The sequence below is a fragment of the Cydia pomonella genome, chromosome 27 (assembly GCF_033807575.1).
Source record: "Cydia pomonella isolate Wapato2018A chromosome 27, ilCydPomo1, whole genome shotgun sequence".
NCBI lineage: Eukaryota > Metazoa > Arthropoda > Insecta > Lepidoptera > Tortricidae > Cydia > Cydia pomonella.
Window position 1 is genome coordinate 9,651,192 of NC_084729.1, and position 140,323 is coordinate 9,791,514.

Here is a 140,323-nt window from a genome sequence, read left to right on the forward strand (position 1 = left end):
CGCTTGTCTGCGGCTCCAAAGTCTGATAAGCCCGATGTTCAGTGCTCACAGCCAAACGGGAGCATCTATCAATAATTTAAATACATCAAAGTCCCTTTTTCACCACGAAAAATGGTGGTTAAAATAGATTTATGATGAAGCCCTGTGAACGTTAGTTATCTATTATCCGTTGGTTAGCTTGGCAACAACAGAGGGCCTACCGCGAACCACGTTCGACGTGTTGCCTCTCTGTCGCCCTCGTAAATTCGTACGTAAGTGTGACAAGGAGGCAACACGTCGAACGTGGTTCGCGGTAGCCCCTCAGCAGTGGCTACAAACAAAACACCTTACCAAACCTTAGATACATTTTGTCATTTTGAAACTTTGCAAAGTATTTTTTTTTATGTTACGTCGGTGGCAAACAAGCATACGGCGCTGCCTGATGGTAAGCAGTTTCCGTAGCCTATGTACGCCTGCAACTCCAGAGGAGTTACATGCGCGTTGCCGACCCTAAACCCCTCCTCCCCCTCGTTGAGCTCTGGCAACCTTACTTACCGGCAGGAACACAACACTATGAGTAGGGTCTAGTGTTATTTGGCTGCGGTTTTCTGTTAGGTGGAGGTACTTCCCCAGTTGGGCTCTGCTCTAGATCTGGAATAACATCCGCTGTGCTGTGCCCTACCACACTAAGCGAGATGACGTAGATCTCTTTTGGACGTAGTTTAAGGACGTACCCGGGTCCAAATTGAAATAGGTGTTATTATTTTTGTTATTTGATTTATTTATTGAATATAAATCAAATTGTTATGACTTGTGGGTAGTGCGGGGCTTCAGGAGCGGCGCTAGGAACGTGTACATCGGCGCCTCGACCAGCACGATGAGCGCCGCCGACAGCGCCACCGCGACCACCGCGTTGGCGAAGAACCTCCATAGCTAAATAAATAAATTGATATTAGAAAATGTTAGAGCGTTTTTAGGGTTCCGTAGTCAAGTACCCTTATATTTTAGATCCGCAATGTCCGTCCGTCCGCGGCTTTGCTCCGTGATCGTTAGTGCTAAAAAGCTGCAATTTGGCATGACATAAATCATGCATGGCGACAGAAAGTTAAAGAAAAACAAAAAAAAAAATATTTTAGTACCTGCCATACATGATATTTTATTTTATTTTTTTGCTTCAACCCAATGGTGTGGGGTATCGTTGGATAGGTCTTTTACAACGATTAAGGATCTTCTTATAAAGTGTTTTTTTTGATAAAGTGAATATTTTCGGAAATAATCGCCCCGAATGAAAAAAAATGTGGGGGACACAAATTAAAATCATGCGTCATTATGATTAAATACTAGGTTACAAATATTAAGTAGGTACAAAATAGATACAAATACCTTATTCTGACAACTCGAAAATGAATTTACCAAAAAGTGTCATCAAAAAACTTTAAATAGGTGGCGCTACAATACCTAGAATACTTGAAGAAAAAAACCAAATCATAGACAGCGCACTTCACTCCGTCAATAACGCCTAGGTTCTTAGCTACTCTAGCGCTACTCTGGAAAGATTTAGAACTATTATTATATAACTGAGAGCTGGACACTTTTGCAACAGTTCTACCATAATAGATTTCACTCCTTTTAATTCCACACTCCATAGTATTGATTTATTTGCAAATATGAAGTGTGGAATTAAGAGGAGTGACATCTCTTATGGTAGAACTGTTGCAAAAGTGCCCAGCTGTCGGCTATAAATAATAGTTCCAAATCTCTCCAGAGTAGCGCTAGAGTAGCTAAGAACCTAGGCGTTATTGACGAAGTGAAGTGCGCTGTCTATGATTTGATTTTTTTGTTCAAGTATTCTAGGTATTGTAGCGCCACCTATTTAAGGTTTTTTGATGGCACTTTTTGGTACATGGAGATTTATTTCCTTACCTCCACCTTCCGTATTTGCAAAAGTTACTAACTGACGTGCCCGTAAAATACCTCCTCGGATGCGGTGTATAACTTATACGGGTTATTGAATTATTTATGGATTGTGGAATAAATACTTCATTGATGTGGCGGCGAAAAAGTTAAAGAAGGTTTCGTCCACCTTTTTTAACTAGAAAACTAACCAGTGTGCGCATGTCAAAGTAGTTGACGCCGCCGGTGGCGTCCGGCTCCTCCTGTATGATGATGTTGCCGTACAAGTACATCGCGTACGAGGCGCGCGCCACGTACCGCCACAGCCCCAGCGACAGGAACCAGTTCACGGGACCTAGAAAAAACAAATCAGTTATATTATTTTCCAAACTCGATGGACACGCTGACAGATGTCATTTCAATACAATTATGGAAGGTAGAGGCAAGGAACAGAAACTCCTTAGGCAGAATTGTTGCAAAACAGTCCAGCTGTCAGCTATAAATAATAATTCCAAATCTCTCCAGAGTAGCGCTAAAGTAGCTAAGAACATAGGCGTTGTTGATGGAGTGAAGTGCGCTGTCTATGAGATTTTTTTCTCAAGTATTCTAGGTATTGTAGCGCCACCTATTTATGCTTTTTTGTCGGACACTTATTGGTATATGGAAATTTTGTTCCTTGCCTCTACCTTCCATAAATACAATTTTTCGACATTTCACGCTTTTATAATATGGAGATGACACCTGTCACCCTACCTTGTTTGAAAAACCTATCGAGTTAGAAATACTATAATTCGCAGTTTCGTAGTATTCGTATGAAATCAATATAGAGGACCACAGAGGCCCAACAATATTAACCTGTAGTTCAAAACGTAAAAAAAATGCCGCCAGGTTTTATTTGTTTTTGATCCGAGCGTGTTGAAAATCGACATGAGGACCCGAGAGGCTTCTGAATCTTATGTCAAAATTAGCAGCGATACCTCCATAGCCCAGAGTGCATGCGAAGATGAGCCAGCTGAGCGCCAGCGCCCAGCAGGACCGGTACAGGGCCAGCTTGGCGTTCAGAGCCGCCTGGTGCTCGTGGAAGAACGCGCGCGTGCCCGGGTGCTCAGCCAACATCACCAGCAAGGACAACATTAATGCCCCAGTGTAGCATAGCCAGATGCTCCACTGAAAAATTACGTGTGATATTTTTTGATTGACCAGTAATAACACTTACAAATGCTTAAAAATACGAGAACGTTTATGCAAAGTATGAAATCTATATATTTCATACTTTTTTTTTTAATACTACGTCGGTGGCAAACAAGCATACGGCCCGCCTGATGGTAAGCAGCCTCCGTAGCCTATGTACGCCTGCAACTCCAGAGGAGTTACATGCGCGTTGCCGACCCTAAACCCGCCCCCCCTCATTGAGCTCTGGCAACCTTACTCACCGGCAGGAACACAACACTATGAGTAGGGTCTAGAGTGTTATTTGGCTGTTTTCTGTAAGGTGGAGGTACTTCTCCAGTTGGGCTCTGCTCTAGATCTGGAATGACATCCACTGGCTGTGCCACCACACAAAGCGAGATGACATTCACAATGCCCATACCTCTCTTTTGGACGTAGTTTAAGGACAATAAACGCATAAACGTTCTCGTATTTTTTTCGGAAAGAGAAGAGTCATGGAATGTATTGGGCCGCATACATTCCACGACTCTTCTCTTTCCGAACAGACTCTAATAATTAAAACTTAATAACTAGTAAAACATGTAAGTCCGCTAGCCCTATTTAATAGTGCATTGTGTATTAAATGCGGTAAACAAGAGTTTATTACGAACGACTGTGAATTGAAGATCGAAGTCGAAGGCGAGGAGCTTAATTAATACAAGTTTTTAATTCCGCCCGTGGCACATACAATGTCTTTTATCACGCTTGTGAGGGAAAAAAAGCTTCTGCTAATTTCAGACGTACATTACAGTCCTAGGTCGAAATTTAGGATTTACAGACCGCATCGCCTATGTGTAAAAACACCTTTACTAGCAAGTATGATGAAAATATTTTTACAATGATTACCTTCGGTAAATGAAGTTTTTCCTTCTTGAGGATGTAAAGGCTGTACCCGAGCAGCATCCCGATGAAGAAGGGAGGGGAGCGCACTATAGGGTTATAGTAATACCACGTCCAGTAGACAGTTGTTGACTCCAAGCTGTAAATAACAGGGACAAAAACAAGATCCTTAAGAGGAACGGGGACGACAGCTTCTCCGTACAAACGTAGTCCTCATTTTCCTCTCGGGCGGTGTGTTTCATTGACTTCCGTTAACTTTGGGTTATGGCTAAGGCTATAAGTACTTCAAACTTCGAGCAACACCGGCTTCCGACACGTCAGAACAGAACAAATCATTCTGCCATTTTTTGCGGGCGGAAACGTGCACACAATCGCACTTCTCACTCACTACATACAAAATCCAATCTGTAATGACGACACAAATACATAGAAAATGACACACGTCTAAGACAAATCTTGCACACCTCGATCTCTTTTTGTGTACCTACGAGTCACAACATGCACCGCCTTAGGTACAGTTGTACCTATGCTTCGGCAGAGAGGAAAAAGTATGAATGCCGTCTCCCTTCCTAGTGTTGCTTGAAGACTTCAAAGGAAGCTTTTTTCATAAATAAAATAATTAAATGCTGCATATAGCGCTGTTGTAACACGGACATTGTAATATTTAACCAAACATTTAACAATTAGTGATATATCAATACCATTCCAATCAGCACTCGGGTACGTGTAATCCCTTCTCCACAACCCAACGGCTCGCCACAAGGTGCCATGCCCTAAATGTTATGTAATAATAATAATAAAATGCTTTATTGCACACTACAAAAAAAAAAAAAAAGTACAAAGTATGTAAAGGTATAAATATGTAGGTAACAACAGGCGGACTTATCGCTAAACAGCGATCTCTTCCAGACAACCTTCAGATAGAGAAATGTAATTTTTGTTTTGTATTTATATATGAGTTAGCTTTTAAAAAAATGTATGGATTTTTTTTCACTCTCGTACTCTCATAATAATATATGGCTAAAATACAATAAAGAATGAAAAAGTATTTTAAATAGAGTCAATATCCAGGGAGGAAAATGGGGACTACGTTTGTATGGAGAAATGGTCGTTCACTATTCATAATCGGGTAAAAAAGAAATAGTTCTCTCTATTTCACAATGGGGTTGGCAACTTTCAAAAATTTGCATAGATGGCACCAGCATAGGTTTTCCCAGTGTCTAGTTTTATGAGATTTGGCTCTTGCATCTAGGTCATAAAATTCCAAAGAAAAAACAAGAATTTGACACAATTCTAGATAATTCTAGGGAATTTATTCATTGGTTGTCCTTCCGTCTGTCTGTCAAGATCCTTTATCTCGGGAACGCGAGGGGAGGTATCGAGTTAAAATCAAAATCGTGTACTCAGGTCTACATTCCCTTAAACCTACGAAACTACGGCCTACGAATACGAACTACTTAAATATACGGCCGTTTATGCCGCAAAAAACGTATATTTCGACACTCGCAAGGGAATCCAAATTTATAGGGTACTTCTCGTTGACGTAGAAATATGAAATTTGGCAAGTAATATCGTCTTAGACTACAGAAAAATCTAATTACTATTAATCAGTAAAAGAGTAATAATAAATAAGTTAATGTACGGAACCCTCGGTGGCCAATCCGACTCACACTTATCCGGTGTTGTCCTTTCATTTGAAAGATTGTATTATTGTTTCCAGACGTATATATATATTTTATTGATAAAAAATAACAGGGGTATAGTAACAATAGTAGATTGTTAACTAAGAGATGAAAGGCCTATTCTTGATTTAGGCGCTCGAACTGAGTGAAATCGCCAATAGTTCGCCAATATTTAGACCATGATATATGATCGCTTTTTACCCGAGTTTTTTTTTTTGTTTTTACTCTCATCTGCCATCGGCTTTCTTAGCCATAATCAGATTGTATCTATGTATCTAAAAAATGTCTTTTTCCAGGTGGTGGTCCATTAACCACCATTCCTTTATTATGTGAAAACAGGGGGTGGATTATTTTCTCTGGTCTAGTTCCAAGATCTGCCACCTTTTGAGTCTTGTGATGTTACTGTTGTCGTTTAATAGGTCTCTGGCAAGTTCGTTCTCATGGTTTGTGAGCCTTTCCTTATATTTCTTTGAGAAGCTATTTATTTCCTCTTTGATGGTTGGTATATGTAGGTAGTCATGTATTTTACCCGAGTTAAAACACTTTACATTTCATTTGCCGAAGATACTCGACGAAAAGCTCAGGAACAAATATCTATATTTGTGTGATGCTGATGAACACACAAATAAATGCCCTTAGGTTGCGTTTCCAGCAGAGATGTACGAGGATGAGAGTGAAGCGAGGTATGGGTGATTATGAACCAATATCACTTCATTTTATTTACCTCGCTCAGCGCAGCTCTAATGGACAATATTCTATTGGTTCCTAATAAACACATTGCATTTAATTTAACACACGCTACGCATCTACGCACATCTCTGGTGGTTTCGAATTGCCGGGATTTGAACCCGGGACCTTCTGCTTCATAGGTAGGGTCATTATCGACTAGGCTAAGAACCACCCCACACTAGCGTCTCACGAGCGTCGGTGTCTAGTCAACTCTATAGCTGCTGCTCGACGCAACGTTAGCGCTAACTGCCCAGTGAAGCCAATTCCATAACATTCCATTTAATTCCATAGCGCTGATTAGACGCCGTCGTTCAAAAGACTCGTCGTGAAATTAAAGATTTGATTACCTCCAGTTGCGCGGTGAATCCGTTATCGAGCTAGAAAAGTTGTAATAGAAACAGAAGGCTAGCGTGGCGGCCAGGGCGGCCAGCACGGTGGCGCCGAGCGCGGTCCAGACGCGTCGGCGCACCCGCATGTCGGCGCGCGCCGCGCCCGCCGCGCACAGCAGCAGCGCCGACACCACGTACAGTTGCATGTCCACCGACAGGTACCAGCTGTGACCCATGCACTGCCCACAACACTCATTACATTATTATCAGTCATAGGCATTTTATAATAACAATTTACATAATGGATATAAGTATACTGAGGATTATTATAACTAGCTTAAATATAAAATAGGCCCTTGAAGCATTGTATCAAGGATGCTGGCGGCATTTCCTCCTTGTATCGCAATCTGATACGTTGTGCGAGAATACCGCTAGCTCTTCGGTCACGAGTTACGTTAACTAGATCCCCGACCCGAATTCTGCAAAAAACTTGCGCGCGCTGGGACCCCATGGACCTAGAGTTCCAACGCCAAATGGTACAGTCAGCGTCAAATATTTTGTAGCAGTCAAAGTGGCCAAATAGTTCGGTACACCATACTAAATATATGGTGTACCGAACTATTTGGCTACTTTGGTTGCTATAAAGTATTTGACGCTGACTGTACAAAATGGTACTCTTACCGGTACCGAGGCTCTTATATTTATAACGTTTCAAAATTTCGGCGCTTTCCGCTGCTCCGCCCGCTTTTACATTAGTCCGTTGGAGGTGGGGTCCACCCGGGTAGCATCCCACACTAACATCCGTCCTAAGTTCCCAGGAACTAAGGACAACCTCTTGCCATCGTCCCTGAAAATGACCTGGCCGCGTTGCCAACATGCAAATCGCTTACGCTCCGTAGCGATCGAAACGCAACTGTCACTGTCGCACTAATATGGAAGAGTGATAGAGAGACACTGATAAATAAAAGAAGGCGTGTGGTGAGTATTACATATATCAAGTCAATTTTAGTGATAACCCGTGACATTTTAATGAATCTGTTATCATGATCCGCCCGTACTTTACGTGCTACGGAACTAATGATTCAGTCGTGTCACAGCGTTTGAACCATAAACTTGCAATGTACCAACGAGGCACAATCATGAGCGGGTCCAGAAACGAAGAAGGAAGAAATCTGGCGCATAAATTTGTGTCGTACTGGAGGCGCAGACCGTATTATGTTTCTTCACAACGGAATAAATGATGAAAACAGACACTGCTTCAGTAAAAAAAAAGCAACAATGTGTCCATATTGTTGCTTTGGAACCACGAGACGCTGTGGAGAAGATGAAGCTTCTGGTGCTTTGGGGCGCGGACCTCAATGGAATGGAATCTGCCGTTCATTCCTCGTCCAATGGTCACAGGAGAAACAATTGGCCTTCCCGTTCTTGGACCCTCTGATAGTAGTCCTCTGGAATTTCGACACCGACGACATCCAGTGGATGCTGAACGTCCTGCCCTAGAGGGAGGTATATACCGCCCCGTCAGAACCGGTCGGAGTATTCTTGGTGTAAGTACCTGGATGACTAATCATCTAATCAACTTCTAGTTAGATCTAGATGCTGATTCCCACCTTCTGTTTCAGTGGATCGTCAAGATTGGCAACATCCACCAATTCCTGGAGAACAACAGAACTCCGCTGAGTGTGTCAGTGAAAATCCTCCGATTTCCGGACAATTATTTCGAATAGTTAGTCTGCTTGTATACAAAGTGACGTATAGCTTCTTATCACATTTTGTTATGCAGATAAGAGACAGACAGAGACATCTATTTTGAATGGAAATTATTTATTAAAAAAATGGACAGATTTTTAAAGTTTCTACATCAAATACTTCCCTTGTTAGGTTCCGAGTTTAGGTTAAGTTAGGTTTTAAATATGATTCACTTGGCGGAGGTGGTCGCTTATTTTCAAAGGGTTGCCTTTCAATACGCCAGATTGTTAAACGTTGAGAGATTCTACATAGTTCCATTAACTATCGCCTAGGCATCGAATAGGATGCCCACGATTCGACGATGAACAACCATGTGTTTAGGGATCACTTTCTATTATATTAAGCCAATAAGCTGGGTTATTTAACCAAACAGCTGCGGCATTCTAACATTATAATGAATAGTACTTTACCAATTCGCTCGGGTTGACAATGTTCTGCACATGCAGCAGAGCGCTCCACCAGTACTTGCGGCAACGAACAGACTGCAAATAACATTCCTTCATAAAATAAATATTATAGAACAATAGGGAGCGTGCATGAACTGTAGGAGGCAGCACAGGAGCCGTCAGATTTTTGGCGCGAGGCGTAAATGTGATGTTTATTGTTCCGATGTAGCCCACAAGATGGCAGAACCTACTATGCACAAGAAAACACGTGACGTCTAAATGTACATGTTTATGGTTCCGATTCAGGCCACAATTTGGCAGACCCTCCAATGCGCACGGTCCCTATATATTATTGAGGTCGCTTGGTCAGGATAAATGCACCACATCAACTTTATATCAATGTCTAAGGTAAAGGTGTTTCGGCTCTTGGCTGTTAAGGCTCTTGAGATTTCGTATTTTTTTTTAAATATAACTAAGCATGATAATACCTTGAAAGCTTTTGAGTAAGTTATAATAATTATTTGGTAGTAAATTAACGTATAAACTGATAGAGTTTTAGTAAAAACTTATTTTTATATGAATATATTCATGAACCTCGTATTTGGCTCCCATTTCGTGATAAAAATCAGCTCCTAAGTTCGTGAACTCGTGTCCCCTGCTTCGGAATAAAGTTTTCTAGAGTAATTGATGACAATTTGATGATAACAATATAAGTAAGGTCAAGTTATTAATGATTTTATGTAAATAAAAAAAAAATTGTGATCCACCTTAAAACTTTTTCTATACACGTGGACTTTAATGGTGTTATTTGAACTTCATTAACTAAACTAGATAAATAAATAAATATTATACGACATTATTACACAAATTGACTAAGTCCCACAGTAAGCTCAATAAGGCTTGTGTTGAGGGTACTTAGACAACGATATATATAATATATAAATATTTATAAATACTTAAATACATAGAAAACACCCATGACTCAGGAACAAATATCCATGCTCATCACACGAATAAATGCCCTTACCAGGATTTGAACCCGGACCATCAGCTTCGTAGGCAGGGTCACTACCCACTAGGCCAAACCGGTCGTCAATAGAATCGCATATCTTTCACTGTGGCTTTACGAATGACTTTGTTACAATTACTGTACTTAATAAAATATCATTAATAAATTACTGAGTTTAACCTGTAAATTGTTAAATACTCGTAATTCCGATTTTAATTCTCATAGTAATATATAATTACCTTTTAATATTTATATTTTAAACAGGTCACTCACGTATTATTAACGACTCGCCTTCACACGGCGCGCCCGGACCAGTGAAGGCGAGTCGTTGCTCCGTGAAGAGGATCCTCGAAAATGGATCGAAACTAGTCGAGCGTCTTACGTTTAAAATAATTGTAATATGTTCGAGTCTCACGGGAGTTTTATAGTTAATATAGGACGAAAACAAAATTTACAATATCTTTCACTAAACACGTCAAAAACATAAAAGGTAAATAGGATATTCAAGCGTTGACACGCAAATCGGTATAAATTTCAGCTACCTTATATCGGGGAATATCACATATACTTAATTTTTTTTCCTTAATGGCCATCCCACACTAGCGTCTACGTCTTTTGAGCGTCGGCTTCTAGTGTCATCGTCTGAAAATGACGTCGCTGCGCAGTTGCGCCAACGTTACGTCGAGCAGCAGCCACAGAGTTGACTAGACGCCGACGCTCAAGAGATGCTAGTGGAGGGTCTCTCTAAATGTCACATGATTGATGTCGTTACAGACCTCTTGAGCGTAGTCCACCGCCGTGGGCCCGTCGTAAACGCGTGGCTCGGCGGCCCGCAGCAGCACGGCCGCCGCCAGCAACGGGAACAAACGCACGTAGCGGATCAGGTAGAACCGGGGCAGGTTGCTCAGCGACACTGAAATGGGTCACGGCATTAGCATTAAAGAGAAACCCCCTTAACGTCTTTTGAGCGTCAGGGTCTAGTAAGTAAATGGTGTCGCTGCGCTGTTGCGCCGACATTGCCCTCGAGCAGCAGCCACAAAGTTTACTAGACGCCGACGCTCGGGAGACGCTAGTGTGGAATTTTCCCAAGAGCGTTTTTACATCCTCTGATACGAGTTGAGGTCCGAATGTCACTTTTGAACGCCATGCCTATTGTGCGCGGTGCCGGTGCGTCATCGCTAAACCTGTTGGAATGCACGTTTGATTATGAGCTGTAGCCGCGTGCGTCAGTTGACGTCTTTGGTGGTCAAAGGATGTGTTAGTACTCACATGTCTCTGTTTTGCCGGCAGTGGTGTAGACCAGTAGCAGTCCACTCAGCACAAAGAAGGAGTCTACAGCGAGGTGCCCCGCCGTCGCAACAAAATACCTCTGCCCACTACTTACCTGTCAAACAAGAGGAAGGTTAATTAATAGTTTTGAACGATTCACGGCTAGGTAGTTACACTAGACTATATTGACCGGGATATGGACCGTGGTTAACCTAGTGTATTGTTTTCAAGTTCCCGATATGTCGACGCAGTTACATGCATCTTGTTCACGGGTAGCTGAAGATAGCGGGCATGATTATATGTTCTTTGATAGCGGGTGGGTGTCAAAGTTGTGTAAACCGCGCTCAGTCGACCCTCATTCGTGTGCGTCGACTGCGTTCGCTTTCAACGTTGCCACTGGTGGCGTCACACTTGTTGGTCTATCCAAGGACACTACATTCACAGCGTCACTACGCGTGTTTGATTCGGATATCAATGGTTTTTTACACAAACAAATCACAGGATTCCAGATATTTGATAGTTTAAACCCATCTTCACGATTGAAAAATTTGTATTAGTGAATGTTAACGGCAGGAACACAAAAGGCAACAACACAAAAGGTAATCACGGTCCATATCCCGGGCAATATAATTCGAAGATGAAGATGGTGATGGTAAAGATTATTATTTAATAAAACGGGCATTAGTCGGCTATAATGAAATTTTAAAATTTCCTTCGACGTTTCTGTGACGGTGATGGTTGTCTCCGTAGTCTCGGAGAACTACTTACTTACCTAAGCAGTTCGAAAAAAACTCAGGCAGCTAGAAGATGCTGATGTCAACTTTAACCGAAGAGAGAGTGAGAGTCCTCAGGAGGGTCCTCAAAATCATTGTTGAAAATTCTTTTGTCGAATGTCAAACGGGCTTCTTGTTCCTTAAAAATAGCAAAATAACCCCATAAAAAGTTACCCTATGTTTAGTTTTACGATAAGGAAACCCTTCGCCCAAAATCGGTAAACAAACAAAGGTACAATTCTAAAACCAAGCTTTGTGTCGATATTGTCACCGCAAAGCTGAACACATAAACACGATGTAGAAAACTTCACAGTGAAATACTTAAACACATACTGGAAGAAAAGAATCTCCATTATAGTTTATTGTTACGACGATATTGTCCCCGTATAGTTAAACATAGACTAAATTTTCAAGCTTAAATCGACTAGGATATGCTCCCAGCAACATATAGAATGAATAGTAGAGAAACTTTACTTACCAGTAATTCACCCCGAGCCAGAGACACCGCCAATCCGATGATTGAAGATTGAAAGCCATGTTTGTTAAGAACCAATACAATCACTCACAGAAATATGAATATAAGCAATCACTAGATCACTACACGCTCAACAAGGAAAACAAATGAAGTGATTCAATTGGTCCTTAACAAACACATCCCTCGCTACGCATCCTCGCACATCTTTGGTGGAAACGCAGCCTTTACAAGTGACATAGTAACCTACTGACGACTTGCGACAAACCAGCGACAGGCGACCTAATAGCGTCACACTGACGACCTGCGACATACTAGTGAGATAATTGAGACGTACCGGTGACCAGCGACCTAAAAGAGACATAGTGGCGACTGACGACATACTAGTAACTGACGACATCGATATACTGGCGAAATACTAACGATATCTCAGCCTAAAATTACCAGGGCATGAGAGTTGGGGAAGAGGTCGTTTGTCTGGTGGCAAGTAGTGACGCAGATTCAAAAGATAGGTCATAAATTCCATTTTGTTTACAAAAGTATTACCTAATATATTATTGACACAACAAAAAACAAGTATGTAAAACATAATAAAAACACTTAAATTAACAACTTATAAATAAAAATTTTGGCCTAAGTCGAAGTCGCTTGGTACGACGACGAAGTACGACGCAGGAGTTTAGAGTTAGATCAAGCTAAGCTGTCAGCGATTTTGATACCCCAGACGGTACAAGTGCTATTTTAAACGTCAAACGTCTATGAAATTATGACATACTTAACACTTGCACCGTCTACCAAAATCGCTGCCAAGTTAGCTTGGTCTGACCCTTGAATGCATTTTACGACTGACTTAGAAATACAACATAAGTAAAAAGGTAAGGACATACACTTTCGTTTATATCCTTTTCGTTAACAGAATGTAGTCGAAGCTGGAGCGAGGAGTGTAGCATGATGATCCACAGCACGGAGAGAGCGCGGATGCCGTGCAGGCACGGCAGGCCGCCGGGCGCGGCCGTCAGAAGCCGCGTGTTGCGGTGCAGCGAGAACGTGCACAACCACTCGTCACGCCGCTCTGGTTCTGCCAACATAGTAATTTTGACATACCCCTAAACTTAAAGCGGTTAAACAATTTAACAGGCTGGTGACTTGCACAGTGTTCCTCAATTATGAGTATTGATGATCGACACACGGACTTATTACGCAGTGGCAGATTTGGAGTCTTGGCCGCCGTAGGCTCCAGGCCCTATAGTATTTATAACTGGGCCTTAAGGTTTGTCCAGATCAGACTACGTTAGTAAGTGTAGTGTCGTGTAGTGTAGTGGCGAGTATTTGTGACTTTTCCTGCCGATAGGGTCCTTATGCTCCATGTGTAGCATAGACGTGTGCAGCGCAAAACACTAATGGCAGTTATGGCGCTTAGAAAAATACTTAAATTGTACTAGGTACGTTGTACATTATTACCTTTTTTCAGTATATACATATGATGCAGTTCATATGTTGTGCTGACGACTGTCAGTAGTCCAAGCAGTAACAAAATAAATCTGAAAAAAATAGATTAAAAATTACTGAATACTGAACTCTTCTGAATGGTAGAAATAAGTGGAATTAAAAATCTTTATAATCGAAGAGTTCTTGTGCTCCGACACGTCGACGTCAGCAAGACTGTTGGACCATGCGGCCGGAGGGCTAATACCATACTTAAATCTAAAATATACGCTTTGATATTTCGTTTTTGAATTTTTTTTGGAGAATGTTATTACTGATATTTTGCACTTCAAAGGGCAGTCCAGACGGCAACAATTTTTTGCCAATCTAATTAAATTGTCTGATCAAATCAGGTGTAAACGCCAATTTGCGCGTATTCGCGTTTGGGGGCATTTTTTCCATTTAGAGCCCTCAAATATTGACGCCAATTTCTTTTCTGATCAAATTGGTCGATTTGATAATTAAACATTAATAATACATACATATAATATGTATGTTGGCTGACTGTAAGTATAGTAAGTTCTCACAAAGCGACGTAGTCGACGGCGGCGTAGGGCTTGTCGGCGGGCAGGCGGCAGAACTCCAGCGAGTAGTTGAAGCGCGCTGGCAGCAGCGCGTGCGCAGCGCACGCCCGCGGCACGCACACCCCCAGCCGCAGCGACACTGCCACACGCTGCGACTTCGTTCTGCATGCAAGTGATAAAGGGGTCCATTATTTTATTGTCCATTACTCATTTCAAAAAGATTTTGATACCTAGCGGCTTAGCAGTAAGAGCGTGCGACTTGAAATCTGGAGGTCGTATGTTCAGTACCTCGGCTCGTACCAATAAGGTTTTTGGAACTTATGTACGAAATATCATTTTGATATTTACCAGTCGCTTTTCGGTGAGGAAACCGGACTAATCCCAGTGAGACCAAGTTCAAGGTCAGATGGCAGTCGCTTTCGTAAAACTAGTATCTATGCCAATTCTTGGGATTAGATGCCAAACGGACCCAAGGCTCCCATCCCTTAAGCCGTGACAAAACGCCGGGACAACGCGAGAAAGAAAATGATAAGATTTCTATAAAATATAAATAATTTGTCCTACAAAATCCCCTCAAAAAAAAGCTTCCCCTGAGTTACGAAAACTTATGTTTTTTTTTAGAAAACTATTGTTATTAGGTAACTTAATTCAGTACACATCATACAGAGCTTGTGTGTATGTATACATGAAGCAACGTATAAAACAAAGTCCCACGGCCCCCATTGCATCTGTCTGTATATATGTTCGCGATGGGTAAGTAATATAAGGCATAAGAACTTATACTTACTATAATATTCATATTATACATATACGCTCATATTCTATAAGCGTGTTTTGTGTACCGTTCAAGGTGTATTAACGAACGTTAGATATAACATCAAAATATCTATTTTTGTTAAGTATAACGTTATTTAAGCATAATATCATTGTGTATAACGATTATTATGTATAACGTTCATAATATCTCAGATTTATAATGTACGAGTATATTACTCAATAGTCTCAATACATCTAACCCAAGAAAGCATAATGCTCGTGTAGAATAACCGCCTGAAATTGTTTATTATTTTTTATCAATGATAACTATAATTATTTTCTGGCAGCAGTTTGTTTTCTGTAGGGGTCGCAGTTCTAATCTAACCTAACCTACTTTTCTGGCAGCAGTTTGTTTTCTGTAGAGGTTGCAGTTCTAACCTAACCTAACCTACTTTTCTGGCAACAGCTTGTTTTGTATAGGGGAGCAGTTATAACCTATTTAGTATATCATACGCCAGTATATTTTATAATCATTATACTAAAAGATAGAATATACTATGATCGATATACGTTAATATGTATGTTATATATTAAATGTTGAATTTAGAGTATTTGAGTGTTATATAAAAATCATTATAAAAATATTGATTTTGATGTTACAGGCCCTTTTCATTGTACTTTAGGTAATGCGTGTTTTGGTATTCGAGGGAAATACTCCTTAAAGATAGATCTTGATCGTCGAAGATTATTTTATTCGTGAAAGCTTAACTAGACTAGAGGCAACACTATTTTGCTCTACTAGCGTAACGATACTCAGGAGGTTGACGTTTGCCGAACGAGTGCGTGCGAGAGAATGACGCGTATAACCGTATCCTTGGTCCTTTTGAGGTAACATTACTATCTCCTGATAACGGTGTAACGGTACCGAAAGTTTCCCACGCAACTAAAACTACACTTAATTACACACAATAAAATGGACAATACTTCTTTGACTCTGCCGAAATTCTGCGGAGGTGAACCCTAATAAACAAATATAATACAATAACGTTACGGAACTTAATGAGTGAACATTGAACAATAGTCGACCGTAACGGTTTCAGGTTATACAATAACATAGTGCAACCTTACGGGGTTCGGCTTACGAGAACTAACTGTTATTTTATTGCGTTGCTTCGAAAATGGATTTACGTATTCTATTTTCTAGTTATAAAACTATTTCTATTTCTAATTATTAATAAGCTATTCTATATCTACATGCTAAACGATGTTGTAGTGGACGGACACGTCGGCTACATGGCTCCCTCCTCAGCGAAGCGTACGGGTAGACGAACGATGCGTCCGCTGCGGGTCATCCGTGATTGTCGTGAATCCGTGGGAATCAATACTGAGTTCTTATTTGTAGAAGATGTTGCAGGGCCTCTCCTTGCACAGGCAGCAGTCACCGGTGGTGTCGGTGTCGGCAGCATCGGCGTCGGCGGCGTCGGTGTCAGCGTCGGCGGCGTCGGTGTCAGTGTCGGCGGCGATTGTGTGGACGGCGGCGATAAAAGCGTCGTCGCTGGACTTGGTGTGTAGGTGATCACAGGTCCTTGTCTCTGCACCGAATTGGGCTCTGCATTTTCTGTTATGGTGTATGCAGGCTTAAGACGATCGATTGAAATTTTTGCTTCGCGTGTAGGTAACTGAATAGTGAAAACCTTGTCGGTTCGATTCAGTACTTTGTAGGGACCGTCGTATGGCGCCTGCAGTGGCTTTCTAACTGCGTCGACTCGAATAAACACGTAATCGCACGTAGTTAGATCGCGGTGAATGAAGATAGATCTTTTGTTGCTATGCGGTTGACTCGGTACTGGTTTCAGTTGTCGGATGGTTTCTCTCAGTTGTTCGACGTAGGAGCTGTCCATTATGACGTCGTTGCTTGTTGCGTTTGTTAGAAATTCCCCGGGTAGACGAATGTTGCATCCGTATGTAAGTTGCGCTGCACTTACGTTTTTGTCGGCGCGGAGCGCCGCACGGACACCTAGAAGCACTGTAGGTAGCTCGTTAATCCAACTTTTAGCGGATAAGAGTCTAGCTTTTAGTGCTGTCTTAATCGTTCGATGCCATCGTTCAAGGACACCGTTGCATATCGGATGGTACGGCGTTGTGCGCGTTTTTGCGATACCAAGCAGCTGTGTTAGGTGCGCAAATATTCGACTTTCGAACTGTCGACCTTGATCCGTTGTTATTGTAGCTGGGCATCCGAATCTTGACATCCATCCTTCGTAGACAGCCTTGGCGACTTCTTCAGCGGCGACTTCTTTTAGCGGGATCGCTTCGGGCCATCGAGTTGCGCGGTCAATGATTGTTAGGCAGTAACGGTAACCGTCGGACGTTGTTGGCATTGGACCGATGATGTCACAATGTACGTGTTCGAAACGGGCTGTAGGTTGGAACGTTGATAAAGTACTTGTAGTATGTTGCTGTATCTTTGTTCGTTGGCATGCGATGCATGCTTTTGCCCATGTTCCGATGTCCTTATTCATTGAAGGCCAGAAGTATTTGCTTGCAATCATCTTGCGCGTGGTGCGAGTGCCAGGATGACTAATGTTGTGCATGTAGTCAAATACAGTGCGTCGGTAATCCGCAGGTAGGTACGGACGATTGTTGCCTGTAGTAGTTTCGCAGTATATGTTAAAGTCAGTTCCGGGAATCTTGATTTTTTTCAGTGATATATTTTCTTGTTGCTGCAGGCATTGAATCTTGCTATCCCTTTCTTGCGCTGTGGCTAACTCTTTGAAGTCGATCGGCGTTGGGCAGGTAATCGCGTCGATGCGCGAAAGTGCGTCCGCTACAGCGTTTTCCTTCCCACTTACATAGCGAATATCGGTCGTGAATTCGCTTATGAAAAGTAGGTGTCGAGTGCGTCGCGGTGATTCGCCGTCGTTTGATGATTTCGTAAATGCGAATGTGAGCGGCTTGTGGTCTGTGAATATTGTTAGCGGTCTTCCTTCAAACATTTTTCTAAAATGTTTTAACGATAAATATATTGACAGGAGTTCTCGATCGAACGTGCTGTATTTTTTTTGAGCTTCTGTGAACTTGCGCGAGAAATATCCGAGTGGCTGCCATTGTTTGTTGGTGAACTGTTGTAAAACAGCGCCAGCCGCAGTGTTTGAGGCGTCACAAAATATCGCGAGTTGAGCTTCGTGCTGAGGGTGTGCGAGTAGGGCGGCGTTTTGTATGCTCGTTTTACACGCTTCGTAGGCTTGCGTAGCTTCTTCAGTCCATTCGATTTGCGACTTGTCTCTTTTCTTCGCGTTGTGTAGATACTTGCAGAGTGGAGATTGAATTATTGCGGCGTCTTTGATATTTTCTCGATAAAAGTTTATCATACCAAGAAAACGTCGTAATTCTTCGATTGTTTTAGGTTTTGGGTAATCGGCGATTGCTTGTACTTTTTCTTTCGGTGGTTGGATACCATCTTTGTTCACTTCGTAGCCGAGAAACTTCACCGTAGGTTGACCGAAAACACATTTTGCGGGGTTTATTGTGATTCCGTATTCATCGAGACGTTGTAAGATAACGCGTAAATGTGCTCGGTGTTCGTCCTCGGTGGTTGAAGCTACTAGTAGGTCGTCGACGAACGGGAAAACGTAATCCAGCCCTCTGAGTACTTCGTGTATGAACCTTTGAAATGTTTGACCGCAGTTCCTTAAGCCTGGGCACATACGCGGGAATTCAAACAATCCAAACGGCGTAATGATCGCCGATTTTTCAATATCTCGCTCGCTGATCGGAAGTTGCTGGTAGGCACGATTGAGGTCGATCGTAGAAAAAATTGTTTTCCCGGCGAGTTGATACGTAAAGTCGCGTATGCGTGGTATAGGGTAGCGATCGGGTACCGTCATGGCGTTGAGTCTTCGGTAGTCACCACATACACGTAGATCTCCATTTTTCTTAGGCACTACGTGCAACGGTGAGGACCATTGGCTCTTACTAGGACGACATAAGCCTTGTTCTATCATGTTTTGAAATTCTTTTTTGACCTGTTCGTAGCGATGAGGTGCGATTGGTCTCGCTCGGCAGTGAACAGGTTGACCAATTGTTTCAATGACATGCTCGACTGTGTGCTTCGGACTGAGTTTCATTGATGTAAGTCTTGTAATTCCAGGGAACTCAGCGAGTATGTCGTGATAGGTTTGTCCTACGCGGATGCTCCGAACTGTAGGTATGTTCGTTTTACATATTTGTGCGTTTGTAGTGAGCAATGTCTTTCCGTCGATCAATCTTCGGTTCGTCACGTCGACTATTAACTCGTGATGATTCAGAAAATCTGCTCCGAGGATTGGTTTTGACACGGCGGCAACAATAAACTTCCATTTGAACGGACGGCGCAGGTTAAGGTCGGGTTCGTATGTTTTTTCGCCATACGTAGGTATAGTCGTGTTGTTGGCAGCGTATAGTTGAAACGATAGAGGTGATTCAGGTGTGCCTTTCGCTCTTGGTATTACACTGATGTCTGCTCCGGTATCTACCAAGAACGATACTTTCGTCTTCCTGTCGGTTACGAAAAGGCGGTGTGAATGTTCTAGTACGCTGGATTCCGCCGCGGCCAGCGTCTTCTTTAGTTTTCCGAAGGCAAAGTAACGGGTCGGAAAGCACACGGCGGTCTGCATTTTGTTGCTTCCATACCGAAACGTCGATGGTAGTAGCACCATGGCGATGGCGATTTGCTTCTGTCCTCGGACCTCGAGTTGTTTCGTGAACGGAGATCCGAACGTCGTCGACTGTGGGAACGGCTTTGGCGTCGCCTGGCTTGCGGGCATCTGCTTAGCTCCTCGACTCTAATGTTTAGTTTTCTGATTTCACTCAGAATGAACTGAGTGTCGGTGGCCGCGTAACTCTGTGCTAGCGGCGGTTGCTGATGTTGATCTTGCGATAACGCAATCGACACTGGCCTCGATATCGCTGAAATCTGTGGTACGTTCGGCGATTCCTCCATCATCTTGTCGGCAAGTCGCGCCATTTCATCGAGCGTTGCCTTCTCACTGAAGGTTTCGCTTACGCAAAGCACCGAGCGTATATATGGTGACAGTGAGTTCGTCCATATGATTTTTAGCATGTTGTCATTAAACTTATTCCTGGCCAGCTCACGCATTCGCCTTAGCAACTGACTGGGCTTTTGCTCGCCGAGCTCCATTTGGGATAGGAGCTTTTTCACTTGCCGGCTGTCAGACTCTTCGTAAACGGCAATGAGACGCTCCTTTACGGCCTTGTAGTACTCAGTTTTAGGAGGGTTGAATAGGATGTCTGTTATTTGCTGGACATCTTGCTTGTCTAACTGAGCTATTACCATGCTCGCAAGCTGACTGTCGCTTCTGTTTAAGTCCCTCGTAGCGTGCTCGAAGCTGGCAAACCAGATGCGCGGCGAGTCACGCCAAAAATCAGGTATCTTCAACGGTGCGCTGACTGTGCTGGCCGATGCAGGTGCGGGTGCAGGCTGTTGTTGAATGAGCGGGTTAGCTGCGTTGTTGCCTGCATCGACGACTTGATTGCTGCTTTCGCTGTTCATGTTGACTCCGTTGCCTTTGTCTGGGTTTGGGCTCATTTTTCTTATCACGTCGGGGTCACCACTTTAGGTAATGCGTGTTTTGGTATTCGAGGGAAATACTCCTTAAAGATAGATCTTGATCGTCGAAGATTATTTTATTCGTGAAAGCTTAACTAGACTAGAGGCAACACTATTTTGCTCTACTAGCGTAACGATACTCAGGAGGTTGACGTTTGCCGAACGAGTGCGTGCGAGAGAATGACGCGTATAACCGTATCCTTGGTCCTTTTGAGGTAACATTACTATCTCCTGATAACGGTGTAACGGTACCGAAAGTTTCCCACGCAACTAAAACTACACTTAATTACACACAATAAAATGGACAATACTTCTTTGACTCTGCCGAAATTCTGCGGAGGTGAACCCTAATAAACAAATATAATACAATAACGTTACGGAACTTAATGAGTGAACATTGAACAATAGTCGACCGTAACGGTTTCAGGTTATACAATAACATAGTGCAACCTTACGGGGTTCGGCTTACGAGAACTAACTGTTATTTTATTGCGTTGCTTCGAAAATGGATTTACGTATTCTATTTTCTAGTTATAAAACTATTTCTATTTCTAATTATTAATAAGCTATTCTATATCTACATGCTAAACGATGTTGTAGTGGACGGACACGTCGGCTACAGTACCAAGGATGCTGGCGGCATTTCCTCATTGTATCGCAACACTGATACGTTGTGCTAGGAAGCCGCCAGCTCTTCGGTCACCAGTTACATCAACCAGACCCTTCGCCATTTCTGCCAAAAACTTGTGTGCGTTGGGACCTCGTGGACCTAGTGTTTCAACGCTATAAAAAGGTACTCAAGTATATACTTTCTAAATAAGTAGGTTTCTAAATAATATTATTTATATTAGATGAAATAAAGTCAACATACCCTGATGCTGATTCGGTTGTATTTATCTTCAGGTCGGTCCTGGTTACGTTGCTCGAATCCTCGTCCTCCACCGATATTCTGAAGGTTGGGGGGCCTTGAGCGCGGATTACACAGTATTTGCCCTGGACGTTCATGCCGGGGTGTTTCTGATTAATAGCCAAGCATTGGTAGAAGTTTCCGTAATCTTCGAAATAACCGTTGACTCCTTGTGGCACGCGGAAGCTGGAAGCGTAGACTGAAACAGGTTAATAACGTTTACACCAATTACCTATAATAGGGTTGTTTCTATCTACAAATCTTAGGGCAGAATTGTATCCCAATAAATTCATTTGGATTATAAGAACATGTTAAATTACTTTTAGGGGACCTGTAATTACCATATTTTTGTAAATATTGAATTTCAAATATCTTTTGGCACACGTCACGTGACCAAACTCGAAACGTCTTTGAAGATTCTGAAGACGTCTCAACTCTCGGATTGACACTGTTGACAGTTAGGCGATAAACAACAAATGACAAATGTCAGTTGACAGTTCGTATCTTCTACATGTGTATGTAGTTATGTGTCAAACCGTAAACTGTGACGTCACACAACTTTCAAAGAGCGTTTTGGGCGCGAAAGCATCTGTAAAATATATTTTGTTATTTTAACATATTTAAAGCCGTTTTTAGTATAAAAGTTTAATTTTAGGGCAACTTTTTAGTTAATATAGAACGCAATACAAGCGTTTTTCAAAAATTGGAAACAACCCTATTGCATTTTTGAAATATTATCTAGCACATTTACATATACACGGTGCTCACGAGGAACCCGCAAGATTTTGACCACGTACTTCTGAGGCCAAAAGAAGGAAAAAATGTTATATGAGTTTCAGTAAATTTCGACAAAAAAAAAATTTTTTTATTTCAAATTTTGAACGTATTTGTACATAAAAAGTTAATGTTATGGTAAAACTTGCACTGAAAATATTTTTTTAGACCCGGCTTCGCGCCTCGATTCGCACACGAGTGTGAAGGGCCCTTCATGCCTTGAAACCCTTTCGCTTATTCGGATATCTTATATTACAAATAACTATACTTAAGTAGGTATGTACTTACATTCATTTTTATCCATAACTTCTAACTGGGAGTCACACAGCTCCGGATCTAGAACGCTCCTATACAATTCCTCGTCATAAATGGTGGCATTAGAGCCTCCGTACAAGCACAAGGTGCCCAATATTACAATAACGCTCCTCATCTCGTCTTATTTTGATTTCATATCAAAACTTCTCTAAGACAGTCATATTATATTAGGTAAATATATCAAAACTCACGTATTTTAAGTCGAAGATAGCTCGACAAGTTTTGCTCCATAACAATAGCGCGAACTCCCGTTGAAGAAGCTTCACGTTACGGAACGAAACATGATTAACATATTTATTCACAAAATAAATAAATAAATATATATAAATTACTATCGACCCGTCCCGGCTTCGCTCAGGTAAAACTTTAACAAATTATACACCTAAGCCTTCCTCAAGAATCACCCTATTAATAGGTGAAAACTGCATGAAAATCCGTTCAGTAGTTTTTGAGTTTATAGCGAACATACAGACACACAGACAGATAGACGCGGCGGGGAACTTTGTTTTATAAGGCACAGGGATCGGAAACCGGTATTTTTTGTATGGGAACGAAAACGGTATTTTTTCGTTCTTTGTTAATTACTTCATTTCTAATTAGGCAATCTAATAATACGAAGTCGTTATCTGAAAACACAACTGAGTCCTACATTTTGAGTATAAAATAAACCGAAATATATGGTTATTTCGATGTTTTTGCAAAAAACCGGTTCCGATCCCTGATAAGGCACTACACCTTATTATAAACTAATCCACACGAATTTATATTATGGTCGTCAATATTACATGTATTATTTAATAAATTAATAACATCAAATCAATTTAAATACACAATTTATAAAATGTCGAGTAATCTTCGACTTAAAATACGTGAGAGATCCGATTTAATATATGTATTTGCCTTTAACAAACTTATACCTAGGGTACAGTTGTACGTGAAACAGTCTCCTCGCGAGTGTCAAGGTCTGATGGGTACCATCGCCTGTTTTTCGGTGATTAGTCATATATACGTCATGAACTATTGAAATACAATTGCTCCGTTTCCGCTTTGAATGGTTCCTTGAAACAAAAATCGGCGTGAAGAATCTGTGACCATCTGTGTAAACATTATAAAGCCCGACCAGAAATATCTTTTATTTACCCCGTTTCATATAATATAATATTCTTTATTGCAACCATGGTTTACAATCGTTATAAAATAAAGTTACAGTATCTCATCAGTCTCATGGACCCTGATAAGGGCATAGCAAATCACATATGTTACAATACTGTATTTATAATATATGATCATTGGGAAGAGTGAGAAAACTGTTATTCTCATGTATAGGGTGACAGTTCAGTTTAGTATGAAAAATCTAATCCAATGAAATTCCGCAATTCTTTTCCTACTCACATTTTGGAGTTGTTGCAAATTAAGGATAGGGACACTTTGGTCGCCCTAGTTTCTTTCTGTAATCTTAACAAATTAAAGATTTAATTTCATTTGGCTCAATTATTCCTAGCTACTTATATTATATACTAATGTTTTGATTTTTCTTTACATCTAAATTTACTATAGTTCCTACATTCTCATTTGGATTCGCGCCCCCGAAATACGATTATTGTTATCATAAATAAATCGACATGACACTGGCAATCAACAGTTAGCCATATTAAAAAAAAAATCCGCAATAGGTATGGCGCGTGATCATATATAACTGGTCAGGCTTTACTTACCTACTCTGGCACAGCGATCTTGTCAGTATAGTCCAATCAAATTATATCCAAAATAGCGTTTTGAGGAATTAAGCATCCACGCGTCCTAAATGCGTGGAATCATGGTGTAATCCAAGTTTGCTCCATCTCAGGAGGTGTGCATATATTTTTGCTCTTTTTCAGTTGGCCAAATGAAATTTGATTGGTCCAATAGAAAATTTAATTTGATTGGCCTATTAGAAAAAGGCGGCTTTAATAAATACAGATTATCCGCACATCGTTAACAATATTTGATACTATTTTACTTTTTGTGAATACATTTAAAATAACTCTGAAAGTATGTGATGGAAAACATCATTATGCAACGACTTCACTCGTAAACTATGGCGAATTATAAATACATATAATATTTAATCACGTAGAATAAATATTTTTTCTTTTTTATACCACGTCAGTGGCAAACAAGCATACGGTCCGCTTGCTGGTAAGCAGTCACTGTAGCCTGCAATTTTGCAGACATCCTGCAATTTTTTCTATACCACGTCGGTGGCAAACACAAAATACTGCCCGCCTGACGATAAGGAAGTAGTCTACAGCCTACATCGACTGCGAGGACTGTATAGGGAGCGTGTATGAACTGTAGGAGGCAGCACAGGAGCCGTCAGATTTTTGGCGCGAGGCGTAAATGTGATGTTTTTTGTTCCGATGTAGCCCTCAAGATGGCAGAACCTACTATGCACAAGAAAACACGTGACGTGTACATGTGCATGTTTATGGTTCCGATTCAGGCCACAAGATGGCAGACCCTCCAACGCGCACGGTCCCTATAGACCGATGGCCGATCGGCATTTCTTGCCGCATCGATTACAGATGTGTCTTAACTCCTGGGGTGGACCAGCAGCTCTGCGAGTACCTACACTATATTTATAATAATTAACGGACCCGGGTGTTCACGTACCTTTGATACAGCTACACGAGCTACAATTTCCTACTACCAAGAATTAAGAATAATAAAGAAATAAAAAATCAGAAAAATCAGAAAATTCTGTTTTTCTGATTTCTGAATAAAGAAATAAAATAATTAAATATTTTAAGGATATCTGATTCCATCCTGTTGCCTTTATCCTGTGTGTTTTAATATTCAATACTAATATGTCTATTTGATTGGCCGATTTATCCAAGCATCTTCCTAATTATTTGGAAAAACATAAGTTAGATTCAATCCTAGCCACAGAATAAATAATAGTTCTACCGTACAGAAATGACACTTCCTAAAAAAATCGAATTTTGACAGCGATTCAGGGACGAATCATGTTGTCCCTTTCTAATGTATGGCATTATCCCTTTCGGCTATTTAGGGTTGTCAAAATTCAAGGAATTATCTGTGGTTGTGCTCGCAAAGGGACGTCAAGTTGTGCCAACGCTAATAATTTTAGGGTTGTCAAAAACAAAAATTATAATTATAATATTATAAATAGTTTATTAGGTATTACATAAGACTGGCAGGCGACTCGGGTATCTTGCCGTATTTTGTCCGCTTGCGGTTCCGCTTGGGCCCGGGCTGGCCGTGGTGCACGGTGTTGATGTGTATGCGCACGCAGGAGTTGGTGGTGAACACGCGGCCGCAGATCGTGCACGGCACGCTGTTGCGGAGCCCGAGGTGCACCTGGATAAATAAAAATAAAACTAAGGTACGTACCAAGTTTCTTTACAGGTGAGCGTTTAAACTGTTTTGCAAACTTTACTTGAAAATCATAATCAAATTTTTGCGTCGATCTGAAATTGAATTTAAATAAGTCCGGATCGTACCTGGTCCAACAGATCTCATTGGCCATTCAGCGTGGTAACGCCAGTGTGATGGGGACATTTGGGCCAGGTACGATTCGTGACGGTTATTTTATTTAGCTTAAATAATTATTTAAATATGACGAAGCATGTTGCTGATTAGCATCTGCGGCCACCTGACGAAGCCTCTTACATGCTAACTAAATTATTTTTGATGTTGTGGTAATAGGGTTCTTTCCAATTTTTTGAAACGCTTGTATTACGTTTTATATTAACTAAAAGTTGCCCTAAAATTCAACTTTTATACTAAAAACTAAAAACGGCTAAAATATGTTAAATTAACAAAATATATAGGGAGTATAGGGACCGTGCGCGTTGGAGGGTCTGCCATCTTGTGGCTTGAATCGGAACCATAAACGTGTACATATACACGTCACGTGTTTTCTTGTGCATAGTAGGTTCTGCCATCTTGTGGGCTACATCGGAACAATAAACATCACATTTACGCCTCGCGCCAAAAATCTGACGGCTCCTGTGCTGCCTCCTACAGTTCATACACGCTCCCTATATTGACAGATACTTTCGCGCCCAAAACGCTCTTTGAAAATTGTGTGACGTCACAGTTTACGGTTTGACACAACTACATACACACGTAGAAGATACGAACTGTCAACTGACATTTGTTGTTTATCGCCTAACTGTCAACAGTGTCAATCCGAGAGTTGTGACGTCATCAGAATCTTCAATGACGTTTCGAGTTTGGTCACATGACGTGTGCCAAAAGATATTTTAAATTCAATATTTACAAAAATAAGGTCATTACAGGTTCAGCCTCCAGGGCTAAACCAAATTTTTTCCCCGAGTGAAATAAAATTTTTCACCACACAAACTCAAGGAAAATATTAACTGTCATTAAATATTTATCATCCAAATTTAAAAGTCAATTCTACCAGCCAACATAAGGAAACAACTTTAAATTTGCATCAAATATCATACATTTATTCAGCAAATAGGCCACAGGGGCACTTTTACATGTCAATTTTTGCAAACAATAAAAATTACAAAAAACCATTACAAATATGGAATCGATGAAATAATAAATACTTTATTAGGGAATACATCTCTAATAACTGTCTCTAAATGTCAAATTACACAAAAAAAACTATGATAAAAAAATAAAACCAACAAATACTAAAATTCTTTAGAGATGTATAAGTCTCTAAGTGTCAGAGATCAGTTCACTTTTCCCCACTTGTGGATAAAATGCAACTTTCTCATCAGTTTTAACAATCAAGAGAGCCTTTACCTGTTGGTGTGGTGACGTCAAGACGTCGGACTCGAAACGCTCGGCGAAAGGGCCGGTGAAAGTTGGCAGCACCCGTTAGCAAGGGCCCGGCGACCGTGTGGATCTAACTACCGCTATACTCGTAACTCACCGCTTTGTGATGTCGCTTGAGGTTGGACTTGATGCTGAACGCGAGCGGGCACTCGGGGCACTGGTGCGGCTTCTCGCCCGTGTGCGATCGGATGTGCCACTGCACAGATAAAAACATATTATTTTCGCTCGAAAAAGATCTTATTTCATGCAGGTGTGCTGAAGGACAAAGGCCTATTTTGTTCCCGCGGGAGTTACGGATTGTGAAAATTTTACAGATTTTTCTTTAATTATGTCACTTATTCATACAAACCAAGTAGCATAAATGAGTTTTACTTTTAAAATACTGACGTTTATAATTTAATATTTTTGTTTATGTTTAAAATTATATAATTTGATTAATTTAACAGCCGTTTAAAAGTATTCTTACATAATTTTCAATCGTGGCTGAATGCCGAATAGGTCTGTGCCTTCGATGGCTCACCTGCCAAGAAATTACAAAATGGCGGACGAATGTTTGATATGTCACCGTATTTACGAATTATTTTGCTTAAAATTTAGTCTGATGAAAAACATTGTTTGTAACTCGGGGGGTAAGAACATTGCAAACTCGGGTCTTTAATTCCCTCCAGCCTGCGGCTGTCGGAAATTACCCCCCTCGTTGCACAATATACTACAATGCTAACGTAATACATAATAGTACATTGTGTAACGACGGGTAAGTGAAATTTTACAAACGAGGTCTTTAGATGCACGACAGCCGCTGGCTGGAGTGCATTAAAGACTTTAGTTTGCAATATTCTTACTCCAGGAGTTACACACGATGTTTTTCATCACCTTTGCGAAGAAACAAAATTTTAAGCGAAATAATTCTTAAGTACGGTAACATTCCAACATCTTTTTATAACAGGTATCACAGACAGTCCCCTGTGCCGAGGATGCATGGAGACAGAAGAAACAGCCTCTCACGTGGTGCTGGAATGCAGCGGAGTGACTCCATACAGGGCTAAACATCTCGGATCTCCGAGAGACCTCCCCGAGGTCTTACTCAACATTAAAGGTTTGATAGGATTCCTCGAGGAGCTGGGCTGGCAGGACTAGCCCACCCCCAACATGTCACGCAAAATAGGCGCAAGTCGTCGAGTTGCGGAAAATCGCCCGTATACAATACAATACATAAGAAGAACGTGATTCAGTTGCTTCAAACAAAACATTACTAAAAGTCGCCCCGGTGGACCTTGCCGTTTTTACTCGCTCCTTAAAATGTATCTATACAAAACTACTTCTGCTAACTCAATAATTAATTTGTTACTGTATCTATAAACCTGTGTTGTAACCGTAGCTGTGTTAATCTTAGTTTTATATCCTTTATCTACCAAAGCGCTACGCGCGCGCGTTTTACCTAGCGCTATATATTGTAGATTTATCAGTAGGTAATCTAGTAATCTGTGGACGATGTTGTTGGTCTCACACTTCATTATTCTTTGTATTTTATTTTTGTGTCTAAACCTGTGTGTTACTGTTTTTTGTCCCGAATAAAAAGAAAAAAAAAATACAATACAATACAATAAGTATAACTTACATCGAGCGCCCGTTTGGTGGAGAAGCTCTTGGGGCACTGCCGGCAGGCGTGCGGCTTCGCGGTCTTATGGTCCCTCTTGTGGTACCTCAACGAGGTTCGACTCTGGAAAAAATCGGGAGTATATGCAATTTTTTCTAGTAGTCCTATTTTTTTATTATTATAGGACATTATTACACAAATTGACTAAGTCCCACAGTAAGCTCAATAAGGCTTGTATTGAGGGTACTTAGACAACGATATATATAATATATATATATTTATAAATACTTAAATACATAGAACAAATATCCATGCTCATCACACGAATAAATGCCCTTACCAGGATTTGAACCCGGGACCATCAGCTTCGTAGGCAGGGTCACTACCCCCTAGGCCAAACCGGTCGTCAAACCAAATACTAACTATACTCCGTATCGTTAGATATTTACAAATACAAATACGTTTATTTCATTACTTTTTACAGCAGTTCATAGGTACAAATAATTATGTATTAGGTAGGTAAGTAGTCCATCTTAGGTGCAAGGTGTAGGTAAGTATTAATCTCAATAATGTGCAACAATTTGATTGTGTTAGTAATGAAAAAGGTGCGGGTACAGCTTGCTGGATTTAAACCCGCCCTTGGTCAGCTAATTGAAGAGGTATCGGTATCATTTAGCGAATAGTACAATTGACATAAAAAATGACAACATTTAGTAGGTAACAAGAGTTTTTACGGGGTAATTAACACTGGAACAGAATAATAAATAATATTTAAATAAAAGTAAACAAACAATTTGTACATTTTCGGGTAGTTATAAAATTGATTGATTAACCAACCAAATACAAAACCGCCTGGATCCGTCACTGAACGACCTGACTTAGACCTACATTATTTATTCATGTAATGTTTTCATCTGTATTCTTCATCATTATTTCATCTGTAGTCTCAGATATAGCTTACGTTTGTATGCAACAAACGTAAGCTATATCTGAGCGAACGTAATAATAGTTATCCTGCTGTTCTAAGCTTTAGTGTAAGTATGATTTTACCCATGGCAATGTTATAAACACTAAGTTGTTAAAAAGTTTATAATGAGCGCCTATAGCTCACTAAACTGTATTAATTTATTGTTATTACTGTCTAGGATGGAAATGTACACTAGATTAAGTAATTACATTGTACTAAATTATGTTAAATAAAGAACTCAAAAAAAAAAAAAATGTTTTCATCTACCCTCAACTGGCTTAAAGAGCCACGTGTTTGTTTTTATTTAAATAGCTAAAGAGACAGAGTATAGCTATGAAATGCGTAAAAAATATGGCAACTCATAACCGGGCCCCAAATGTTGTTTTTTCCTATTTTGCAGCCAGCTATAATTTGGAAAGATTTAAGTACATCACTGACCAGCAACAATTACTAAAATCTGCCGTGATTTATCGAATCTTGATATTGACCAAATTATAGAGAGAGAGAGCAGTACCGGCAGTATCCGTCCGCACTGCTCGCACACGAACTGCCCCGGTACGAGGGGCTCCCTGTGCATGGTCCGTCTGCCAGCAGCGCTGAAGCCGGTTGAGGTGTATGATAGAGAGAGAGAGAGCAGTACCGGCAGTATCCGTCCGCACTGCTCGCACACGAACTGCCCCGGCACGAGGGGCTCCCTGTGCATGGTCCGTCTGCCGGCAGCGCTGAAGCCGGTTGAGGTGTATGATAGAGAGAGAGAGAGCAGTACCGGCAGTATCCGTCCGCACTGCTCGCACACGAACTGCCCCGGCACGAGGGGCTCCCTGTGCATGGTCCGTCTGCCGGCAGCGCTGAAGCCGGTTGAGGTGTATGATAGAGAGAGAGAGCAGTACCGGCAGTATCCGTCCGCACTGCTCGCACACGAACTGCCCCGGCACGAGGGGCTCCCTGTGCATGGTCCGTCTGCCGGCAGCGCTGAAGCCGGTTGAGGTGTATGATAGAGAGAGAGAGCAGTACCGGCAGTATCCGTCCGCACTGCTCGCACACGAACTGCCTCGGCACGAGGGGCTCCCTGTGCATGGTCCGTCTGCCAGCAGCGCTGAAGCCGGTTGAGGTGTATGATAGAGAGAGAGAGCAGTACCGGCAGTATCCGTCCGCACTGCTCGCACACGAACTGCCCCGGCACGAGGGGCTCCCTGTGCATGGTCCGTCTGCCAGCAGCGCTGAAGCCGGTTGAGGTGTATGATAGAGAGAGAGAGCAGTACCGGCAGTATCCGTCCGCACTGCTCGCACACGAACTGCCCCGGCACGAGGGGCTCCCTGTGCATGGTCCGTCTGCCAGCAGCGCTGAAGGGCTGGTTGAGATGCTTGCGTCGGTGGTGGAGGTCGTACGCAGCCGCGCTCGCGAACGTCGCGTTGCACTGAGGATATTAAATTATCTTAGTAAATGGTCCATTTTACTTCTAGTTGTATCAAAGAGAATTTAAAATAGAGGTGGATTGTTCAGGAAAATTTTGTAGCCACAGTAAATTTACTGCCATCTTTCGACACATGATTAAAACTTTTAGAACGCTATTTGACTTTGATGCTTATTTTTTCACTGATATATGTTTAATTTGTTAACCAACCGCATTTGATTTAATCGCAATAATTACCTTACTAACCTCGTCATCAGTGGCTGGAGTGAAAGAAAATTGAGAGAAGGATAGGGTAGGGCATTGATGAAAGAAATACTTTGAACTTTTGTAATGTCGTCTAAAGCACAAGACTTAGCGAAATGGGAATTGAGGTAATTCAAGAGACAGACGGTAAAGAGTTAGGATTGTTGAAAAAAATCCCAATTCCCAGAGTTTAAAAAAAATCCAAGTGAGGTAGATCACTACGCAGATCTATAGCAACACCCCCACCTCCCTTACCCACGCGGTCATTTCTGAGCAAAATGGCTTTAGCCAAGTTGCTTTAACGTAAGTAACAAAAAAGTTGTTGAGGAAGTCGTATGGTTTTATAAAATACTGACCTCCTCACACCGATGTGTCTCAGCCGGATGCATCTCCCCGACATGTTCCCGTAGCGCGTCCTCGCTCGCACAGTTCTCGCCGCACTGCTCGCACGGCCGCAGGTCACCGTGCTCGGCGGCCGTGTCTGTGTGTCTGTTCAGCGCCTCCACGCTTAGGAACGTGGCTGAGCAGATCTCACACTTGTACTGTTCGGGTTTGACGCTCTAGAATATGTGAATCTTATTAATCCTTTAACGCTTAACGCTTTATGTCATAAACACAAACATCACTCAAACGCCAAACTCCCGGGCGTAAGTGAGCTAATGTAAACCTTACTCGATAGTGTGAAGGTTACTTTGACAGCGTCCGCCATGACACCTATAGTTGTCCTTGGCGCTGTGGGCGCGACAAGTAACGACGCCTTTAGGTGTTCTTGGCGGTCAAAAGGTTAACAAAGGTAAGATTGAAAATCGTCGGTATGTGACGAAGTGATGAAAATACTACCAGTGACAATTTTCCATAGAACATGAAGTTGTAGTGGGGATTGATCACCTTACCCAACGAACCTTATAAAAATTCCAAAAGCGATGTAATTTTTCTATTATCTATAGCAAGAACATTCTTTATTCCTTTGGCAGAAGGCAAAAATAAAATCGTTCGGACACAAGACAACTATGGAAGGTAGAGTTAAGGAATAGAATATCCATATACAAAAAAGTGTCCCACAAAAAAAACATAAATAGGTGGCGCTACAATACCTAGAATACTTGAGAAAAAAAACTAATCATAGACAGCGCACTTCACTCCGTCAATAACGTCTAGGTTCTTAGCTACTCTAGCGCTACTCTGGAGAGATTTGGAACTATTATTTATAGCTGACTGCTGGACACTTTTGCAACAGTTCTGCCTATGGACATTCTGTTCCTTGCCTCTACCTTCCATAAAGACAACGAACACAATTTTGATCCATTATTCACAAGTAAATCCACTTTTCGAGACAATACATCACGATCTCAACTATTTTAGTATCAGGTATGATGATGTATGTTTACTGTACCTTGGCGTGCATACTCTTGTGCATCTTGAGCCCCATCTGCATGATGAAGGTCTCGCCGCACCCGTCGCATGCCACATTCAGCGCCTTGTGCGTCACGCATGTGCGACAGATATAACTGTTACTGTGAGACACCCTGTTTACTGTACCTTGGCGTGCTTCCTCTTCTTGTGCATCTTGAACCCCATCTGCCTGACGAAGGTCTCGCCGCACCCGTCGCATGCCACATTCAGCGCCGGGTGCGTCACGCACGTGCAAAATATATAACTGTTACTGTGAGACACCCTGTATGCCGTACCTTGGCGTGCATCCTCTTCTTGTGCATCTTGAGCCCCAACTGCCCGACGAACGTCTGGCCGCACTCGTTGCATGCCACATTCAGCGCCGGGTGCGTCACGCACGTGCCACGGATATAACTCTTACGGTGAGACACCCTGTTTACTGTACCTTGGCGTGCTTCCTCTTCTTGTGCATCTTGAGCCCCATCTGCCTGATAAAGGTCTCGCCGCACCCGTCGCATGCCACATTCAGCGCCGGGTGCGTCACGCACTTGCGATAAATATAACTCTTACGGTGAGACACCCTGTTTACTGTACCTTGGCGTGCTTCCTCTTCTTGTGCATCTTGAGCCCCATCTGCCTGATAAAGGTCTCGCCGCACCCGTCGCATGCCACATTCAGCGCCGGGTGCGTCACGCACTTGCGATAAATATAACTCTTATTGTGAGACACCCTGTATGCTGTACCTTGGCGTGCTTCCTCTTCTTGTGCATCTTGAGCCCCATCTGCCTGATAAAGGTCTCGCCGCACCCGTCGCATGCCACATTCAGCGCCGGGTGCGTCACGCACTTGCGATAAATATAACTCTTATTGTGAGACACCCTGTATGCTGTACCTTGGCGTGCATCCTCTTCTTGTGCATCTTGAGCCCCATCTGCCCGACGAAAGTCTCCCCGCACTCGTCGCATGCCACATTCAGCGCCGGGTGCGCCAGACGCACGTGTGATAAGTACGTTGAACTCTTGCTACAGGAGGATAAGTATGTTTTAGTCTCTTTGACAGCAAAGAGATATTTTTTGTTATAGGAAGGTCAAGTGTAAGAAAAAACTGCGCCCGTAGTTTGACAGCCGAATACAAATATCCTTACCTAGTTTTAAAATGTGGTACAAAAGATGTTATAAAAATATCTGTTATATAGTTGCAAGCCCACCTAGGGCTTTGACGAATAAACAAAATTCATATATAAATAAATACATGGCACAGTCAATAAATTCAGGTTTATAAATAGCGGCCGACAAGATGTTAAGACGTCTACGTTACAGATCACCCTGACGCACTAACGCACTGTTTTTGTGCTAAAAGTGCGCGTCTTGCATGGCTTCAATTTCCCCAGAGGAGAACGCCGTATCTGTGCAGTGAGCAAACATAGCCATGATAAGCCTTTATTGCGGTCTGCTTGGTGCTATACTGCGCCATATGTATTGTGGTCATTGAATGATGGCTACCGTTTGTGTGCTCACCAGTTGGCGCCACTGTAGATGGAAGTCCAGAAAAACGGCTCTCAAAAATCAATAATATGCTTATTAAACAAAAATACGTTCTAATATACACAAAGGTATTTCAAGATCTAAAGGGTCTAGCAAGCTAAGCTAAGAAGATTGGCCCCCGCAAGGGATTTGGTTGTAATTTGAGGTGCAGTAGTGGCAGGTCCTAAGAACACTGTATGCGTAATATCAGCCTTCGATCTTCTTTTGTTTCAGACTTATCCACGAAAATGTCAAAAAATCAAGGTAATTTTTAAACTGATATTGCAGCTAAACCAAGCAAGCGAGAGCAACCAAATAGATTCAGAATTAAGGAGCATAAAATGGGGTTCATAATGCATATTTTTACAGACATTCATTTCCTTGAACTTGGATGAAAAAAATAATGTAATTTTTTTCTGCTCCATTTTTTTGCCACTTTTCGGGGAGACACAACTATCAAAAAAATTACGTGATAAACCACATTTGTTAACTACGTATCCATTTAAAAACATTTTGAAAAATCATGGTGCGTCATATTAAAAAAAAAACAATTACGAACATAAGTTTACTACATCATATTATATCAATAGAGTATTACCTACTACCTAGTGGCAAATGTGTCTGTGGTATAACTTCCTCTTTCGTTCATTATGAAATAATTAATTGACACATTTTCTAGCTATTTCTTATGCAATTTTAATAATGTCTGAAAGAAGGTGTAAATGTTGTAATATATGTTTACGCAAAACAAATAGAACTAAAAAAGTGATAAAGAACGCTGCAAAAATTGATTGCTTTAGGTATTATTTAATTTTTTTTTAATTTATGCAAATAAGAAACGAAGTGGGTACATAAAAGTATTGGATGTAAAGTCATTGACAAAAACATTTTTTATTACCATTCCATATTAACAAATAACTCGGAACAGCAAACAGAACAATACAATTAAGAAATAGCTAGAAAATGTGTAGTTGTAAATGTATGACATATGTACGTCATTGATCAATGACAATTAATTATTTCATAATGAACGAAAGAGGATGTTATACTACAGACTCATTTGCCACTAGGTAGTAGGTAATACTCTATTGATATAATATGATGTAGTAAACTTATGTTCGTAATTGTTTTTTTTTTAATATGACGCACCATGATTTTTCAAAATGTTTTTAAATGGATACGTAGTTAACAAATGTGGTTTATCACGTAATTTTTTTGATAGTTGTGTCTCCCCGAAAAGTGGCAAAAAAATGGAGCAGAAAAAAATTACATTATTTTTTTCATCCAAGTTCAAGGAAATGAATGTCTGTAAAAATATGCATTATGAACCCCATTTTATGCTCCTTAATTCTGAATTTATTTGGTTGCTCTCGCTTGCTTGGTTTAGCTGCAATATCAGTTTAAAAATTACCTTGATTTTTTGACATTTTCGTGGATAAGTCTGAAACAAAAGAAGATCGAAGGCTGATATTACGCATACAGTGTACTTAGGACCTGCCACTACTGCACCTCAAATTACAACCAAATCCCTTGCGGGGGCCAATCTTCTTAGCTTAGCTTGCTAGACCCTTTGCCGTTTTTATACCTGTTTAAATTGGCATATATATATTTATTGTTAGCCTAATTTAGTGGCATATATTTTAGTTGTACATTTTTTTAAACCACTAACCCCAGCTCGTACCAATGGGTTTTTCGAAACTTATGTACGAAATTTAATTTGATGTTTACCAGTCGCTTTTCGGTGAAGGAAAACATCGTGAGGAAACCAGACTAATCCCAACAAGGCCTAGTTTACCATCAGGGTTAGAAGGGCAGATGGCAGTCGCTTTCGTAAAAACTAGAAGATTTTTTAAAAGCATTAACATTTATTGAACTATATCTAATGAATGTTTACCATGAATAATTAAAAATGGAAAAAGTTCAAGGGCGTAGCCAGCCAGTGAACTAGGGGGGGGTAAGTTGATGTCGCTGGAGGCCTAGGGGAGAGGGGCAGACACCGCAGAGGGGCATACATTGTACCATAGGACCGAGGGACGCTAAAGCCTAAAGATAGTTATGTGTGTACTGACCTGAAGCTCTTCCCGCAGTGCTGACACTCGAACGTCTTGCCCACGTGCATCTCGTGGTGTTGCTTCGCTTGGTGCCTGTACAGACACTTCGAATTGTATAACTTTTTATAAGAGAAACCTTATTTGTTTTTTTTTTTGTTATTTGTCAATTAAACTAGATGATATTATTATAAAATGATAGATCCTAGTATTATTAACCGTATAAAAAACGGTATAATTGCTTATTTATTGAATAAAATTTTGTATAACCGAGTCCTGGAAACGAAGCTACACTCCTTAGAGAAAAACATATTTCCATCTCCTAGTCCGTGCGCACTTGTGCAGGATGTGCGCGTGGTGCATATTTCACAAGCATATGGGAAAAACTATACACCTGAGAAGTCTGGGCTCTAAAATAAATACAAATTACAACTTATAAGAATACTTGACCCAACTTTACAAACGAAGCTGAACATCTTGCAGAATACTTGAGCTGATACAAGACCTGGTGGGTGTACTAGGCGAGGTGCTTCGTTAAAAACATAGAGCATATTTCGCAGGCGTAAGGTAAAGTCATACGCCTGAGATGAATGCTGCATTCGGCAATTCTTGAAGATAAAAATACACTCATATGCCTGCGGTTAATCAACGAACCTGGTTCTGGAGACGAAACTGCACTCCTTGCAGAAGAACTTGAGCCGGTGCATGTCCTGGTGAGTGTGCCGTATGCTTTGCTTCGTAAAGCGCACTTTACATATTTCGCAGGGGAAATTGCCAGCGCTCTGAAAATAAAACCCAATTGTCCAAAAAATGTCATTAATATAATCGTTTGTGACCGTTGACAACCGATCTGGCCTGTATGAAGTATCAAGCCGATGGTCCTGGGTCCGAATCCCGGTAAGGACATTTAATTGTGTAATGAGCACAGGTATTCGTTCCTGAGTCATGGGTGTTTTCTATGTATTTAAGTATTTGTATATTATATATATTGTTGTCTGAATACCCACAACACAAGCCTTGGAACTTAGTCAATTTGTGTAAAGATGTCCTTATAATATTTATTTATTTATTTGCACATAGCTTTAAGGTTTTAGTAAGATTTATGTAAAATTGTTCCATAGCATTTATTACGACATGTGTATTCTGCCCATCCTAACCTATGGCGCTCCAACATGGTTGTTAACGGAGGCTCTAAAGTCCAAACTCAACGGTTGCCAGGGAGCGATGAAGCGCAGTATACTGGGTGTTCGAAGAGCTGATAGAATCAGAAACACAGAACTGCGCTCCAGAACTTGAGTTGCAGATGTAGGTGTCAAGACGATAAGTTTAAGTGGGACAGATTTTTACTCACCGGGCTGTGTCTGGTGCGGTGGTTGTTGTAGGCCTCCTCGGCCACGAAGCCCTTCCCGCAGTCTTCGCACTGGAACGCGGACTCCTGGTAGTTGGCGGACTCCTTGCGCATTGCTATCTCTTCCAGTTGATCTTCCTGTACATGAAAAAAAGATTTTGACTAAAATTTCATACAAGCTTCTTTCTAGAGGTAATTCCGTTTAAAGATTTTATTTCTCAAAAGAATAATAATTATTCACTTATATGAGAAAAAACAACAATCCATTACAAATTAAATTAGTGAGCGATAAAAGTAAATACATAAATACAAAATTGACATTGCCATTAATATTTTTAACGCATTGATATCATTAACATTTAATATATTTTCATTTTATATTTGATTTTAATTACCTATGTAATATTAGTAGTTTACAGTAAATATGGTGCTACTTTAGCGCACTAGTGCGCAAATAAGCATATTATGTTACTGTGTCGAACATTTAAAGGGCCATATGTACTGTAAAACGTTGTACGATACATGTGCGAATAGATAATTCGCAACTCGTGTCGATTTAAAACACTCCCTTCGGTCGTGTTTTAATTTATCGCCACTCGTTTCGAATTTCCTATTTTTCGCACTTGTATCGTAATGTACTATTATGTGACTGCTACATAATAAAAGGCATTAAAATACACGTGTGTGGGTTTAAGAAACGAACGAAGTGAGTACACACTAGTATACACTATTCTATCTACACACATATTATAAACTTTCTATGATATATTCACTAACCCAAATTACAGGGCATCGTTGCTCTCTTGGAGGAACTCGCGGATATGTGGTCACCGAAATATTTTTATCGCTCATTTTACACGCATCTTTTGTAATTGTTAATTTAAAAACAACAAAACATATTCATTTTATACTTAAAACTAATTAAAAGATAACTGTAAACTTTATTTCACGCATGACACGCATTCGTACTTTTGTTTTAATTCATAGACAAACTAGAGTCGGGGGCCTATTTCCGTATCATTCGATACAATCTAACATGCGAGATATGTCAAAATTGTAGCAATTGACATTTCATTCCGAACAAAAAGGCATCTCGACTGATATTAGAATAGAGGTCAAATCGAATTGCTTTTTTTTTTCGAGATGTTCCACATTTGAATGTATAACCACATCGATTTTGATGTAGTTATGAAGCAATTACAACATCATCACAGATACGAAATTTGTTGTAACAAAACAGTTTATCGTAATGTTGGCCATTATTTACCGATTTTGGAGGCATCATAGAAGGTTTATGATATGTGTGTTGATAAAGTTATTTATAACGTAGTATTTTAGTTTTTTGTAAATATTTTAGTATTTTTCTTGTTTTTGACATTCGACAATACCTAGGTTGGCCCTGGCTATGTACTTAATACATTGACAACTCTTTTTTTGCGAGAAATTGTTTTTTTTTAATCTAAATGCATAAACAAATATAAAAAGACACTTTTCCACTGTTTGCTTTTTTGTAGTCATCTCTCCGGCGAATCAAACAATGTGAAATCGATGTTACTAACCTTGCTTAAGGTGACGACATGAACCGAATACATGTTTTCAAACGCGGCCATCGCAAACTCCGGCAAATATCCGTTAGCTGGATTTCTCCTCTTAATCTTCAACTCTTTCACCGGCTTCTCTTTCACCTGCTTAACTTTCACCGGTTTATCTTTCTTCTTCTTAACTATCTTCTTAGCTTTAGATTTTACTTTTCCCTTCTTCAGACTTTTAGCTATATTTTCTAAACTTATATCATCATTATCATCATCAATGTCAACACCATCATCAAAATCAACATCATCTTCATCTATTTCCATTTTAATCTTTTTCTTCCCAGTCTTCCTTTTTCTTTTATTGCTATCATTATCATCTATGTCGGTAACAAGGAATACTTGTTCCAATTTATCCTCATTGACCTCCACTTCTATTTTGAAGTCGGTTTTCTTGCTATCGTCCGTGATTTCGATGTCGGGTTCGTTTTTGATGTCCTCGGAGGGCTTGACGTCGATACACTCGACTGTTTGAACCGGATTGATGGTCAGGTTTGGGAGGAGCTTGTGTGATGCGCGATCTATCGTGCGGATGTAGTCTGTGTCCAGCTATAAGAACATTAATTTGTATTTTTAAAAATCTAATTGTATCATTATATACATATATATATATATATATATATATATATATGTATAAATAAAAAAAAACCCTACAATAATTTTAAACCTCCATCATTTTGGAAAACAGCTTATACTCTTCAAACTGTTGAACCGATTTTTATCAAACATAGCAAGAACCACCGCAAGGAAACTCGCTTTCGCAAAATCCGCATCAAAATCGGTGCATCCGTTTGAGGGCTACAATGCCACAGACAGACATTGGCGTCAAAACAGAAACAAATTTTCACAAGAATTGTCATTATCTCTAAAACAAGACCGATTTCAGATTTTTTTATGACGAATAAGTCTCTAAATGCGGTCAAGAATACACCTTTAAAAGCTGTCAGGTTAAATGGGCCCACGGTGTATATGAGCCGTTTATTCATTAATTTCAATCCATTACAATAAAAATCCAAAATAGGTTTAATCAAAATGTTAGCAAACCATACGGCATTGTCGTCGGTCAAATTTAAATAGAGATACAAACAAATAAATAAATACTTATATGGAATAAATCTAAGCACACGGACACTTAGAATAATTTTCAGTTTGCTTTATGTGTCAAATTTACGTTTTTTTATAGTCAAAATATTTTCAAAAAATGCCTACTATTCTTTGAACTACTCTATTTTTAAGCTTAGAATCAATTTAAGTGGAAAAATTACTGCCTTGGGTGAGACTTGAACTCACGGCCTCTGGATCGATACTCCAGCGCTCTGCCATCTGAGCCATCAAGACCTCATCCATAGCCAGCTTTTCCCACCATATATATTTTATACTCTATTTTTTATTCTGACGACAACACATTAGTTTTTGAGTGCGAAGATGGTGCAGGACTCATATACTAAAAGTCCCCCAAGACCCCTCTCATCTACTACCTCTTCACATCACTACTGAAGGCAGCAGCTTTTTTTGTGTACTTTTTACCATCTCCATGTTTATGTATATTGTATCTTCCGTAATCTGATAAAAAAATAGGATAAACTGTTTTTTTTTAACATTAGTGTTAAAGTACGCAGAAAGCCAACCTCTCCCTGATGCTCCTTGGAGTTGAGGCACAGCTGGGCGCGGACACACTTGGTGCGGAAGGACTCGCAGCGCAGCAGCGCCGCGCTGCAGAAGGTACACAAGTGCTGCGGCCCATCCTTGTACACCTGCGAGCATTGGCTGGTTGTATTAGGCGCGCAGATGACTGAGGTGACAGTATAACTCGAGCTCACCACCATGGAGATATATTTACTTGGAGTGAGTACTATACTTCGTTTTTTTAGCATTAGAATAAATTTTTGGAAAAAATTTCATTTTTGGTACAAGCTTTTATCGCTGACTGTACTTTTTTTTCCACAGGCAACTAATACTCAACGAGACAATTTTAAAAATCCCAAAAACAATTAGGTTGCGTTGTTTTATCACAGAGTTCCTATGGCTACCTCATGTCTCCATCATCAGATCAGCTTGATGGTACCATAATATTGCATTGTCACCCGACTTATATATGTATGCAAATTTTCAGCTTTATCAGAAACCGGGTCAAATTTAACTTGCAAGATTTGTCCCATACATACTAACAGGGCAAGTTAAATAAAAGCTTGTAAAAAGGGTAAATTTTAAAAAGCGTTTTGCAATAAAAAGGCTCGTCAAGTATTTAGTAATAATCTTTTATAACTAAATTTAATTAGTTTTAAGTTAGTTAAAGAACAAATTTGTATGCCCATATGCAAAACACAGAGTTTATATTTGTATATTAAGACCCTTTGTATCACCTGTGTTATACAAATAAATGTTATTCTATTCTATTCAAGATGTACCCCTTTTCTAATGATAAAAAGAGGTATAGAGAAATGCATGTAGCTTTGATTACGTAATTACCGAAATTATTTGCCAAAAATGCCAATGTGCGAGTCAGACCCAGATTATTCCATTACTAAGGAGGCCTTACGGGCAATAAGAATGGGGCCAGTAAAGTGGTAGCACGGACAAGAATTCGAGCCAATCATGCAGTCTAGTCTAAACAATACTATCCAAGTCCACTTTTGGAATCATCTGACATTCTAAAGTATTCGAAATTACATGAATACACCATAAATATTTTTCATTAGAAATAAATTTCAATAATATTTCCTATTTTATATGTGTTATTCCTTCAAGTTGCAGGCCAATGGCTTTAAATTTAAATTTAAAATTGTATTAATACATAGGTCACTTGATAAGTTTTGCAATAGACAAATATGAAAATAACAGGAAACACATATACTTTTTAAAATTATATTTCCATAGACAATGATTGGCTGGAAAACATTTACTTTCTTTTTAAATTTAATTATTAAAAAATCTTAACTTTGTATGAAATGAAAATGTTGTATAAAATATGCGTAAATCACCCTTAACCCACGCCGACGTTTTCAAAGCTTCAATCTATTATTTAATAAGTAAATTTAAAAGTAAAGTAAATGTTTTCCGCCCAAACATTGTCTATGGAAATGTAGTTTAAAAAAATATATGTGATAGGCCACCTCATTGTTTCATATTTGTCTATTGCAAAACTAATCTAGTGACCTACATAAAAACAAAATTAAAATTCCAACCACTACCAAAAATGATGTATGCCACTTGAAGGGTTAAAGGTATTTGAACCTATGTTGTATTGTATGTAGTTGTTAATGTGTGTGTGTTTTTTTTTCAGTCTGGCATCTGAACAAATATTTATTTATCTGAAAAAATATTAAATTTTTAGGCATGACAATAAAATTACTTGCGTAGTTTCTGTAGTTAGAATATTATCCCTATTAAAAATATTGTATGTATGTATGTATGTCACTTTATTGCACATAAACTGGTTAACATAAAACAAAACAAAAAATAATGTTATATACAAAGGCATCCTTATCCCTAAAAGGGATTTCTTCCAGAAACCTTTGAGAAAATGTGAAAGGATTAAACACTAACAGGTGAAAGACAAATCAATATGAACAGTAGCAATATGAGAATTTTGGATACACATGAAAGTAGATGTTTTCAGAAGGATTATTTAAAAAAAATAGAAATCTAGTATAAATAAATATCTCTCTCTCTCTTTAGCCCTTCTCTACCCTTCGGGTGTAGGCCTCCTTCATTATGTGCCACTCGTCACGTTCTTTGCGATCTGGAGCCACTTGTTCCCCGCAGTCCTTTTGATGTCGTTGTTCCAATGCATCATCTAGGGTCTACTTTGAGGACTTCGTCCCCCCATGGTCGCCACTCCAGTAGTTGTTTACTCCACGAATCGGTTTTTCATAGCTATATATAGATCTCTGTTGTATTGTAGTAATTATTTATTTTAAGATTATTATAATGTAATGTTTACCCAGGTATTGGCTGTTGTATTTATAAGTAAGTAAGTAAGTAAGTAAATATTCTTTATTGTGCACCATACATTTAAAAATAGACAGGAAATGAAAAAACACGTAAAAGTATAGTATTTATATTATTGATATTATGTATTTTTCATGGAACTATATGATGTTACTATAAATGTTGTATTGACTTGTAAAAGAGCCCTTGAGGCCTACTTACAGAATACATTTTTGAATTTTTTATTTATATATCGTTGGCGAGTACCCACAACAAAACCATTATTTGAGTTTACTGTGGGACTAAGTCAATCTGTAAAAACATTTTCTATAATATTTATTTATTTATATTAATATTATGCACTCCTTATAGTAAACTTATATCATGCTTAATAATCTTAGCTAATACTTACAAAAGTCCCTGAGATGCGATAAAAGGCTTCGGTGAGTTTATATTCATGGATGTTGAAGAGTCTCGCGTCGGTGGCAAGACAGGCGCGGCAGCACAATAAAGAGTCATTGCTTAAGGACAAATCATGTATCATATCCATTTTTCCACTTAATATACGCTTTCACTTCAAAATTAATCCAAGGAACGAATTAGTTTACTTATTTTTCGCAGCCTACATTTCTAAAACAGGAAATAAAGCGATAATTAGACTGCATACAAAATTACAACAATTTTATTGATGTCAATGACAAATTGACAGATGCATTGCGTTCGGAAACTCTTTTTAAACCTGACAATGTACCGTTTTTTTTATAAAATTATGCTTGGCTGTTGTATTCGGAGTCCATGTGATAGATCTGCTCAACTAATCAGCAAATAATGATATTCGATACATTTTGTATAGTAATATTTAAATGTAACCAAGCTTTCTCTTCGGTCCGTCAGAATTGATCAGATTGTTTCATCGTCTGTTACTTTGACCAACATAAACAATTTTCAAACGAATGAAATTTGACAGCAACAATGACAGCTTTCTGTGCTTTTGTATTGACTATGGCACTATACATATAATTGTAAACACTTTATAGCATTTTGAGTGCGAAAGTCTAGTAAAATAAGTAGATTATTTGTTTTAATTTTAATATTTATGTCTGATCTAAGTTAAACTAGTATTACATCATGGATATAACACCAAGTGAATCGTCAAATCGTGATTCTTTGTTGTGCTGTCGCGCCTGCCTGTCTACCGAACGCAGATTATTCAATATCCATGAATGCAAGCTTACTGATGCCTTTTCTCACATTTCGGGGACTCCTGTATGTATTGTATGCCAATTATGAATATTGTTTGCAGTAAAAAAAGGCCAAAAGTAGTGGATCGAATTCTAGGATTATAGGGTTTTATGGTGGTATAAGATACTCATAGAATAGGTTTCTATCTATAATTCACAGTGACATAATAACAAAAAAAAACATTTAACCATAATTTTATTTATGTGTACATACACAAACATAAAACAGGGTTTGATTGCACTGCAAGCCCATAAAATACAAAATTAAATATTAATTTGAGGATTTATAAAACATGACCATGTTTTAAATGAGATTATGTTTAATAGTACCTATATTAAAAATCCATTTATTTGCAATTTCTACTTTAACTTATTTTCACAAAAAAAAATCATAACATCAATACCATAACATCTAAACCTTTTAGTTTAAATGAGCACTTTTAACAGTTTTTTTGGATGTTTTCATAATCAGAGTCTTGAGCACTATTTAGGCAAAAATATTGACTTTTGAAGTGAAAACTTCTTTAGCGGCGCTGTGCACTTTTTGTGATGGGAAAAAAATGTTAAACTCGCGACACGTGACCGACAGATTCGTCAGATTGAAAATTCGTAAGACGGACACGTGACTTGATTGAAAAACTGTTACAATGTCATTGAAGCCAGGGTCTAGGAGAGGAAGTATTGTATTTTACCATGTAATTGATAGTATTTTTATACCGATAATTAAAGCAATTCGTGCAAAATTATTTCCTAACCATTCCAAAATATAAAAAATGAACAACATTAATATTCAAGTTTTCACTTCTACCGGCAGGAGTGCAAACTGTTTTTTTTTATCATAGTGTGTCGTGCCGAAATCGATGTTCACATCAAAAAGAACAAAGGTTTAGTGTTTTGTTCAAGATTGCTATCAATTTTCGATTGCCAAATAAAGCAAGTTTAGATATTAACCTCTAATTGCCTAGGAGCTTATAAGAATTCTATTTCCTAGTACTTTAAGAGGGAAGTTTACCACATACTACACACATTTATACCACAATTACCACATACTCGTCCATACATTTTCCGCTTCTAAATATTTTCCATTCTCCATGATTTTTTAGTATGTTATAGACACGATGAAAAACTAGGTTTATAGGTTTTCATTCTTTTTAACTTTGCTGTACAATTTTATTTTTTTTTAGAAAAAAGTAAAACCTAGAATATATAATTCTGAAGCATTCGACATCAAAATCAAAGTGATTTGTTAAGATTTAGTTAGTGTAAACCGTTTTCTCCCGAAATGGAATTTCATAGAAAAGGTACTGTTATTTTGTTACGATCGCAAAGCTAATCTTCCTTCTTCAACTTTCTTCAAGTAAATCAAAATTGTAATTTTCTCAACCAGTTTTGGTTTAAAGTCAAAAGTTTTTTACAAATTTAACCATTTAAATATTGCTCTTATGTACAAACAAGGTATTAAATATGTACACGGACAAAGTGCCAAGAATATGTATACACAACGTTATTGCCTATATATTAAGATAGTGTGTACACATTTTTATCACTTAGTCATATCGATATTCAATACCTTGTCTGTATAAATGTAAAGATAAATGTGTAAATGAATATGTGTTAATTAAAAATAAATTAAAAAAAAAAGCCATTTATTTCTGGTATACTACTTATCTCTACTACATGTTTTTTTTTAAGTTTCTTAAACCTAGGTTACAGAACCCTCCTTGAAGGTGTAGGCCTCTTCCAGCTGTCTCCATTTGATGCGGTCTTGGGCCACGCATATCCAGTTGGCCCCCGCTACTTTTACCAAGTCGTCTTTCCATCTTCAAGGCTTCTTTTTCTCTTAATTTATACTTGTTATTTTTTCCACAGGTATACCAGGACTATCTCCCGCAGTTCCTCTGCACGTTCTGCCGCGCCTTGCTGATCAAATGTGTTACCTTCAGAGAGATGTGTCTCCGCACACAGCAGACCCTCTTGCCAGAGCTGTACAGGGGAGGGGTAATGTTATTTATAAACTGAAATAAATAAAATCGTCTAAGCTGATAAAATTTCTATAGTCAGGTGACTTATAAATTATAACTTAAAAGTTCAAATTTGTATATTATTTTTATGTAATAATTTATCTCTACATCAACCTATAAAACAAAGACCCTCGCCGCATCTGTCTGTCTGTATGTATGTTCGCGATAAACTCTAAAACTACTGAACAGATTTTTATGCGGATTTCACCTATCAATATAGTGATTCTTGAGGAAGGTTTAGGTGTATATTATATAATTTGTTAAGGTTTTGTGTAACCCGTGCACGGGCTGTCCCGTACGGACGCATATCATTTCTTGTTTTTTTTTTTCAACGTTAAAGCAGGCGATTATTTTTCTTTGGTTAATTTAGATGGAGACTATTTTGAGACGCCTAAATTACGGCGCCAGTGTCGACCGACAGCACATCTTCAGACCGTTTAGACAATGACTATTTTCAGCCGGCTACATCTCGCCGCCAGTGACCAGCAAATCGACACTAGTTGTTTACACGGTGCCTTATCAGTACCAGAGAGTGACAGACGCGGGCAGAGATCACTAACGCCAAAAAAATAGGCGCCTCTTCTATTCCGTACCAGCGCTGGCATGCCGCGAAGAAATGGCACCGAAAATGGCGCCGTAATTTAGGCGGCTGAAAATAGTCTTCGTCTAAATCTAAAAATAGAAACTCTTGTGCCTGTAAATCTTTGGAAAATTCGCGTGTGTACGGGACAAGGATAGACAATTTCAAGGAATGCTCCTATAGAGTATAGGGTGGTAATTTTTTCCTTATAATAATTATTGTTACCTATAAAGGGTTAAATATGTTACTATCACTATCTTATATGTTATTTTATATTTGTTTATCTTACAGTTGAATGCAGAATATATCCGCAGTATACCCTCCTATAGCATCTACAACCTAACTATAACTCAATTAGAAACTCAACAATACCTAGACACTGTTCTACCTGACGTAGAAATAAAAGTCGAGCCAAACATAGACATAGTAGACATAGATAGTATTATAAAGAACGATCTGAAAATAGAAGAAAAAGTAGAAGAAATTAATGAAGACAAAGAAAAAGATATAGTTTTCGTAAAAGATGTAGAAATCATTAAAAAGAAAAAGAGGAAAAAATCTACAGGTAAGAAAAAGAATGAATCTCAAGATGAAGATGACTATGATGACATAAATGACAGAGATGATGACAGTATTGTCAGTTTAGAAGATAAAAAGAATATAGAAATTGAAGATATCGATGATATAGTGTATGATGATAATGTTAATAGAAAAAATGGTAAATCTAAAGAGAAGAAAAAAGAAAGGAAAGGAAAGAAGGCTATTGCAGTTAAAAATAATAAAAAATTGAAAGTTGTACGCAAATCCAAAGAGGTTACAAAGAAGACAGGAGCGAAATATCCCAGAGACCCGACAAATGATATGCCACTGTTTGATTTTGATAAGTTCGAGAAAACGCATGCAGTACAAATTGTTACTTTGAGTAAGGTAAGAACAAGTTTGGTATAATTAAAATTTTCTTATAAAGTGTTTGTTAAGAGAGGTTTACCCAGAAAATTGGAAGAAAACAAATGATATGCTGCGCTTGAAACTCGCGACGAAAGATGTGACCGTCTTGTGTCTGAAACACACCCAACGTCTTCTTTTAAATTATGGCCTCCATCAAATCTATGATGGTTTTGTCAATGTCAAGTGTCATTGTTCAGTAGTAACTTTTAAGTGTGTAGTGTATAAGTAGGCTACGTTAGTTAAATTTAAACAAGATTTAACTTTTTTAAATAAAATTGAAGTTAAATAGACTACCTACACTGTTATAATATCTTACTGATTTTGGATAAAAAAAACATATTTAATAGACTGACAATAATTTCCTCATAGGTGGCGGTATATTAATCCAGCATTTCGTTGCAGAATATTTAAAACTGCCACGAAATGCGGCAGTACAACGCTACCGACGTAGTATTTAAAAAAATATATTTTTGTTAGTATTAAATAGGGGGGCTGCGACCGCATGCAAGTTAGTCGAATAGATGCAACTACGTGAGACGCACGTCTTTCATTTCCTTGCCCCGCCCCCGCACCCCGACTAACAGTGGTGACTGGGTTGTACCTTTAATTATTCTTCTTCTTCCTCCTCACGTTGTCCTGGCATTTGGCGTTCTACCTTTAATTATTACACGTGCAAAAATAAAACTGTGATCATGCCTAGAGTACCAATAGGAGCGTTAACCATGTTTAATCATGAAGTGCAAGATTGGTTAGTGTTCAAAGAACGTTTGGAACAATGGTTTGTGGCCAACGATATACGCCACGGCTGACAAGGCCGAGTGTAAGCGTCGGGCTATCTTGTTGAGCAGTCTTACCGAGGGTTCCTATAAACTGCTGAGGGATTTAGCATTACCCAAAGTCGTGAGAAACCTAGAATGTGATCCTCGTGAAACTTTTGGATGATCACTTACAATTTGGACATGAGATAATGTCGAAAAAAGGCTAAGAAGATTAGGTGAGAGACATGCTTCAACAAATACAACAAGATATATGCTTACTTCTAGAATTGTGCGCGCTCGTTCACTGTAAAGATCGCTCCTACTAACTAGTACAAACTCACAAATGTTCGGTCGTTTATGGTACAGTACACCGAGACAAACTGAGCATAATAATGTAACGGAACCGTTTTTGCGGACGTTTTGTAAAGTACAATTCAATATTCTCTTCTTCAATTCAATATTCTCGCTTACTCCCGTGAGTTGCAACGGCGTGACGGCTATGTGCTGCCTCGCTCATATTACCCGAGAGCCTTTCGGTCGCCATCGCACGTGCTCGACGTTAGTACGGTCGGATCTCTCGGATCCCTTTGCTGTCATTGTCACTCCTCGCTCCCGTTCTTTTGCGTGTAGTGTACTAAAATGTACTAAGAGCAGAATCATTAGGGAATAGTTCAGTCTAGTACAGTGATGAGAATTGCGTCTTTAGTACATGTACTACATTAGCCTACTTCCTTCTATATTACCCTGTTAGCTTCATATCTGTATGTGCAGGAGGAGCAGCTGGAAGAGATCACCTCGCGCAAGAAGTCCCGCAATTACCTGGAGTCCCGGTTTCGGTGCGACGACTGCGGGAAAGGCTTCGACGCGGAGGCCGCCTACACCAACCACCTAGTGCGGCATAGTCCAGTGAGTAATACAATAATTTAAACCCAGTCACACCGGATGCGTGTGCGTAGACAAGCACGAGCGCGTTGTAATATACAGATTGCTGTGAGAGGCGGCACATCGCTTGCGTGACGTGTGCGTACATGTCTACGCACGCGGCTGGTGTGCGCGGGTAAAATTTTCGAGTCCACGCGAGGAAAATGATAATATTCAAGCCACTGTAATTAGTGTTACCATTTTGATCATCGTCAAGTCATAAAATCAGTAATAACAGCCCATAATTAACGTTTTTGATAATTTATTTGTTTTACTTTATTTAGAAGAGCTTTGCATTTCCATTTTTGATCACACAAGCTTGTTTTTTTTTTGCTTTTAAGTATATATGATTTCTCTTCAGTATCAATTTAAAAAAATATGTTTATGAATTTTAGAGCATGGGCCAGCATCCCTGTGAGATCTGTTCCGTTCGCTTCAAGCTGAAGTGCCGACGCCAGCAGCATCAGGACCTTCACCGGCTCAAGTTCCTCTGCAAGGAATGCAGCTTCGTTTCTAGAACAAGGTTAAATAAGCAATTCACATTTTATAACCCAGATATCTCAGGTGTATAAGTTTGCCCATACGCCTGCGAAAGCTGCAAAATGCAAAGTTCCTTAAGAATATGCGAACAGTACTGCGCATAACCTGTATATTTTTTCAGGAGCCAAGCAAAAAGACATCACGCCATGCACGCAGGCAAAACCTACGAGTGCCAACACTGCGGGAAGACGTTCAAGTAAGTGTATCTATTGAATAATAATACATTTTAGATTCCATCAACTCTGAATAGTCCTTACACCCTGTGTGTGTATGATGCGATCAAAACAATTATTAGGTATTCATATACTCGTAGTTAGCAGAAGTAACATAAGATAAAATGTTTTGTCAATGGTTTTTTCCTGTCTGGAGAGGTAATTATTTTTGCATTCTATGTATGTTTATGTTCTGAGTTCCACTGTAGCGTCAAAACTACGTGTTAGATTCAACAGCGCCGGTAGGTAATGTAATACGTAGCTACTTAGAAATAATTTTTTTTTTAACGTAAAACCAGTACTATATAACAAAGCTTAAAAATGTACTTATGTCCATTAACATCATCTTCCTCGCGTTGTCCCGGCATTATGGCACGGCCCATCGGGGCCCGGGGTCCGCTTGGCAACTAATCCCAAGAATTGGCGTAGGCACTAGTTCTTACGAAAGCGACTGCCATCTGACCTTCCAACGCAGAGCGTAAACTAGGCCTTATTGGTATAAGTCCAGTTTCCTCACGATGTTTTCCTTCACCGAAAAGCGACTGATAAATATCAAACGATATTTTGTACATAAGTTCCAAAAAACTCATTGGTACGAGCCGGGGTTTGAACACGCGACCTCCGGATTGCAAGTCGCACGCTCTTACCGCTAGGCCACCAGCACTTCACTTATTTCCTTGAACATTGCAGTTTTTTCACTATGCATATTTCTCCCTGTCAGGATGAGTTCAACGTACCTGACGCACGTGCGGCGCGCGCACGCCGCGCTCAACGTGGCGTGCGACGTGTGCGGAGAGACATTCGTAGGGGACAAAGGGCTCAAGCTACACAAGAAACGAACGCACTCCGAGGTACGTATACAGGGTTCACAGGAGTCACCTGACGCACGTGCGGCGCGCGCACGCCGCTCTCAACGTGGCGTGTGACGTGTGCGGGGAGACATTCGTAGGGGACAAAGGGCTCAAGCTACACAAGAAACGAACGCACTCCGAGGTACGTATACAGGGTTCACAGGAGTCACCTGACGCACGTGCGGCGCGCGCACGCCGCTCTCAACGTGGCGTGTGACGTGTACGGGGAGACATTCGTAGGGGACAAAGGGCTCAAGCTACACAAGAAACGAACGCATTCCGAGGTACGTATACAGGGTTCACAGGAGTCACCTGACGCACGTGCGGCGCGCGCACGCCGCTCTCAACGTGGCGTGCGACGTGTGCGGAGAGACATTCGTAGGGGACAAAGGGCTCAAGCTACACAAGAAACGAACGCACTCCGAGGTACGTATACAGGGTTCACAGGAGTCACCTGACGCACGTGCGGCGCGCGCACGCCGCTCTCAACGTGGCGTGTGACGTGTGCGGGGAGACATTCGTAGGGGACAAAGGGCTCAAGCTACACAAGAAACGAACGCACTCCGAGGTACGTATACAGGGTTCACAGGAGTCACCTGACGCACGTGCGGCGCGCGCACGCCGCTCTCAACGTGGCGTGTGACGTGTGCGGGGAGACATTCGTAGGGGACAAAGGGCTCAAGCTACACAAGAAACGAACGCACTCCGAGGTACGTATACAGGGTTCACAGGAGTCACCTGACGCACGTGCGGCGCGCGCACGCCGCTCTCAACGTGGCGTGTGACGTGTACGGGGAGACATTCGTAGGGGACAAAGGGCTCAAGCTACACAAGAAACGAACGCACTCCGAGGTACGTATACAGGGTTCACAGGAGTCACCTGACGCACGTGCGGCGCGCGCACGCCGCTCTCAACGTGGCGTGCGACGTGTGCGGAGAGACATTCGTAGGGGACAAAGGGCTCAAGCTACACAAGAAACGAACGCACTCCGAGGTACGTATACAGGGTTCACAGGAGTCACCTGACGCACGTGCGGCGCGCGCACGCCGCTCTCAACGTGGCGTGTGACGTGTGCGGGGAGACATTCGTAGGGGACAAAGGGCTCAAGCTACACAAGAAACGAACGCACTCCGAGGTACGTATACAGGGTTCACAGGAGTCACCTGACGCACGTGCGGCGCGCGCACGCCGCTCTCAACGTGGCGTGTGACGTGTGCGGGGAGACATTCGTAGGGGACAAAGGGCTCAAGCTACACAAGAAACGAACGCACTCCGAGGTACGTATACAGGGTTCACAGGAGTCACCTGACGCACGTGCGGCGCGCGCACGCCGCTCTCAACGTGGCGTGCGACGTGTGCGGAGAGACATTCGTAGGGGACAAAGGGCTCAAGCTACACAAGAAACGAACGCACTCCGAGGTACGTATACAGGGTTCACAGGAGTCACCTGACGCACGTGCGGCGCGCGCACGCCGCTCTCAACGTGGCGTGTGACGTGTGCGGGGAGACATTCGTAGGGGACAAAGGGCTCAAGCTACACAAGAAACGAACGCACTCCGAGGTACGTATACAGGGTTCACAGGAGTCACCTGACGCACGTGCGGCGCGCGCACGCCGCTCTCAACGTGGCGTGTGACGTGTGCGGGGAGACATTCGTAGGGGACAAAGGGCTCAAGCTACACAAGAAACGAACGCACGCCGAGGTACGTATACAGGGTTCACAGGAGTCACCTGACGCACGTGCGGCGCGCGTCGCGCTGGACGTAGCGTGTGACGTGTGCGGGGAGACATTCATCGGCGAGAAGGGGCTCAAGCTAGACAAGAATAGAAAGCACTCCGAGGTGCAGCACTTGAAGCTCCATTTTTCTAACAATTACCTAACTACCTAGTCTTTAACTTTAACGATAAGTTAAAGACTTTAACTTTAACGATAATAGTTAGGTTGTATGTAACAGTGGTTTAACCCTTTGTAGAGGTAGAGTCAAGGTATTAAATATCGACACGGAAAAAGTGCCAAAAATATGTACACACTACTAATGTATAGACAATAAGTTCGTATATACATATTTTTGGCACTTTGTCAGTGTCGATATTTAATTATTATTATTAAATCATTTATTTCAGGCAAAACCCATAAAAGTGTTAGTATTACACAACATAACTTACAAGACTATTGTTAGTACATACAGAGATCACAAACACAGACATAACCGGATGAGCATAAAAATAATAAAATGTCAATAATTTATCTCTACAGTAATTTAAATTGACTTAATACCTTTTTTTTTTGTTTATACCTTGACTGTGCAAGGCAAAATGTCAAAGACAATGACGAGTCTTGCATTTTATCTATAGAACCTTTTGACGACCGGTTTGGCCTAGTGGGTAGTGACCCTGCCTACGAAGCTGATGGTCCCGGGTTCAAATCCTGGTAAGGGCATTTATTCGTGTGATGAGCATGGATATTTGTTCCTGAGTCATGGGTGTTTTCTATGTATTTAAGTATTTATAAATATTTATATATTATATATATCGTTGTCTAAGTACCCTCAACACAAGCCTTATTGAGCTTACTGTGGGACTTAGTCAATTTGTGTGATAATGATAATGTCCTATAATATTTATTTATTCTACCTCTGTACCTATTTAGAAATATTTACGTTTTATTATTCTTGTAGATTCAAAATTAGACACTATTTAGTGCAGTGTATTTTTTGCGAAACTCCGTGTTTCATTTCGTTAGCCCACACAATCCTCGTACTTTTTATACTACGTTGGTGGCAAACAATCATACGGCCCGCCTGGTGGTAAGCAGCCTCCGTAGCGTACGCTTGCATCTCCAGAGCAGTTACATGGGTGTTGCCGACCCTAACACTCCGCATCCTCATTGAGCTCTGGCAAACTTACTCTCCGGCAGGAACACAGCACTATGAGTAGGGTCTAGTGTTATTTGGCTGCGGTTTTCTGTAAGGTGGAGGTACTTCCCCAGTTGGGCTCTGCTCTAGATCAGGAATGACATCCGCTGTGCTGTGCCCTACCATAAAGAGCGAGATGACATTCACAATGCCCATACGTCTCTTTTGGACGTAGTTTAAGGACATACCAATTCATCTAAATAAATTGTTTCAGAACATGCCACTAAGGCTCAAATGCAGTATCTGCTCAGCTAACTTCTATAGCGTAGAGGCGCTGAACAGACACACAGACACGGCCGCCGAGCACGGCGACCTGCGGCCGTGCGAGCAGTGCGGCGAGAACTGTGCGAGCGAGGACGCGCTACACAAGCATGTGGGGAAGATGCATCCGTCTGAATTACGTCGGTGTGAAGAGGTATGTTTTCAGGAGCAAGGAAAACGTTTTTGACGACCGGTCTGGCCTAGTGGGTAGTGACCCTGCCTATGAGGGGATGGTCCCGGGTTCAAATCCTGGTAAGGGCATTTATTCGTGTGATGAGCTCATGACTCAGACTTCCTTCGGTCGTGTTTTAATTTATCGCCACTCGTTTCGAATTTCCTATTCTTCGCACTTGTATCGTAATATACTAATATTATATTTTTTATTTATTTAATATTTAATGGCACTTGTGATACTTTTTCATGTTTTAATATCTTGTAATTACCATGGTGCAGTAAAGAATGAAATGAAATATTTATGCATAACATTAGGGTTGAGTCGGTCAGGACCGAAGAACTAAAAGGAATGAAATCCCATCACGGACCGAAAGGAACTAGTTCATCTTAAGCGCTCTTAATCGGTCTCGGTCCTTTAGTTCAGTAGTCGGTACATCGGTACCTAGTACCAAATCGGTCGGGAGCGAATGATCGGAATGAGTCAAGGTCAAGAAAGTCGCTCTCTCACGCTCTCACTCTGTTTATTTGCGAGCGAGAGCAAGATACATACCTAGTCATCCTCATTCAGATCTCGAGATTTGCTCCTGAACTAAAGGAACTAAAAGAGCGAACTAGTTCGTTTGACCGATTGACCGAGATCGGAGCGCTCTTTTTAAAGACCGAGAGGGCACAACTCTACATAACATATATGATTTCTTTTTTTTAGTAGTAGTACTCGTAGTAGGTACAACACATTTTTTTAACCGACTTCAAGATTTTAAAAGGAGGAGGTTATCAATTCGGTTGTATGTTTTTTTTTAAATGTTTGTGACTCCATAAATCCGTCATTTCTGAACCGATTTTAAAAATTATTTTTTTGTTTGAATTTATATTCGACCGACCGGTCTGGCCTAGTGGGTAGTGACCCTGCCTATTAAGCTGATGGTCCCGGGTTCAAATCCTGGTAAGAGCATATATTTGTGTGATGAACACGGATATTTGTTTCTGAGTCATGGGTGTTTTCTATGTATTTAAGTATTTATAATTATATATTATATATATCGTTGTCTAGGTACCTACAATACAAGCCTTATTGAGCTTACTGTGGGACTTAGTCAATTTGTGTAATAATGTCCTATAATATTTATTTATTATTTATTTATTTATTTATGGTAATTTGACGACCGGTCTGACCTAGTGGGTAGTGACCCTGCCTATGAAGCTGATGGTCCCGGGTTCAAATCCTGGTAAGGGCATTTATTCGTGTGATGAGCATGAATATTTGTTCCTGAGTCATGGGTGTTTTCTATGTATTTAAGTATTTATAAATATTTATATATTATATATATCGTTGTCTAAGTACCCTCAACACAAGCCTTATTGAGCTTACTGTGGGACTTAGTCAATTTGTGTAATAATGTCCTGTAATATTTATTTATTTATTTATTTATTATTATTTATATATATACAGATTGGTGCCGTTTTTGTCAAAACTCAGTTCTGATGATGGGAACCATGAGGAATCGAGGGAACTCTTCAAATGTTAAGGGCATGCATATAGTGATTTTTGTATTTTCTTTAACAAATCAAGCATTTACATTTAAAAAAGTGACATTTGATGAAGTGGAACTGGTGATGATGATCAGAATGGAACTCTTCAACGACGCATAGTACACGTTTGGCGATTTGTCCTCTACGCTGTGTTTGTTAAGCAAATTAGATTTTCAAGACAAATTTTTGCCAAGTTCGAGTTCTGACGATGGGGTCCATGAGGAATCGAGGGAACTCTTCAAATATGAAAGGCATACATATAGTGATCTTAGTATTTCCATCTACAAATCAAGTATTTACATTTGTAGAAGTGACATTTGATGAAGTGGAACTGCTCATGATGAACAGAATGGAACTCTTCAAGGCTGCATAGTTCACGTTTGGCAATTTGTTCTCTTTGCATGTTTTTCAAGCAGTTAGTTTTTCAAGGCCCTATTTAAGTAGTTTTTTTAATAATTATCTGGTGCTTTAATTATTTCATGCATGGTGTGATATAATTTCTCTTAAATACAGTAGAATACCCTATTGCGTGTATCTTACCAGTCAACCATAGGGCAAATCTGAAATGTGTCAAGGTGGGTGCAGTGACAAAAAGAAACATTTTACCTCCTTTTCTACATAATTAGGCGTAGGACGCTGTCTTTTTAAGTTCATTGTACGAAATCTAAAATCAACAATAATTGTTCTTTCACCGGTCTATCATTGAAGTCGTTTTTTTTTTCTTAAAAATTATTTATGTATACAGTGCGGGATGACGTTTCCCTCTGCGGCCTCCTATGATACCCACCACCGACGCAAACACCTCCAGCGCTACAAGGACGGGCGGAATGTTCCCCGCAAACGTCGTGTTCCTCGCGCCCCGCCCCCCCGCGGGCAGTTCGTGTGCGAGCAGTGCGGCCGTATACTACCGGTACATAGCTCTGTCTCACTCTATCATACACCTGCAGCGACACAAGTACGGGCAGAATGTACCGCGCAAGCGCCGTGTTTATGTCTTTTTGGCTACTTAGATACTTACCAATTTTCATTACTTATTTAGGTTTAATAGTAAAAAAAAATATATTTTTGATGACCTGTACAAAAAGTATTGTATACAATAGGGATATTATCAAACTTTTCAATCTCGTCACTTAGGCAAACACGGTAGGTACTCGACTGAAAAACTCTTCATTACATCACGGTCGGGCGGATTTAAGTATTTATATATATTATACATATATCGTTGTCTGAGTACCCACAACACAAGCCTTCTTGAGCTTACTGTGGGGCAATTTGTTTTAGAAAGTCAAATATTTATTTAATTATTTATAAAAAAAATACTGTTTCGGTTATTAGTATATTACTATAGAAGCCGGGAAACGTAGGGTTGCAGGCCAAGTAGATATAGACCGGATAGAGATACGCGGCCGGCAACCCCGTTTCTCGCCGAGATTTGTATAGTGCTTTTCTCAAACTTGCAATTAAAACAAAAAATGTAGTCAATTTGTTTTGTGGCGACTTACTCGGCTCGCCACTCTACCAGCGATGCCTTACGCGCGTAAGTCCGCGCGTCTGCGCGATGCGCCACCGCCGTTGCTTAGCAACGAATATGCACAACAACGGTGATTTGTTGTGCATATTCGTTGCGAAGCAACGGTAGCGTACCTATATTTGTTGATGGTTGAATGCCAAGACGTTGTGTGACAATTTGACGTTAAAAAACTAAAGAAGGTTAAGGTTGCTTTACAGTCCTAGGTGTGTAAGGCAGTATGAAATTCCTTTATATCATCTTCACTCATCGCACCTGATGTGTAGTATTTTCGGACCTAATTTGACGTAAGTCATGTCATCATTTCATAGCAAGTTTGAGAAAAGATACATTTCTGTAACAATTTTCTCTTCGAACTTTGAAAGATTTGTCTGTCTAACATGTAATGGTTCTCGCAGAACGCGACGCTGCTGCGTTACCACCAGCGCACGCACCAGGACGTGAAGCCGTACGCCTGCACCGAGTGCCCGAAAACCTTCGCTTTGAAATCCTCCTTAAACGTAAGCATTAATACCAGACCATAGAGATTCAATTCAATTCAATTCAAATATACTTTATTCATGTAGGCCTAGCAACAAGCACTTATGAATAGTAAGACAGTATTACATATAATTATCTTAAGCTAATAGGGTTGTTTCCAATTTTTTGAAACGCTTGTATTACGTTCTATGTATATTAACTAAAAAGTTGCCCTAAAATTCAACTTTTATACTAAAAACGGCTTTAAATATGTTAAATTGACAAAATATATTTTGACAGATGCTTTCGCGCCCAACACGCTCTTTGAAAATTGTGTGACGTCACAGTTTACGGTTTCAAATATCAAACATTTATTCAGCAAATAGGCCACAGGGGCACTTTTACATGTCCATTTTTACAAACAATAAATTAAAAAAAAAAAAACAATTACAAATATCGAATCTATGAAATAATAAATACTTTATTAGAGATGTATACTGTCTCTAAATGTCAAATTACACAAAAAAAACTATGATAAAAAAAATAAAACCATAAAATACTAAAATTCTTTATATTTATTCACTTAAATACAATGCAAGTGTACAGTATGTCTTTAGAGATGTATAAGTCTCTAAGTGTCAGAGATAAAATATAAAAATATATATTAAATTATCCTTAGAGATGTAGAGGGTCGCCAAGGCTTGAATTCTTATATAAATAATTAAAAGACAAAAAAATTAAAACACACAACTACACGTTTGACTCATAACTACATACACACGTAGAAGATACGAACTGTCAACTGACATGTCATTTGTTGTTTATCGCCTAACTGTCAACAGTGTCAATCCGAGAGTTGTGACGTCATCAGAATCTTCAAAGACGTTTCGAGTTTGGTCACGTGACGTGTGCCAAAAGATATTTTAAATTCAATATTTACAAAAATATGGTCATTACAGTTCCCCTAAAACTAGTTTAACATGTTCTTATAATCCAAAAGAATTTATTGGGATACAATTCTGCCCTAAGATTTGTAGATGGAAACAACCCTATTCAAATATACTTTATTCATGTAGGCCTAGCAACAAGCACTTATGAATAGTAAGACAGTATTACATATAATTATCTTAAGCTAATTATAAGAGCAATTTATTGATGTTGTAAATATTAATCCATATATAATACTAATGAATATAATTAAGAGTAAAATAAGAAGTAATAGAGTGCTCATTCCATACATCAGTTTTGGTACCAAAATGCTTATTATTTTCGCAGTTGACATCTAGCATTGAGTAGCGGAACTCTCAGTACTGTTGTTGACAATAGATATCGCAAACAAAAAGTCTAATGCTCAACGATTTTCCGCTAATATTATAACCAGAGTAACCGGAACTCTATTTTCAACTCCTACGCTTACTCGATACTAGATGTCTGATCTGATCTTCAAGAGAGGTATGGGCATTGTGAATGTCATCTCGCTTTATGTGGTAGGGCACAGCACAGCGGATGTCATTCCAGATCTAGAGCAGAGCCCAACTGGGGAAGTACCTCCACCTTACAGAAAACCGCAGCCAAATAACACTAGACCCTACTCATAGTGTTGTGTTCCTGCCGGTGAGTAAGGTTGCCAAAAAAGTTGTAGGCTAAAAAACATATTTTATGTTTTGTACAGTTCCACATGAGGTCACACACCGGTGAGAGGCCGTTCCAGTGCCCGCTGTGCCCGCTCGCCTTCACCGTGAAGGCCAACCTCAACAGACACCACAGAACAGTCAGTATGCCTTAATCATATCATATGTTAGGTAGAGATAGTGTTTCTGGATATTTTCGCAAATTTTTGTAATTTTTAATTTTAACTTTTGTAATTTTTATTGTTTGTAAAAGTGCCCCTGTGGCCTATTTGCTACAAAATAAAAATTACAACCATTCTGCGTGTCTTTTGCGTAAAACGAGGTAGCGTTACTCTAATCACACCAGCTCTACTAAACCTAGCAAGTTTTTGATCATTATGCACTGGCCAGCAAATCATTAATTCAAAACGGAGGTATAGCAATATTAACCCTTGATCAGCAACACCTAGCTACCACACAAAGCGAGATGACATTCACGTTGCCCATACCTCTCTTTTGGACGTAGTAAGGACGTACCCGGGTCCGGGTGTGTGCTTCTAATCTTGTTTATATTTTAGGCGCACCTGAAGCTGCACCCCCGCATCCCGTGCTCGATCTGCGGCCGCGTGTTCACCACCAACTCGTGCGTGCGCGTGCACATCAACACCGTGCACCACGGCCAGCCCGGGCCCAAGCGGGACCGGCGCAAGCGCAAGAAACCGGACTCGCCCTGTACCATATCTAGTCTGACACAATAATATTAATAAAATAAATGTTGACAGAAAATAATTGGTTTATTTCCTACTTTAAGCAATAGGGAATCGGAAAGCAGAATATTGTAAACAATACAATAGTAGATTGTTAACTCGGGGAGGCATACATTTCTGTCGAGATAGTTTGTCAATGATCCGAGACTGAAATAGTGCCTTTCACCCAACACTATTCATTTCGAAAATGAGGAAACTAAAACACATGTGTATTAAAACAAACATGACTAAGTATGAACTTACATAGAAACTTTCAATTTAAAATTTAGGTTAAAATATCGTTATTTATGGAATGGGGAGTTAAATATCAAAATGGAAATTCATAGTTTTAAAACGAATACGGGACTTAATCGTAACTTACGTTTATTATATGGCCTGACGTTTCGAACGTGACGTTACGCTCGTGGTCACAGGCAGACTGGCGAGGAATTGTATCAACATCTTGCTGCGCGGGTATTGCGAACTACCCGCACCTGATCTTGATTATTCACTTGTACGCTAGGGTTGTCACTTTGCCTACACACAACACTCACGACATCCGATGGTATGTGTTGGAAAGTTTTTTCACCCTTACATTTGCTAATCACTGGATTCCTCGAAGACGAAATTCCCTGTCCCTCATTTTGATTGCAATTTCTGTGTTTTTTTATTTCAATTGCTTCGTTCGTTTTAAAACTAAGAACGAAATTCGTGTTGGTTTAAATCAATATAAAATGGAAATTGTCCAATAAATCCATTTAAAACTAAATATTAAAAGCTCATCGTAAAAAAACATATTTATGACTTTTATCACTTTTTTTTTATACAGGCCAGTCCAGACGGAAACAAATTTTCGCCAATCTGATTAAATAAATTGTCTGATCAAATCCGGTGGTGCGGACGCTAACTCTAATTTGGATCGCCGGTTATGACCGATAATACCGATAAAATGGAGTAGCAGACGCAAGAATACCTATTTGTGAGGTTAGTATTCACGCGTTTTTTTTTATTTAGGTTAGAGCGTTCAAATATCACCATGAATCTAAAATTAGAGGTTGACGCAAATTTCTTTTCTGATCAAATGTTTAATGAAACGTATTTAGATATGTTTTATATTTACAGAATAATCGCCTGTAAATACTTAGAGCCTACGCTAGCTGACGCGGACGCCCGCCGCGTGCGCACGCACGCGGGTGCTATTTGTAGGTGAAATCCGCCGCACGCGTCTGCTTCAGTTAGCGTTGCTCATACTATTTTTCGTTAACCCGCTCGTCCGCTCCGTGTACCCGCGCCAGCTAGAGGAGGCCCTTAACGATTACATATGTTAATATTCATCATATTTTAAAGACCGTGGCCGTACTCGATACATGATTGGACGAAATCGGCTCGATAGAAAATAATTGCAAAGAGTGGTCTTAAAGTCACGATTAAATGGTTCTATGTCATTATCGCTAACGTTAAATATTACATGATCATTTTTCTATTATTTCAATAGTTTTCTTATTATTCCGTTTTAAGTCCCAGTTACAGTGACATCTCATTTACTCGATATAAATAGACAGTGTGCGCTGACGCACCGTGCTTTCGGTATTGACAGCCTCTTAAGGCCACGCTGACCCAGTGTTGTCACATACAATTTTGGCGAAATGGTAGAACAGGGTGCAAGAATAGGTAGAAATGGGTAGAGTTTAAAATGAAAAATAGGTAGATCTACCACTTAATAGAAGTACATTTTTATGATTAAAAATGTGTATAAAATGTTATGAATTATTTATAAGTTTTTAATATTGTGACGTTAGTACACGTGTTTATTAAAGAAATTGAAACAAAAGTTAGGATTTCCATTGTTTGTAGGTAATAAACCTGCTTGTATAATCTGTTTCTTTGGCAAGCTTTCATTAAATCGAATCGAAATTCGGTAGAAATTAAGTAATGTTCCGTCACATGTATTGAGAATTGCTTACAATTGTACCATTTTGAAAAATAGGTAGAATTCAGGCCGAGGGAGGTAGATAGGTAGAAAGCAGGCAAAATAGGTAGATCTACCGAAAATTTGGTAGATGTGACAACACTGCGCTGACCGCCGCCAGCTATTGGCAAGGCGCGAAGTCGGAGGAGGGAGACTTGGCGCTGATTGTTGCACATTAATGCTAGCGGCAGCTGGTTGAACTGATTTTATTCCATAAGATTTAACGTAGAAAAAGTCACAAAATGAGGGTAGCACCCGTCGTGGCGACCCTAGCGAATAACTACTACACTGACAGACAGACAAATGTGTAAGCTAGTACTACCACCAAACTCCACGCAGATTACAATGGTGCTGAATTTACTGCGAGCCTAGCCAAGATGACTATCGCTATGTCTCTCTATCGCACTAATACCGAAGAGTGATATGATAAAGTAAAGACAGCGTTCCGTTGTTGTAGCGCAAACGATAGCCATCCATCTTGGCTAGGCGCGCTGATCTGATGACAACGCAACGTTATTGAGTAGGGCTCTCTAGTCTTATATTAGGATAGATACTGATAGTTGAACGAAAAGTGCAACAGCGATAAAAGGTTGTTCTCCAAATGATAACCAGGCAACTGTAATGTTATGATTTATTACACTTGTAATGAATACAGTTATTAGTTTTGTAAATACAGCAATGTAATATTAGTAATATTACAAACATCGGTATAGTTATTACCTACAATTAAAATAAAACTATGACAATATTTAAAGTGTGTATTATTTTTGTTCTGTATGTTCCTATTTGTAATTTTTTTTTTTTTTGTTAATGTATTTATATTGATTAAAGAATTTTATTAGCAAAGTATTTAATTATAAATATAATTTTGAAAGTCTAGCAGTAACAGTAAAAGGTTAATATAGCCTATAAACGTTTGCAGCTCTTGGAATTACGTGCTACGTCATAAATTATTGGAATTTACTGTAGAATTTTTACTATTGATATGTGTCTAAAGAAACAGTACCTCATTCTAAAATAAAATCTACCCATTCCTATACTGTCCTAGGAACCATAGGAATAGGAAGACTTCATAAAATACAATTTTAAGTTATAGTCTTTTTTAATAATGTCTACACTAGAATTAATTATACAATAATAACTCTTTATTGCACACCTCACATACCAACAGATGAATATGAACAACTATAGTCTATAACATCTCATTTACCGACACTGACTAGTACAGTCAGCGTCAAATAATTCGTAGCAGTCAGTGGCCAAATAGTTCGGTACACCATACTAAATATATGGTGTACCGAACTATTTGGCTACTTTGACTGCTACGAAGTATTTGACGCTGACTGTACCAGAAATCCAAAAAAGCACGTAATTGGTCAGCTATAAGAGTAACCAAGACATCTTCTTATCTGCATACTGAAAATAAACATTATTAAAAAGCGCACGCCGCCGCCGGCATGTATGTATTTTCAAGTGACAACGCTACAGCCAATCACAGCGCCACATGTTATAATAGACCAATCGTAGTTCGGTTGGTTTAAATTGACTAATCATGGTCAAATGAAGTTTCATCGAAGAAAACAAGACCTGAACTTTGACGAGTTGCAATTGGTCCGTTATTAGTATTGCGTGTTTTAATAGTGGGGCCACTTTTACGCTGATATTTTGTTTGACGTTAGTCTTCTATGTTTTTTCGTTCGCTGTGTGTGAGTCATCAGGTGTCTCCGTAACTCTACTTTTCTTTTACACTTGTAGCCACAGTGGGTACACCTGAAAGGGTTTTGCCTGTGTGAGTCATGACATGAGTCTGTAAATTTGCTTTTCTTCTACACTTGTAGCCACAGTGGGTACACCTGAAAGGCTTCTTGTCTGTGTGAGTCATGATATGAGCCTGTAAATTTGCTTTTATTATACACTTGTAGTCACAGTGGCTACAACTGAAAGGCTTCTCGCCTGTGTGAGTCATCAGATGAGTACGTAAAGTTGATTTCCTACTAGACTTGTAGGCACAGTGGCTACAACTGAAAGGCTTCTCGTCTGTGTGAGTCATCAGGTGAGTACGTAAAGATGATTTCCTTCTACATTTGTAGGCACAGTGGCTACAACTGAAAGGCTTCTCGTCTGTGTGAGTTATCATGTGTCTCCGTAAACTTGCTTTAATTTTACACTTGAAGTCACAGTGGCTACAAATGAAAGGTTTCTTTTCTGTGTGAGTCATCACGTGATTCCGTAAATCTGCTTTTCTTTTACACTTGTAGCCACAGTGGGTACACCTGAAAGGCTTCTCGTCTGTGTGGGTCATCAGGTGAGACCATAAATTTCCTTTACTTCTTAACTTGTAGCCACAGTGGCTACACCTGAAAGGCTTCTCGTCTATATGAGTCAACAGGTGTCTCCGTAAATATAATTTTGTTTTAAACTTATAGCCACAGTGGCTACAAATTAAAGGCTTCTGGTCTGTGTGAGTCATGAGATGAGTACGTAATGTTGATTTCGTACGACTCTTGTAGCCACAGTGGTTACAACTGAAAGGCTTCTCGTCTGTGTGAGTCATCAGGTGTCTCCGTAAAGTTGATTTCCAACTACTCTTGTAGCTACAGTGGTTACAACTGAATAGCTTTCCACCTGTCTGTATAATCATGTGAGCCTTTTTATACAGTTTTTGATCCCCTACGGGTGCGTTATGTAAAGGCGAGTGAGTGTGTACGTGTATCTTCAAAACCGACTTGTTCGTGAACCGTTCGCCGCAATGGTGGCACTGATAGCTGGCGGCGGCGGCGGGCTCGGCGGCGCGCAGCTTGTACGTGCGGCGCCCGACCCGGCAGCTGCGCCGCGCCGCGTCCAGCAGCAGGCGCTCCAGCCTGACCGCGCACGAGCCAGGCGCTGTAAGACGACAAAAAATTACTCAAATATGCTAAAATTACATGAGTAGTAAAGCAGTGGCGGGGCGTAACACTATTTTTAACTAACTAATAAAACACTTTCAAACTTTATTCCAGAAAATGGAAGCGCTGGTGATCCGTAACCATTGAGATGATTCAAAACGTGCAAGAGTTTCAAAGCTTTGGGTCTCGACTTTGCTAACAAGTGAAACTTACCACACAAACGCGAGGAAAACTCTAGCTATAAAACATCCAAATTAATCATGCAAAATTATTGTAACCCTAATGAATCGTAAACATCTTAAAAAATAAATAAAACCGCTCCCCTTATAAGTAAAATTGCGACCCTCGCTCTGGTTCTTTCCGTCCGACAAATATCACAGCCACTCAGCGAGGCAATGCTGCCAGTATTTTTGGCACCTTTGGTCCGGTTAATAATCAGAGTGGGGGTAGGTTTTTATTTGTTTGACGACCTGCCTGGCCTAGTGGGTAGTGACCCTGCCTATGATGGTCCCGGGTTCAAATTCTGGTAAGGGCATTTATTCCTGTGATGAGCACGGATATTTGTCCTGAGTCATGGGTGTTTTCTATATATTTAAGTATTTATGAATATATATGTATTATATTTATCGTTGTCTAAGTACCTACATACAACACAAGCCTTATTGAGCTTACTGTAGGATTTAGTCAATTTTCCTTCATAAACCTTTTTTTTTACTATGCCAAAAAAAAAACAATGTTTTGGAATATACCATTTGAGCACTTTCAAATGATACCCCAATTGACCTATTCACTAGACTGAAATTTTGCCCCCTCTTCATATTAGGCATTTTCCATAAATAGTAAAAAAAAAAACCTTCTCAGCGGTGTACATAACTATTCCAAATTTCAAATTGATAGCTTCAGTGGTTCTCGAGATATTTACCGATGTGACAGACAGACAGACGGACGAACAGGGTCGCACCATACGGGTTCCCGTTTGGTATGGAACCCTAAAAATCAACATACCGTGCCCCACCAGGCCGACTGTGGGGCGGTGCGGGCGCTCCGGCCCCAGCACGACCTCGTCCTTGACCTCGTGCTCGGCGTACAGGCCGGCCAGCATGGCGGCCTCGCTCACGCCGCATCCGTTGCCGCTGTCCGAGATCTCCTCTTTGACACGCTCCTCTTCATTCATAAATTCGACTTCCTCCTTAACAAGGGCTGAAACAATGGGTTGTTATTACCATTGGATCACAGTTGTAAGACAAATATATGGATGAATCAACAATGCTGTCTACATGTGTGTTCAGTCGGACAAGCAGGTCAACACTTCAATGTCTAAATACAATTTTTATAAATTACTAATGTTTAGTAATGAATCAGACTGAAAGTTAACACGTAATATAAGCCCGTACATGCTGTAGAACTGTTACCGCCAACTGCTGGGCGATCTTGGAGGACGTGTTGACCGCGCAGACCAACTAGTATAACCAAGTACCTCAGGCACGCTCTCTTATCAATGTCTCGGTCAAGTTCTCGCGTTACGCTGGACTGCGCGACAGCCCGGTCCGCCCGCGCTCGCGCGATGACATGTTCATGGTATGTACCATACTGGCTTACCAGTTACCATTACACATTGAACGTAACCACTTTTAATAAATAAGTTGCTCTGTATAGGCCGCCATTAAGTAATTTTGAAATATTTGAAAGTGTAATGGATTCTGTGCTACTTAAAATATCATCTTCTAGTAAGAAATTATTTATATGCGGCGACTTTAATGTAAATATTTTGGAAAATTCAACAATGTCTTGTAGATTGTTGAATCTATTCAAATCTGGTAATCTCAACCACATGTTTATGGAGCCTACTAGAGTGACTGCTACTAGTGCAACCTGTATAGATAATATTTTCACTGATATTGTTCCTATTACTAAAAAAGTTATCAGTAATTTAGAATCAGACCACTTAGGTCAATTAATGGTATTTGAGACATTAAGGAAAAATACTTTGAGAAAACAAATAACTTTTGTACCAGTAACCTCGGACCGCGTAGAAAGAATGAAGCAAAGTCTAGTTCAGGCGCTACCCTTTTTGTCTTCCGATATGGGTCCAAATAGTATGTATAATTCATTCTTTCACACTTTTATGGATCATTATAATGCGATATTTACTTCAAAATCGGTCGTAGTTAGTGGTGCATCAGTTTTTAGTGAGTGGGCTACTGCGGACTTACATCAACGAAGACGTGCACTGTATGCCTTGTATGAGGAACGGCGGTTTAACACGAGTGATGAATTTAAAGAACATGTCAAGCAATATTCGAAAAAGTTTAAAATAGATTGTCATATAGCTAAGCGAAATTATCTAAGTCAAAGAATAAAAAATAGTACCAACATTATTAAAGCAACCTGCACGGCTAGCACATGACGGGCGCGACAGTCGACAGGCGAGAAAATGCCGCGACATAGAGCTTTCTCGCGAATCGGTAGCATAAGACGCGCGCGACAACCCGCTGTCTCGCGGACAAATGTCAAAGCGACATAATTTTGTCGTTTGACAGTTCCACGCGGGATATTCTCAAAACTCGTAGCACAAGTGCACTATGAGAGAGAAAATATCCCGCGTTTCAACGTCAAAAGGAGAGAAACTGTCTTCGAGGCTAGAGGGTCGCGAGAAGCATATTTTGTCGAAGTTTTGTTGACTTTGGTCCTAAAAGAAAGTTAATTTTCTATATTTTGTATTTATTTCATACTACAGCAATTTTCTGTGTAATTTTAATATGAATCCTGAGTTTTATGATTTGTCCGTTAGCTAGGTAGGTAAGGTGTAGGTACGTGGTATTGCTTTATAACATACCTATTAAGATACCTATATCTATATCATGCCGGTAATAACAAAATGATTGTATTTTTTCACATTTACTTGTTTGTTCTCTTAAGTTAAATGAAAACCCGACAGAAAAATTAAAACCCTAAGATTGTGCCACACATCAACAAAGCAAACAGTTTGATGGCGAATTGACTGGGGGGTGATTAATAGAAATTACTTTGTGGAAATCCGTATTAATTGATACAAAAATATTACTTCGCTAATCCACGAAATAATTAAGTGCTAGTCAATCAGTGCTAACCCGTTACACTTACCCGCGTATTTTTACAGTCAATGCATGCAACCTACCACCTAAAAATATATACGCAAATAGTTAAATAAACCACCACCTAAGTACAAAAACTCGTCACGTGCTTCAATTGATTGTGGGATATAAACCGCGGTCTTGGGGTTTAATTATAGGTATATCCGGGTACTAATGATTTATAATATGTGTACAAAAACGCACCACCTAGAGAGGATGGGAGAGGATCGTGCTGTGAGAAGATTGTATGTGGTGCACCCGGGTGGAAAACGTCCGTCTGGGCGTCCCAGATACCGCTGGAGTGACGAAGTCCTAAAGGACCTGTTCGCCCTCGGAATACCCAACTGGCGTGAAGTGGCGCAGGATAGGGCAGAGTGGCGCTCTCTTGCGTCAGAGGCCAAGATCTTGTTTGGGTCACTGAGCGAGTGAAGTAGTAGTAGTAGTACAAAAACGCAATGTATTTTAAAACTTTGGAGAAAGCCTTCAGATTGGGTAAGCTAACCTACACCTACTGTACTTAGGTACCTATTACTTACCCTAAGTAGGTGTCTAAGTACACTTTTGTTACTATATGCATTATTTTATTATACGCAGATAATAAAATAATGCAAAATAATGAATCTGGCAGCCCAACTCAACCTCCACCTTACAAAAGGCCACGGCCGTAATACGAGTATTCTGTAGTTACCACCCTAATGTACGATTCCCACCGACTGGCTGGAGTCAGGCCGCACCGGAGCGCATTTTTAATGTGCCTATATATTATATATCGCAGAAGCGATAGAATCCGTCCGGAGGCGTCTCCGCGTCCGCGAGCAGCCGACCGGCTTGCGGCCACATAAATGTGAAATGCGATCCGACTCCGCCCGTTCGGTGGGAGTCGTAGTAGTCGTACTTAAATCTAAATATCTAAAAGAGGTCAGAGTAAATAAAATAATGTTTTTGTGTATTTGCAATAAACTTAAAAAATTAACGCTGCATCCATAGATCGCTAAAATACAAAACACGCAAAAATAACTCATTGTTTTTAACATTCGAGTGTCGTTGTATGGAGTAGGTTCCCAACTTGAGCCCTTCTATGTCCTCCGTGGCAGCATGGCTGCGCCCAGCAGCAGCATGCTTAGGTATAGGCGCCGTGTTTGATGACAGACTTGTGCATGTCATCAATCTATCTTCAAAGCCAGCGGTGCAGCAACTAGCCAGCCACAAGGAAGATATGTTGGGGATTATCATGAGATCTTCAGTCTTCTTCGTAAAGATGGTAGCTTATTAGCCAACACTTTCGGGTAATCTCAATTATCTTTAAAAAACACCAATCATTCGTAAGGAGTGGTATTTAATTATTAGGTAGGTAATTATCTTTAGATATAATAATGTACTCCAACTTGTAACGACAAAGCGAATCAAATTATGATTGACACATTGACATTTCCGACTTCAAAATAATATTTGCTATTTCTTTAATCTTAATACTGCGAGAAGGAGACAAAGTTATCGTGACTAGGGACGTTCCGTTTCTAAAGCTGACTATTCATTATTTTTCCGATTATGTTAGTACCGATTCAGTGTTGCCACGAAAGAAAAGTTTGTTCCAAGTATAAATGGCCACACTGGCTAAGTCGCGCGCGGGATGGCTCTCTCGCGTGGAATTCTTTTCTCGATCTGCCAACTTATGCTACCAAAATCGAGAAACTGACAGATCGAGATAGAAATTTGTGACACGCGACTGTTGTTTCTCGCGGCGCGAGTTATCCCGCGTGTAATCATGTGCTAGCCGTGCTGGAAAGTAATCAATGTGGAGACTGGTCGCTCGAAACACAGAGTGAATGATTTTAAACTAAATATTGATAACAAAATTATAGATTCCAATTTAGAAGTAGCTACAGAATTTGAAATTTTTTTCACTGACGTACCAGTTTTCACAACTAAGGATTTAAATTCATCACCCTCATCTGCTGTTACTCTATTAAAAGATAACGCTCCAGAGTGTTGTGGAGATTTTCATTTTGAACGTGTTTGTACCTCCGATGTAATAAAGGCGTTTAATTCGGTTAATGTCAAAAAAACGAATGACCTCTGGGGAGTCTCTGTCCATGCTGTCAAATCCTTAGTAGAAATTATAGCGCCTGACTTAGTAATTATATTTAACAACAGTGTTGATTGCGGCGAGTTTCCTGATTTAATGAAACATAGTAAAATAACTCCTTTATTTAAATCGGGTAGCAACTCTGACCCCACTAACTTTAGACCGATATCTGTGCTACCAACGTTCAGTAAGATTTTTGAAAAATTAATTCTTTCTCAATTAGTACGACATTTTAACGTCAATAATTTAATGCATAATAAGCAGTTTGGTTTTACACGGGGTCGCTCGACAACCGATGCTGGTGTTGAGCTAATTAAGCATATCTTCGATGCCTGGGAGGAGTCACGAGATGCTATAGGTATCTTCTGTGATTTGTCTAAGGCCTTCGACTGCGTTTGTCATGAAACATTAATCAGGAAACTACACTATTATGGAGTTAGAGGAGCGGCACTGGATTTACTTAAGTCCTACTTAAATGGTAGAATACAAAGGGTCGATGTGAATGGACAGCGATCACCGGGGTCATTGGTCTCTATGGGTGTACCACAGGGGTCAATATTGGGACCTTTCCTGTTCCTTATCTACATAAATGACTTGCCATTCCTTGTAAAGACCCACCATGATATAGTATTGTTTGCAGACGACACTTCACTTATTTTCAAAGTCAAACGACAGCAACAAGCTTACAATGATGTAAACGATGCTATTTCAAAAGTAGTAAATTGGTTCAATGTTAATAATTTATTGTTAAATGAGAATAAGACTAAATGTATTAAGTTTGTCACTAGTAATGTAAGGCATGTACAAACAAGTGTCATTGTGAAGGATGAGGAATTGGAATTAGTTGATAGTACAGTTTTTCTTGGTTTTGAACTTTAGATTCTAAACTCCAGTGGGGTCCCCATATTGCTACTCTTTCGAATAGACTGAGTTCTGCAGCTTTTGCAGTAAGCAAAATCCGTCAGTTAACTGATGTCAAAACAGCTCGATTAGTATATTTTAGTTACTTCCATAGCATTATGTCATATGGTATTTTACTGTGGGGTGGTGCTTCAGAGATAAATACCATTTTTGTTCTGCAGAAGAGGGCTATTCGAGCAATATATAAAATGAACCATAGAGACTCACTGAGAGATAAATTTAAGGAAATTGACATCATGACAGTGCACTGTCAATACATTTATGAGCATAAAAATATTGCCGATTTTAAGAAAAATTGTGACATTCATAATATTAATACTAGAAATAAACATAAGCTCGCCGTGCCCTTCACTCGGCTCCATAAAATTAAAAAATCATTCATGGGTAATTGTGTGAGATTTTATAATAAACTTCCAAACCATATTACTGAGTTACCAATTAATAAATTTAAGAATCATGTAAAGCGTAAACTTATTTCTAAAGCTTATTATACCACACAAGACTACATGAATGATAAAACAACGTGGGATTAATTGTGATTCGAAATGATTAATTATTTATTATATTTGAATAATGATGATGAAATGGATATTCCAATGCATGTATTTCCTTTGTTGTTTTTATTATATTTGTTTGACATTTAGAATTTATTCTAGAAATAATCTAGACTAGTATTTTTTATACATTTTTTTTTGTATGACTGTATTTTGTGAAAGTTTTAGTATTAAATTTGATCTATGAATTATATTCATTAGTATTATATATGGAATAATATTTACAACATCAATAAATTGCTCTGATAATTAGATTAAGATAATTATATGTAATACTGTCTTACTATTCATAAGTGCTTGTTGCTAGGCCTACATGAATAAAGTATATTTGAATTGAATTATTGTTTCAGAATATACTCTCGGGCTAAAGGGTTTCCATGACTAGAAAATTTTCTTCTTTCTTTTTTTCATCCTGTTACCCCCTGCGGGGGTGTAGGGCTCAAACCATTTTCTTCCAGTCACTCCGGTCCTGGGCAGCTTGGGTAACCTCCTCCCTCCCTATCCCCAATACACCGAAGTCTTGCTCCACGGAACGGCGCCAAGTAGATTTAAGGCGACCATGTTTCCGTTTTTCGGGCATCTCTAGGTCAGGGCCACCTCGGATAGGTGGGTGTCAGGCTTCCTGACCAATCCAATGCCATTTTCGAGTTTGGATCTCCTTATGTAGGGGTGCTTGCCCAGTTATTCTCCATAAGTGAGCGTTAGGGATCCAGTTAGGCCAAAGGTTGTGCAGAATTTGCCATAAGCATTTGTTCACAAACACTTGGGAGTTTTGTTATTAGATCTTTGCGGACAAACCAGGTTTTGCACCTGTACAGTAACATGACCTTTACATTGGAATTGAAAATCCTCACTTTAATTCTTCTCATCAGGGTAGAGGAGTTCCACACAGGGTTAAGCTGGCTGAATTCAGCTCAGGCTTTGTTTATTCGTGTTTCAATGTCAGCTTCCGTTCCTCCACTCTGGTCGACAATACTGCCCAGATAGCAAAAGCTAGCCACTTGTTCAATCTGACTTCCCTTGATCAGCATTGGGATTGAATTGGTGGTGTTCTGGCGCATTCCCTTTGTTTTATTGTAGTTAATGCGCAATCCTTCCTTTTCAGCCTCTTCTGCTAGGTCTCCTGCCTTGTCTTGGAGTTGCTCAAGCATGGTTGCTATAAGGCAGAGGTCATCTGCAAAGTCGATATCCTCGAGGCCATATATGGCTTGAAAATACATGAAATTAACAAACAGACAAGAACCGAATCAAGTTTCTCACTTAATGCCACTCAAAAGTAAAGTTACAAACTTATAACATAACATGTAGCCCATATAAACTTAAACAGACCGGTCTCCACAAACAGCACCCGTTCACGAGTATGATGAGTGTCTCAGCCATCACCTCCCTCAACCTTCATTAGGGAAAGATTTAGGACATCAATTCAGATTTAGGACATACTTCAAAATGACGGAGCCATACATTAATTTAGTTTAAAGCTATCCAAGGGGGGTTTTGTGACAAAAACTACATGGAATGTACACATTGTTTTAACAAGGCGAAGACCCTTAAAATACACAAAGAGGAATTGGTACGGATGCTAATGAAGTAAACTTCACGTGCTTTCAACGTAACGTCAGTGTTATCTATACAACTATGTTATCTATACTACATATTGGATAAACTTACGCATTTCCGACAGGTTCGTCTCGGCCTCCTCCTTCACGCGCGCCGGCGACATGCGGGCAGAGTCAGCACTCGCCTCCATCTCTCACAATGACCGCGTTACAACTGTCGCTCAATAATTATACTATGGTACAAAAGTCTCTAACACAACAGTAATTATATCCATGATACTTATGATTATTATTGAAACAAAAAATATGTTAAATAAATGACTACGCTAAAATAGCATGAATCACGAAAGAATTGTTTTTTTTTTTTTAATGGCATCGCGCTCCTGGCGCATTCAGCCACACGAGTAAAACGGGGAAACGGAATTAAAGGATTACATTTTAACGGATAAGTCGGAATTTGGACAAGGATCAGGGAAAGGTAATATATTATAATAAACTATAGTTTTATATTATGACGTGAAAGGAATGAATACAATGATTTAAATATATATGATGAAGAATCATTAATATACAGGAGTGTTATAATAGATGTGGGAAACGGAACTTTTAAATTTGACAGCTGTCTTAATAATATAGAACGGTCATACAGGTTACAATTACCTGAATTACCTGAAAAGAATATATGATTAAGATCAGCGGGATCAGCTCCAAAAATACATGCGGAACTGGCCACGCGATTTTGTAGTATCAGGTGTTCCGGTGTACATACGTGACCCAATCTCATTCGAATTAACATACTGGTTGCAGGCTTTGGCAAAGAGATTTTAGCAAACCAAGGTTTGGCAGGAATTGATGTTTGTATGCTCCGATAATGTAACGCAGCAGCACCCGCACCAGACGCCCGTAATTTTGTCCATTCCTTTCTTAGGTATATTTTAGGCTGCCAACAGGTCTTCAGCAACATTCTTAAATGGAAACATGTCTCCAGAACTAATGGCATCTCGGGCTAAGTCATCCACCCTTTCATTGCCATTAATCCCTGTGTCCAGGGATCCAGGCAATGGAAACCGAATACCCTTTAAGATGACATTTTTGCAGTAGACTACAGATTTGATAAATAATTGGGTTATTAGATTTAGACTTGAAAGGAAATTTAGATATTGATTGAAAAAATGACTGTTTTTTTAAGATGCATTATGATGATAAACTCTAATGCTTTCAGGATTCCAAAGCACTCACCACTATACACAGAGGATTCTGGAGGCAATTTTATCTTTTGGTAAATATTAGATTGAATGTGAAGTACACCAATACCGACACAACCATTGGTGGACATCTTAGAAGCATCTGTATACATATGGTTAGCACCCTGACAATCAGTACCAATAACACCCAGATATTGTTAGTTTTGATCTATATCATTCTTTGATATACCTATATCCAGGAGAACTGGTGGAACTAGTATAAGAGACTCATATTCATGCTGAAAAATGGGAAGTGATGAAGAGCTAACAGTGGGAGCTGAAATAGATTTAAGTTTTTGAAAACTTCTGATTAAACAAGGAGGACTCTTGTGTTTCCAATAGTTGGATGTACTTATTTGAAGAAGGAGGTTAGACAAGATAATCCAGAGTTTGTGATTAGAGAATTGGGAGCAACGGAAAAGGAACCTATCACAAAGATAGTGGCGTCGTAAATGGAGCGGAGGCTCACAACACTCAACTTGCATAGCATTGATAGGGCTTGAATTCATGGCACCACAAATTATTCTCAAGGCTTTAGATTGAATACGATCTAGTTTTTGGAAGCCAACTACATATCCAGGCTCTAACAAAAATGTACCATAATCTAAAATTCTTCTTATTAAGGCATTGTACATTAGTTTCATACAAAAAGGATGGGAACCCCACCAAACTCCAGAAACACACCTAAGGATATTAATATTTTTTTCACATTTAGAAACTATGTACTCACAATGTGGGAGGCCTGTTAGTTTACTATCCAAAATGACACCAAGGAATTTAGTTTTATCTTTTACTGAAATGGAGTTGTAATCAAATTGCACATTTATTGGAGGAGGAAATAGTTTTCTAGTAAATAAAACTACAACACTTTTAGGAACAGAAAGTTCTAAACCATTAGAATCTAACCATGACTTCAAGAAACATAAGGAACAAGTGACAGATCTACTGGCCTGTTCAGGAGAAAGATTTGGTGAATAAAGTAATAGATCATCTGCATACTGTAAGACCCTAACAGTACCATTTAGAGATGACTCTAAATCAGATGTATAGATATTGTATAATAATGGACTTAATACAGACCCTTGTGGTAGTCCTCTCCACACTAAACGAGAAATTCTATTTTTGTCATCTATAAGAAGACTGATGGACCGTTCAGATAAAAGGTTTATTACAAAATGACTTAACATTTCTGGAATGCCTAACTTGAGAAGCTTTTCTTGTAACACTGAGACTAATACATTATCATAAGCAGCACTTATATCCAGAAAAGCAGCTACCACTGACTCATTTTTAGAAAATGCCAGTCGTATATCTGCAATTAATATTGACAAACTATCATAAGTATTTTCAACAAAAAATTCTAGCCTGTTTTTAATTAAGTGTTCAGCTACTTTTGCAAATACTGAGGAAAGGGCAATAGGGCGATAGGAAGAAACATCTGATGCTGGTTTATTGGGTTTTAAAATAGGAATAACTATCTGGGATCGCCATGAATCTGGGACTATACAGACAGGATAACTGAATTTATTATGTTCAGATAATAAGTAAGTATGCTATCACTGGCATTTACTAAAAATGAGTAAGGCACTCCATCTTCACCAGGAGCACTATCTTTTAAATTGTTTAATACACCTTTTAATTCCTCCATTCTAAAAGGGCAATTAAAGGTGGAGTCTAAGGAAGGATCATATAAAAGGTTGCAGGTTGGAACACAAACTCTTCAGGAACAGATGAAGGTGCTAGTCTGTCTATAAATTGTTGTGCAAGATTAGGAGGCAGTGTACGCCTTGAGGGTTCATTGAATGCATGTCTGAACCTTTTGATGTTGTTCCAAACTATGGAAGGTTTTACATTAGGATTGAGAGACGCACAGAATCGTCTCCAACCTTCATATTTCTTCCTACGTAACAATTTCTTAGTATCACGTGCGACCTGCATGTAAGACTCAAAGTTTTCAGTAGTCATAAAATGACGATAAAGTTTTTCAGCCTCCTTTCGTTTTTTAATGGCTTGGGAACAATCCTGATCCCACCAAGGAGGAGAGGGGATTTTATTAATTACAGTATTTTTTACAGGAAGTACATCATCAGCTGCTTCTGTGATCACCCGGGCCAAAGCAACCGAGCAACCAACTACGTCAGTATCATCTAAACTAGGCAAAAACAATAATTTCTTCTCTACACAGCACTTAAAGTTTTTCCAGTTAGCATTACATAGATTGTATTTAAGCCTAGGGCTAGGTTTCGGAGATAGTCGTGTAGATGAAGGAAATGAGACTATAATTGGAAAATGATCACTACCAAATGTAGAATCTAGAGTTTGCCAGGTGAAAGAAGATGCCAGTTCAGCAGAGCAAATGGATAGATCAACAGCGCTGGGTGATTCTGTAGGCGCTGTACGGCGAGTTGGAGAGCCAGTATTTAGGACACAAAAATTGTGATCATCTAAAATTTTTAAAACACGGATGTCCATTATAGTTGGATACTGAACTGCCCCAAAACTGATATGGTGTGAATTGAAATCTCCTAGAATCAACAAGGAAGAGAGGAAATTATTTGTTCTAATTCATTAAAAATAGAAGATGATTGATGAGGAATATATACAGAGAGAATGCAGATGTTATTTACAATGGCAGCAATAATTGAAAAATCATCACTATGAGATGGGAGATGAAGAGATGAAAATGATTCAGAATTCCTGACGAGTAAAGCTACCTCCACCCCACCCGTCAGGACGGTCCTCTCTGAGGCATGAATAGCCAGTAGCTCTTAGAAGAGCTCCAGGCTTGAGCCATGTCTCAGATAAGGCAAAAACAAAAGGTTTAAATTTATTTAGTAAATGAATGAAATCATGTTTTTTATTGATTACGCTTCTGCAATTCCATTGTATTATATTGTGTCCATTGTTTTTAATTGCAAATGTAAGAGTCAATCATAGGGGCAACGTGGGACGGTAAAGTAAGGTTTGGTTTGGACAAAAGAGTTCTTAAGGCCTCAATAGACTCAGCAATTACTAGTCGTTCTTCCTTTTCTGTTTCCGGACGTAGAGCACAACCATTTGGAGGAGAAGGGATGGAGTGTTCATTTATAATGGCCCGATGTGCAGCCACATCATAGCCATGGGTAGTCTTTTTAAAACGTAGTGATTATATGCTCTTTGAAAGTGTTTTATTCCACAAGATTTAACGTAGAAAAAAGCACAAAATGAGGGTAGCCCCCTCGTGGCGACCCTAGCGAATAACTACACTGACAGACAGACAAATGTGTAAGCTAGTACTACCACCAAACTCCACGTAGATTACAATTGTGCTGAATTTACTGCGAGCCTAGCCAAGATGACTATCGCGCAAACGATAGTCATCTATCTTGGCTAGGCCCGCTGATCTGATGACAACGCAACGTTATTGAGTAGGGCTCTCTAGTCTTATATTAGGATAGATACTGATAGTTGAACGAAAAGTGCAACAGCGATAAAAGGTTGTTCTCCAAATGATAACCAGGCAACTGTAATGTTATGATTTATTACGCTTGTAATGAATACAGTTATTAGTTTTGTAAATACAGCAATGTAATATTAGTAATATTACAAACATCGGTATAGTTATTACCTACAATTAAAATAAAACTATGACAATAATTAAAGTGTGTATTATTTTTGTTCTGTATGTTCCTATTTGTAATTACATAATTTAATCATAAATATAATTTAGAAAGTATAGCAGTAACAGTAAAAGGTTAATATAGCCTATAAATCTTGGAATTACGTGCTACGTCACACATTATTGGAATTTACTGTAGAATTTTTACTATTGATATGTGTCTAAAGAAACAGTACTTACCTTATTCTAAAATAAAATCTACCCATTCCTATACTGTCCTAGGAACCATAGGAATAGGAAGACTTCACAAAATACAATTTTAAGTCAAGTTTTGTTTTTTAATAATATTTCTACACTAGAAATAATTTTACAATAATAACTCTTTATTGCACACCTCACATAACAACAGATGAATATGAACAACTATAACATCTCATTTACCGACACTAACTAGTACCAGAAATCCAAAAAAGCACGTAATTGGTCAGCTATAAGAGTACCTAACCAAGACTAACCGCAACCAAATAACACTTAAGAGGAGGGTTAAGTGTAAGTTCGCGGACGGCTGGATCGAATTGGCTAATTTTGGTATTGGAATATTTCTAGGTCCAGGGACGGTTTGAACGGTGAAAAAATATGGAAAGAATGCGAGGAAAATAGTAAAAACAATAATAATATTTTCCCAAACAAACTGTTCCTATGACGACGTGTTCAATACGAATTTCTGCATGTTTGCTCTGATCAAGATGAATATCGATATCTGAGGATCCTAGAGGACCTTTATAATGAATATGAGGTCAAAAATGAAACAAACGCCCGCCATCTTGGATTTCTGCATTTTTTCCCTGATCATAATGAAAATCGATATCTGAGGATCGAGCGGCCCAACATTATGATTCTGAGGTCAAATTGGGTAAAAACACTCGACATCTTGAATATCTCCATTTTTGCTCTCATCATTCATCATATAAAAGCAAACACGGAAAAATTTAAGACCGTCCCTGGACCTAGAAATATTCCAATACCAAAATTAGCCAAATCGATCCAGCCGTCAGACCAAAAAATGGATAAATTCAAGATGGAGGGCGCTTTTACCAAATATGACTTCTGAATCATAATGAAGGGCCGCTCGTATCCTCAGATATCGATTTTCATCTTGATTGGATGAAAAATTCTAAAATACAACCCGCGGCATTTTTTTATTATTTTGATCTGAAATTCATAATAGAAGGCCTCTTGGATCCTCAGATATCGGTTTTCATCTTGATCAGAGCAAAATACAAAATCCCAAATGCCAGCTGTATTGTTCCAATTTTGACCTATCAAATTTTCATTATTTGACAAATTTCTGTGCCACCTAACTAAACGTCGCAGGTGCCCTATAAGATGAACGACACAATGTATTAATTGGTTCGAAGGCATAATTGCCTTTAAACACGTGCGATAAACGAACAAATAATAAGCCTTTAAAATAAAATTATAAATTATCATACAAAAATATTGCATTTAAAACTAGTCAATATTGCATGAAACCGTCTACCTGGAGCTGGTTTCCATTGACATGTATTTTCAAGTGACAACGCTACAGCCAATCACAGCGCCACATTTTATAATAGACCAATCGTAGTTCGGTTGGTTTAAATTGACTAATCATGGTCAAATGAAGTTTCATCGAAGAAAACAAGACCTGAACTTAGACGAGTTGCAATTGGTCCGTTATTAGTATTGCGTGTTTTAATAGTGGGGCCACTTTTTAGTACGGTCCCCAAATTTCAAAAGCCCTCTAGAAACACGATTTAATTGACTCGGCTCGGCCTTACCCACAACCGGTATCAATGTGTTCGGACAGTTCTCCTGATCACCGTACATGCGGTAGTAAAGCGGAAAAATGGTGGAGGGGATAGTAATGACGTCACAAAGATGGCGGCCGGACCTATTCTTTTTGGCGGTGTATCTCGAAAACCACTTAACCGATTTTAATCATCGAGGTGTCAAATAATAGCTTATATTATGGCGAATATTTCCTTTTCTACAAACATTTACGTGAAACCTATAGGAAAAAAAAAAACAAAAAAACAGTTTTTTTATAAAATTATTTTTTTTTATTTTGTAAAAATCTCCGTAAATATTAGCATTTCGCAAATTTTGTTTCATATAAAACATATTGCTTCATTATCAAGGAATATAATGAGCCTTAAAACATACAGATCGAGTAATAAACAATGAAGCTACACTCATTTATTTGCGCATGGGTAACGATAACTGGCTTTTACCGGTCGAAACTGTGGTGACTGTTACGATACGTATTGAATGGAATTTATAGAGTATCGGTTTTAATTACTGAAATTATAATGACAATTATAAAAACCAGACACAATAATGTTACCTTACTTCGACGTTTAGTCTCTTTTTCGTCTTAATCATAGGTAGGTACATATTTCTTTTTACTTAAAAATTTTATACAGGTTGAACTTTTAACCACCAGTCATACTCTGCGCAGCGACTTTATAGGTCATACTGAACAACTTTTACTATTAGTAGTCCCCAAGCCGCTCCGAGGCCAGATTTAATTGACTCAGCTCGGCCTTACTCACAACCGGTATCAATGTGTTCGGGCGTTTCTCCTGATCACCGTACATGCGGTAGTAAAGCGGAAAAATGGTGGGAGGGGATAGTAATGACGTCACAAAGATGGCGTCCGGACCTATTCTTTTTGGCGGTGTATCTCGAAAACCACTTAACCGATTGTATTCATCGAGGTGTCAACTAATAGCTTATATTATGGAGATTATTTCCTTTTTACAAACATTTACGTGAAACCTATAGGAAAAAAAATAATCACAAAAAACATTTTTTTTAATACATTTGGTTGGTAGGTTTGTCTTATGTTTTAAAGCAGTAAAATCTTTACAGTCGAAACACAGTATAAATATACATTTTGTTGTCTAATCTAAAAGTATGATGTTCATTGTTTAAGACTGATTAGTGATTACTGAATTAAATAACATGCTATTTGTTATTTTTGTTTTATTTTTTAAATCAGGTATTAATTTATTCACTATGTATCACTATACAGGCAAAATGTGTATCATTTGTGATCTGGGAATAATACTCGACACCAAGATGTCAATGAGGGAACATGTCGACCATATAGTCAACAAAGCGTATCGTAATCTCGGCTTTATGATGAGAACGTGTAAACCATTCTCAGATGTTCTAAGTTAGAAGATAGTATACTATGCATACGTTAGAAGTATTTTAGAATATGCCTCTCCCATATGGTCAGTCAATTACGCCATTCATAAAGATCGTATTGAAAAAATTCAGAGGAAATTTGCGTCACATTTAAATCACAAATTCAAAAAAATTATAGCATCTACCTCCTACACTGATAAATGTCGACAATATAATCTCTTAACACTAGAAGACAGACGTAAACTTTCAGACATGAGGTTTCTCTTTGATATAATTAATGGTCGCATCGATTGCCCACAACTGTTGTCTGGTCTATCATTTCGAGCCCCAAAGCGTCGCACTAGACATACCGCCCTATTTCATGTTCCTTTTCACGTGACTAAGTATGGTGACAATGCAGTGTTATCTCGAATCCCTCGTTTATATAACATGGAATTCTATTCTGCGGACCCCTTTCTCGGATCTAGGAATAAATATATGAACAATATCTACAAGACACTTTCAGAAAAGTACAAATAAAATTAAAATTAAGATTAAATTATTCACCAGTCTATTTAGCCTGCCCATCGGACACACACAATTATGTATATATAAATATATCATTACATTTACTGTACTTCTATGAGTATTACCATGCAACTCTTCTTTTTTTATTTATGTTCAATATTTCTAATCTACTGATGTAAAGTCATACAATTGTGTAGTATTGACATACCAAAATAAACGATGAACTGCGGATTTATTGAGGCATATGCACTTAAATAAAATGAACAATATTTGTACATACATATAATAACGTCACATCAGATCTTTACGTCTACGAATTTATTGACGTATCCGTCTTGGCTAAAATTTATGTATTTGTATAGAATCATAAACTCATAATTAATGATGAGCATGTTGTGATGAGCACACTGTCTTATTAAAACTGTTTATTATGATAATACCTAGATACGAATTACGTTATTCTAAGTAAAATGTAAGTAGTGGATAACTGTCATTGGCCATCTGTTATGTAATCACTCATACGTAAAACTTTTATTTACGGCTGTTGTTGTCCAAAATATCAATAAATAAAAATAAAAAATCATAGTTGGTCTGTAAGTACTTACTACTTGTGTCGAATATAGGTATAGGATGAAATTTTAACCACCAGCCATACTCTGCGCAGTGACTTTACAGGTCATACTGAACAACTTTTATTATGGGACCAATGCCGAATCACGCAAGAAAATTTGGATCTGGAATGACATCCACTGGCTGTGCCCTACCACACAAAGCGAGATGACATTCACAATGCCCATACCTCTCTTTTGGACGTAGTTTAAGGACGTACCCGGGTCCATGACGCATGCTCGCCACACCGCTGCTTAAAATAAGCTGACGCACCGTAAATTGATCTGCGTAAAAATCGCAAAAAACATTACACGGAGATCTTATGGCAGACACCGTACCGGTGACGTAAAAGACGCAACTGTTTTGCGAACAAAAAAGATTCGCGTGAAGCACGTCACTGCGATTCCGTACCGTCACCGTTTTTTAAACAGCGGTGTGGGGAGCATGCGTCAAAAACGGTACGCATACGACGCGTCCCTGCGATTCCGTATCGTGACCGTTTTTCAAGCTGCGGTCTGGTCGCACCTTTATATGGGACAGTCAAAATTTTTTTCGCGATTTCGAAATTGGTCCCATAGTAAAAGTTGTTCAGTATGACCTATAAAGTCGCTGCGCAGAGTATGACTGGTGGTTAAAAGTTCACCCTGTATAAAATTTTTAAGTAAGAAGAAATATGTACCTACCTATGATTAAGACGAAAAAAGAGACTAAACGTCGAAGTAAGGTAACATTATTGTGTCTGGTTTTTATAATTGTCATTATAATTTCAGTAATTAAAACCGATACTCTATAAATTCCATTCAATACGCATCGTAACAGTCACCACAGTTTCGACCGGTAAAAGCCAGTTATCGTTATCCATGCGCAAATAAATGAGTGTAGCTTCATTGTTTATTACTCGATCTGTATGTTTTAAGGCTCATTATATTCTTTGATAATGAAGCAATATGTTTTATATGAAACAAAATTTGCGAAATGCTAATATTTACGGAGATTTTTACAAAATAAAAAAAATTAATTTTATAAAAAAACTGTTTTTTGTGATTATTTTTTTTCCTATAGGTTTCACGTAAATGTTTGTAGAAAAGGAAATAATCTCCATAATATAAGCTATTATTTGACATCTCGATGATTAAAATCGGTTAAGTGGTTTTCGAGATACACCGCCAAAAAGAATAGGTCCGGCCGCCATCTTTGTGACGTCATTACTATCCCCTCCACCATTTTTCCGCTTTACTACCGCATGTACGGTGATCAGGAGAACTGTCCGAACACATTGATACCGGTTGTGGGTAAGGCCGAGCTGAGTCAATTAAATCTGGCCTCGGAGCGGCTTGGGGACCGTACTATTTACGCTGATATTTTGTTGGACGTTAGTCTTCTATGTTTTTTCGTTCGCTGTGTGTGAGTCATCAGGTGTCTCCGTAACTCTACTTTTCTTCTACACTTGTAGCCACAGTGGCTACAACTGAAAGGCTTCTCGTTTGTGTGAATTATCAGGTGAGTCTGTAAATCTGCTTTTCTTTTACACTTGTAGCCACAGTGGCTACAACTGAAAGGCTTCTCGTTTGTGTGAATTATCAGGTGAGTCTGTAAACTTGTTTTTCTTTTACACTTGTAGCCACAGTGGGTACACCTGAAAGGCTTCTTGTCTGTGTGAGTCATGACATGAGCCTGTAAATTTGCTTTTATTATACACTTGTAGTCACAGTGGCTACAACTGAAAGGCTTCTCGCCTGTGTGAGTCATCAGATGAGTACGTAAAGTTGATTTCCTACTACACTTGTAGGCACAGTGGCTACAACTGAAAGGCTTCTCGTCTGTGTGAATTATCAGGTGACTATGTAAATCTGCTTTTCTTTTACACTTGTAGCCACAGTGGGTACACCTGAAAGGCTTCTCGTCTGTGTGGGTCATCAGGTGAGACCATAAAGTTGATTTCGTACGAGTCTTGTAGCCACAGTGGCTACAACTGAAAGGCTTCTCGTCTGTGTGAGTCATGAGATGAGTACGTAAACTTGATTTCATACGAGTCTTGTAGCCACAGTGGTTACAACTGAAAGGCTTCTCATCTGTGTGAGTCATCAGGTGTCTCCGTAAAGTTGATTTCCAACTACTCTTGTAGCTACAGTGGTTACAACTGAAAAGCTTTCCACCTGTCTGTATAATCATGTGAGCCTTTTTATACAGTTTTTGATCCCCTACGGGTGCGTTATGTAAAGGCGAGTGAGTGTGTACGTGTATCTTTAAAACCGACTTGTTCGTGAACCTTTCGCCGCAATGGTGGCACTGATAGCTGGCGGCGGCGGCGGGCTCGGCGGCGCGCAGCTTGTACGTGCGGCGCCCGACCCGGCAGCTGCGCCGCGCCGCGTCCAGCAGCAGGCGCTCCAGCCTGACCGCGCACGAGCCAGGCGCTGTAAGACGACAAAAAATTACTCAAATATGCTAAAATTACATGAGTAGTAAAGCAGTGGCGGGGCGTAACACTATTTTTAACTAACTAATAAAACACTTTCAAACTTTATTCCAGAAAATAGAAGCGCTGGTGATCCGTAACCATTGAGATGATTCAAAACGTGCAAGAGTTTCAAAGCTTTGGGTCTCGACTTTGCTAACAAGTGAAACTTACCACACAAACGCGAGGAAAACTCTAGCTATAAAACATCCAAATTAATCATGCAAAATTATTGTAACCCTAATGAATCGTAAACATCTTAAAAACTAAATAAAACCGCTCCCCTTATAACTAAAATTGCGACCCTCGCTCTGGTTCTTTCCTGGTCCGACAAATATCACAGCCACTCAGCGAGGCAATGCTGCCAGTATTTTTGGCACCTTTGGTCCGGTTAATAATCAGAGTGGGGGTAGGTTTCTATTTGTTTGACGACCTGCCTGGCCTAGTGGGTAGCGACCCTGCCTATGATGGTCCCGGGTTCAAATTCTGGTAAGGGCATTTATTCCTGTGATGAGCACGGATATTTGTCCTGAGTCATGGGTGTTTTCTATATATTTAAGTATTTATGAATATATATGTATTATATTTATCGTTGTCTAAGTACCTACATACAACACAAGCCTTATTGAGCTTACTGTAGGATTTAGTCAATTTTACTTCATAAACCTTTTTTTTTTACTATGCCAAAAAAAAACAATGTTTTGGAATATACCATTTGAGCACTTTCAAATGATACCCCAATTGACCTATTCACTAGACTGAAATTTTGCCCCCTCTTCATATTAGGCATTTTCCATAAATAGTAAAAAAAAAACCTTCTCAGCGGTGTACATAACTATTCCAAATTTCAAATTGATAGCTTCAGTGGTTCTCGAGATATTTACCGATGTGACAGACAGACAGACGGACGAACAGGGTCGCACCATACGGGTTCCCGTTTGGTATGGAACCCTAAAACTCAACATACCGTGCCCCACCAGGCCGACTGTGGGGCGGTGCGGGCGCTCCGGCCCCAGCACGAGCTCGTCCTTGACCTCGTGCTCGGCGTACAGGCCGGCCAGCATGGCGGCCTCGCTCACGCCGCATCCGTCGCCGCTGTCCGAGATCTCCTCTTTGACACGCCCCTCTTCATCCATAAATTCGACTTCCTCCTTAACAAGGGCTGAAACAATGGGTTGTTATTACCATTGGATCACAGTTGTAAGACAAATATATGGATGAATCAACAATGCTGTCTACATGTGTGTTCAGTCGGACAAGCAGGTCAACACTTCAATGTCTAAATACAATTTTTATAAATTACTAATGTTTAGTAATGAATCAGACTGAAAGTTAACACGTAATATAAGCCCGTACATGCTGTAGAACTGTTACCGCCAACTGCTGGGCGAACTTGGAGGACGTGTTGACCGCGCAGACCAACTAGTATAACCAAGTACCTCAGGCACGCTCTCTTATCAATGTTTCGGTCAAGTTCTCGCGTTACGCTGGACTGCGCGACAGCCCGGTCCGCCCGCGCTCGCGCGATGACATGTTCATGGCATGTACCATACTGGCTTACCAGTTACCATTACATATTGAACGTAACCACTTTTAATAAATAAGTTGCTCTGTATTGTTTCAGAATATATTCTCGGGCTAAAGGGTCTCCATGACTTGAAAATTTTCTTCTTTTCATCCTGTTACCCCCTGCGGGGGTGTAGGGCTCAAACTATTTTCTTCCAGTCACTCCGGTCCTGGGCAGCTTGGGTAACCTCCTCCCTCCCCATCCCCAATACACCCAACTCTTGCTCCACGGAACGGCGCCAAGTAGATTTAAGGCGACCATGTTTCCGTTTTTCGGGCATCTTCCAGGTCAAGGCCACCTCGGATAGGTGGGTGTCAGGCTTCATCAACATTTTCGAATTTGGATCTCCTTATATAGGGGTGCTTGCCCAGTTATTCTCCATAAGTGAGCGTTAGGGATCCAGTTAGGCCAAAGGTTGTGCAGAATTTGCCATAAGCATTTGTTCACAAACACTTGGGAGTTTTGTCATTAGATCTTTGCGGACAAACCAGGTTTCGCACCCGTACAGTACCCATGGCCTTTACATTGGAATTGAAAATCCTCACTTTAGTTCTTCTCATCAGGGTAGAGGAGTTCCACACAGGGTTAAGCTGGCTGAATTCAGCTCAGGCTTTGTATATTCGTGTTTCAATGTCAGCTTCTGTTCCTCCACTCTGGTCGACAATACTGCCCAGATAGCAAAAGCTAGCCACTTGTTCAATCTGATTTCCCTTGATCAGCATTGGGATTGAATTGGTGGATCTAATTTTTACACAATTTGGACTCAAAATTAACATTAATAAAACTAAAACACTAATTGCTTCAAAATTTCGCCCGGTTAAGGAACAAATTGTCATCAGAGGGACACATATAGAACAAGTAAACAAATTTAGATATTTAGGCAGCTTAATTACACAAGACTCCAGATGTACAGATGAAATAATATCAAGGATAGCAATGGCGAAAACAGCTTTCAACGCCAAAAAACATTTGCTAAAGGCTAAGATATCTAAGAATATAAAAAAACGCCTAATTAAGATATACATCTGGAGCATCGCTTTGTATGGGTGTGAGACGTGGACAATGAGGCAGAAGGATAGGAAACGCTTGGAGGCTTTTGAGATGTGGTTGTGGAGAAGAATGGAGAGAATAAGTTGGACTGAGAAAAAAACGAATGAGGAAGTGCTGGGAATTGTTGGAGAGAGGAGAAACCTACTGAGGACCATAGAGAATAGACGAGGAAAAATGATAGGTCACTTGATAAGACACGACACTTTCTTTAAAACTATTTTGGAAGGCAAGATCGAAGGTAGAAGAGGAAGAGGAAAACCACGAGCAAGTTACACGCAGCAACTAAAAGGAAAAGTAAATGTCGTGTCTTACAGGGACCTAAAGAACTTTGCCGAGGACCGTGAAAACTGGCGTCTACTCCACCGACAAGAGCCATGCTCTTAAATGATGATGATGATGATGATGGTGGTGTTCTGGCGCATTCCCTTTGTTTTATTGTAGTTAATGCGCAATCCTTCCTTTTCAGCCTCTTCTGCTAGATCTCCTGCCTTGTCTCGAAGTTGCTCAAGTGTGGTTGCTATAAGGCAGAGGTCATCTGCAAAGTCGATATCCATATATGGCTTGAAAATACATGAAATTAACAAACAGACAAGAACCAAATCAAGTTTCTCATTTAATGCCACTCAAAAGTAAAGTTACAAACTTATAACATAACATGTAGCCCGTATAAACTTAAACAGACCGGTTTCAACAAACAGCACCCGTTCACGAGTATGATTAGTGTCTCAGCCATCACCTCCCTCAACCTTCATTAGGAAAAGATTTAGGACATCAATTCAGATTTAGGACATACTTCAAAATGACGGAGCCATACATTAATTTAGTTTAAAGCTATCCAAGGGAGGTTTTGTGACAAAAACTACATGGAATGTACACATTGTTTTAACAAGGCGAAGACCCTTAAAATACACAAAGAGGAATTGGTACGGATGCTAATGAAGTAAACTTCACGTGCTTTCAACGTAACGTCAGTGTTATCTATACAACTATGTTATCTATACTACATATTGGATAAACTTACGCATTTCCGACAGGTTCGTCTCGGCCTCCTCCTTCACGCGCGCCGGCGACATGCGGGCAGAGTCAGCACTTGCCTCCATCTCTCACAATGACCGCGTTACAACTGTCGCTCAACAATAATTATACTATGGTACAAAAGTATCTAACACAACAGTAATTATATCCATGATACTTATGATATTATTGAAACAAAAAATAATGTTAAATAAATGACTACGCTAAGCATTATTTATTATATAAATATAATAGAATAGCATGAATCACGCACGAAAGAATAGTTTTTTTTTTTAATGGCATCGCGCTCCTGGCGCATTCACCAAACGAGTAAAACGGGGAAACGGAATTAAAGGATTACATTTTAACGGATAAGTCGGAATTTAGACAAGGATCAGGGAAAGGTTATATATTATAATAAACTATAGTTTTATATTATGACGTGAAAGGAATGAATACAATGATTTAAATATAAATAACCTTTAAGTCTAAGGAGTATTAAGATGGTCGGTCAGTGTATGCATTACTTAATCTTAATATGTGCTCTATGCCTTACTTGATGCAACATGACAACACTAAAGTTGTCTATAACTGTCAGACGCTTAATCCATTCTCTTTCTGAAATCCTACCTCGTTTGGAATAAGCTCCGCTCCTACTGAAGTAATGTACCTATAGCCTATGTCTCTCATTATTTTGCAATACAAGAATACAGATTTACATGTTTGCTGTTTTCTTCGTCATCCCCTCAAGACTATGGGGTTCCACGCGCACTCTGCGTACACCCCTCAATAGGTTACGGGGCCCAGGTCACGCTACAAGCTGAAGAAATCAAACAAGTAAGAACATATATTTGATGATCAAACGAACTTCTTGAAGTGAAGTTCGATCGATATTATATGAGTCACTTCATTTGAAGATATAATTTTATATTAACCATGTAGTTTCCCTATTGTACAGATAGCATCGCACACATTTAAGAGTAACTATTTTGATTAAAACTGTGAAAAACAACTTCCACCCACTTCCGTTTACTGGTTACCTGCGTGCGGCGACCGCTGCGCTCTTCATTATTTTTAGAGAAGGCAGAAACCAAAACTTATATCAGGGTTCTAGGGTGGGTGGGACCTTATATTATATCTTCAAATGAAGCTACTCATATAATATCGATCGAACTTCACTTCAAGAAGTTTGTTTGATCATCAATTATATTTCGTCACTTAATTTTTCAGATATAATTTTATATTAACCATGTAGATGTTTAGAGATATAAGTTTTGGTTGAAATAAGACGAAAGCTTTGGCTGTCTGGGTGTCTGGTTTAAGTTAAGACGTTCCTCCTAACTAGCACATGGACGCCGGGACGTCCCAAAGAGAAAAAAACTTCTCAATGTATATGCCATGCCAATGACCGCAGGATTTTTATTTTATTTACTGTACGTTACGTATACACCGTACTAACATTAGAAATATATTATTAAAAAACATAATGAGACACTAAAAACATATATCTATCTTAGTCCGAAGTAAAATAAGTCATTCGGGTGAAATTTATTTGTTAATATTAACCATGGTGATAAACCAAAATATTTAGTATATATATTTTTATTTTATTTTATTTATCTGACCTACTGTATTTGCAGTTAGGCCGTTACTCATATAAAGTATCCTTGGTATGATATATTTATGTTATAGTATAATATTTCAAATTATTAGATTATAAGTTAATCGCCGTGTATATATGGCTAGAATTTATTTATTTTCAGGTGCTAGGGATTTACTTTGACCAAAATTTATTTATATTCGATTTCTAGGGATTTATTTTGATCAGTTCTATTAAGTTAGTGTCCTAAATATACCATATTTTGATGTTTTGAGTTATGTGATTTAAAACCGTATTTCAGCAGTTGTTTATCTTTAACAAATTCTGTAATAAAAGAAAATGATCTGATGATCATTTTTCATGAAAACACATGATACTATTTTAATTGACTGCTAAAGAAATCCAGAAGTATGGTAAATTAAACTGAACCAAAATTAAATCAATGCTTTAGCGAACAACTGTGTAACGGGTTGTGTTTTAAGCCATCAAGTAATTGAAGTTATTATCACTGTATCGAACGCAGAGTAGCCCACCTGCGTAGACTGCAGACCAAGTTCAGAACATAACATGTGTACTATACATAAGTATACTGTGCCAATTGAGTCATAAAGCCTTGTTTAAAAGCATAAAGAAAGTTCAGGTATGTAGGTTCAAAATAAAAAGTACATATTAGGTATGTACACATGATATATATATTTTAACACCTATTAGGATATCAAAACAAAGCCTAATAATCCCGTTTCAATTTGTTGTTCACAATGAAACATAATTCACTAAAATTGTATACACTTTGTGGTCTACTTTACATTCAGTTTAATTCGATTTCAAAAAGTAGAATTAATAAATAAAACGTCCTTTTATGAATGTATGAAAGTTCACTAGCGGTCCTTGTCCGCGATACGAAATTAAAGAAGACAGGCGGTACTACTATTGATATCAACTTCAGACTAGTCTAAGAGTAATAACTAAAATAAGACGTAATTTGTGTTAACGATACAACCCAGCGTTACCTCCAGACAGGGTGGGATACGCTCTGTTCACTGAGCAGATGGCGACAATGAGAAAATTCAGTTATTAGGCTCATTAGCTCAGCATTCAGCAGGAGCTTACAGCAGCTCCTGCTGAACGAATAGAGACACAACGGCCTACAAAGACTCCGCGGCCTAGCGCGTTTTAAGATTTTTAACTTAAAAATAATAGTTTTTTTATTTTACTTTTCTCCAAAACGTGTCTAACGTCATTAAAATTTGTTAAAATCTCTGATCTATTCAAGAAGAAATATATTTTGGATTTTATCAAATGTAAAAATCCATCATGTTCTTGAAATATAAGAAATATATGAACGTGCATAATTCCATATGCTTTCGGTTAAGTTATGAAAAAATAAATTTATAAGGCTACTATAACTACTACTCAACTTTCGAAGTCATTTCTTATATAAGATTATAATTTACCCAAATTCAAATGTTTATTATTGCGCTCATATTGCATATAATAAATTGGGCAAGGGCTAAGGCCCATTAATCATATCGGAATATATTTATAAATTAATTTTATATACCTTATGTATATTCGAGCTACTCATATTACGGTGCTTAGTTAATAAAAACTAGTTAAACCTGAGTAGGTAAAGTCAGCGTACAACAAACATCATCAGTTTATCATCATTAGTTTATTAGAGATTTGTACATGACTCCATGTGACAAGTCTTTTCATTTGAATAAAGATAAATAAGATGAACTTTTTTTTTTTCTTTTATTAAATATTAATGACAGCATGACACGTTTGACCATATTTGCACAAATATCGGTGCTGTAGCTGCTATTCTCTCAGCGCAAACTAACTTAGCACAGCAATCAACCTCGATAACAATCCACAGTATTTCAGGTATTAAGCATCAAATCTCAAATGCCCTCTATTTTTATTTTATCCAAATATTCGCTCTGTCGGTAACGAAAGACTGAGACGTAATGTTGTATATTTTTATAATGTATAAAAAAATACACTTATAGAATAACTGGCATAATAAAATAAAAAATGTATTTGCTGTATTGCTACCGTGGTTGTATTGTGAGTTTAGAAAACAAATATTATATTTAGTCTTTCGGTCTTAATTTTATGAATGACTACCTATATTAATTATGATACTAAATGTATATGTACATTTATTTCAAACTTAGCAAAAACGTATTGCATAACCGTTTTGAGTGTTTTAAGTCTAGTGAACGTATTGCATAGTACCATCGCATTAATGATGGCTGAAAGAGTACCGCGACCGACACATCAGAGTTTAACCATACATTCATTTATTAATTGTATACGATTTCTATTACCTATTTAATTACTTAGTTATTTAATCTGAGGGGTAATCCTTTAAAGGATAATCAGAGGGTAATCGTCTTGTTGTTTTAATTTTAATACAGTTAAATCAATATATGAATAGGTATTTACCTAGTTACCGATTATTTACAACCATAAAAATAAACACTAAATAAATATCTGTGAGAGATGCGAACAAAATATCTTAATATGTGCAACTCGCCAAAATGAAGAGAAAACCGCTTTCTGATTAACTCAGATGGATAGGGGAAACTGGGGAGGGTTGATCACCCCTTTTGATTTTAGACTAAATTTTTTAAACTATTAGCAGTATTGAAAAGCTTTATAGACCATACGATTCAGAATTTATCTATTTATGAATACTTTGAATTAGAACAGAATTGTGCAACAATTTAGACCATTATTTAAAGAAATGCCATAATGTAGACTTTTATCATGTGTCCCCTGTATAAGGGAGACATGTTTACCCCTGGTTGGGAGCCTTGATCCTGGGGGATCAAGTCTCCCAGGTTCTGGGGACACATGGTAAACAGATTTTTACCGTGTCTCCCCATACCAGATTCTCACAGATTATATAACCCAAATCGGAACTAGCAATGCATCTAGAATTAGGTAAACACACAACGAACATATATATACTGTATCTTCCATACTTAGTAGTTATATTTCCGCCAATAAGATGTCTTGATGCGAAAGGGATCAAGTCTCCTATGCTTGGGGACACATGGTAAATAGATTTTAAGTGACAATGCCATACTTTGAGGGTTGATTTCACGTTAATTTATTGAGTTGATCAACAGGAATTTAATCTATTAAGAAATCAAACACATAATGATCCGTATCTTTCAATTTTTAAGAAGAAACTAGTTATATTTTCGAAAAAAGAACACCAAACTGGTAATCAATTTTACAGTACATATGGTGCTACTTTTCCCCCATAGTGCGTAAATTAGCACATTATGTAACTATGTCGAAAATTTAAAGGGTCATATGTACTGTAAAACGTTGTAGGATACATGTGCGAATAGGTAATTCGTAACTCGTGTAAAATTTCCTATTTTTCGCACTTGTATCGTAAATAACTATTGCGCCATCAAAAAATCAAAAAGAAGTAGCAAACATAAAATTTCTTCTAACAAGTACACTTGTCTGTATAATAATAATTAAAAAAAGTTTAATTGTTTATAAACAAACTTCCAAACAATCATAATGATTACTGTAAATTGCTCTTATTTATCATTACCACATTTGGAGACTCAAGTAACAAGCTAACTATAATCTCAAAAGTTTTAACAGTCTAGAAATGCCTAATTTGCGAAATTAAACATCTAAGTAATAATCAACAACAATAGCTAATACTTAGCTATATTATATTAATCAGTCTTCATCAAAAATAAGTTACTATTTGGCCTTAAACACTTCAATGGTAATACCAGCTAATACTTCTGATACAGCATTTTTTAATCTTTCCTTATCTATCAGTATTCTTTGTTTTTAACCTTCTCTGGTCGTGTATTTTCGACGCATGAATCGAAGCATCCTAAAACAATAAAAAATTACAGCATTATGAAACGTTTTGTTCATTACTAAGTAGACTTGAGCCCTTTAGGGGTGACATGATCCCGGGATCATGTCTCCCCCAAAGAAAAAGTCGAAGTCTCCCCATACATACTCAGATTATAAAACATGGCGTGATCGAAACTTACGTTCGCGTATTTCAATGAAATCAAAGTTAATTAACACTTCAATAAACAACAAATAGAATTATCATACTCACTAACAGCATTTCTATCACATTTTACTTAATAAATCCAGTTAAAACTTACCGAAAATTAAATACAGCACGCAGCAAATTTTTCATAATCCGCCACTTGCAAACCACTGACTTGTTCCAAACGGCGCCATGACAGAACGTGAAGTTAGGAACGAATTAATGAGTGTTGCTAGCGTAAAAAACTGTATGACGTCTGGTTAAACTTGAAATGAAGATTACCAAGTGTCCCCTAGGGATCGACCCTCCCCACCTTCCCCTAGTACTCTAGTGGTGCTTGACACTGAGTTCTTGCAAATTGTGATGAAAAAACTCGTCTTCCTCTAATTCCATTGAAGTAAGTGTACTTATTATAATTCAATGACTCAATTGAATTAATTATCCCATTTCACTTTAAGAAAAAATCTAATTTTCAAACAGATAATAAGTACTTACTGGCATCGCCTATGAGCGACCATGACAATTACTCATTTATTATCAAGTTTTGTTATATCTTATTCTGAGAAATAAAGATTCTTAAAGCTGATATCATAAATAGGTATATTTTTATATAAGTATTCATTTGGTTGACTCTTTTTTATGCGATTTAATATAGGAGTAAACCAAAGTTGTTCAAGTTTCATCGCCCATAACATTATTGACGTACGTAGCCATATTTGTATAGTTCGATTTATGAATGTTTCTGCATATCATAATCATTTAAAAATCGACACCAAAATGTATGCACTGTCAGGGCACCACTATACATACTATTAACAAGATATTTTATCAAGATTAAGTTTAGAAATTGCTTTCAAATTCACTACACGTCTTTTATGACTTATAAGAGTTTAAATATTGTACGTCAGAAAGAATATACTTTAAATAATACTATGACGTGATGTAGGTACACGTAGTAATTCCCACTTTTAGAGACAAGTTATACCTACCCACTGTAATAATATTATATTTATGTGGGTAGTGTAGTATACAAACAATGTACTATTGTATTAAATACAACATTTGTGAGTCATTTGTTGATTTACATTCAACCTATGGGCGGGGATTCATACTTCTTTTTTCATTTAATACCGTACTATGGGTTAGGTGTGAGTAAAATTTGGATTTTGAGTGTTGGGCCATCTAAAACCAAATAAAAAGAAAGCCTCCCTCGGCTCTATAACACAACATTACTCCCATTTTTAGGGCAATAAATTTCCCACAAAGTATATGGGTATTATGAAAAATGCATCAATATGAATGTCTATAGGCCCTTTGTTTCGTTGTGCGTTGTGCGTTATCCGATCTTTTGGTTCACGACCAATCGCCGCGCCGGGCGAAATCGGTGTTCGAAATACGAACAGACTTTCCTTCGTGTTGGTTCACGACCAACCCCCAGGATGATTTTTTCCTTTGTTACGTTGTGCGTTATCCGATCTTATACCTTCGTGTTGGTTCACGACCAACCCCCGGGCGAAATCGGTGTTCGAAATACGAACAGACTTTCCTTCGTGTTGGTTCACGACCAACCTCCAGGATGATTCTTTCCTTCGTGTTAGTTCTCGACTAACATCCAGGATGTATGTATGTCCTTCAAGTTGAAGGATTGCACAACGATTTTAAAAACAAATATTGCACAACGAATTCAATGAAATCTCACAGCTCGTTGATCGTTGTAAAAAATGTGGTCTTGTGCCGAAGTATTCGGCAACTAGACCGACGTGTGGACGCTACCACGCACAAATAAAGAATGAAGAGCGCAGCGGTCGCCGCACGCAGGTAACCAGTAAACGGAAGTGGGTGGAAGTTGTTTTTCAGTTTTAATCAAAATAGTTATTCTTAAATGTGTGCGATGCTATCTGTACAATAGGGAAACTACATGGTTAATATAAAATTATATCTGAAAAATGAAGTTACGAAATATAATTGGAAAATGATCACTACCAAATGTAGAATCTAGAGTTTGCCAGGTGAAAGAAGATGCCAGTTCAGCAGAGCAAATGGATAGATCAACAGCGCTGGGTGATTCTGTAGGCGCTGTACGGCGAGTTGGAGAGCCAGTATTTAGGACACAAAGATTGTGATCATCTAAGATTTTTAAAACACGATGTCCATTATAGTTGGATACTGAACTGCCCCAAAACTGATGGTGTGAATTGAAATCTCCTAGAATCAACAAGGGCTTAGGTAGAGAGGAAATTATTTGTTCTAATTCATTAAAAATAGAAGATGATTGATGAGGAATATATACAGAGAGAATGCAGATGTTATTTACAATGGCAGCAATAATTGAAAAATCATCACTATGAGATGAAGAGATGAAAATGATTCAGAATTCCTGACGAGTAAAGCTACTCCACCCCACCCGTCAGGATGGTCCTCTCTGAGGCATGAATAGCCAGTAGCTCTTAGAAGAGCTCCAGGCTTGAGCCATGTCTCAGATAAGGCAAAAACACAAGGTTTAAATTTATTTAGTATATGAATGAAATCATGTTTTTTATTGATTATGCTTCTGTAATTCCATTGTATTATATCATAGGGGCAACGTGGGACGGTAAAGTAAGGTTTGGTTTGGACAAAAGAGTTCTTAAGGCCTCAATAGACTCAGCAATTACTAGTCGTTCTTCCTTTTCTGTTTCCTGACGTAGAGCACAACCATTTGGAGGAGAAGGGATGGAGTATTCACTTATAATGGCCCGATGTGCAGCCACATCATAGCCATGGGTAGTCTTTTTAAAACGTAGTGATTATATGCTATTTGAAAGTGTTTTATTTCACAAGATTTAACGTAGAAAAAGGCACAAAATGAGGGTAGCCCCCTCGTGGCGACCCTAGCGAATAACTACACTGACAGACAGACAAATGTGTAAGCTAGTACTACCACCAAACTCCACGTAGATTACAATTGTGCTGAATTTACTGCGAGCCTAGCCAAGATGACTATCGCGCAAACGATAGTCATCCATCTTGGCTAGGCCCGCTGATCTGATGACAACGCAACGTTATTGAGTAGGGCTCTCTAGTCTTATATTAGTACGATAGTCTTATATTGTACTGATAGTTGAACGAAAAGTGCAACAGCGATAAAAGGATGTTCTCCAAATGATAACCAGGCAACTGTAATGTTATGATTTATTACGCTTGTAATGAATACAGTTATTAGTTTTGTAAATACAGCAATGTAATATGAGTAATATTACAAACATCGGTATAGTTATTACCTACAATTAAAATAAAACTATGACAATTGTGTATTATTTTTGTTCTGTATGTTCCTATTTGTAATTACATAATTTAATTATAAATATAATTTAGAAAGTATAGCAGTAATAGTAAAAGGTTAATATAGCCTATAAATCTTGGAATTACGTGCTACGTCACACATTATTGGAATTTACTGTAGAATTTTTACTATTGATATGTGTCTAAAGAAACAGTACCTTATTCTAAAATAAAATCTACCCATTCCTATGTCCTAGGAACCATAGGAATAGGAAGACTTCACAAAATACAATTTTAAGTCAAGTTTTTTTTTAATAATATTTCTACACTAGAAATAATTTTACAATAATAACTCTTTATTTCACACCTCACATAACAACAGATGAATATGAACAACTATAACATCTCATTTACCGACACTAACTAGTACCAGAAATCCAAAAAAGCACGTAATTGGTCAGCTATAAGAGTAACCAAGACTAACCGCAACCAAATAACACTTAAGAGGAGGGTTAAGTGTAAGTTCGCGGACAGCTGGATCGATTTGGCTAATTTTGGTATTGGAATATTTCTAGGTCCAGGGACGGTTTGAACTTGAACGGTGAAAAAATATGAAAAGAATGCGAGGAAAATAGTAAAAACAATAATAATATTTTCCCAAACAAACTGTTCCTATGACGACGTGTTCAATACGAATTTCTGCATGTTTGCTCTGATCAAGATGAATATCGAATATGAGGTCAAAAATGAAAACGCCCGCCACCTTGGATTTCTGCATTTTTTCCCTGATCATAATGAAAACCGATATCTGAGGATCGGCCAAACATTATGATTCTGAGGTCAAATTGGGTAAAAACACTCGACATCTCGAATATCTCCATTTTTGCTCTCATCATGTTCATCATTCATCATATAAAAGCAAACACGGAAAAATTTAAGATGTCGGGCAATCATAATGAAGGGTCGCTCGGATCCTTAGATATCGATTTTATTTATTTATTTAATCTTTATTGCACAAAAGAGAACCTTATAGTACAAAAGGCGACTTAATGCCATGAGGCATTCTCTACCAGTCAACCTTTAGGCAAAGCAGAGAGATTGTGGGCGGTGCTACTTTAACAACAACAAACAAATTTTTCATCTCGATCAGAGCCAAAATGCAGACATCCAACTGGCAGACTTTTTTTTTTATTGTTTACCTCAGATTCATTATAAACGTCTTCTTGGATCCTCAGATATCGATTTTCATCTTGATCAGAGCAAACATGCAGAAATTCGTATTAAACACGTCGTTATAGGAACAGTTTATTTGGAAAAATATTATTATTGTTTTTACTATTGTCCTCGCATTCTTTCCATATTTTTTCACCGTTCAGACCGTCCCTGGACCTAGAAATATTCCAATACCAAAATTAGCCAAATCGATCCAGCCGTCAGACCAAAAAATGGATAAATTCAAGATGGAGGGCGCTTTTACCAAATATGACTTCTGAATCATAATGAAGGGCCGCTCGTATCCTCAGATATCGATTTTCATCTTGATTGGATGAAAAATTCTAAAATACAACCCACGGTATTTTTTTATTATTTTGATCTCAAATTCATAATAGAAGGCCTCTTGGATCCTCAGATATGTTTTCATCTTGATCAGAGCAAAATACAAAATCCCAAATGCCAGCTGTATTGTTCCAATTTTGACCTATCAAATTTTCATTAATTTGACATATTTCTGTGCCACCTAACTAAACGTCGCAGGTGCCCTATAAGATGAACGACACAATGTATTAATTGGTTCGAAGGCATAATTGCCTTTAAACACGTGCGATAAACGAACAAATAATAAGCCTTTAAAATAAAATTATAAATTATCATACAAAAATATTGCATTTAAAACTAGTCAATATTGCATGAAACCGTCTACCTGGAGCTGGTTTCCATTGACTTGTATTTTCAAGTGACAACGCTACAGCCAATCACAGCGCCACATTTTATAATAGACCAATCGTAGTTCGGGTGGTTTAAATTGACTAATCATGGTCAAATGAAGTTTCATCGAAGAAAACAAGACCTGAACTTAGACGAGTTGCAATTGGTCCGTTATTAGTATTGCGTGTTTTAATAGTGGGGCCACTTTTACGCTGATATTTTGTTGGACGTTACTCTTCTATGTTTTTTCGTTCGCTGTGTGTGAGTCATCAGGTGTCTCCGTAACTCTACTTTTCTTCTACACTTGTAGCCACAGTGGCTACAACTGAAAGGCTTCTCGTTTGTGTGAATTATCAGGTGAGTCTGTAAATCTGCTTTTCTTTTACACTTGTAGCCACAGTGGCTACAACTGAAAGGCTTCTCGTTTGTGTGAATTATCAGGTGAGTCTGTAAACTTGCTTTTCTTTTACACTTGTAGCCACAATGGGTACACCTGAAAGGCTTCTTGTCTGTGTGAGTCATGACATGAGTCTGTAAATTTGCTTTTATTATACACTTGTAGTCACAGTGGCTACAACTGAAAGGCTTCTCGCCTGTGTGAGTCATCAGATGAGTACGTAAAGTTGATTTCCTACTACACTTGTAGGCACAGTGGCTACAACTGAAAGGCTTCTCGTCTGTGTGAGTCATCAGGTGAGTACGTAAAGATGATTTCCTACTACATTTGTAGGCACAGTGGCTACAACTGAAAGGCTTCTCGTCTGTGTGAGTCGTCAGGTGTCTACGTAAAGTTGATTTCCTACTACATTTGTAGGCACAGTGGCTACAACTGAAAGGCTTCTCGTCTGTGTGAGTTATCATGTGTCTCCGTAAACTTGCTTTAATTTTACACTTGAAGTCACAGTGGCTACAACTGAAAGGTTTCTTTTCTGTGTGAGTCATCACGTGATTCCGTAAATCTGCTTTTCTTTTACACTTGTAGCCACAGTGGGTACACCTGAAAGGCTTCTCGTCTGTGTGGGTCGTCAGGTGTCTACGTAAAGTTGATTTCCTACTACATTTGTAGGCACAGTGGCTACAACTGAAAGGCTTCTCGTCTGTGTGAGTCGTCAGGTGACTACGTAAAGTTGATTTCCTACTACATTTGTAGGCACAGTGGCTACAACTGAAAGGCTTCTCGTCTGTGTGAGTTATCATGTGTCTCCGTAAACTTGCTTTAATTTTACACTTGAAGTCACAGTGGCTACAACTGAAAGGTTTCTTTTCTGTGTGAGTCATCACGTGATTCCGTAAATCTGCTTTTCTTTTACACTTGTAGCCACAGTGGGTACACCTGAAAGGCTTCTCGTCTGTGTGGGTCGTCAGGTGTCTACGTAAAGTTGATTTCCTACTACATTTGTAGGCACAGTGGCTACAACTGAAAGGCTTCTCGTCTGTGTGAGTCGTCAGGTGACTACGTAAAGTTGATTTCCTACTACATTTGTAGGCACAGTGGCTACAACTGAAAGGCTTCTCGTCTATATGAGTCATCAGGTGTCTCCGTAAATATGATTTTGTTTTAAACTTATAGCCACAGTGGCTACAAATTAAAGGCTTCTCGTCTGTGTGAGTTATGAGATGAATACGTAAAGTTGATTTCGTACGAATTTTGTAGCCACAGTGGCTACAACTGAAAGGCTTCTCGTCTGCGTGAGTCATGAGATGAGTACGTAAACTTGATTTCATACGAGTCTTGTAGCCACAGTGGTTACAACTGAAAGGCTTCTCGTCTGTGTGAGTCATCAGGTGTCTCCGTAAAGTTGATTTCCAACTACTCTTGTAGCTACAGTGGCTACAACTGAAAAGCTTTCCACCTGTCTGTATAATCATGTGAGCCTTTTTATACAGTTTTTTATCCCCTACGGGTGCGTTATGTAAAGGCGAGTGAGTGTGTACGTGTATCTTTAAAACCGACTTGTTCGTGAACCGTTCGCCGCAATGGTGGCACTGATAGCTGGCGGCGGCGGCGGGCTCGGCGGCGCGCAGCTTGTACGTGCGGCGCCCGACCCGGCAGCTGCGCCGCGCCGCGTCCGGCAGCAGGCGCTCCAGCCTGACCGCGCACGAGCGGCGGCGACTAGACACCGCCGCAGGGGAGACCAGAGCGGGCGCTACAACACGACAAAATAATACTCACCTAATCTATGATTACCTGCAAACAACTACTAAACATAATCATATATGAGGCATGTGTGTAGCCTTGGAATTTGTGACATAAATACTGTGGCTCGAGTCACTCTAATATAAAGGGGTACAAGTCTCGCGCAGTTCAGATGAGAAAGGGTACAAGTGTCCAATTTAACTTCTATCCTTTTTCATCTGAACTGCGTAAGACTTGTATCTCTTTTCATTAGTCATAGCTCATGGCATAATAACAGAATGTAATCGCAAGGTCAATACAAAAAAACCATTTGAACGTAGTCGAAGCGTAAATCCTATACAAATAAGTGAAATGAGACATACAAAAGAAAAAAAGACTACAGTTTTTAAAATTTTAGGCTGCCAAATGAAGAGAGACTAAAAGTCGGTGTACTCCTGATGTAATCACGCGCTTAACTTTGATGCAAAAATAGTGTTCAATGTTAAAAGATACTTAAATAAGTTACTTAGATAGAGAACTCTTAACCTTATGATAGTGACACAATAACGTAGCCATTTTCAAGGATTCCGGAAGCAAAGTTGTAATGCAGGTAGTCTAGCGGCTGGATTCAGAACTTAAATTTAAAAAAAAAAAACAAACACGACGTGCGAGAGAGACGCGGCGCGCTTCTCCTGAGTGTTGCGGATTAGTAACAATGGATCGCTGGCCAGCAGGGCCTCGTGCATATGCTATTGAGGCGTATACCTACCGCAGGATTTTCACTTAGCGAATATGCGGAAAACATTGAGGTCTAATAAGATAAATTATACTATCATATATATCTATGATAATTCTATTGGGATGCTTATCTTTAAAAAGTTCCCTTAATGATTCATGTGCCCTAAAGTTTCATATACACTGTAAATAAGTTAACTCGAACCTAATACTCCTCCGTAACATAAAATTAAATGCACTTCCCTTCCCTTCAAAGCCCAAACCTTCTTAGCTCGAAATATTTAACCTCGTACAACGAAGTAAACATCGACTCCCCTCACGGTTATAAAGTACGATTTTACCATATAACTCGAAAAATATAAGTTGACCTCTATGCTTTGACAAAAATACGTATTGTTTTATCATCTATATCTGGAACTTGCCTTACAAAACAAACTTCTCTAACTAAAAGAAAAACTGCTTTACGCGTTTGTTTTTATTTCATACAATTTTTGCATTCGTTTGACCACTGTAACTCGAAACCTCTTTGAAACAAATCGAAACACATAAGGGCCTCTCTAAGTCCACATATACCCTTTATAAGATGAAAACTCGTTAGCACGATCGTTTTTGGAGTTTCTCTTGAGGTTCGGGCAATCGAGATTCTACTGTATAACTATAGGCTCTCTTTCATAACACAAAATAGACAAATATAGTATGTATGTCAGCTGCTTTGCTCCAAAGCAGTGCCGTTTTGCGTGAGGTTGTGATGGGTTTAAAAAACTACAACTCACCATTGCCCGTGACATCAGGTCTCCCCGCTCCCTGCTCCGCGCTTGCAGGCACATGGATGTGGACCGCGACATGTTTTATTAAATCTGATTTCAAATCAAAACTCTCTCCGCATATATCACACGTCTCTTCTTTCTCAGGTGTACCATATGATTGGTGTTCACCATCCGAGTCAGCGGCGGCTGCAGGCTGCGGGGCTCGCGCGGCGCGGCTCGCGAGGCGCTCGAGCCGCACGGAGCAGTCCCGAGCGAGCCGAGCCCCCGCGCCCCGCGCACCCGCCGCAGCACGCCCGCCCTCCGCGACGTCTAGCGCCCTGCCTCCTGACAAATTACCTTTACATACTGTTTTAAATAAATAAATAAAATTAGTAAATATTGGACATTCTTTCTAACACAAATTGACTAAGCCCCACATTACTGTGGCAGCTTGCGCTCAAGAAGGCTTGTGTTGTAAATACTCAGACAATGATGTAAGTAATACAGAAATACTTAATAAATAGAAGACAGAGACACCCATGAAAAATATCTGTGTTCACCACGGAAATAAATGTCGAAGCCCACTAGGCGAGACTGGTCATCACCATCAGTGTGAATGGTGTTAGAACACTCATATTTACTACTAGTGAGTTGTGTACATGTTAAACAAAATCAAACCTACCTCTCACCACCAGGCCGACTGTGGGGCGGTGCGGGCGCTCCGGCCCCAGCACGAGCTCGTCCTTGACCTCGTGCTCGGCGTACAGGCCGGCCAGCATGGCGGCCTCACTCACGCCGCACCCGTCGTCGCTGTCCGAGCACTCCTCTATCACACGCTCCTCTTCATCCATGAATTCGGCTTCTTCCTTAACACGGGCTGAAACAAAGGGTTGTAATTACCATTCGATCAAGACAAATATATGGATGAATCAACATAGATTGTTTACAATGCTGCCTCCATGTGTGTTCAGTCAGACAACTAGGCCAACACTTCAGTGTATAAATACATTTTTATAAATTATTTATGAATAAGTAAGTAGTAACGCAGCAGACCAAATTCCAAGAGTCCACAGGTTTTGTATGAAAATGTACATTTTCTCCCATGGTACCAGTTTTCAGGATGAGATCACTTGAGTCGAAGTAATAATACAGCCTTATTATTGTTACTTACTATTAGCCTACTAAGAAAATGGAGCTTCTGATTTATTTTGAACAATCCATTTGTATAAGTTTGTTCATAAAATAAATCATTTTCAAATTTTTTTTAACTTTGTAATTATTAATATGTCTTTCCCATGTAAGTTTTGATTTTGTAAATGAAATCAGTATAAATGTTGATTTATTTTGCTCCCACTCATCTCACAACATATATTAAATATTCAGACAACTATATATATACATATATAAAACTAATATTTAAAAACATGGGACACAGCTGGCTCAGGAGCATATATCTCTAGTCATCACAAAAATAAATGCCAGTTTGATTGCACTTTTATATGCAGGGCTGTTAAACTAAAGGTATTGCTGACTGTACAATACATATACAACATTCTTATTTATTATTATTGGGGTGCTGCAGGTCTATGAGTGCCACATCCACCAAGCAGTGATCTATTGTAATGTTCATACAACATACATGCACAGGCTTTTTGACCTAGATACTCAATACAACTGCATATTACGTCTTGTTGTCACTTGACTACCGTTAAACCACTCAACTATACTCCATTACTACCATTATGGTCCACAAGTTTAATACATAATTAAGTATCAAAATCAATGTCATTTTTATTCTTGTATGAGTTTTTTTCTTCCATTTGTGACAATATTTTGTCTCAGAACTGCATCATTCAAATATTAGTTACACCTGAACAAAGATATTCGAGTTAGTCTAGAACCATAGTTGAAAGAGTTTGGACTATAATTGGGTGTCTATGGTACATCGTAATCACAAATTGACATTAAGGCTGACTTAATAATATGCAGCATTTTCATTACACCAAGTGGTCACAATTCTCAACCATTCTCATGAAATTTTGTGAGCAGGTTCCATGATTTGATAGAATTTGTTTTTTTTTTTTTATACTACGTCGGTGGCAATCAAGCATACGGCCCGCCTGATGGTAAGCAGTGTCCGTAGCCTATGTACGCCCGCAACCCCAGAGGAGTTACATGCGCGTTGCCGACCCTAAACCCGCCCCCCCCTCGTTGAGCTCTGGCAACCTTACTCACCGGCAGGAACACAACACTATGAGTAGGGTCTAGTGTTATTTGGCTGCTGTTTTCTGTAAGGTGGAGGTACTTCCCCAGTTGGGCTCTGCTCTAGATCTAGATTGACAATTCAGATTTAAGAAATTTTTCAAAACAGCGGAATTACACATCTATTCCATTTAAAGCTATCCAAGCGAGGTCTACAGCTCACAGAGCTACTACTGTAATTAGTATTTTACTATAAACTGCATGTAATGTACACATTGTTTTAACAAGGCTATGATCCTTTATATATACAAAGAAGAATTGTTATGGATGTTAATGATAATGAAGTAAACCTAACTTCACGTGTTGTCAACGTAACGTCAGTGTTGTCTCTACAGCGATGGGCTTAGTAATATCGGAGTATATCTAGGTTTATATTGTATGAACTTACGCATTTCCGCCAGGTCCCTTTCGGCTTCCTCCTTCACGCGCGCCGGCGACATCCGGCCAGAGTCAGCACTTGCCTCCATCTCTCACAGATCGCGTCACAAATGTTATACTATTGCACAAAAGTCTCTAACTCAACAGTAATTATAGGCATGATACTTATGAATCTTATGATATTATTGAAATATTTTTTTTTTAATAAATGCCCACGCTACGCGTTATTATAGAATAGCATGACAGTGACGCTACATTGCGAGTATTGTCAATTGTGACAGTTGAGTTGATATTATCAATCAATCAATCAATCAAAACTTTATTGATAAAATAGCTATTATACTTCGTATTTACATTGATCTTGGGCAAGTAATCAGGTGGTCTCAGATGGCCGAAAGAAATCATTTACAGAGTATAGTGCATCCGTAAACTTAAGCTTTAGTTTGTTTTCAAATGTTCTACTACTATTAGACTTTCTTATATCATCCGGTATCGCATTATACACTCTAGGGCCAATTGAGTGCAGAAGTTTTTTAGATTTTGCCAGTCTAGTCAGGGGTGGTCGCAATTTATTTCGCTGCCTTGTGTTGCGATTATGAACGTCCCCGTATGTCGAGAATTGGTCTAAGTGCGTTCGTACGCATTTTGCAATTTCCAGGATATACAGACTTGGTAGTGTCAGAATCTTGTACTCCTGGAACAATCTTCTTGCATCACTATCCCACGGAACGCCCGCGACGACTCGGATCGCTCGTCTTTGTAGCTTGAACGCTCTTTCTCGCTCTGCAGCATTACCCCAGAGGTCGACACCATAAGCGAGAAGTGAATGAAAGTAGCCATAGTAGGCTTTTTTCACATTCTCGGTATTAAGGCTAGGACGCAATCTACCAAGCGCAAAACATGCAGATGAGAGCCAGCTGCACAGGGTGTCAATGTGAGAACCCCATGTAAGACCGGAGTCTATTATTAGACCGAGATATTTCACCTCATCCACCTGTGGAACCAGCTGCCCATTACAGACATTATTCAGATTGTGATCCTGCTTGCCACGGAGCCCAAATCGGATGATGTTAGTTTTTTCGACATTTAATGTCATTCCATTGGCCGTGAACCATGACGCTACCTGATCCATGACTATACTGGTTTTTGCCACGAGCTGCGCATGGGTGTCAGCGGCTACAATTACGCACCCGTCGTCCGCTATTGACAGACTATTAAAGCCACAACAGACTACCGGCACCGCACCGCCACCTTGGTGCTGTCAAAATAATCCTTACTCGCTCTAACTTACGTACTTGTATAATTCGTGGACTACCTGTTATAGAAAGTTATTGTTCTTTATATCCTGCTGCCCTAAGGTTGGCTGGAAGAGATCGCTTACAGCAATAAGACCACCTGTTACTACCTTTCTTTACATTGTTAAACTGTTTTAAAATATGTTTTTTTTTTGTGGTGTCATAAAGAATATTTACTTATAGCTGTATCCTTAACACAAAAGATAGGTGTGCCGGTGCGGTAGTCTGGTATGACTTTTATCACTTATTTTTTATACAGGCCAGTCCAGACGGAAAAAAAAATTCACCAATCTGATTATGTCTGATCAAATCAGGTGGTGCGCACGCTAACGCTAATTTGGCTCGCCGATTTCGACCGCCGGTTATGACCGATATAATGGAGATTTTTTTAAATTTAGATTAGAGCGTTCGAATATGACCATGAATCTAAAATAAACCCTCTATAAGATGAAAACTCGTTAGCACGATCGTTTTTGACGTTTCTCTTGAGGTTCGGGCAACCGAGATTCGACTGTATAACTATAGGCTCTCTTTCATAACACAAAATAGACAAATATAGTATGTATGTCAGCTGCTTTGCTCCAAACCAGTGCCGTTTTGCGTGAGGTTGTGATGGGTTTAAAAAACTACAACTCACCATTGCCCGTGACATCAGGTCTCCCCGCTCCCTGCTCCGCGCTTGCAGGCACATGGATGTGGACCGCGACATGTTTTATTAAATCTGATTTCAAATCAAAACTCTCTCCGCATATATCACACGTCTCTTCTTTCTCAGGTGTACCATATGATTGGTGTTCACTATCCGAGTCAGCGGCGGCTGCAGGCTGCGGGGCTCGCGCGGCGCGGCTCGCGAGGCGCTCGAGCCGCACGGAGCAGTCCCGAGCGAGCCGAGCCCCCGCGCCCCGCGCACCCGCCGCAGCACGCCCGCCCTCCGCGACGTCGAGCGCCCTGCCTCCTGACAAATTACCTTTACATACTGTTTTAAATAAATAAATAAAATTAGTAAATATTGGACATTCTTTCTTACACAAATTGACTAAGCCCCACATTACTGTGGCAGCTTGCGCTCAAGAAGGCTTGTGTTGTAAATACTCAGATAATGATGTAAGTAATACAGAAATACTTAATAAATAGAAGCTGTCTTCTATTTATTAAGTATTGACACACATGACAAATATCTGTGTTCATCACACCAATAAATTTTACGACCGGTTTGGCCTAGTGGGCAGTGACCCTGCCTACGAAGCTGATGGTCCCGGGTTCAAATCTTGGTAAGGCCATTTATTCCTGTGATGAGCATGGATATTTGTTCCTGAGTCATGGGTGTTTTCTATGTATTTACGTATTCATAAATATTTATATATTATATACATTGTTGTCTAAGTACCCTCAACACAAGCCTTATTGAGCTTACTGTGGGACTTAGTCAATTTGTGTAATAATGACCTATAATATAAAAAAAAAAAACAAAAAAAAAAATGTCGAAGCCCACTAGGCGAGACTGGTCATCACCATCAGTGTGAACGGTGTTAGAACACTCATATTTACTACTAGTTGAGTTGTGTACATGTTAAACAAAATCAAACCTACCTCTCACCACCAGGCCGACTGTGGGGCGGTGCGGGCGCTCCGGCCCCAGCACGAGCTCGTCCTTGACCTCGTGCTCGGCGTACAGGCCGGCCAGCATGGCGGCCTCGCTCACGCCGCACCCGTCGTCGCTGTCCGAGCACTCCTCTTTCACACGCTCCTCTTCATCCATAAATTCGGCTTCTTCCTTAACAGGGGCTGAAACAAAGGGTTGTAATTACCATTCGATCAAGACAAATATATGGATGAATCAACATAGATTGTTTACAATGCTGCCTCCATGTGTGTTCAGTCAGACGACCAGGATTTTTATAAATTATTTATGAATAAGTAAGTAGTAACGCAGCAGACCAAATTACAAGAGTCCACAGGTTTTGTATGAAAATGTATATTTTCTCCCAAGGTACCAGTTTTCAAGATTAGATCACTTGAGTCGAAGTTATAATACAGCCTAATTATTGTTACTTACTATTAGCCTACTAAGAAAATGGAGCTTCTGATTTATTTTGAACAATCCATTTGTATAAGTTTGTTCATGAAATAAATCATATTATTATTTTTTTAACTTTTTAATTTTTATTTGTCTTTCCCATGTAAGTTTTGATTTTGTAAATGAAATCAATATAAATGTTTATTTATTTTACTCCCACTCATCTCGCGACATATATTAGATAACTATATGTCGGCGTAATTGCTATTAGCGCCATCTGTGATTGCTTACTGTCATGTTTTTCTGCGCCATCTAGCGGCGGACGGTGAAATTATAGTAGATGATTTACAGTGACAAGCGGCTTAGCTTGTTACCTGTGTTTGTGCGCCATCTATTGGCGACTTTTTTACCTTTCCGTGAATCAGGTGACCATTGCCAGACCGGTTGGCTTGTTTTTGAACGAAGGAAGATTTACTTTCGCTCGAGCCGCCGGCCTGTCCACGCGTCCTAAGGGTGAGCTGTATCACACCTGAATCACTTTGTTTTGTCGCTCAGATTATGTGCTATTTTGTGTTTATGTATTTTGATTAAATAATTGCGTGATAATTGTATAAATAAATAGTGAATTGTAAAATTAACTCAGCTACAACATGGAGAGCCAGAGCGAGCCAGATGATGACGGCTCGGCTTCTCCTATAATATCAACTTATAAATCCGACATATATATATATATACATATATAAAACTAATATTTAAAGACATGGGACACAGCTGGCTCAGGAGCATATATCTCTAGTCATCACAAAAATAAATGCCAGTTTGATTGCACTTTTATATGCAGGGCTGTTAAACTAAAGGTATTGCTGACTGTACAATACATATACAACATTTTTATTTATTATTATTGGGGTGCTGCAGGTCTATGAGTGCCACATCCACCAAGCAGTGATATATTGTAATGTTCATACAACATACATGCACAGGCTTTTTGACCTAGATACTCAATACAACTGCATATTACGTCTTGTTGTCACTTGACTACCGTTAAACCACTCAACTATACTCCATTACTACCATTATGGTCCACAAGTTTAATACATAATTAAGTATCAAAACCAATGTCATTTTTATTCTTGTATGAGTTTTTTTCTTCCATTTGTGACAATATTTTGTCTCAGAACTGCATCATTCAAATATTAGATACACCTGAACAAAGATATTCGAGTTAGTCTGGAACCATAGTTGAAAGAGTTTGGACTATAATTGGGTGTCTATGGTACATCGTAATCACAAATTGACATTAAGGCTGACTTAATAATATGCAGCATTTTCATTACACCAAGTGGTCACAATTCTCAACCATTCTCATGAAATTTTGTGAGCAGGTTCCATGATTTGATAGAATTTGATTGACAATTCAGATTTAAGAAATTTTTCAAAACAGCGGAGCTACACATCTATTTCGTTTAAAGTTATCCAAGCGAGGTCTACTGCTCACAGAGCTACTACTGTAATTAGTATTTTACTATTTTTTTGTGACAAAAACTGCATGTAATGTACATATTGTTTTAAAAAGGCTATGATCCTTTATATAATACAAAGAAGAATTGTTATGGATGTTAATGATAATGAAGTAAACCTAACTTCACGTGTTGTCAACGTAACGTCAGTGTTGTCTCTACAGCGATGGGCTTAGTAATATCGGAGTATATCTAGGTTTATATTGTATAAACTTACGCATTTCCGCCAGGTCCCTTTCGGCTTCCTCCTTCACGCGCGCCGGCGACATCCGGCCAGAGTCAGCACTTGCCTCCATCTCTCACAGATCGCGTCACAAATGTTATACTATTGCACAAAAGTCTCTAACTCAACAGTAATTATAGGCATGATACTTATGATATTATTGAAATAATTTTTTTAATAAATGCCCACGCTACGCGTTATTATAGAATAGCATGACAGTGGCGCTACATTGGGAGTATTGTCAATTGTGACAGTTGAGTTGATATTGACAGACTATTAAAGCCTCAACAGACTACCGCACCGCACCGCCACCTTGGTGCTGTCAAAATAATCCTTACTCGCTCTAACTTACGTACTTATATAATTCGTGGACTACCTGTTACAGAAAGTTATTGTTCGTTATATCCTGCTGCCCTAAGGTTGTCTGGAAGAGATCGCTTACAGCAATAAGACCACCTGTTGCTACCTTTCTTTACAGTGTTAAACTGTTTTAAAATATGTTTTTTTTGTGGTGTCATAAAGAATATTTACTTATAGCTGCATCCTTAACACAAAAGATAGGTGTGCCGGTGCGGTAGTCTGGTATGACTTTTATCACTTATTTTTTATACAGGCCAGTCCAAATTTCACCAATCTGATTAAATTGTCTGATCAAATCAGGTGGTGCGCACGCTAACGCTAATTTGGCTCGCCGATTTCGACCGCCGGTTATGACCGATATAATGGAGATTTTGGGTAATTGGAAAATGATCACTACCAAATGTAGAATCTAGAGTTTGCCAGGTGAAAGAAGATGCCAGTTCAGCAGAGCAAATGGATAGATCAACAGCGCTGGGTGATTCTGTAGGCGCTGTACGGCGAGTTGGAGAGCCAGTATTTAGGACACAAAGATTGTGATCATCTAAGATTTTTAAAACACGATGTCCATTATAGTTGGATACTGAACTGCCCCAAAACTGATGGTGTGAATTGAAATCTCCTAGAATCAACAAGGGCTTAGGTAGAGAGGAAATTATTTGTTCTAATTCATTAAAAATAGAAGATGATTGATGAGGAATATATACAGAGAGAATGCAGATGTTATTTACAATGGCAGCAATAATTGAAAAATCATCACTATGAGATGGGAGATGAAAATGATTCAAAATTCCTGACGAGTAAAGCTACTCCACCCCACCCGTCAGGACGGTCCTCTCTGAGGCATGAATAGCCAGTAGCTCTTAGAAGAGCTCCAGGCTTGAGCCATGTCTCAGATAAGGCAAAAACACAAGGTTTAAATTTATTTAGTAAATGAATGAAATCATGTTTTTTATTGATTATGCTTCTGCAATTCCATTGTAGGTATTATATTGTGTCCATTGTTTTTAATTGCAAATGTAAGAGAGTCAATCATAGGGGCAACGGGGGGACGGTAAAGTAAGGTTTGGTTTGGACAAAAGAGTTCTTGAGGCCTCAATAGACTCAGCAATTACTAGTCGTTCTTCCTTTTCTGTTTCCGGACGTAGAGCACAACCATTTGGAGGAGAAGGGATGGAGTATTCACTTATAATGGCCCGATGTGCAGCCACATCATAGCCATGGGTAGTCTTTTTAAAACGTAGTGATTATATGCTCTTTGAAAGTGTTTTATTCCACAAGATTTAACGTAGAAAAAGGCACAAAATGAGGGTAGCCCCCTCGTGGCGACCCTAGCGAATAACTACACTGACAGACAGACAAATGTGTAAGCTAGTACTACCACCAAACTCCACGTAGATTACAATTGTGCTGAATTTACTGCGAGCCTAGCCAAGATGACTATCGCGCAAACGATAGTCATCCATCTTGGCTAGGCCCGCTGATCTGATGACAACGCAACGTTATTGAGTAGAGCTCTCTAGAGTCTTATATTAGGATAGATGATTGTACTGATAGTTGAACGAAAAGTGCAACAGCGATAAAAGGTTGTTCTCCAAATGATAACCAGGCAACTGTAATGTTATGATTTATTACGCTTGTAATGAATACAGTTATTAGTTTTGTAAATACAGCAATGTAATATTAGTAATATTACAAACATAGGTATTACCTACAATTAAAATAAAACTATGACAATAATAATTAAAGTGTGTATTATTTTTGCTCTGTATGTTCCTATTTGTAATTACATAATTTAATTATAAATATAATTTTGAAAGTATAGCAGTAACAGTAAAAGGTTAATATAGCATATACATCTTGGAATTACGTGCTACGTCATACATTATTGGAATTTACTGTAGAATTTTTACTATTGATATGTGTCTAAAGAAACAGTACCTTATTCTAAAATAAAATCTAATTTTAAGTCAAGCTTTTTTTTTAATAATATTTCTACACTAGAAATAATTTTACAATAATAACTCTTTATTGCACACCTCACATAACAACAGATGAATATGAACAACTATAACATCTCATTTACCGACACTAACTAGTACCAGAAATCCAAAAAAGCACGTAATTGGTCAGCTATAAGAGTAACAAAGACTAACCGCAACCAAATAACACTTAAGAGGAGGGTTAAGTGTAAGTTCGCGGACGGCTGGATCGATTTGGCTAATTTTGGTATTGGAATATTTCTAGGTCCAGGGACGGTTTGAACAGTGAAAAAATATGGAAAGAATGCGAGGAAAATAGTAAAAACAATAATAATATTTTCCCAAACAAACTGTTCCTATGACGACGTGTTCAATGCTCTGCATCGGGTATGTTTGTGGCAGCTCGCACGGACAGTTTTCAGACTATATTACGGAAAAATATAGTCTCATTACTAAGTCGTGTGAGATGTAGTCCCAACAGCATTCTAAAGGAAATTGCTAATAGGTTCGATTGTCCCATGTTAAAGCACTGGACCGAGCTAATTAAAAGTGTTGCGCAATTTATAATATAGATATATTATGTAGGTATATATATATATATTGTAAATTGGCTCATCTTATTTAAATTATATTTATAAATACTAATACTAGGTTAAGATATTATCTTGTTGTACTAACACTCTATGGATACATTGTTTGTCCGAAATAAAGAAAATTTATTATTAATTTATTTATTTATTGAATACGAATTTGTGCATGTTTGCTCTGATCAAGATGAATATCGATATCTGTGAATCCTAGAGGACCTTTATAATGAATATGAGGTCAAAAATGAAACAAACGCCCGCCATCTTGGATTTCTGCATTTTTTCCCTGATCATAATGAAAATCGATATCTGAGGATCGAGCGGCCCAACATTACGATTCTGAGGTCAAATTGGGTAAAAAACACTCGACATCTTGAATATCTGCATTTTTGCTCTCATCATGTTCATCATTCATCATATAAAAGCAAACACGGAAAAATTTAAGATGTCGGGCAATCATAATGAAGGGTCGCTCGGATCCTTAGATATCGATTTTATTTATTTATTTAATCTTTATTGCACAAAAGAGAACCTTATAGTACAAAAGGCGGACTTAATGCCATGAGGCATTCTCTACCAGTCAACCTTTAGTCAAAGCAGAGAGATTGTGGGCGGTGCTACTTTAACAACAACAACCAAATTTTTCATCTCGATCAGAGCCAAAATGCGGACATCCAAGTGGCAGACTTTTTTTTTAATTGTTTACCTCAGATTCATTATAAACGTCTTCTTGGATCCTCAGATATCGATTTTCATCTTGATCAGAGCAAACATGCAGAAATTCGTATTAAACACGTCGTCATAGGAACAGTTTATTTGGGAAAATATTATCAAATATATATCAAATATCAAACATTTATTCAGCAAATAGGCCACAGGGGCACTTTTACATGTCCATTTTTACAAACAATAAATAAAAAAAAATAAAAAAACAATTACAAATATCGAATCTATGAAATAATAAATACTTTATTAGAGATGTATACTGTCTCTAAATGTCGAATTACACAAAAAAAAACTATGATAAAAATAAAACCATAAAATACTAAAATTCTTTAGAGATGTATAAGTCTCTACGTGTCAGAGATAAAATATAAAAATATATATTAAATTATCCTTAGAGATGTAGAGGGTCGCCAAGGCTTGAATTCTTATATAAATAATTAAAAGACAAAAAAATTAAAACAGACAAGAACCGAATGAAGTGTCTCACGTTAATGTCACTCAAAAGTAAAGTTACATACTTTAACATAACCTGTACCCCGTGTAAGCTTAAACAGACCGGTCTCCACAAACAGCACCCGTTCACGAGTATGACGTGTATCTCAGCCATCGCCTCCCTCAACCTTCATTCGGGAAAGTGGCGACCCGATCAACGACGCCACCGTAAGTAAAGACTTTTAAGCGAGCATGACATGTTCAAGCTGCTTATTGTTTTTACTATTTTCCTCGCATTCTTTCCATATTTTTTCACCGTTCAGACTGTCCCTGGACCTAGAAATATTCCAATACCAAAATTAGCCAAATCGATCCAGCCGTCAGACCAAAAAATGGATAAATTCAAGATGGAGGGCGCTTTTACCAAATATGACTTCTGAATCATAATGAAGGGCCAATCGTATCCTCAGATATTGTTACGAATCGTTCAAAAATGGACTCATTTTTGATCCTTTATTCGTTAGGTTAAGTCATTAATGTTTGCAATTAAAAATCAATAATTTATTATATAATTTAATTTAATGTATCCAAATATTCTTATAATTAATTTCATTCAGATTGCATATTTTTTAATTAAAATACTCAATGAAATGTATAAATTCAATCGTTATTCAATATCTCTATGTTCTAATTTCACTATGGCAATTTTATATTCAAAACGTTGACAGTTTACAGAGCTTTTAAAAACTTACGGTTGTTGTCCAATCCCCCAACGACTGTTCACTTTGCCACTTTTTGTATTCTTGTATTTTTTGAAGTAAACCAGCGTCTATACTACAGTCCACTATTATTTATCACCTCGACAACACCTAAGACCAGCGAAGATTTTACAGATATCGATTTTCATCTTGATTGGATGAAAAATTCTAAAATACAACCCATGGCATTTTTTTATTATTTTGATCTCAAATTCATAATAGAAGGCCTCTTGGATCCTCAGATATCGGTTTTCATCTTGATCAGAGCAAAATACAAAATCCCAAATGCCAGCTGTATTGTTCCAATTTTGACCTATCAAATTTTCATTAATTTGACATATTTCTGTGCCACCTAACTAAACGTCGTAGGTGCCCTATAAGATGAACGACACAATGTATTAATTGGTTCGAAGGCATAATTGCCTTTAAACACGTGCGATAAACGAACAAATAATAAGCCTTTAAAATAAAATTATCATACAAAAATATTGCATTTAAAACTAGTCAATATTGCATGAAACCGTCTACCTGGAGCTGGTTTCCATTGACATGTATTTTCAAGTGACAACGCTACAGCCAATCACAGCGCCACATTTTATAATAGACCAATCGTAGTTCGGGTGGTTTAAATTGACTAATCATGGTCAAATGAAGTTACATCGAAGAAAACAAGACCTGAACTTAGACGAGTTGCAATTGGTCCGTTATTAGTATTGCGTGTTTTAATAGTGGGGCCACTTTTACGCTGATATTTTGTTGGACGTTAGTCTTCTATGTTTTTTCGTTCGCTGTGTGTGAGTCATCAGGTGCCTCCGTAACTCTACTTTTCTTCTACACTTATAGCCACAGTGGCTACAACTGAAAGGCTTCTCGTTTGTGTGAATTATCAGGTGAGTCTGTAAATCTGCTTTTCTTTTACACTTGTAGCCACAGTGGGTACACCTGAAAGGCTTCTCGTTTGTGTGAATTATCAGGTGAGTCTGTAAACTTGTTTTTCTTTTACACTTGTAGCCACAGTGGGTACACCTGAAAGGCTTCTCGTTTGTGTGAATTATCAGGTGAGTCTGTAAATCTGCTTTTCTTTTACACTTGTAGCCACAGTGGGTACAACTGAAAGGCTTCTCGTTTGTGTGAATTATCAGGTGAGTCTGTAAACTTGTTTTTTCTTTTACACTTGTAGCCACAGTGGGTACACCTGAAAGGCTTCTTGTCTGTGTGAGTCATGACATGAGCCTGTAAATTTGCTTTTATTATACACTTGTAGTCACAGTGGCTACAACTGAAAGGCTTCTCGCCTGTGTGAGTCATCAGGTGAGTACGTAAATCTGCTTTTCTTTTACACTTGTAGCCACAGTGGGTACACCTGAAAGGCTTCTCGTCTGTGTGGGTCATCAGGTGAGACCATAAATTTGCTTTACTTCTTAACTTGTAGCCACAGTGGCTACACCTGAAAGGCTTCTCGTCTATATGAGTCATCAGGTGTCTCCGTAAATATGATTTTGTTTTAAACTTATAGCCACAGTGGCTACAAATTAAAGGCTTCTCGTCTGTGTGAGTCATGAGATGAGTACGTAAAGTTGATTTCGTACGAGTCTTGTAGCCACAGTGGCTACAACTGAAAGGCTTCTCGTCTGTGTGAGTCATGAGATGAGTACGTAAAGTTGATTTCGTACGAGTCTTGTAGCCACAGTGGCTACAACTGAAAGGCTTCTCGTCTGTGTGAGTCATCAGGTGTCTCCGTAAAGTTGATTTCCAACTACTCTTGTAGCTACAGTGGCTACAACTGAAAAGCTTTCCACTTATCTGTGTAATCATGTGACCCTTTTTATACAGTTTTTGATCCCCTACGGTTGAATGATGTAAAGGTGAGTGAGTGTGTACGTGTTTCTTCAAAACCGACTTGTTCGTGAACCGTTCGCCGCAATGGTGGCACTGATAGCTGGCGGCGGCGGCGGGCTCGGCGGCGCGCAGCTTGTACGTGCGGCGCCCGACCCGGCAGCTGCGCCGCGCCGCGTCCGGCAGCAGGCGCTCCAGCCTGACCGCGCACGAGCGGCGGCGACTAGACACCGCCGCAGGGGAGACCAGAGCGGGCGCTACAACACGACAAAATAATACTCACCTAATCTATGATTACCTGCAAACAACTACTAAACATAATCATATATGAGGCATGTGTGTAGCCTTGGCATTTGTGACATAAATACTGTGGCTCGAGTCACTCTAATATAAAGGGGTACAAGTCTCGCGCAGTTCAGATGAGAAAGGGTACAAGTGTCCAATTTAACTTCTATCCTTTTTCATCTGAACTGCGTAAGACTTGTATCTCTTTTCATTAGTCATAGCTCATGGCATAATAACAGAATGTAATCGCAAGGTCAATACAAAAAAACCATTTGAACGTAGTCGAAACGTAAATCCTATACAAATAAGTGAAATGAGATATACAAAAGAAAAAAAGACTTCAGTTTTTAAAATTTTAGGCTGCCAAATGAAGAGAGACTAAAAGTCGGTGTACTCCTGATGTAATCACGCGCTTAACTTTAATGCAAAAATAGTGTTCAATGTTAAAAGATACTTAAATAAGTTACTTAGATAGAGAATCATGTTTAATAGATTAATAAGTTTTCTGGACAAATATAATATAATATCCGATCAACAACATGGATTTCGCAAATCTAAATGTACTTCTTTAGCCACATTTAAACTGGTAAAAAATGTTCTAGATGCGGTAGATAATAAGATTCCTGTCACTGTATTATTATTAGATATGAGCAAAGCCTTCGATTTTGTGTGTCATAAACGGTTATTGGTAAAATTATACAAATATGGTATACGTGGTCCTGCTCTTGAATGGATAAAAATGTATATTAGTGATAGAACCCAATGTGTAGAGACCATGAGATACTGCCCGGCAACGAAATCTCTAGATAGTTATAGATCATCTTTCGTTAATAATCATTATGGAGTACCTCAGGGCAGTATTTTAGGTCCCCTGCTATTCCTAATTTATATAAATGATATGCCCAAAACCCTGCCACATGATTGTTTGTTATTCGCAGATGACACATCTATTATTGTAAAATGTAAAGATCTTTTAACTTATAATGATGACCTAAACAGAACACTAGCTCTTACAATTAAGTGGTTAGAAATAAATAATTTGAAAATAAACCTAGAAAAAACCAATTACATCCAATTTCATACAAACAAAAGCAACTCACAACAAGTAGACATACAATATGAAAATATCTCCATAAAAGAAGTACAAGATGCACGATTTCTAGGTATAGTTATTGACAATCAATTGAACTGGAGAGAACATGTAGATAAATTATGTACCAAAGTAAATAGGTTCGTATTTGCTCTAAGAAGAGTGAGTCAAACTGTTTCCACACAAGCAGCACTAATAGCGTATAATGGATATGTTAACTCAATTTTAAGGTATGGCGTAGTAATCTGGGGGAACTGCACTGATAAGCATAATGTATTTATTGTTCAAAAGCGTTGCATTAGAGCCATATTTTCAGTTAATCCAATAGAGTCATGCCGTCCATATTTCATACAAAATAATATTCTTTCTTTCCCCTGTCTTTATATCTATGAAGTTTCTGTTTTTGTTCACAAATATAAATATCTGTTCACAGAAAACATATCATTGGGTCCTCGTGTTGTTAGACCGAAATACAAACACAGGTTACCTAAACCATATGTTAACCTGTCACTTACTTCAAAAAACGCCTATATCATGTGCATCACAATCTACAACAAATTACCTGATCATTTTAAAGACATGGATCTAAAGCTGTTTAAGTCGAGCACAAAAAAGTGGCTTATAAAAGAATGTTTTTACTGTATAAATGATTATCTAAGTTTCTCATGAGTGTTACTAGTATGTAAGTTAATATGTTAACATAATTATATGTGTATACTGTAAATGTATGTACACCTGAAAAGGTAAAGTTTCGGTGTGACTAAATATTCAATTGTATATTCGACCTACAATGTAACCTGATTCTTACATACAATAAAAAAAAACTTTTGAACTTGAACTCTTAACCTTATGATAGTGACACAATAACGTAGCCATTTTCAAGGATTCCGGAAGCAAAGTTGTAATGCAGGTAGTCTAGCGGCTGAATTCAGAGCTTAAATGAAAAAAAAAAAAAAAACACGACGTGCGAGAGAGACGCGGGTCGCTTCTCCTGAGTGTTGCGGATTAGTAACAATGGATCGCTGGCCAGCAGGGCCTCGTGCATATGCTATTGTGGCGTATACCTACCGCAGGATTTTCACTTAGCGAATATGCGGAAAACATTGAGGTCTAATAAGATAAATTATACTATCATATATATCTATGATAATTCTATTGGGATGCTTATCTTTAAAAAGTTCCCTTAATGATTCATGTGCCCTAAAGTTTCATATACACTGTAAATAAGTTAACTCGAACCTAATACTCCTCCGTAACATAAAATTAAATGCACTTCCCTTCCCTTCAAAGCCCAAACCTTCTTAGCTCGAAATATTTAACCTCGTACAACGAAGTAAACATCGACTCCCCTCACGGTTATAAAGTACGATTTTACCATATAACTCGAAAAATATAAGTTGACCTCTATGCTTTGACAAAAATACGTATTGTTTTATCATCTATATCTGGAACTTGCCTTACAAAACAAACTTCTCTAACTAAAAGAAAAACTGCTTTACGCGTTTGTTTTTATTTCATACAAATTTTTGCATTCGTTTGACCACTGTAACTCGAAACCTCTTTGAAACAAATCGAAACACATAAGGGCCTCTCTAAGTCCACATATACCCTTTATAAGATGAAAACTCGTTAGCACGATCGTTTTTGGCGTTTCTCTTGAGGTTCGGGCAATCGAGATTCTACTGTATAACTATAGGCTCTCTTTCATAACACAAAATAGACAAATATAGTATGTATGTCAGCTGCTTTGCTCCAAATCAGTGCCGTTTTGCGTGAGGTTGTGATGGGTTTAAAAAAACTACAACTCACCATTGCCCGTGACATCAGGTCTGCCCGCTCCCTGCTCCGCGCTTGTAGGCACATGGATGTGGACCGCGACATGTTTTATTAAATCTGATTTCAAATCAAAACTCTCTCCGCATATATCACACGTCTCTTCTTTCTCAGGTGTACCATATGATTGGTGTTCACCATCCGAGTCAGCGGCGGCTGCAGGCTGCGGGGCTCGCGCGGCGCGGCTCGCGAGGCGCTCGAGCCGCACGGAGCAGTCCCGAGCGAGCCGAGCCCCCGCGCCCCGCGCACCCGCCGCAGCACGCCCGCCCTCCGCGACGTCTAGCGCCCTGCCTCCTGACAAATTACCTTTAAATACTGTTTTAAATAAATAAATAAAATTAGTAAATATTGGACATTCTTTCTAACACAAATTGACTAAGCCCCACATTACTGTGGCAGCTTGCGCTCAAGAAGGCTTGTGTTGTAAATACTCGGACAATGATGTAAGTAATACAGAAATACTTAATAAATAGAAGACAGAGACACCCATGAAAAATATCTGTGTTCACCACGGAAATAAATGTCGAAGCCCACTAGGCGAGACTGGTCATCACCATCAGTGTGAATGGTGTTAGAACACTCACTGACCTATCACACATAGACAGTTAGTCCTCATAAGGCTAATCTGCCAAAAGTGAAGCCGAAACTCGATCGATGTGTGCGTGCGACGCTCGTGTCTTACGCTCAGCGACACAAACATTTATACAAAAACGGGTTGCCAGAGTTCATTTATTCCCCTTAAAGTAGATGGATTTTAACCACATCCTTATACTTGGCTATCAATCATTTGGGAGTGTGTATGTAGATATTAAATTTGTAGCAAAAGCTTTCAAGGTTTCATTTCTGTACTTTGTGAAATAATGTTTAAATAAAAAAACGTTTATTTTTTTTATTTTACAAATGTGCACAGATAATAGCTGGTAGAATTGACTTTGGAATAATGATTTTAAATGATAAATATTTAATGACGATCATTTGGATTTGATTTGGTTTGATTTTATTTGACTAATATTTTCTTCGGGTTAGTGTGGTGAAAAGTTTTGTGTTTCTCTTGGGGCAAAATTTGTTTAACTCTCGTAACTTGAAACCCTCGCAACGCTCAAGATTCCATTTTTCGACATTTTGGATCTTTATTTAGCTCGAGTAGCAATATTAGCACGAGCGGTTAAACAACAACTTTTCCACTTGTAAAACAAATAACTATTTATCGTCAGTACTAGTAATTGTACCTGCAGGCCTGGCCAAGGTGGCAATCGCTATTGCTTCGAACAACGAAACGCTTTGTGTCTCTCTATCAGTCTTCCATATAAGTGCGACAGTGACAGTTGCGTTTCGTTTTTACAGACCTTAACTGTAACACCTGTGTTCCACAAATAAAATTTACTTTACTTGCTCATCAAAATGGCGAGAGCATATTCGACTATGTTTAGTCGGTTTCCATATTGCATCGTTCTTATTTAATCTAATTTTTTCCGTCCATCTCGCAGACAGAAGCGGATCAGTCGGAAATCTAAAACGAATATCACACAAAATAAAAATATGAATTTAAACTGTAATTTTATAAAAGACAAAACATAATTTGAAATAAAAGAATGAAAAACTAAAAAAGAATATTTTCTATAGTCATACAAGGAACTTAAAGTAAGCATATTAATTTTATCAATGTAATCGTCATGCCTCATTTGGAGGAAAAAAGATTCATATCACCTGGCAACATTTATAAGTAATGGCGGCTGACGAAAATTTGGATTTTTGTATTTACAATTACGTAAAAATATCACATTAAACTGGATACTTACGCATGAAATGTTATATCAGGCGGTTTGTTTTTATTCACTGATGTGTTGTGACACCAATTCACCGCACAAACAACCATCTTTCTTGTATTTTTTAATTTATAACCGGGAGGTGTACACAAACCAACTCGACCTTGAGTACTGCGAGGGCCGTTCGGATACGATGACACGAGGGCGACATAATGTCGTACTCGAAATGGCTTCACTAGGGATGTACAGACTAGGCATCTAGGTTAGTTATAAATCTATGAGAACACTCATATTTACTACTAGTGAGTTGTGTACATGTTAAACAAAATCAAACCTACCTCTCACCACCAGGCCGACTGTGGGGCGGTGCGGGCGCTCCGGCCCCAGCACGAGCTCGTCCTTGACCTCGTGCTCGGCGTACAGGCCGGCCAGCATGGCGGCCTCACTCACGCCGCACCCGTCGTCGCTGTCCGAGCACTCCTCTATCACACGCTCCTCTTCATCCATGAATTCGGCTTCTTCCTTAACACGGGCTGAAACAAAGGGTTGTAATTACCATTCGATCAAGACAAATATATGGATGAATCAACATAGATTGTTTACAATGCTGCCTCCATGTGTGTTCAGTCAGACAACTAGGCCAACACTTCAATGTATAAATACATTTTTATAAATTATTTATGAATAAGTAAGTAGTAACGCAGCAGACCAAATTCCAAGAGTCCACAGGTTTTGTATGAAAATGTACATTTTCTCCCATGGTACCAGTTTTCAGGATGAGATCACTTGAGTCGAAGTAATAATACAGCCTTATTATTGTTACTTACTATTAGCCTACTAAGAAAATGGAGCTTCTGATTTATTTTGAACAATCCATTTGTATAAGTTTGTTCATAAAATAAATCATTTTCAATTTTTTTTTAACTTTGTAATTATTAATATGTCTTTCCCATGTAAGTTTTGATTTTGTAAATGAAATCAGTATAAATGTTGATTTATTTTGCTCCCACTCATCTCACAACATATATTAAATATTCAGACAACTATATATATACATATATAAAACTAATATTTAAAAACATGGGACACAGCTGGCTCAGGAGCATATATCTCTAGTCATCACAAAAATAAATGCCAGTTTGATTGCACTTTTATATGCAGGGCTGTTAAACTAAAGGTATTGCTGACTGTACAATACATATACAACATTTTTATTTATTATTATTGGGGTGCTGCAGGTCTATGAGTGCCACATCCACCAAGCAGTGATCTATTGTAATGTTCATACAACATACATGCTTTTTGACCTAGATACTCAATACAACTGCATATTACGTCTTGTTGTCACTTGACTACCGTTAAACCACTCAACTATACTCCATTACTACCATTATGGTCCACAAGTTTAATACATAATTAAGTATCAAAACCAATGTCATTTTTATTCTTGTATGAGTTTTTTTCTTCCATTTGTGACAATATTTTGTCTCAGAACTGCATCATTCAAATATTAGTTACACCTGAACAAAGATATTCGAGTTAGTCTGGAACCATAGTTGAAAGAGTTTGGACTATAATTGGGTGTCTATGGTACATCAAAATCACAAATTGACATTAAGGCTGACTTAATAATATGCAGCATTTTCATTACACCAAGTGGTCACAATTCTCAACCATTCTCATGAAATTTTGTGAGCAGGTTCCATGATTTGATAGAATTTGATTGACAATTCAGATTTAAGAAATTTTTCAAAACAGCGGTACTACACATCTATTTCATTTAAAGCTATCCAAGCGAGGTCGACAGCTCACAGAGCTACTACTGTAATTAGTATTTTACTATTTTTTTGTGACAAAAACTGCATGTAATGTACACATTGTTTTAACAAGGCTATGATCCTTTATATATACAAAGAAGAATTGTTATGGATGTTAATGATAATGAAGTAAACCTAACTTCACGTGTTGTCAACGTAACGTCAGTGTTGTCTCTACAGCGATGGGCTTAGTAATATCAGAGTATATCTAGGTTTATATTGTATGAACTTACGCATTTCCGCCAGGTTCCTTTCGGCCTCCTCCTTCACGCGCGCCGGCGACATCCGGCCAGAGTCAGCACTTGCCTCCATCTCTCACAGATCGCGTCACAAATCTTATACTATTGCACAAAAGTCTCTAACTCAACAGTAATTATAGGCATGATACTTATGATATTATTGAAATATTTTTTTTTTAATAAATGCCCACGCTACGCGTTATTATAGAATAGCATGACAGTGACGCTACATTGCGAGTATTGTCAATTGTGACAGTTGAGTTGATATTATCAATCAATCAATCAAAACTTTATTGATAAAATATAGTTATTTTACATGTCAACTCATTATAATATATCTATTTAAGCGCACATTATTATTTTATAGATGAAAACATTATTAACACAATATAATTATTTCAAAGTTCATTATCATTACGGGTCGAATTATTTTAACTTATTTTAAAAAGAATTAATCAGATTTATATAATATTGAAATATAATTATAATTTTTAATGAACAAAAAAATTTTTTTTTTTAAGTGTAACTTATTTCTATCACATGCAATTAATTATAAATATTTTGTTTTAAGTTTAAAATAACTAAATAAATAGTTTAATAAATAACAATCTTACACTATCTACTTAATAGCTATTATACTTCGTATTTACATTGATCTTGGGCAAGTAATCAGGTGGTCTCAGATGGCCGAAAGAAATCATTTACAGAGTATAGTGCATCCGTAAACTTAAGCTTTAGTTTGTTTTCAAATGTTCTACTACTATTAGACTTTCTTATATCATCCGGTATCGCATTATACACTCTAGGGCCAATTGAGTGCAGAAGTTTTTTAGATTTTGCCAGTCTAGTCAGGGGTGGTCGCAATTTATTTCGCTGCCTTGTGTTGCGATTATGAACGTCCCCGTATGTCGAGAATTGGTCTAAGTGCGTTCGTACGCATTTTGCAATTTCCAGGATATACAGACTTGGTAGTGTCAGAATCTTGTACTCCTGGAACAATTTTCTTGCATCACTATCCCACGGAACGCCCGCGACGACTCGGATCGCTCGTCTTTGTAGCTTGAACGCTCTTTCTCGCTCTGCAGCATTACCCCAGAGGTCGACACCATAAGCGAGAAGTGAATGAAAGTAGCCATAGTAGGCTTTTTTCACATTCTCGGTATTAAGGCTAGGACGCAATCTACCAAGCGCAAAACATGCAGATGAGAGCCAGCTGCACAGGGTGTCAATGTGAGAACCCCATGTAAGACCGGAGTCTATTATTAGACCGAGATATTTCACCTCATCCACCTGTGGAACCAGCTGCCCATTACAGACAATATTCAGATTGTGATCCTGCTTGCCACGGAGCCCAAATCGGATGATGTTAGTTTTTTCGACATTTAATGTCATTCCATTAGCCGTGAACCATGACGCTACCTGATCCATGACTATACTGGTTTTTGCCACGAGCTGCGCATGGGTGTCAGCGGCTACAATTACGCACCCGTCGTCCGCTATTGACAGACTATTAAAGCCACAACAGACTACCGGCACCGCACCGCCACCTTGGTGCTGTCAAAATAATCCTTACTCGCTCTAACTTACGTACTTGTATAATTCGTGGACTACCTGTTACAGAAAGTTTTTGTTCTTTATATCCTGCTGCCCTAAGGTTGGCTGGAAGAGATCGCTTACAGCAATAAGACCACCTGTTACTACCTTTCTTTACATTGTTAAACTGTTTTAAAATATGTTTTTTTTTGTGGTGTCATAAAGAATATTTACTTATAGCTGTATCCTTAACACAAAAGATAGGTGTGCCGGTGCGGTAGTCTGGTATGACTTTTATCACTTATTTTTTATACAGGCCAGTCCAGACGGAAAAAAATTTCACCAATCTGATTATATTGTCTGACCAAATCAGGTGGTGCGCACGCTAACGCTAATTTGGCTCGCCGATTTCGACCGCCGGTTATGACCGATATAATGGAGATTTTTTTAAATTTAGATTAGAGCGTTCGAATATCACCATGAATCTAAAATAAACCCTCTATGATATCGTTAGCACGATCGTTTTTGACATTTCTCTTGAGGTTCGGGCAATCGAGATTCGACTGTATAACTATAGGCTCTCTTTCATAACACAAAATAGACAAATATAGTATGTATGTCAGCTGCTTTGCTCCAAACCAGTGCCGTTTTGCGTGAGGTTGTGATGGGTTTAAAAAACTACAACTCACCATTGCCCGTGACATCAGGTCTGCCCGCTCCCTGCTCCGCGCTTGTAGGCACATGGATGTGGACCGCGACATGTTTTATTAAATCTGATTCCAAATCAAAACTCTCTCCGCATATATCACACGTCTCTTCTTTCTCAGGTGTACCATATGATTGGTGTTCACCAGCCGAGTCAGCGGCGGCTGCAGGCTGCGGGGCTCGCGCGGCGCGGCTCGCGAGGCGCTCGAGCCGCACGGAGCAGTCCCGAGCGAGCCGAGCCCCCGCGCCCCGCGCACCCGCCGCAGCACGCCCGCCCTCCGCGACGTCTAGCGCCCTGCCTCCTGACAAATTACCTTTAAATACTGTTTTAAATAAATAAATAAAATTAGTAAATATTGGACATTCTTTCTTACACAAATTGACTAAGCCCCACATTACTGTGGCAGCTTGCGCTCAAGAAGGCTTGTGTTGTAAATACTCAGACAATGATGTAAGTAATACAGAAATACTTAATAAATAGAAGACAGAGACACCCATGACAAATATCTGTGTTCATCACACCAATAAATTATACGACCAGTTTGGCCTAGTGGGTAGTGACCCTGCCTACGAAGCTGATGGTCCCGGGTTCAAATCCTGGTAAGGGCATTTATTCCTGTGATGAGCATGGATATTTGTTCCTGAGTCATTGGTGTTTTCTATGTATTTACGTATTCATAAATATTTATATATTATATACATTGTTGTCTAAGTACCCTCAACACAAGCCTTATTGAGCTTACTGTGGGACTTAGTCAATTTGTGTAATAATGTCCTATAATGTAAAAAAAAAAAAACAAAAAAAAAATGTCGAAGCCCACTAGGCGAGACTGGTCATCACCATCAGTGTGAACGGTGTTAGAACACTCATATTTACTACTAGTTGAGTTGTGTACATGTTAAACAAAATCAAACCTACCTCTCACCACCAGGCCGACTGTGGGGCGGTGCGGGCGCTCCGGCCCCAGCACGAGCTCGTCCTTGACCTCGTGCTCGGCGTACAGGCCGGCCAGCATGGCGGCCTCACTCACGCCGCACCCGTCGTCGCTGTCCGAGCACTCCTCTTTCACACGCTCCTCTTCATCCATGAATTCGGCTTCTTCCTTAACAGGGGCTGAAACAAAGGGTTGTCATTACCATTCGATCAAGACAAAAATATATGGATGAATCAACATAGATTGCTTACAATGCTGCCTCCATGTGTGTTCAGTCAGACAACTAGGCCAACACTTCAATGTATAAATACATTTTTATAAATTATTTATGAATAAGTAAGTAGTAACGCAGCAGACCAAATTCCAAGAGTCCACAGGTTTTGTATGAAAATGTACATTTTCTCCCATGGTACCAGTTTTCAAGATGAGATCACTTGAGTCGAAGTTATAATACAGCCTAATTATTGTTACTTACTATTAGCCTACTAAGAAAATGGAGCTTCTGATTTATTTTGAACAATCCATTTGTATAAGTTTGTTCATGAAATAAATCATTTTTTTTTTTTTTCCCATATAAGTAATATGTCTTTCCCATGTAAGTTTTGATTTTGTAAATGAAATAAATATAAATGTTGATTTATTTTACTCCCACTCATCTCGCGACATATATTAGATAACTATATATATATAAAACTAATATTTAAAAACATGGGACACAGCTGGCTCAGGAGCATATATCTCTAGTCATCACAAAAATAAATGCCAGTTTAATTGCACTTTTATATGCAGGGCTGTTAAACTAAAGGTATTGCTGACTGTACAACATTTTTATTTATTATTATTGGGGTGCTGCAGGTCTATGAGTGCCACATCCACCAAGCAGTGATCTATTGTAATGTTCATACAACATACATGCTTTTTGACCTAGATACTCAATACAACTGCATATTACGTCTTGTTGTCACTTGACTACCGTTAAACCACTCAACTATACTCCATTACTACCATTATGGTCCACAAGTTTAATACATAATTAAGTATCAAAACCAATGTCATTTTTATTCTTGTATGAGTTTTTTTCTTCCATTTGTGACAAAATTTTGTTTCAGAACTGCATCATTCAAATATTAGTTACACCTGAACAAAGATATTCGAGTTAGTCTGGAACCATAGTTGAAAGAGTTTGGACTATAATTGGGTGTCTATGGTACATCGTAATCACAAATTGACATTAAGGCTGACTTAATAATATGCAGCATTTTCATTACACCAAGTGGTCACAATTCTCAACCATTCTCATGAAATTTTATGAGCAGGTTCCATGATTTGATAGAATTTGATTGACAATTCAGATTTAAGAATTTTTTCAAAACAGCGGAGCTACACATCTATTTCGTTTAAAGCTATCCAAGCGAGGTCTACAGCTCACAGAGCTACTACTGTAATTAGTATTTTACTATTTTTTTGTGACAAAAACTGCATGTAATGTACACATTGTTTTAACAAGGCTATGATCCTTTATATAATACAAAGAAGAATTGTTATGGATGTTAATGATAATGAAGTAAACCTAACTTCACGTGTTGTCAACGTAACGTCAGTGTTGTCTCTACAGCGATGGGCTTAGTAATATCGGAGTATATCTAGGTTTATATTGTATGAACTTACGCATTTCCGCCAGGTCCCTTTCGGCTTCCTCCTTCACGCGCGCCGGCGACATCCGGCCAGAGTCAGCACTTGCCTCCATCTCTCACAGATCGCGTCACAAATGTTATACTATTGCACAAAAGTCTCTAACTCAACAGTAATTATAGGCATGATACTTATGATATTATTGTTTTTTTTTTTTTAATAACTGCCCACGCTACGCGTTATTATAGAATAGCATGACAGTGACGCTATATTGCGAGTATTGTCAAGTCGAGTTGATATTGACAGACTATTAAAGCCAAAACAGACTACCGCACCGCACCGCCACCTTGGTGCTGTCAAAATAATCCTTACTCGCTCTAACTTACGTACTTATATAATTCGTGGACTACCTGTTACAGAAAGTTATTGTTCGTTATATCCTGCTGCCCTAAGGTTGTCTGGAAGAGATCGCTTACAGCAATAAGACCACCTGTTGCTACCTTTCTTTACATTGTTAAACTGTTTTAAAATATGTTTTTTCTGGTCAAATATTGTTAGAGAGAGCAGTAGCATGAATGGAGCACAACGGATGAATCTTCAATGAATATATTTCATAAATTAGTTAATACAATTAATCTAAATATATTATAAGTAACATAATAACAACACAGACTGTTTTTTATCAAGTGACAATTGATTGACTTAACAGTTCAAATCTATATTCTAATTTGAAATATAAATTGTGGCGTGTAGCTTACAACCTTATTTCAACAAATATTAAATGAAACGTTTTTTGATATATTTACAGAATAATCGCCTGCAAACACTTAACGGTTACATTCTGTATATATGACAGTCCATATCAAAAAGGACTTTATGGCGGTTGAAGCTTATGGCTCCTCTACACGATGGCCCAGCGTAGGCCAGTCCAAGGGATACATTTATACGTTAGAGGGAGCAAGTGATATTACTATCTCATTCTACTGCATGGCTGCGTCCCTTAGATTGGCGTACGATGGGCCATCATTTGGAGGAGCCCTTACGTCGTGTAGTACCACATTAGTAATGTCGCGACGCTAATAACGGCGTAAGCGCCGAGCGCCATAAGGTTCCATACGGACCAGACTACCACCAAACTCGCCGTACTAATGTGAATTATTTCATGAATTTTGCAAAAAAAAGTACAAGTTAACCACCCGCGAGACCAAGTCGCGTCCCACTTCGACTCGTGGTTTGATGTAAAGACGAGAGAATATTTTGTCTCGAGAAAGAGTTGTGCTACGGATTTTAGTTCAAAGTCGCGATTTTCTGTCATTTTCTGGCAGTGACATTCGATCTCGAGTTTGTCGCTTCTCTCGCGCGTGAGTTGTGCTGAGTCCTCAAGTCGCGCCTGTCGCGGTATGTTATGCTAGCAGTGCATATTACAATTGTGCTGAATTTACTGCGAGCCTAGCCAAGATGACAATAGCTGCCTCTCTCTCGCACTAATGCGGAACAGTGATATGAAGACATAGCGTTCCGTTGTCGTAGCGCAAACGATAGGCATCTTGGCTAGGCCCCCTGATCTGATGACAACGCAACGTTATTGAGTTGGGCTCTCTTGTATCGACGTTGATACAAAATACTAAGATAAATAGACTGATTGCCTGAGTTCGAGTTACCTAATGATTCTAAGACCTTATTAAATGAAATATAAGTTTACTATCAACTTGTCATGTATAGTTGTTTATTATCTTAATGAACTTAGATCTGCTTCGCTTATATTATTAGGAAAGAGAGGTCGGTTATTCTATGGACAGTGTGGTTCATACCTTATTCAAATGATGTAATTGGAGTATGTCTCCCTGGTTCATGAGCTCCAAGCGCAGAGGCCAGCTCTAACTTGATCTTATACCACCACCTGTGTAGAAAATAGATTTATGACCATGGGTCACTAAGTATCCTTAACCTGTATCATAATATAACACATCTATCTCTCAAGATAGATACATAAACATTGTAACATGTATATATGTATGTAGGAACAGACAACAAGAAATCAGTATTCATAGTAAAGTTCAACATTGTCCCACAGGACTCAAAGTACATATATAGGTATGCATGTCTGTGTAATAGTCACAACTGTCTATGTCTTGGTAAGTCTCATCAGTCAACCTTTGCACTGGATAAGGAGTGCGGTGACCTGGTCGCAACCAGTCACAAACCATAGATCAATTCCATAGCATGCCAAATGAGGGAAACACCAGTTCCTTGCTATAGCCAAGAGTGCACCTATCCGAAGGGTGTACGAGCCCCTTGCAGGTCACTATCAATTCTATGGCATGCCAGACGAGGGAAACACCAGTCCCTTGCTATGGCCAAGAGTGCACCTATCCGAAGGGTGTACGAGCCCCTTACAGGTCACTATCAATTCTATGGCATGCCAGACGAGGGAAACACCAGTCCCTTGCTATGGCCAAGAGTGCACCTATCCGAAGGGTGTACGAGCCCCTTACAGGTCACTATCAATTCTATGGCATGCCAGACGAGGGAAACACCAGTCCCTTGCTATGGCCAAGAGTGCACCTATCCGAAGGGTGTACGAGCCCCTTACAGGTCACTATCAATTCTATGGCATGCCAGACGAGGGTTGGGCTCAGGTCGGCAGACGCATCTCCGACCTGACCATGACATACAAGCACACCTCTGCTCGTAACCAAAGAGCATGTAATCATTACGTTCTCTTGCAACATCATCACACGTCATGTCACGTCTTTATAAGTCAACTCAACACATTGCGGTCAGTACATTGAATCTAGTCATACATAGATTTCACAATAAATAAATGTAGGAAATATATGCGTGGGACGAACAAGTCCTCCTTTATATACTCATTATACTTAGCTTTCAGATAATTAGAGAGATGATGCTCTGGCTGTACGAGGCTGGCTTCGGGCACACGTTAATAAATAAGTTAACAAACTTGAAACTTCATGTGAGAGAAACAGGAAGGAAAAGTATGGTTTGCTTACCATAGACAATATACAAGATGTTACATGTGTTGCCATGTGCAACAATGCGTACATCGCGGAAGTCCGCGACACACCCGCCGAGGCGAGCTATTGCGAAGTAGTTAGAGTAGTCATTAAATGGCGAGTCCATTCTCGGATTCTCTCCATAGCTTGGACTGCCGCATTCCTTCTTTGCCTTTCATTGTCAGATTGATTCGAAGCTGATTCATTATTCTTGTCAACAAGATCAGTTGTTGTTTCTACATTGCCATGTCTCAAATCTATGTCTTCTTCTTCTGCTGTATCTACGTTCTCATTAGTAACGTCAGTGTTCTCATTTATCCTATCTATGCTATGTGTCGTGTCCGTGTCCATGCTATCAGTCCCATCCGTGCTTCCATCTGGTTGCATGTTGGGGTAATCTTCCCTTTGTGTCATTGGTAAGTCCGAATCTTCCTCAACTTCCATTCTCATTGCCTTTGGTGCAGATTCGACTTCCGCTTGATGACCAGATAAATCGGTTTGCGATGGGATGTCTTCAATCTCTAAAGGGTACAAGTGTGATATAGACCTTGTAAATATATTGTTATCAACCTTTACTTTAGCGACTCTGTATAATCCATCAGTACCTTTAATTAATTCGGAGATCCTTCCTACCTTCCAGTTTTCTCTGTTCTTTGTATCACCTTTTATTTGTACAATATCACCAACGCATGGTACATCATGAGATCTGACTCTGGGTTGTTTAGTTGAATGTTTGTAATGTTCCCTTAAACTCAACAAGTACTGATTCATAAACATGTCTCTGTACTCTTTCATGATAGTCTCACCCCGTCTCCATCCTTCTATGAGTTGTTGTTTAGTTGCAGTGGCTGTAATTGGTGCCTTACTCACTGACATCTGGAGTCCTAGACATCTTCCTGGTGTTAAGAAATCGGCTGGTTTCAATACATGTTCCAAACCAGTACCTACATAAGTCAAGGGTCTTGTGTTCACAACACTTTCCACTTCTTTCATGATGGTTAGTAATTGGTTATCGTCAAGCAGATGTTTTTGTAAGGTTCGTTTCAGACAGTGTTTGACTACTGCCACTAGTCTTTCGTATACACCGCCATGCCATGGAGCTAATTGAGGAATGAACTTCCATTGTATCCTTTGATCTGTTGGACCTCCGGTTGTGATTATCTCGGATAACAATTTAAATTGAAGAGCATTGTCAGTCACAATCAAAGTAGGAACACCTCTGGTGGCCATAAATCTTCTGAACGCCAGTAAACATTCTTCCGCAGACATATCCTTTACTATTTCTAAATGTATAGCGCGAATTACAAGGCAGGTAAACAAGCAAATCCAACGTTTTTGTTTACCTTCTGCTTTAACATACATCAGTCCGAAGTAGTCCACTCCTACGTAAGTATATGCTGTTTCATACTTAACTCTTTCAGGTGGTAATGCTGGAGTTTCTGGTAATGTGTAAGGTCCTCCGCCATGTTTCACGCATTGCGGACACTTGTTAATAAACTTTTGTACCTGAGCTCTTCCTTGTGGAATCCAAAAACGTTGTCTGACTATGTCCAGGGTGTGGGGTACTCCAACATGGTAGTTGTTTTCATGCGCCTTCTTTATGGTTTTTGTGGTAAATTCACAATCCTTCGGCAAAAGAATTGGATATTTCGCGTCATATGATAAATCTGAGTGCGTCAAACGACCGCCACATCTAAGGATTCTGTCGACATCCTTGAATAATCTTAGATTGCGGGTAAGATGTGTCATCTTATCGTTGACTTCATCCGGATAAAACTGTCTCTGTATACTTCGTATTTCTTGTACTTCTGAACTTATTCTGTTATTCACATTTTCCCGTGTTTCTGAAAAGATTTGTCTGGTTTCTGTCTGATGCTTCTGTGCCTTGCTCAAGTCAATATTCCTTTTAAGTTGATTTTTCGTGTCTGAGTTCAATTCAGCTTTCTGTGTGATGTTATTCGACAGACCCTCCCCCGCCAGAAGAGTAACGTCTCTTGCGGGTCGGTATGGCCAGTTATGAGAATCTTCCTTTAGAAATTTCGGGCCACTGAGCCATCGTTGAAAATCTTCTGTCGAATTAGTTGGTCTAGTTGCTACATCGGCTGGGTTATGTTCAGACGGGACATATCTTACAGCCAAGTTCTTGTTTTTCTTGATTTCCTCTATCCTTCTTGAGATGAATGGTGGCAGCAGCTTTTTAGATTGATACCAATCTATTACTATTTGACTATCTGTCCATAGTACTTGTTGTGATATGTTCACCTGGAGATGTTTCATGACATATTGGATTAGTCTGCTGCCTATTAGAGCTCCTAATAGCTCCAATTTAGGAATCTTTAAATTGTCTTGATCTTTCAAGGGTATTAATCTTGATTTGCCAATAATGAAATTCACTTTGTCTCCTTGCAGTAGATAAACTACGGCTGCATACGCTGACATCGACGAATCTGTGAAACAGTGAAGTTGGCCTTCTTGGTTATTCGTTATGTTCCTAGGCAGGCATATGTTGTGAGTTTGCTTAAGATCTTCTAAGATAGTTTTCCATTCGGCTGCCATTTCTTCAGATAATGGAGCGTCCCAATGCGATTTTGTCTTCCATAATTTTTGAAGTAATAATTTAGCTGGTAATATTATTGGTGCAGCAAAACCACATGGGTCGTATATGGCAGCGATGGTCTTCAGAATACCTCTCTTCGTATAAGCATTCGTGGTGTTCTTTATCCTTAAGCAAATCGTGTCATTTTCTAGGTCCCAATTTAAACCAAGAGTTTTTACAGTTTTATCTGTACTAGCATCTGTTATGTTCTGCATGAGCTCTTTAGAGTTGGAACTCCATTCTCTTAGGTTCATAGATATTTGTTGGAATACCGTTTTACTGTCTTTATACAGACTCATTGCTTCTTTGACGCTGTTCGATCCTGTCAAGACATTATCCACATATATGTCGTTAGCTAGACTCTTTAAACGTTCATCATTGGTTTTAGATAAATGGTATTTGATGGTAGCGTTCAGCAAAAATGGACTGGATATAATTCCGAAGGGAACGCGTGTAAATCTGTAGTGTATAAGATTCTCTTCTACAGCTGGTTTAGACACATCCTTTAGCCACAGGAATCTTGTGACGTCTCTGTCTTTGTCGTGTAAGCCTATCTGTAGGAAAGCCTTTTCTACATCAGCAGTTATTCCAATTTTGTGACATCTGAACTTTATCAGCAAACCAGTTAGATCTTCTAACATCATCGGGTCGCAATACATACATTCGTTAAGGCTTTTGCTGTCCTTTGTCTTTGCTGATGCCTCGTACAAAATTCTAAGCTTTTTCCCCGGCACCGACACTCCATGATGACTAAGGTAATGTATCGGATGGTCAGTATTCCCTTTGTCTTTCACAACTTCTATGATCCTCAGGTTTAGTTCCTTGGTTTTCAGTCGTAGGGCACAATGCTCTATTATGTTTATTCTTTGCACCACAATGACGGCAGATGTGTGTCGTTTTACAGGTAGCTTGTCTATGACCGATTTTCAAACAGATGTAGCAACGGTTAAGTAATTTCCTTTTCCTCTCGGCTAAGGTCTTAAATTTCGTGCAAGCGTCATTGTAATGATCTCCTTGACAAAATATACATTCAATTTTACTTCGTTTTCCGAATGCTTGCGCATTATTCGATGTACTATTGGCTTCATACGTTCTCTTCTTAGACGTGAACGTGTTTGAAAAGGTTGATGTATTTTGTCTATATTTATTTGGTTTTTCTCTCATTTTTATAATTCTATGTTTAATTCTTGTGTCACAGGTAGGTTTCTTCGGATGTTTATCCCTTATGTGTAAAGTTTCAGTGGTAAAGGTGGCTTCTGTACTTTTAGTCTCAACACCAATCCTCTTGGCATCTTCCTTTGCTGATATTATAGCGTTTAATTGTTTTCTTATTTCTTCGATGGATTCTGTTTTTAATTTTAATTTCATTTCATAAACGACGTCTTCAGGAAACTTTTCCATGAAAAGAAATCTTAAATGATTTTTATTAGTGTCCTCTCCTAGGGACTGTAAGACTCTTAGATGTCTCTCGAGTTCATCCAATGTCTTTCTGCAATCTTGCGGCCTTGCTGCTTTCTTAATCTTGTATAAGGAAGAATAGTGAGCATCAATAATCTGCACTCTGTTGCCGTATCTTTCCTTTAGAGTATCTATGGCAATTTTATAATTATCGTTTGTAGTTTCTAAACCATCGATTATAGTTTTGGCTTCACCCTTTAATGATGCTTTGAGATATAGCAACTTATCCACATCACGTAGGTTTCTTTGATCAATGTTGGAGCTAAACTGGTCCCAAAATTGTGTCCATTCTAGAACCTCACCATGAAAAGATATTAGGTCCAGCTCTGGTAGCTTGCTTCTATTCTTTGTAGGATCGGACGTAACTTGTCTTGTATCCTTATCAACTTGAATTCTTGCCTTAAGTTCGGCTAAAGTGTCATCACCTTCTAGCTGTACTGCGGTTAGATTTGAAATCTCATCGGCGTTAGGGTCTTTAGACAGATTGAAGTACTGATAGAGATCGCTCTGAAATCTTCCAAGTATAGATTGAAGTCTGGATGCGACGACAGATGCTCGTTCTGACTCATCCTTTTCCCATGGACGACACGCACATAGCTCTGATGCTTTGACTTGATGTTCTTTGATGTTTGTGGCAAATGTAGAAAGGCGATCCAGCAGAATAGCTTCCATAATATTCTCTCTTATTCTGGAAACGCATTTTAAAACAAGTTAACTTCACATAAAAAAATTAATAATATTGTCAGGATTTGGTAAAATTTCCATAATTTCACTCAGTGTGTGAATTGTTTCACTAACAGGAACATCATCCTAATTATGACGCATAAAATAGTCAATATATGAATATTATCCAAAATGAATTAAACTTTCTCATAAGTACAAGTGGTTCAACATGACTAATATGATGATGATGAACATAGCGTCATGTATATTAATAAGTTCTCAAATAGTACTCATGGAATATATCAATACTATTTATTATTACTTCAGGGTTTCATAAGCCATGGTATACACCATGTATTCTTTGAAGTGTACAAACTTGTTTTAATTATGTTAACTAAGTGTAGTTCCCACTTACAGTACAGACATGAAAGGGTGTCCGTACATACACACTCATATTCAATATTTATTTTACCAAAATGTGTAATTTATCTAACACAATATACATGGTTAAAATTCAAAACCTTTATCACAAAATATTTAACATATTAATATGTAATCATTATTTGAATATTGCTCTATTATTTCATCATCACTCAATACTAATATAAACAATAGTATTGTCTCATGTATTTGATTGTATTGTAAGCGGTAGATGGCGCTTTTCGGAGTGTAAACTACGTAATAAATTAATTTTGTGAGTAAACGATCCAACTTTTAACGAATACGCAATTCGATAGTATATTACACATATTATGTGGCCTTATGCCAAGTTAACATTATATTAATCGTGTTTACGTACCTTGTGATTTTTTCGTAAGAATGTTTATAATCTCCTCATACAGAGAAGTATTTTCGCGTAGAGACGCTTGGTTTCACACTCGGCTCGTTGAAATGTGACAATCCGAACCCGTCAGCACATACGCTGTATTTCTTGAAATTCCTATTTCATAACAATATATTAGTTGGGTCTTATACTCAATTGCAACAAACAATCATTCTAAGTATATTTAATAGCCTCTGACCCAGTAATATAAGCATCTAGGTACTTAATCCTCTCAGGTATCATACGAACTAGTATTACGCAATACGCATTAAAATAGTGTAAGTAAACATGTGAAGCTGTACAGATCAAATTTCTTTCAAGTAAGATCACTTACGTATAGAATTAATACGCAATTATCACTTCCTTTGTAATCTCGAGGGTACGCGTCTACGTCTATCATTTACGCGCATACGCAAAGTTGCGCATTGTAATGGCGTCGCTTGTTGTAATGAAATAATTACGTGATGATTTCTTTGATACTAGGTAAATTCGCTCACAATCACAAAGGATGCCTCATAATCCTTGTACTAGGTTTTATTATCAAGTAAGACGAAATAATATCGATCGATTACTAAAATCAATGATTCAAATTGGATCCGATATCGTATGGGATATGTGCCCATGTCACGTACGCGAATAATCTTTCATTTTACTAATCACATATTCGTAAAGTACTCACCTTTGTTTCTTAATAAAATATAACACTTTATTTCAACACTTTCAGCATCGCACAAAACACAATTCACGTAAAACTTCCACTGGTAAATTAATTTCCTCCATCTTGTGAAGTGAACGAATGAATGAATGAAGTAGATCGCGTCGCGTCGCGCATGCGCGGCGTGCGTCAAATGGCGCGACGATTTGAAATATCAAAGTTGTGATCAATTTGAAGTCATAAAATACGCAACTTAAGATTAATATTGATATTTAAGTCGATCACATCGTACTTATGACCTTGGCGATATAAATTCGGTACAACTTAAGTTCAAAATCGTTCAGCAATACACAAACAATTTGGGTGTATGATTATTAAAGGTGGTAGCTCTATGTGTTATTAGTATGAACAACACTATCCACAGGGCGACCTTTGACCTCTTAAGAATTGCATTTTATTGTCACAAATACTGCAAATAATCATGATTATTGAATATTCATGCAGTCATTATAGATTATGCGTACTTAAATCATGTCTTAATATGTTTTGACCATTTTATTTTTACCATCTCTTTGTGTATTTTAGTATAAATTTGGTAAATAATTTATTAGATAATTTCATGAGTTTATGTGGGTCTGAATTAAATCCAAGACACTCTTCCACCAATTTTTGTATCGACGTTGATACAAAATACTAAGATAAATAGACTGATTGCCTGAGTTCGAGTTACCTAATGATTCTAAGACCTTATTAAATGAAATATAAGTTTACTATCAACTTGTCATGTATAGTTGTTTATTATCTTAATGAACTTAGATCTGCTTCGCTTATATTATTAGGAAAGAGAGGTCGGTTATTCTATGGACAGTGTGGTTCATACCTTATTCAAATGATGTAATTGGAGTATGTCTCCCTGGTTCATGAGCTCCAAGCGCAGAGGCCAGCTCTAACTTGATCTTATACCACCACCTGTGTAGAAAATAGATTTATGACCATGGGTCACTAAGTATCCTTAACCTGTATCATAATATAACACATCTATCTCTCAAGATAGATACATAAACATTGTAACATGTATATATGTATGTAGGAACAGACAACAAGAAATCAGTATTCATAGTAAAGTTCAACATTGTCCCACAGGACTCAAAGTACATATATAGGTATGCATGTCTGTGTAATAGTCACAACTGTCTATGTCTTGGTAAGTCTCATCAGTCAACCTTTGCACTGGATAAGGAGTGCGGTGACCTGGTCGCAACCAGTCACAAACCATAGATCAATTCCATAGCAT

At 38.9% G+C, this 140,323-nt stretch overlaps 9 protein-coding genes and 2 long non-coding RNA genes across 18 annotated transcripts; 4 read left to right on the forward strand and 7 right to left on the reverse strand.

Annotated features, from left to right (window-relative positions):
• Nucleotides 1-470: 470 nt before the first annotated feature.
• LOC133532577 (O-acyltransferase like protein-like) lies at nucleotides 471-11,384 on the reverse strand. Of its 3 annotated transcripts, XM_061871322.1 has the most exons (8): nucleotides 11,075-11,384; nucleotides 10,582-10,718; nucleotides 8,821-8,892; nucleotides 6,680-6,900; nucleotides 3,928-4,060; nucleotides 2,850-3,039; nucleotides 2,085-2,227; nucleotides 471-912 (listed from the first exon to the last, which is right to left on the reverse strand). In XM_061871322.1, exons 4-8 carry the CDS (start codon nucleotides 6,895-6,897, stop codon nucleotides 784-786), a joined length of 813 nt encoding a protein of 270 aa, XP_061727306.1. In that variant the 5' UTR covers nucleotides 6,898-6,900; nucleotides 8,821-8,892; nucleotides 10,582-10,718; nucleotides 11,075-11,384; the 3' UTR covers nucleotides 471-783. The 3 variants fall into 3 exon arrangements, with proteins under 3 accessions (XP_061727306.1, XP_061727307.1, XP_061727304.1); XM_061871323.1 differs by lacking the exon at nucleotides 10,582-10,718 and having other exon boundaries at nucleotides 691-912; XM_061871320.1 differs by lacking the exons at nucleotides 10,582-10,718; nucleotides 11,075-11,384 and having other exon boundaries at nucleotides 691-912; nucleotides 8,821-9,219.
• A 16,219-nt stretch (nucleotides 11,385-27,603) lies between these two features.
• LOC133532549 (transcription factor grauzone-like) lies at nucleotides 27,604-44,261 on the reverse strand. Its single transcript, XM_061871277.1, has 11 exons — nucleotides 43,971-44,261; nucleotides 41,257-41,382; nucleotides 39,599-40,177; nucleotides 38,043-38,177; nucleotides 37,346-37,473; nucleotides 36,713-36,787; nucleotides 34,013-34,142; nucleotides 32,085-32,288; nucleotides 30,711-31,488; nucleotides 29,125-29,226; nucleotides 27,604-27,702 (listed from the first exon to the last, which is right to left on the reverse strand). Exons 1-10 carry the CDS (start codon nucleotides 44,106-44,108, stop codon nucleotides 29,189-29,191), a joined length of 2,331 nt encoding a protein of 776 aa, XP_061727261.1. The 5' UTR covers nucleotides 44,109-44,261; the 3' UTR covers nucleotides 27,604-27,702; nucleotides 29,125-29,188.
• A 280-nt stretch (nucleotides 44,262-44,541) lies between these two features.
• LOC133532568 (zinc finger protein 652-B-like) lies at nucleotides 44,542-51,870 on the forward strand. The gene is made up of 7 exons (XM_061871304.1): nucleotides 44,542-44,824; nucleotides 46,669-46,797; nucleotides 47,692-48,327; nucleotides 49,878-50,012; nucleotides 50,423-50,550; nucleotides 50,689-50,763; nucleotides 51,501-51,870. The coding sequence occupies exons 1-7, from the start codon at nucleotides 44,687-44,689 to the stop codon at nucleotides 51,703-51,705; spliced, it is 1,446 nt and encodes a 481-aa protein (XP_061727288.1). The 5' UTR covers nucleotides 44,542-44,686; the 3' UTR covers nucleotides 51,706-51,870.
• Nucleotides 51,871-52,894: 1,024 nt separating this feature from the next.
• Nucleotides 52,895-60,913, forward strand: LOC133532589 (gastrula zinc finger protein XlCGF7.1-like). The gene is made up of 6 exons (XM_061871333.1): nucleotides 52,895-53,050; nucleotides 54,761-54,961; nucleotides 57,257-57,421; nucleotides 58,438-58,539; nucleotides 60,171-60,269; nucleotides 60,687-60,913. Exons 2-6 carry the CDS (start codon nucleotides 54,764-54,766, stop codon nucleotides 60,864-60,866), a joined length of 744 nt encoding a protein of 247 aa, XP_061727317.1. The 5' UTR covers nucleotides 52,895-53,050; nucleotides 54,761-54,763; the 3' UTR covers nucleotides 60,867-60,913.
• Nucleotides 60,914-62,471: 1,558 nt separating this feature from the next.
• LOC133532337 (zinc finger protein 658-like) lies at nucleotides 62,472-89,445 on the reverse strand. The gene is made up of 7 exons (XM_061870932.1): nucleotides 89,185-89,445; nucleotides 86,514-86,708; nucleotides 84,445-85,505; nucleotides 74,051-74,129; nucleotides 73,398-73,589; nucleotides 66,714-66,908; nucleotides 62,472-65,706 (listed from the first exon to the last, which is right to left on the reverse strand). Exons 1-7 carry the CDS (start codon nucleotides 89,261-89,263, stop codon nucleotides 64,556-64,558), a joined length of 2,952 nt encoding a protein of 983 aa, XP_061726916.1. The 5' UTR covers nucleotides 89,264-89,445; the 3' UTR covers nucleotides 62,472-64,555.
• LOC133532360 (uncharacterized) lies at nucleotides 74,130-75,805 on the forward strand. Of its 2 annotated transcripts, none has more exons than XR_009801684.1 (2): nucleotides 74,130-74,866; nucleotides 75,161-75,805. It is a non-coding gene; the product is annotated as an uncharacterized LOC133532360 (long non-coding RNA). The 2 variants fall into 2 exon arrangements; XR_009801683.1 differs by having other exon boundaries at nucleotides 74,130-74,841.
• Nucleotides 76,190-78,823, forward strand: LOC133532361 (uncharacterized). Its single transcript, XR_009801685.1, has 2 exons — nucleotides 76,190-76,345; nucleotides 77,258-78,823. It is a non-coding gene; the product is annotated as an uncharacterized LOC133532361 (long non-coding RNA).
• A 10,674-nt stretch (nucleotides 89,446-100,119) lies between the features above and the next one.
• On the reverse strand, nucleotides 100,120-111,783 carry LOC133532348 (oocyte zinc finger protein XlCOF6-like). Of its 4 annotated transcripts, none has more exons than XM_061870958.1 (6): nucleotides 111,302-111,770; nucleotides 109,138-109,332; nucleotides 108,185-108,502; nucleotides 104,295-104,489; nucleotides 103,640-103,957; nucleotides 100,120-102,162 (listed from the first exon to the last, which is right to left on the reverse strand). In XM_061870958.1, exons 1-6 carry the CDS (start codon nucleotides 111,378-111,380, stop codon nucleotides 100,223-100,225), a joined length of 3,045 nt encoding a protein of 1,014 aa, XP_061726942.1. In that variant the 5' UTR covers nucleotides 111,381-111,770; the 3' UTR covers nucleotides 100,120-100,222. The 4 variants fall into 4 exon arrangements, with proteins under 4 accessions (XP_061726942.1, XP_061726941.1, XP_061726943.1 ...); XM_061870957.1 differs by having other exon boundaries at nucleotides 103,640-103,969; XM_061870960.1 differs by having other exon boundaries at nucleotides 102,026-103,969; nucleotides 111,302-111,783.
• Nucleotides 111,784-115,666: 3,883 nt separating this feature from the next.
• Nucleotides 115,667-121,744, reverse strand: LOC133532338 (gastrula zinc finger protein XlCGF57.1-like). Its single transcript, XM_061870933.1, has 3 exons — nucleotides 121,738-121,744; nucleotides 121,170-121,553; nucleotides 115,667-118,242 (listed from the first exon to the last, which is right to left on the reverse strand). Exons 1-3 carry the CDS (start codon nucleotides 121,742-121,744, stop codon nucleotides 117,233-117,235), a joined length of 1,401 nt encoding a protein of 466 aa, XP_061726917.1. The 3' UTR covers nucleotides 115,667-117,232.
• A 1,502-nt stretch (nucleotides 121,745-123,246) lies between these two features.
• Nucleotides 123,247-130,051, reverse strand: LOC133532357 (uncharacterized). Of its 2 annotated transcripts, none has more exons than XM_061870970.1 (4): nucleotides 129,857-130,051; nucleotides 128,173-128,367; nucleotides 127,238-127,555; nucleotides 123,247-123,492 (listed from the first exon to the last, which is right to left on the reverse strand). In XM_061870970.1, the coding sequence occupies exons 1-4, from the start codon at nucleotides 129,933-129,935 to the stop codon at nucleotides 123,278-123,280; spliced, it is 807 nt and encodes a 268-aa protein (XP_061726954.1). In that variant the 5' UTR covers nucleotides 129,936-130,051; the 3' UTR covers nucleotides 123,247-123,277. The 2 variants fall into 2 exon arrangements, with proteins under 2 accessions (XP_061726954.1, XP_061726955.1); XM_061870971.1 differs by lacking the exon at nucleotides 129,857-130,051 and adding an exon at nucleotides 128,440-128,947.
• Nucleotides 130,052-131,421: 1,370 nt separating this feature from the next.
• On the reverse strand, nucleotides 131,422-136,089 carry LOC133532347 (uncharacterized). The gene is made up of 2 exons (XM_061870956.1): nucleotides 132,832-136,089; nucleotides 131,422-131,720 (listed from the first exon to the last, which is right to left on the reverse strand). The coding sequence occupies exon 1, from the start codon at nucleotides 136,087-136,089 to the stop codon at nucleotides 132,919-132,921; it is 3,171 nt and encodes a 1,056-aa protein (XP_061726940.1). The 3' UTR covers nucleotides 131,422-131,720; nucleotides 132,832-132,918.
• Between the last annotated feature and the right edge of the window lie 4,234 nt (nucleotides 136,090-140,323).

Coding starts and splice junctions, on each gene's coding strand:
- LOC133532338 (XM_061870933.1), bottom strand. Junction 118,243..121,169: donor ACCTGATGTCACGGGCAATG/GTGAGTTGTAGT, acceptor GTCGTGTTGTAG/CGCCCGCTCTGGTCTCCCCT.
- LOC133532589 (XM_061871333.1), top strand. CDS start 54,764: ATGCCACTAAGGCTCAAATGCAGTATCTGCTCAGCTAACTTCTATAGC. Junction 54,962..57,256: donor AATTACGTCGGTGTGAAGAG/GTATGTTTTCAG, acceptor TTATGTATACAG/TGCGGGATGACGTTTCCCTC. Junction 57,422..58,437: donor AGTGCGGCCGTATACTACCG/GTACATAGCTCT, acceptor TGGTTCTCGCAG/AACGCGACGCTGCTGCGTTA.
- LOC133532568 (XM_061871304.1), top strand. CDS start 44,687: ATGGATATAACACCAAGTGAATCGTCAAATCGTGATTCTTTGTTGTGC. Junction 46,798..47,691: donor CAGAGCTGTACAGGGGAGGG/GTAATGTTATTT, acceptor TTTATCTTACAG/TTGAATGCAGAATATATCCG. Junction 50,764..51,500: donor CACTGCGGGAAGACGTTCAA/GTAAGTGTATCT, acceptor TCTCCCTGTCAG/GATGAGTTCAACGTACCTGA.
- LOC133532337 (XM_061870932.1), bottom strand. CDS start 89,263: ATGGAGGCAAGTGCTGACTCTGCCCGCATGTCGCCGGCGCGCGTGAAG. Junction 85,506..86,513: donor AGTCGGCCTGGTGGGGCACG/GTATGTTGAGTT, acceptor GTCGTCTTACAG/CGCCTGGCTCGTGCGCGGTC. Junction 74,130..84,444: donor CGTCCAACAAAATATCAGCG/TAAATAGTACGG, acceptor TCATTGTGAGAG/ATGGAGGCGAGTGCTGACTC.
- LOC133532577 (XM_061871320.1), bottom strand. CDS start 8,913: ATGAAGGAATGTTATTTGCAGTCTGTTCGTTGCCGCAAGTACTGGTGG. Junction 4,061..6,679: donor GATTCACCGCGCAACTGGAG/GTAATCAAATCT, acceptor TGTTATTTACAG/CTTGGAGTCAACAACTGTCT. Junction 3,040..3,927: donor AAAAACTTCATTTACCGAAG/GTAATCATTGTA, acceptor GTAATTTTTCAG/TGGAGCATCTGGCTATGCTA.
- LOC133532348 (XM_061870957.1), bottom strand. CDS start 111,380: ATGGAGGCAAGTGCTGACTCTGGCCGGATGTCGCCGGCGCGCGTGAAG. Junction 104,490..108,184: donor ACCTGATGTCACGGGCAATG/GTGAGTTGTAGT, acceptor CCTTTGTTTCAG/CCCGTGTTAAGGAAGAAGCC. Junction 103,970..104,294: donor AGTCGGCCTGGTGGTGAGAG/GTAGGTTTGATT, acceptor CAGTATGTAAAG/GTAATTTGTCAGGAGGCAGG.
- LOC133532357 (XM_061870970.1), bottom strand. CDS start 129,935: ATGGAGGCAAGTGCTGACTCTGGCCGGATGTCGCCGGCGCGCGTGAAG. Junction 128,368..129,856: donor AAGGGACCTGGCGGAAATGC/GTAAGTTCATAC, acceptor CCTTTGTTTCAG/CCCCTGTTAAGGAAGAAGCC. Junction 123,493..127,237: donor ACCTGATGTCACGGGCAATG/GTGAGTTGTAGT, acceptor CCTTTGTTTCAG/CCCGTGTTAAGGAAGAAGCC.
- LOC133532347 (XM_061870956.1), bottom strand. CDS start 136,089: ATGTATTGCGACCCGATGATGTTAGAAGATCTAACTGGTTTGCTGATA.
- LOC133532549 (XM_061871277.1), bottom strand. CDS start 44,108: ATGGATATGATACATGATTTGTCCTTAAGCAATGACTCTTTATTGTGC. Junction 41,383..43,970: donor ATCGCATCTCAGGGACTTTT/GTAAGTATTAGC, acceptor CAATGCTCGCAG/GTGTACAAGGATGGGCCGCA. Junction 29,227..30,710: donor AGTGCGGACGGATACTGCCG/GTACTGCTCTCT, acceptor GATTTTTTCCAG/AGTCGAACCTCGTTGAGGTA.